The sequence below is a fragment of the Xyrauchen texanus genome, chromosome 17, assembly GCF_025860055.1.
Source record: "Xyrauchen texanus isolate HMW12.3.18 chromosome 17, RBS_HiC_50CHRs, whole genome shotgun sequence".
Taxonomy (NCBI): domain Eukaryota; kingdom Metazoa; phylum Chordata; class Actinopteri; order Cypriniformes; family Catostomidae; genus Xyrauchen; species Xyrauchen texanus.
This window is the reverse complement of record NC_068292.1, coordinates 27,229,974-27,351,869: the sequence shown is the minus strand read 5'-3', so window position 1 is coordinate 27,351,869 and position 121,896 is coordinate 27,229,974. Positions and strand designations below refer to the sequence as shown.

The 121,896-nt window shown below is 39.9% G+C and overlaps 1 protein-coding gene across 2 annotated transcripts; it reads right to left on the bottom strand.

The window, feature by feature from the left end:
* Positions 1–4,788: 4,788 nt before the first annotated feature.
* LOC127658109 (ubiquitin carboxyl-terminal hydrolase MINDY-3) lies at positions 4,789–72,667 on the bottom strand. Of its 2 annotated transcripts, XM_052147214.1 has the most exons (15): positions 71,897–72,667; positions 69,888–69,967; positions 69,433–69,493; positions 65,568–65,744; positions 65,194–65,245; positions 64,699–64,813; positions 64,355–64,428; positions 63,635–63,714; positions 63,256–63,326; positions 58,775–58,855; positions 25,289–25,361; positions 22,560–22,632; positions 15,959–16,046; positions 14,946–15,017; positions 4,789–5,819 (listed from the first exon to the last, which is right to left on the bottom strand). In XM_052147214.1, exons 1-15 carry the CDS (start codon positions 71,988–71,990, stop codon positions 5,670–5,672), a joined length of 1,341 nt encoding a protein of 446 aa, XP_052003174.1. In that variant the 5' UTR covers positions 71,991–72,667; the 3' UTR covers positions 4,789–5,669. The 2 variants fall into 2 exon arrangements, 1 of the variants encoding a protein (XP_052003174.1); XR_007972359.1 differs by lacking the exons at positions 4,789–5,819; positions 14,946–15,017 and adding an exon at positions 48,323–48,503 and having other exon boundaries at positions 15,975–16,046.
* Positions 72,668–121,896: the final 49,229 nt, after the last annotated feature.

The following is a 121,896-nucleotide window of genomic DNA, read 5'->3' as shown; positions in this document are numbered from 1 at the left end:
AATTTCCCTGTTCCAGTTAGATGTAAAATGTTGTCTAAACTTCTGGCTAATCAATTAAGCAGAGTAATTACATCTCATATACATATAGATCAAGTGTGATTTATCTGTGTTAGTAGTTCTTCTGATCATATTAGACATTTTATAAATATTATGCGGTCAGTAGCGAATGATCAGACCCTTATTGCTGCCATCTCACATGATGCTGAGAAGGCGTTTGATAGGGTGGAATGGAACAATCTTTTTAAGATTTTGGATATGTACGGGTTTGGGAACACTTTTATTGGGTGGATTAAGTTGCTCTATAAACATCCTTCAGTGGCAGTTCAAATTAATGGATTAATTTCAGATTATTTTTGTCTTGTAGGGGAACCCGGCAAAGCTGTCCTCTCTCCCCTTTGCTGTTTTGTCTTGCCCTTGAACCATTAGCAGTTGCAATAAGAGGATGATTTTCCTGGTCTTGTAGCAGGAGGTGTGGTGCATAAACGCAGACAACATATTATTATTTGTCTCATTTCAATGGCCCAAGCAAGGCATTAGGTATTTAGGCATTTTATTTCCAGCAAATTTGAGAGATTTAGTTCATTTTGACCCATTAATGGAAAAGTTCTCATGTGATGTTGATAAGTGGGCTTCAATACATTTGTCTATGGATGGGTAGGTCAATGTAATACAAATTAATTGTATACCCAAATTAAATTATTTACTGCAGTCTCTTCCTCTAGAAGTTCTCCTTTCTTATTTTAAACAATTTGATAGAATATTTGTTTTTTTTGGAATGGTAAATGACTACATTTCTGTAAGACCAATTGACAAAGGAGGTTTAGGTCTCCCTAAAATGTATTACTATGCTTTTAATCCCATTGGTCTATTCCACCTGAGAGAGCCCTTCCTGGTACAACATTGAACAAGCGGTTCTTGCCCCAACTTCACAATAGCATAGTCTTTCTATTAAAATGCAATAAAATTCTATTAAAATGGAGAAGTAAATATGAATCCCATTATTTAAAACTTACATTAAGTATGATCAATTTTGATACTTACCTAAATGTTTCCTCAAGCATATGGCTGAACCCCATATTATGTATGAACAAGTTCCCCTTTTGCTAGAAAGAACGGATGGAGAGGGGTGTTTCTACATATTTTTCAGGTATTTAAAGTTGCGCCATATAATTTGTACTATTTGTGGTGGTTGTACACAACCCACTAAAGCTGAAGACACTCTTTGTATGGTGCTCACAGCCTTTGGAAAGGGGCATGAAGCATCAGTGTATTATTCCTCATTGATTCACAGTCTTGGTGATGGAGCCTTAACAGCTCTTAAGAGGTTATGGGACAGAGATTTGAACTTGGTATTGGAGGATGGGTGGGGGAAAGTATTTACAAAAATGTTAAAACTATGTCTAGGGATGCAAGAAAACACCTTATTATTCCTCGCTGATTCAGAGTCTTGGTGATGGAGCCTTAACAGCTCTTAAGAGGTTATGGGAAAGAGATTTGAACTTGGTATTGGAGCATGGGTGGGGGAAAGTATTTACAATTTTTCTTTTTAACTATGTCTAGGGATGCAAGAAAACAGATTTAGCATCATTTCTACATTTGCATCTAGATTGTTTAGGCTTGGTTTAAAAGACGCACCTGCCTGCTAGCGATGTCAGTTGGAGTATGGATACATAGCCCATGCTATGTGGTTCTGCACTAATATTCAAGAATTCTGGTTAAGAGTCCAGATTTTTATCTGTGAGGTTTTAGATACTCAAATTTCAATCTGCCAACAGATTATTTTGGGTGATGGGGCAGATATTAAATTAGGTGACATATAAACAAAAAGCTTGGTCCAAATGAATGTAACGATCAGTAGACAAATAATTCTTAGCGGATGGAAGTCAATTGGTGCTCCCACATTTCAAGAATGGTTCATCGAATTTGGCTGTGTGGCGGCATATGAAAATATATCATACAAGCAGCTTGGCAGATTAGATGCATATGCTAAGAAATGGGACAAATACATGATCTTTTTGGGATACTCTTGTTGAGGGCCATGTTTTCATTTTTCTCTTTGTGTTTATATGTGAATCCTCAGGATTGGACCTGTTTGTTGGGAGAGGGATAGGGAATTAATAGGGGTTTAGAGGGATAATGGTTGACTCTACATTTATATTTAGTTTGTTCTGTGTAATGTTTGAGAATCAACCAATAAAATGTTAATCTGGAAAAAAAAAAAAAGTAAGTAAATTTATGCATAGAGTAAATTATGAAAGAATTTTCATTTTTTTGTGAACTATCCCTTTAACATACTGAAACCAGTTCTCTTCCAATATTTCCTTTAGAAATCAGTCACTGCTGATGGAAAGCAGCTCAACAGAATGATGCTACTGCAACCATACTTCAGAGGAGAGGATCTTTGAGGTTTGCTATGTTTGTGCCACACATCACATATCGCTTGGAATTTTATTTAATAAGCTTTAGTTTGGTCTAATATGACCACAAAAGTTTTTTCTGGGTTACTATTATGCTGTTTTATACAATTCCAGATGTGTTTTTATGTTTCTTGCGTTATAGATACTTTTGTCAAATCCTTTCATACAGGCAAGTTTTCTACAGCTTCTAAACTCTGTAACCCCTTCAAAGTGGTCATTCCCTTTTGGTTTGTGCAGGGAGGTTTTAGGCACAGCACTTTCTACTGTAGGCAGTATCGGAGTGGTTTGGTATTGGACCCTCTTCCTAATAATTGCACCGCTGGGACATTCACACACAATTGTTTTGCACGCTGTTCAGAATTTGCATTTGTTTTACTCTAATGACTAAATTTTCACAGCTAGCCTTTAAATTCTTATTCAACCGGAATAACAATTATTGAATTGTTAGGATTTAATCCAAATAATGTGGCAGTTATTTCAGTTTCACAGTGAGAGGCCAATTGCAGAAAAAGAAAAAAATTGACAGGGCACTATATTTCAATATAAAATTTGTAATTTTAAAACTGATTAATGGTCCAAATACTACACAGTGCTGCATTTCTATTTTAGTGATGTTTGAAATGAGCCATCCCAAAAATAATCTCCTCCACATTTTCTTCTCTTCTTCTTTCTTGAACTTTTGCTTCTTGCCAAGAACTGATAAACTCAGGCAATTACAAATAAAATCCTCCATGTATTCATATTCCAGACAGACATTAATATTGCCATAATTTGTATCGCCTACTGTGTTAAAACACCTTGAAACCATTGGTCTGTGTTAATAAGTCATTATATTTACATTTGTCTCAGATTGACAGGAGTGATATATTATTACATGCTGAGCCGTAACAGAATCCCTGACAGTGTGCCAAATGACTTCACAATGTTTACAGGACACCAGCCAAGGCGAAGAAGCAATGACAACAGCATCCTTCAAGTATAGATCTCTTTCACCCAAGATTATTTATGACAGTAATGCAACAAGTGCCAGATAACTCCAAACTGGCCCAAGACCGGTGATATGTTTAAAAGCAAAAAGTTTATTGGGACAACTAATACATGAGTGACCTCAACACATTTGGTCAAATAAAAGCTCAGTACCCTGTATTCTGCATCTTGATTTGAATTTACTTTCTCTGGCATTGAATACTGCCTCTCTGATGTGAAGCCAAGTCATTTCATTGTAAGCTTAATTAAAAATTTGGTTCCACTAAATGTTACTTTTATTTATGTAATAATGTGCAGTTTGCGCAAGTCACTTGGCCCATGAAAGATCTCTTCCACATGTCACATGCACCCTTAATGGGAACGTTTTTAATTATCTGTTGGTCTGACCTTTACAGAGGAAACCAGATCTGCTTGATCTATGAACCTAAGGATCATATGGGCCAAAACATCCTGTGACATAAATTTTTTTTGATCACTAGGTCTTAGGTCTCACTCTGATGTAAATTTCAGTGATCGGTCCAAATCAGTACTGACCAAGATGTTTCGGACCTAGTTTCACTGCTAGGTTCAAGTATAGCACAGGGATTTGATCTGAAAACAGTTTACACTAGATTGCAGTTAATTTCAATTGGGCAGAACAGAGAGCAGGTGCAATGATGTTTAACTGCCACAGTCGATTGGGAGAGATGGAATGTGCATGTCACCGAATGAGGGGATGGTGTTCTGGGCTGTCCCAGAGAATACGGTTGCCCCTGGCAACTGCCTATATTGCTTATGCCAAGATTCACTACTGCTCTTGCAACCTATCTTGTGCCAAATGGTAGCATAAGCAACAACATGAGACAACCTGATTGAGATTTTTAGCTTTTCATAAATCTGTCAAAGGTCAACAGGCTGCATTCATTAGCAATATGTTTTATACTTGTATTTCAGGATAAGTGTTAGAAATCTTTCAATTAAGGAAACAGTTCATTCAAAAAATTGAATTCTGTCAAAATTAAGTGTTCACACAAGACCTATTTACCTCTAAAAACAACTTAAATTCTCCCTTGAACAAGCTTTTCACACCGCGCTCGTATAATCATGAAGATGTTCACTGAAAAACAACTTACATTTTAAGTTGTTTCTCACCAAATCATATCATGCGCCTTTAGAAGACTTGGAATATGATGCACTAGCCACATGGACTAATTTTATGATACTTTGGGTGCTTTTTTTTAAGCTTTGGAGTGATTAACCATCAACTGGCATTGTATTAATTAGACAAACCAGGATAATCATTAAAAAAAAAAAAAAAATTGTTTCGCTTAAGTCATTTGAGTTTGGAATAGTATAAAGAGGAGTAAATTAAAAGTTGAAAAAAACCTGTCACTTTCAGGGGGACCATTCCTTTATTGTGTTGGTCAAGGTCATTTTATATTATACAAGACAAACATGCAACAGTCCAGACATGAAGAAAAAAAAAAAGGTGTTAATAAATAATAAATAAAGGGTGGCCATTTGTCTGTGTCTTTATACTTTCTCATGCAGAGAATCATAGTGTCATTCCAGAGTCCCTCCTGGAGGGTTGTTACTTAAAATTTTAAATACTAACAACACCCTCTGCTATCCTAAACAGTTTTTAAGGCCCAACACGGGGTTGTAGTGCATTCTTGTGTAAATCTGTCTAAACAGACATCCTCCCATGGCCAGAACAGTGTCGTAGAACATGAAAACCCCTCAGCTGACCATTTTACGCACACAAATAATTTATCTCCAACCAAAGAGGCTTTGGTCAAATTATCCCTTAAATCTCCACAACCACAAACATTGAATCTTCAAATCTAAAAAAAGATATATTAACAATTCCATAAATTACTCAAAAAGATTTTCACAGTCGGTGTGCTAGTTCAAAGATTTATCTTTTCAGAGCAGTAAACAAACTCATGTAGAAAGTTGACAAAAATAATATGAACATCTGAAAAATCAAATATATTTAGAAAAAAAAATTAATTACCAAAATACTAATTTTGTTCAACTCCAGGGCTTTAAACACAAAATAAGCCCAATACTCAAATATACAAGCCAGCTGATACGTGTAAAAAGCAGAGAAAAGCCATAGTGTCAGTGCAAAGCCAAAAGTATCATCTCTCATTTTAACGTCAGGCCCTGTGTTGGCCTCCAAATGTAGTGCAGAGAGTGAGGAGTCCTATAAGGTTTCAGCTTTCCTGAAGTTAGCAGGCTGTGCAGCCAAAGGTTGGTAGGTAAAAGGTGTGAGATTAGCTCTTAATTGAGTGAAGGCGACCTTTCTGTGGTCCACAGGAGCTCGATGTAGGGCCATTTGGTCTGTAGACAGCGTTTGACTGGGGTGTCGTCTGTACGTACCATAGGGTCTTCAAAACCCATGATCAGAGCGGTGCCCTCAACGTAACTTACCTGGTAGAGGAAAAACAAAAAAGGCGTGGGGACACAAAGACAGTTCCTTTAGCAACAATCAGTGAACATCAGTGAACAAAACATTCATAAGTATGTGTTAACACAAAAGACGCTCTTTTGCTCCTTTGAGACACATTCCGACCTTCTAAATGAAACCGCGGGAAAAAGCAGATCCATTTTCTGTGAATGCCAGTTTGAACATGTTATGTGTCCGAATATCTGTACTTCCCTACTATATATTATGCCAAAAAAAGTATGCCAATGGAGTAGTATGTCCGAATTCTCAGAATTCATAAAACAGGAAGCGAGGAATACCAGGATGGCCTACTATTTCTGGCGAGATTCTGAAGTGCGGATCGACTGAACACTTTACTATGCCATAATCCCTCGGGAGCTGAGGCAACATCATGTTAAAAACACTGGATTTAAAATAACCTGTAAAACAAAACCAGAGTAGATTATGTATGTCATATTAAAGACCTGGCCTCCTGATATGATGTCATCAGACATGAAACAGTTGATGGCTTCCATATGGAGGGCCCCTTATTGCCAGGGAGGAATCTGCCCTTGACAAAGTGTCATGGTGAACATGCACCCCAATTTTTATGTTTTCTGTTGCTGTTATTCATTGTGCTTAATAAGTGTGCTGAAACTTGACAAACATTTTTTTGTATGAGTGACTGCATTTATTTAAAATGCATACATGTTGGAGTATTTAAGTTTGTATGTGTAGGTTTAATGGTGCCAGTATAGAGTGTGATGAGAGGTTCACTGACCCCCGATGACCCTTAAATCCAGGAATTAAGCGGTGCTGTTCACAAAAAATCAAGTCTCAGACATATCATCATCATCATCACTGAACAATCAAGATCCTGTTGAAGCTGGCCTATTCACTCATTAGCATGATCTAATGTAAATCAGTCTGACTTTCTTTGGGTCTTAAACACTCCCTCTGGTGGCGGACACAAACATGCCCAAATAGTTATTTATGGGGCTTTTCCACTGCACAGTACAACTTGACTGGACTTGCTCACTTTTTGGGGGTTTTCCACTGTGGATAGTACCACCATGTGACATCAAAACCCTGCAGAACACTGATTGGTCAAAGAGAATATTCACTACCGGCGTCACTGGATTTGCGACACAGGACATCAACCCGATAGTTTTAAAGATGGCAAGAGCTATAGCAGAAATTACGTGAAACGAAAAAGTCTTTAAGGAAGTGCATCAGCTGTTGGCCGCACTCGGCTACCACCAGACCTACCAACAGTGTAGGGAAAAGTATAAAATACTTAAGTGACTACAGAACCATCCAGGAGTTAAAACAACTTAACAGCATAGCAACCAACCTGACAACCACTTAGAACCCCCTGGCAACTGCAGAGCAATGTGCTAAAAAAGAAAAAAAACTTAGCAACAGCAGAGTAAATACCTGGCAACCACATATTGTAGCAATGCACTAAAACACACAGCAGATCACCTTGACAACTGCATAGCATGCCCTAGCAACCATCCAGAAAACCCTAGTAAGCACATACTGTAGCATAAATGTGCTCCAAAGCAAATATAACACTTTATCAAACACCTGAAAACTTGTTTTGCTTAGGCAAAGACAATTCATCCATCTTCATTAAATATAAAAATAAATATTGTTGGATATTTGTTGGATCAACCAACCATCAAGGACCACAACAGCCAGAGTGGTTCAAACAGAAGAAAGTGGAAGTGGTTCAACCAATGGACGCCATCTATGGTAATAGACCAGCGAGCAATGGGAGGAAGAGTGCCCTGAAGTCAGCCACAGTGTTGTTGGAGTCCACGATGGAGGAAGGTAAGTTGTTACGTTAACTCTATAATCTGCTTGAAATCTTCATTTTATTTAGTTGACCAGTTACTAGAAAGCTTGCTTCTAAAACAACCAATTTAACTGTTACACTTGTGTAAAATCACCATGCAAAAACTGCTTTACGCAGCATAATGAGCTAGTAGCTAACAGCCGTTTTATTGTTTATGGTCAGTAATGTTTGTTCAAAGAGTGCTCCACTCACGGTCAAATCACGAGCACAACACGTTAAAGGGCTAGTTCATCCAAAAATGAAAATTGACTCACCCTCATGACATCCCAGATGTGTATGACTTTTTTTTCATCTGCTGAAGACAAATTAAGTGAACTGGTACCAAAATTTAAATTAAAAGGAACATAAAGGCAGCATAAAAATAATCCATAAAACTCCAGGGGTTAAATCAATATCTTCAGAAGCGATATGATAAGAGTGAGAAACAGATAAATATTTAAGTCCTTTTTATTATAAATTATCCTCCCTGTCCAGTAGGTGGTGATATACATGATAAAATTCAAATAGCCAAAAACAAAAGAATAATAATATGAAATTGAAAGTGCAGACTGATATTATAAAAGGACTCATCACATCGCTTCTGAATATATTGAATATATATATACTTTTATCCTTTGTGCTTTTGGAGCTTCAAATTTTGATACCCATTTACTTGCATTGTGAGGATCTACAGAGCGGAGATATTCTTCTAAAAATATTTGTTCATGTTCAAAAGAAGAGAGAAAGTCATACACATCTGGGATGGCATGAGGATGAGTAAATGAGGGAATTTTCATTTTTGAAATGACCAATTTCCTTTAATGACCAATAACGAATAAAGAATTCAACGTGTTAAGCACAGTGTTAAACACAATTGGCATGAAAGATACTGTAGATGGAATTTCTGAAATATTATCAGAAAGAATGTGAACAAAATACAAATGTATATTGAAAAGTAATAATGGCAAAAGAGAATGGGAGTGGGGAGGTGACTGCCAAGACCAAAGGATGGTTGTGAAATCTTAAAAGGCCTGTGTCCAGAAAAGATGATTAAGTGTTCCATTCACATGTGGAAAGAAAATCTAAAAGGTCAGTAATACATATCTCTCTCCCTTATCAAATACATTGAATAATCATATCATCATTTTAATCTTATGCATCACCATCTCTACTGTATTATGGCCAACGTTAAATAGAATTGAAGATTTAATGACCCAAAACACCCACTTAATTATATATATAAAATTAAAAAGCTAGTATTTCTTAAAGTGAACTTAGCACTGAATATACAGTATAGTTTTGATGATATCTATTCTTGGAAAACAGTGTACAACATTCCGATATACTATACATGTCTGATATATTATGAAATGTTTTTGCTTAGTAATTTTAGTTTTTTGTATTTTATTTGGCAATTTATTTTATTTAATCCAGAGAATGTTGCTGACATGCCTCAAAAGTAACCTAAAGAATAATTTTGTATAGACTTGGAATAGTGTTAGTGCTGCAATATAGCATATTGAACCTTTTTGTTCTAGTATAGTGCATTTTTTATTTAATACATCTTATGCACGGAGGTTTGTGATATTTAAAAGCATACTGAACTAACTTTACAATGGAGCGATAGCTGGGCCCAAATTTTGCATTGAGTGAACACTGAGCAGGGTTTTTCTCATCAGTGAGCAGGGAGCAGGAAATGGACAACCTAGAGTGAAGCTGGAGATGAGTGATAATAGAATGCTTTGATCATGGAGGAGAAATGTTTAGGGATACACAGATCGGTATCTGCTCCGATACTGATGTTTCTAACTGGATCGGTTATTGGCCCGATCCAAATAAGATACCACATGATTGTCATTGCCGTTATTGTCAAGCTCAAAGAATGACATAAAAGAACCTTTAAAGCATCATTAAAGTAGTCCATATATCTTGTGCATTATATTCGAAGACTCTTTAATACATACAATTGCTCTGTGAATCGCAAAAGTCTGTGTTTATAAAATACACACACAGTTTACTGAATGAGCATGTGTTGACACACACACATCCTGCAAGCATGCGCAATGGCTCGTGATGTGCTGCTGTATTTAGCTCTCAGAGCTCGCTATATGGGAGCGCTTTACACAAATTCCATCTCAGATGTAGATGCTCAATAGTTCGGTTCGCTTATAACAAGCATTGAAAAAGGCATCGGAGGAGCATTACAACATGTTGAATGAGAAATGAATTAAAATACTGTGAAGCAGAGGTGCATAGTAACTAAGTAAAAATACTTTGGTACTGTACTTAAGTACAGTTTTTTCATATCTGTACTTTACTTGAGTATAAATATTTCTTTGGATTTTTACCTTCACTTCTCTACATTCTGAAGAGAAAATTGATACTTTTACTCCGATAAATGACTCCAGAAACTTTCATTATATTTGCAACATGATAACACCAAAGAAAAAAACAGCTGTGTTTGCAGAAATACGTGTAGATCGGCGATAGTGATATGTGATTCGTTGAAAGAATCATTTGAGTAGAATCTTTTACACTTGGTTCCTTTGAACTGAACAAAAAGATTAAAAAAGCGGTCTGAATGATTAGTTTTGCGAATCATGAATCTGAATCAAAATCACAAGCGAATAGCACGTCAGATTACGTGTTCCATCGTCTGTCTCCTCTGGGGAAGACAAGAAACTGCTCATGTAAGTTTAAATTTGTTTTTGACCAGTTAATTTGAGAAGTTTAGGCTTAAACATTATGAAAGCTGTGAAATAATGAAGTTATGTGCGATCAGTCTCCCACCTTTCCAGGAGACCTGGTCATATAAAAGTCAATCACATCCGTTCACATTTTACATTTAAACAAGGTGTGATGTATATGAATAATTACTGTACCAGCACTCATGAACATATCAAACAACATTTATTTTTTATATTTTATGAAGATGGATGAATGGCCTTTGCCTAAGCAAAACTAGTTTTCTTGTGGTTGATAAAGTGTTATATTTGTTTTGGAGCACATTTATGCTACAGTATGTGGTTGCCAGATTGTTAATCTGCTGTTGCCAAGTTGTTTTCTTTTTTTTTTAGCACATTGCTCTGCAGTTGCCAGGGTGATCTAGGTGGTTGTCATGTTGTTGCTATACTGTTGTTAAGTTGTTTTAACTCTGTTTTTAGCACATTGCTATGCACTTGCCAGGGTGTTCTGGGTGGTTGCTTATTGGGCCAAATGAAAAGAGCCCATCCCCACAAGTGTCTGTAATGGTCACTAATTTGACTCAACTCTCTCCTTCAATGTTCCAATTTTTATGGACTGTGGTGTTTATTTACACTCATCCCATAAATATGATCATTCTGATGTGACTTAAACGCACCATTGCAGGTTGTTTATAGTTCGTTTAAAAAAAATGTATTCTCTCATAATTTTCTCACCCTCATTCAATCCTAAATGTGTATGACTTTTTTGTTTTCCTGCAGAACACAAACAAAAAAAGAATTTCAGAATAATATTGCAGTTATGTAGGTCAATTCAATGTAAGTGAATAGTGGCCAGACCTTTGAAGCTCTAAAAAGCACATAAATGCAGCATAAGAGTTATCCATAAGTCTCCAGTGGTTTCACCAATGTCTTCTGAATAGATCCAACTGGTTTTGTGTGAGAATAGACCAAAATATAACTCCTCTATCGACTATAAATTAGCAGTATCCTTGGTGGTCAGGATTTCAAGCTCAATTACACTTCCAATAGCGTCATCTGTGCATGCAACAAGCACTAGAAAGTGAAAGAGCTTGAAAACATGATCATGCCTAGAGATTGCAATGGCAAGATATACAGTGAAAATTAGTTACAATTTGGTTTGTTCTCACCCAAAACCAACTGAATCGCTTCAGAAGAAATGGATTTAATCACTATAGTAATATGGATAACTATATGCTCCCTTAATGTGCTTTTGGAGGTTGAAATGTCTGGCTACTATTCACTTGCATTGAAATGACCTATAAAGCTGAAATGTTCTTCTAAAATCTGTGTTTGTTTTCTGCAGATTAAAAAAAAAGTCATACGCATTTGGGATGACATGAGGGTGAGTAAATGATGAGCACCACCAATCAAGTTGACATGGGTTTAATGAACTGTTCTGTAATTTATGCAATTTACTTGTACTTTTGATCCTTAAGTAAATTTAAAATCAGTTACTTTAATACTTTTAAGTAATTTTCTCATGAGCTACTTTAACTTTAATTGAGTCAATTTCCATAAAGGTGTCTTTTACTCAAGTATGACAAATGGATACTTTATACAATACTGCTGTGAACTAGCCTACAAACACACACTCTTCTGGAGTCCTTCTGGTGTGGTCCTTCAAAATAAAAGACTGAGTCAAAATAAAAGTCCTAAGGCATAACATCTGAAATGTATCACTATGGTAAAATAAAATATGTATTATTATTTTACAAATTACATTTGTTATTTAATAAATTATATAAAAACTGAGTGATTGAAATGTGGACTGATATTACAATTTGACAAGCATATAGCAATCAAGTCAACAAAAAGAGATCTGAAACCATATACAAGTCCAGATACAAGTTGGAAAACAAAAATGTAAAGAACAGGCTACTTTTTTACCGAAGATTTTTACTGTAAAGTTTGCTGATGCATCCAACAGACTAGTTAAGAATAAAGTTTTTCTTAAAGGGCTGCACATTTTTATATCATTGTTTTTTTTTCTCTATTTTTAATTAAATTATGTGTAGTTAGAAGAGTAGTTTTTTTTTACACCTAAAAAGTACTCTCAGTCAGTTCCACACTCTGAGATATAGATATTCTAAACTCATTAAGAAAAACAACACTGGTATAGGATCTGCTGATACTGAGATTTCAGCTATCGGAAGAGAAAAAAATGGTATCTGTGCATCCCTAGAAATTTTTGCCACTCCAATCCAGTGCACTTTGTTTGCTGTGATTCTCTGAATGGTGGATTTTCTCCCTCAGGACCATGGGTTGTGTAGCTTTACCAGGAATTCTGCTACAAAATACGATTTTTAAAAAATAAAGGTAAAGTAACACAGACTGATGGCTTCAACAGAAGCATATACTATCGATTAAAAAGTGCTCACAGTAGGGCTGTCTTTAAAGGTTTATAATTTAAAGTTGAAAATGTAAATAGCCTATGGGGGAAAAAATAAATAAATAAATAAATAATATAAATCAGATTTTTACTTCTGGATCTGTTGCGTTCTACAGAGCCCTACTTCCTATTTGAATACACGCATTCATCATGGCTACCAGTTAGCTCTGGTCTCATGAACCAGCAGAGTTATCCATGTTGGCTTGAACATTCTTTTCTGCAACTGTGTCAATACTGTGAGCAGGTTTACGCTACATAATCCAAGTATTCTCATTGAAAGTTTTTTTTCTTTAGGCCTGTTCTACTGAAGGTCATATTTACACTGTCGATTGGGCTTTGTGTTCACCCAGTCAACACTTCCATATAAGCATTTCTTTATAATCAGACCCTAAATGAATACACATGCTTATAACCAGTCATAGAAGTTCAGTCTGCCTGTGCACAAGGAATGAATCGGATATTACTGATAGTTATGATAGTAATGTTTTTTAGATTTAACTCACGAAGATCAATTTCAATTAAACTATATGTTTTGATATATAATATTGAAATTTTCATGACGCTTTATTAATTTCCATTTCTTTTAGAGACCTGGGAATCCACATTTTCAAAATTACCTTATTTTCCATGGTTTTCCATGACTTTACAAACTGTAAAATGTTATATATAAAATATTTAATAAATGAACACAAGGGTCAAGGGATATGTAGATCTTTGTGGATGACAGTTAAAGTTCATCAAATTAATCCAATCAATACAGGGCTTTTCAATACAAATATATATATATATATATATATATATATATATATATATATATATATATATATATATATATATATATATATATATATATATATATATATTTTTTTTTTTTGTCAAATAACATCAACTTTAAGGACACAAAATCATAATTGGATTGCTCTGACAGCAGTGGGACAGTGGCCCAGAACCTACTGTATAAGTGACATGAAGCAGAACTGCTGGAGGATGACAGAATGAGAGCAGCTCCCCTTGGATGATTATATGACTTGAACAGAAAGACAACCTGGCCTTTCACTATGTGCCAGTATGGTCTGTATTACAGCCAGAACAAATCCTAACATTTGCAGGGTGTTTGGTTCCTGAGAAAAGGCCCCTGTCAATATACGAGTGGCACAGAGGAAGCCTAAACAACAAAGGCAGCACACTTTACTGCTTCTGCTAATGCCTTTGCCAGAGTAATGAAGATAACCTGTGTTTTTAAGGGCCTGATGTGGCAGTTCCTGCTCATTATACTTAAATGTCTGTCAATCTCTCTAAACACACACATACACTTCCGTTAAGAAGTATAGAGTCAAACACACACTGTGATAAATTAATGCATGAGGTGGTCAGGGGGTGAGTCTTTCTCTAGTGTTTAAGGATGGCATGTGTGAATGTCATTAGTACACTTTATTGGATGTGTATGTAAAATGAGAAATAGGTCATGATGGTCAGAAAAAGCACTCAACTACCAGTGCCAGTACAGAGGACATATGATGAGAATAAGCACCTGGCCAAACATCAGACAGCGGTTATTATATATTAGAGATCTGTAATGGGCTGACATAGAATATAGTGGGTCTTTCTTTCAAGAGATTTCTTACGTGAAAATTTTAAATATTAAAACTATGATTAATTTTTTATTTAAAAACATTTTTGTAAACAAATATAATAATTAACAAACAAAAAAAAAAGTAAAAAATAAGGTTGAAAAACTAAAAATGTGAAAAAAAAAAGATTAAGATAATGAAAGACATTAAGAAAAATAAATAAATAAAACACATTTTCTAGATTCCAAACTAAATAATGAAAAAATAATATTGTACAACAAAAATATATTGATATTTTCATGGTCATCATACTCTCTTTACAAATGCGTATATTTGCACATTTGCAAAATGTGTATATTTGACAATAACATTTTTAATATAAGTATACAATCTAGAAATGTTCTTTTGAATGCTCAACAGATTCCATAATAAATAAAGAGAAAGACAGAGAATTCAGTAATCACATTCAGACTCAAAATGCATGGGATCAGACAGGATAAGACTGACCCACCAGGGATTTCATGCCAGCAGTGGTGAAATATATGGCTATTAAAGTGCGCATGCATGCACGGGTATTAGAGAGCAAGCATGAATGGGTGTTTTACCTTCTCATTGTGGTTGGACTGCTTCAGGCCATTATAGTGATACACAGGAAATGAGTCTGGAATCACTGAATCCTGGAACAGCAAGAAGACACGTGTCAGTGTGGACATGCAAACTTCTATGTACTGTTTGTGTGTGCGTATGCACAAAACATCAGTCTCTGTAACATTTGTGGACAGCCCTATATGTCCTTCAAAGTGACAGATACTGCCTAGATCTGACTCAATCTACAGGATGTCAGAAAAACTTTTCCAAACCAACTTAAGACACAGCCAAAACAACTCATTCCAGCTCAAACAAATCACAACACACTCTATAAATTCACTCCAGAGAGAGACCAGAAAGCAAGAAACATCAGGTTTTCGTTCTAGTGACAGTATAGACAGCAAACTGAAATACAATGCTTCGAGTCCAAAACAATCACAGCAACCCCATTCAGTTGCTAAAAAGTCCCTATCACAACCAAACACTCCATAGACCTACTAATACCAGCAGCAAGACCGAAGCACACACATTTGACCGGAGCCAAATACCTCTGTCTAGCCCCCATAACACATGCCTGCATCACTGCCAAAAATAAAACAGCTAGCAGAGTGTATGCTTGTGTTTGAGTAGGCCTGAAACAGGCTTAGAGTATTTGATTTGATGGTAAATTGAGGCCTTTTTTGTATGCATCCCTAAAGCCCTAATCTATTTAACACAGAGCAGAATAGAGCTGCTACTCCCCGCTAACTAAAACCCCCAGCTTCTTCCTCTCATTACACCTCTTTCATTCAGAGGGTCTACGTGTACACTGATTAAATCTGGGGCTGGTTGTAGGTTTATTTAAACAAAGAAAAACAGTAAGAAAAGTTGAGCAAGAACAAGTTTCGTGGGGGAGGAAAAATGACAGCAATATAGTCAGAGAAATGAGAAAAGGTGAAAAATAGACTAAATGTGTCTCTTTAGAGAGCAAATGGGTTGTGACATCACACTCTATTTGGGCACCATAGTGGTGTGTCCTGGTGTGTATTACCTGATCAGGGAAGAATTCCAGCAGAAACTGACCCAACAGAATAATGCCCAACCCCTCCGGATCCAATTTACTCTTCATCAGATTCACACTGTGCAAGAGAGCATGAGATAAATTGAGAGAGTGAGAGAGAGAGAGAGAGAGAGAGAGAGAGAGAGAGAGAGAGAGAGAGAGAGATAAATAGAGAGGCATAAAACTGAACCTTAGGATGCGTGTGTGTGTGTGCGTGTGTGTGTGTGTGTGCGTGTGTGTGCGCGTGTGTGTTTTAGCGTGTATGGGTCATTGGCATCCTAAAGCAGTGTGATGTGTTGTCATACTGAGCTATTATCACAAGTTATGTTCAGATCCTAAATAAAACAGTGAGTAATGCTTGGAATCTGAGAAATATTGTTTCAAAACCACCTCAGTGATGTTAAGACTCGAATATTCCTTTTTAAGGAATAAAACAAGACCTATAACATTTCCAGGGGTGGGTTTACAATTTCTGAGGCCCTAAGCATCTGACTAAGCTGTGGCCCCATTTGAAAATGTTTGCTTAAAAATGACAGAAAATGAATTTTAAATCATAATTTTAAATTCATCCTATCAACCATTGTTGCAAAGTACATTCAAAATGTTTAATGAAATAAAAATCTTGTTAAAGATAACGAATGCCTGTTTTCCAGTTTTCCACAGTACAGTGATATAAATAAATATATATTTATCTACATATATTTTTTACAAAACATTTTTCTTTTGTGTGTGTGTGCAAAACCTAACCAGTAACATTTTGGAATTCAGTTGTTATTTATTAATATTATAATCCAACAATTATTTATTGTTGTCCAGTTTGTCATTATAATATGATACAGCATTTGTATTACTTTGAGGATTTGTTGTATACAATAGTAATATATTCCTGTCTTATTTACTTTCACCTGGAGTTTATATTTGGATGCTGAGGCTGTATTTTATTCAAGCATCATAGGCAGCGTTCGTATTGTAACAATAAACACACAAAGGCACGGCAGCCCCTCATTACACTAGAGCAGAAGGGGAAAAAAACATAGTTTATCAAGCGCTGAAACTTTGCTTATTACAGAACAATCTGGAATAATGTTAAACATTGTGTGTATTTTATTTATTATAATATTTTTCTTCAAAAATTGCAAACCCGAACCGACCCTGGTGGCTTCTAACGTGAACTGTTCTAAGAGCGCTGACAACAGCGTATTTGCGCATGTACCCAGAACATCATGTCACCCCTCAAGCATTTTTTTGCAGAGCTTTCCTACCAGGGCGGGGGCCAGGGACCCAAGCAATTGCAGGGTGGTATAAAAACGCTACTGATCATTGCTAAATATTGCAGACACAAACTTGGCAATCAGATGATGATAAATGCTTTCTAATTTCATCACAGGTCACTTTAATGCTTGCATAAAAAATGTAATGCTTGCATAATAATTGCTTGCCAAAATGCTGAATATGTAGTATGTAGTTCCAGAAGAGGCCAAAGGAAGGTTCAGGCTTAATCGACACTTGACTAAACTGCTTTGACAGTACAGGGTACATTGTAAAAACAAATACTAGACTTAATTTAATTCTGTAATTTTAACTTTCGTATAAAAAACCCTTTGAATATCTGAAGTTGTCTCTCAATTGGTCAAAATGACTTAAAGCAGGTGGTTTGAAATGAAGCGTTTACCTTGTAAGGCTTCAAAGGGACTCAATAAGCATTGGGTTTGGCTTTCAAAAGGGCTTGCATAAAGGAGGATTTTACTCCTATTTTTCTCTTCTCTGCTCAACAATAGAAGACTGACTAAATTGCATGCCAACTCGAGTTGTGTTGCTCATAAAAAGCGAGAGGGTATAGGTGCTTATCACATACTTTGTGACCTGTTCCTTCTATCTTTAAGACACTAAAAACAGACAAATTCTTGTGTTGCTATTAAGAAATATCTAGTCACAACGAAACATCATTTTAGCTTTTCCAGAAGGGTATTACTACTTAAATGTTTACCTATAATGAAAACTGTCATTGTCTGTCATTATTTACTTACCCTCATTGGATGTTCTGAACTAGTATGACTTTCTATCTTCTGTGTAACACAAAAGGACAATTATTTTATAATCATCACACTTTTGTCCGCAGTATAATGAAAGTGAATAGACTCTGGGCTGTCAAGCTCCAGTAAGGACAATCACTTTGTGTGATGAACACCGCAATTTAAGTCATTATTCACAACCTAATCAAATCATTGATCAACTCCTGTAAATGGCGCACAAATCAAATTTGCCAACATGTCCATTTGAATGTAAATATCAACTTAAATTTCGGTCTGTTCATCACGAAAAGTTATCATATGGCTTCAAGTCTTTGGCATAGATTACTTTTACTGTGATTTTGTGTTGTTGTATTTGTGTCCTTAATTGTGCTTGACAGAATGTCTCCATTCATTTTCATTATATGGTGAAAGTATAAAATATAAAATCCTTTAGTATTCCTCAGACGTCAGTCATACAGGTTTGGAATGACATAAGCAGTAAATAATGGCAAAATTTTCATTTTATTTAATAAATATGTATTTACAAAAGAATTTCATAAAAAGTTAAGGAAATTCATTAAGTGCTATTATTCCATGGATATAGTCCCTGATGTAAGCCTACCTAGTGACAACATAAACATTCATCATCTATGGGTGTTGCACAGTAGCCAAGTAAACAAATGTTTTGTGACCAGTTCTTGTAATTAGAGTAAATTCCATTTTAAAATAGTCATAATCAGATTATAGTTACCTTTATCTGGATTATGTGATAACATGTTAATCAGAAAACAGCAGTAACAAGTTCACAATTTATGAACAATTAAATAATTTTCTTTTTTTCCCACAATCTAAATCAGCCTACTGCTGATATACATTCGATGAGTCTTTGAATGTTTTCAGTAGAGGGGGAAGGGTCGCGGAATTGCACACAGACTTATAATTAGAGGTCGACCGATTAATCAGCCGATTTTTGGATTTTTTAACATAATCGGCATCGGCCAATATCCAAGTATATCAAGCCGATTATTAGGCAGGCGCATCTGTGGGCAGCATAGTGTTATTTTGGAACATGTGTTCGACGCACGCTGCCCCTAGAGTCATTTTCCAGCAGGGTGAGCAGACCTCATCCAGTGCCTAAGGAAGGAGCTAAGTTCCTTGGAGAAAACGGTTAGGATTACATTTGTATAACTCCTTTATATTTAATTAAAAACTTTTGATATGTTACTGCCAACTTCAAGAAAAAACGCGATCGGCAACATGACGTTCGGCTACTTTGGATATTGATAGCGTAGTTGAAGTTGCACTATCACAGCAGAAGGGTTGCTATCATGTCACAATAAGAAAGCAAGAATTTTGCAATTACAGACAGTGAATCTGAGACTTTTATTTGTTCTGTTTGTGTGTCTTATATTTGAGAGGGTTGTCACAGAATGCAGAGAAATAAGTAATAAAAAAAGATACCAACGAACTATAGGCTATTGAAGGACTGGCTTTGGTAAGCTCGGACGTTATCGGTTCTGCTGTCGGTACTGGAGAAATTAAGAAAATACATTTATTATTGCTATAAAGAGAAAGTTATTTTATCTCGCCAGCCATTTCTATGTATAATAATATGTAACCATTTGTCTGTGATGCAATTTAGCTATTTGCAGTCAGAGAGAGAGAGAGAGAGAGAGAGAGAGAGAGACTGTGTGTCTGGCTGTAGAGAGAGGACGGCACCGGCAGAGGTGGCAGCCGAGAGAGCAGAGACTGTGTTCTCTGTGCTCTCAGAGAGAGGTGGAGACAGAAGAACACTTCCTCATACACTGTGATCACTCTCACAGCATTAGATCGGACTATTTCACTAGATTCCAACAACTAGAACCAAATTTTATGGCATTACCAAATTCAGATAAATCAAATTATATTTTGGGAGAAAACTCCAGCTCAATCATAACAGCAGCAAAGTATGTAACAGCCTGCCACAAACTACGAGAGTCAGCCAGTGGACAAAACTAGGGTCTGAATGTTGGTTCAAAAGTTTTTTTTTTTTTTTTTATATATAAATGTATTCATGCATTTGTTCACTGATTAATTTTATTGATTATTTGTTCATTGCCTATGTAATGGCCAATGCTTTGGCAATACTGTACAAGTCATGCCAATAAAGCTCTTTTGAATTTGAATTTGAGAGAGAGAGAGAGAGAGAGAGAGAGAGGGAGAGATCTCTCACGCGGTGCCACAGCGAGCACAACACAAGCCCTGCTTAATAGCTGATGACAGAGGACAGAATTAAACATTCAAACAGCCTGGTTACACTTTAGATCTGTGATATTAGTCTGATTTTATTTTAGATTTCGCCTTCCAAAGATTATAAAAAGAATATTTATACATAAGCCGCATTCTATCTAGCACAACTTCCTTCCCTTCACAGCGGTGCACTGACATTTCTCTCTAAAACTCAAACTTAACGTCAGAATCAGCACGATCGGTGATTGTTGTAAAATGCAGTCTAGCTACTTTTGCTAAATTGCGGGATGCGTTTAATAATAAAAAGAGTGCAAGAGATACCGTTCCCAAGGCGGCGCGCGCTCCGAAACAGACCGCAACGAGACAAGCAAACTATAGGCTACTTTGGGTTTCATGTGCGTGTCTAAACGATCAACTATACACAAAAATATGTCAAAACGACCGGCTTGGAGATTCACTTAAACACAGTTTATGTCTTAAATGGACGTAGTTATGGAAATAGTTGGGAGAAATATGGCGCATCAGGAGCCTATTAGACTCGGTCTTAAAGGGGAAGCAGTCTAATCAACATGCTGACGATTGAGCCATTACTGCGAATCAAACGACAAAAGGCAAAGAGAAAATCACTTACAGCTCTTGAATGAATAACTTCTGCTTTAATCTATCTATGATAACCTATGCAGTGTTATTTTACAATTGATTTCTTTTTAGACCACACCTGAACAGTATTGTTAGTAGACCTTCCTGAAATTAAATCACTGTGCCTATATAATGTTTATCTTTGTGTAATTGTTTATCTTTTGTTTATCGTTGTTTAATATATGAAGTATATATATATAGTTATTATATATATATATATATATATATATATAAAACAAAAAGAACTGTTAAGAATACCATTAAAGTACCGGATCGATAAGCAGTATCGGTAAGAGTAGTAATAACATTAAAACCTTAACGATACCCATCCCTAGTTATGCCTGTGCTTCTCTTGGATGCTCTGAATATTGGATTACGTGTCTGGATTGCCCCTTAATTAAAGCTGCATTTGAATCTCAACCTTCATGTCTCGGAGCAGTTCATAACACCTGCTTTGTTTATTTAATATATTTGTTATACATTATTTAAACAATATGTTTTTACATTATACATTTTTAATTTAAGTGTACAAGTGCAGATTGGTGAAGTGTTCAATAAATGTATTTGTTGAGAAATTTTGTCTATCTTAAGTAATTATTTGTGTTACATTCATACTTTCAAATAAAAGGTTCAAATAAGAGGTTAAAAACAAGCAGATATCGGCCAAAATAAATCGGCAGCATTAATCCCGGATTTCAAAAAGATCGGCATCGGCCTGAAAAAACCAATATCGGTCGACCTCTACTTATAATACTAGCCACTTGCCAGGTAACTATAACACTTGAGATGGATCATCTCACTCAGCATTTGACCACTGGATTTACAAAAATTATTTTACCTTTAGAGAGGCACTAATGCAAAACACTTCTGTGCAATGCTTTCCAAAAGTTAATATCCTGTCCACTTCTGTGTCAGATCTACAGAAGCATTTGTAGGTGTGCCTGTATGTTTTCATAACTTTACATTGCGTATCTAACCAACTCCTGTCAAACAGATTTTAATTGTTATTTGAATTATCCTGTGTGACATAGAACCATGTGTGACTATGTATATGGAAAGGTTTTGTCCATCAAACATAACAAATTGCCCAAATATCAAATGTACCATCATTTTGTAATTCACAATCTAATTCACAAATAAATGCCAAATGGACTGCATTAGCTTGGTAAAGTCAGCTTAAAAAAAATGTACATTAATGTGCGTTTACGATCATTTTTGAGACCACATTTGTTAAACAAGCTGTGGGTAACCTGTCCAAATTTGTAGAAACTCTCCAATAAGAAATGCATGATTTTTTCTTCTAAATGTGTAAGTTGATAAAATATTCTTATCAGTTATAATGTGGTTTTTTATTTCATGACCCTTTAAGTACCTTTTTTTCCACCCATAAACAGACAAATAGTGAGTGAAACAAAAAAATCATATTAAAATTCTCTTAATGAATCAAAATATTTTTAAATATGAATTTTATGTTAACTGAATCCAAAATGAATCAGATTGGAAACCAAAAAAACAGTAAATCAAAGAGATTGTTACTAATGATAATTTTAGTCATGTCATTTGTAATCAGTACTCGATTACAATTCCGAAGTAATCTACCCAGCACTGTTTGTGACATAGCAGTTATTATATTGTGTATTTTAATACAGCTGGATCACATCCAGATCCGGAAATATCCGTTTTATAATCTAAAACATCACACACAAACTTACTAGTCTGGGTCCGAGACAAGATCCAAAGATTTCATAACATCTTCAAGCAGTGTGTCTGGAATGAACCCGTTATCTGAAGATGAGAAAGAGTAAAGAGGCAGCAGATGGTTAGAGCTTCAAGAATGTTGATCACACACAGCCACAGCCACGCACACACACAGTCTTATGCCCACCATAAAACCTGAGCTTCAGCTCTCTAATTGAAGACATGCTACCAGACACCGACAACACACACAAACACGCTCAAATAATGGGTAGGGATTTTACTGGTTTATCAATGATATATTAAGGGATAATGTACACTTAGCCATTTGCCATCACAAAATAAACCTTTACAGGGAGATCAGGACCCCGACGTGAAGTAGAGTTACAGCTACAACAGACCGATAGATTCCGCCATTGACCAATCATAATTGAGCATTCCAGAGAGCCATGTACTAATTGTCCTTAGTAATTTGATAAGAATAAGAAACAAAGACGTGCATCCTTCACTTCCTCTCTTGAAAAGATGAATCGGCCTCAATGTAATCAATGAATCACAGTAATTTTAAGCAAATCTAGTGTATAAATGCCATGAACGGCACATTTGTGTGTCATTTAGATGAACTCCGAGTCCGAGCATCACTGAGCCGCATCTCGGATGTCAACCAGCTCCTGTCCGAAAATATAAAACTAAATATAAACAAACAAATATAAACTTTGATAGAGAACACAATTCGCTCCAGTTTCACTTTAAACTACTGTGTAACGTCAATAGTTCCTGGCTCATACACGCATTGTTAATGACATGCAGTGACACAGAGGAGACGAGACAGGCTTACTCGATTTCTGTGGAGTGATGAAATATTGAAACAAATTCTCAAAGGTTTTGCTCATGGGTTTAATCAAAGAGCATTAAAAATATGTGTAAAAGTGAAGAAATTAGGACAGAATTATTTTTACTATTTTATATATATATATATATATATATATATATATATATATATATATATATATATATATACATACATACATACATACATACATACATACATACATACACACACACACACATACATTCAAAATATATTATATAAAATGTTAAAAAAAAATAAACCGTTTAAATGTAAAATAAATCCTGACAAAGATTACAGAATTACTCTTGCCCTCTCTGTCCCCTCTCATTATTGTTTCTATCTAGGATGCTTTATCCCTGTATCTCAAGACAGAGAAAATGTGGACAACAAAGAGGTTCAGAAGGATAAATTAGATGAAGCCTTACATACATGCTTCACTGAATGCTCTCCATAAGTGAGTTCATGTGTTTGTGTGTCTGTTTGAGGCTGCACTGTTTACACATTTGATGTCAGAGCAGAATAGATTAATTTCAGATGCCTAGAAATATCTGGATCTGGCTTAACTTAATCCAACTCAAGACCTGCTTGTGTCAGTTTATACATCACTGTGGAAGTTAAGATCCAGCATGAAAACAGCACAAACTGGTCCTGAAATTAGAACCAGAAATTCCCTATTATTTAGCATCAACTCTTATCCAGGCTGATAAATCCAAGTGTTAGCCTAAAACATCTGATTTTGAGATAGGGCACAATCCGCAATTACATAGAAAAGTGCAACGTATTGAGATCAGACTCTGGTTTCATAACATGCAGATAATGAGAAGGATAATGTGAAAAGTTTGAGAACGGTCCAAACATTACGGTTATAACAAACTTTGACCTGTCAAATATGACTGCAGTCACAGCAATTAAATGCTGATTGGGTCGTGACTATCATACACATAAGAAACAGTACAGGTGTGTTGATTTCTCTTTTGGACACTTAATCAAACAAACGTAGTCACTGCACTCTCCCAGCAAGTTTAGGCGCAAATACCAAGGAACTGTCACAAAAATAAGAGGTGTACACTAAAATATCTAGAGGTCTAAACCTAAAAAGAAGCCACTGAACGAAATATCTGATCCACACACATGTTCTGACTGCCTTTCATTTAAACACACACACACACACACACACACACACACACACACACACACACACACACACACACCCACGCACCCACCCACGCACCCACCCACACACCCACCCACACACCCACCCACACACCCACCCACACACACCCACACACACACCCACACACACCCACACACACCCACACACACCCACACACACCTTTTTGGACATGTTTGCTGCCATTTTGCTTTTCTGAAATTACTTGTCTTAGATAAGGGTGAAAAATTAACACTCAACACCAGCCTGATAGGTGATTGCTTTAAGTAACATTTTGATAAGATTTCGAAGAACAGACTACTATAAAGTATTTAATGTGCATGTCTGATAAGATCTTAAGTTTCACCAGTGTCAGTATCTCACTTATGTGTGGAGGGTAAACATATGAAGGGCTGGTTAAAATCAGGCATCTACCAGCCACTGAGGCTGGTGGGCAGAAAAGTTAATTTACAATCCAGCATCAGAACTTACTCATTCCCTCGTCTCTCCTTTCTTGTCCTCCGTTACAGTAAAATATAAATACACATAGTAAGCGGTGGATCTTTGCACTCTATGATATGCTGTAAAGACAATAATCTAGTGAGCTGCTCAGTGTTTTGTGGAGCTAAAGCTCATCTCCCTCTCTGAGATGGACAAGTAGATTCAGTTGCTGGGGTTGGGTTGACATCTTGAGTTTCTTCACTCTTGCACATGCAAAACTGATGAAATGCCCATAACTTTACCTTCTGGGTCAAAGGTCTGGAAGACTCTTCTGGCCTGCTCTGATGGAGATTCGGGGGCCACCAAAGCCATTTCCTAGAGAGTGAGAGAGAGGGGAAATAGATATTAGTTGGTATCACAGGAGCTGAAGTATGGGTGACATAATTTGGAAATCTTATTAAATGTGAATTGTGTACATTGATGTTAAAATACTTTATCCAAATTTGATAACTATAAGCCAGCCATTCGTAATAAGAAAGCCATTGGTTTCCTGTATGTAAACACAGACACAGATGCTTTCAAAACACTGCCTGTTTGAATGGTTTGAAAGGTCAACTTCTGGCTCCAACAACTGTTGTAAGTTTGAGGGTGGGAAAAACAGATCAAACAATAGCTGAGTATCTGAGAAACCTTTTTAGAACAGTGATAAGGTTGGCTTGACAAAGCCAAAATACTGTTATTCTACAGACATGGTTTTGAGATTTTCCAAAATCAATAAACCACGATCAAAATTCTAACTCCTCCTACATTCATTAAACTCAGCAAAGACCTTCAATACTCTTCTTATTTAGTGTGTCATGTATGTGTCTTTTTTAACTGATAAGGGCTGCATTTCCCAAAAGCATCACAAGCTTAAGTTGATCGTAGAGACCATTTGTTCCAATTTACCCATAGTGGTTGATCATTGGCTAAAAAACACAAATTTCTATTTAAAGAAGGTTCAAATGGGTGTTCATCTGACATTTTTTCTTTAAATATCCATAACTACTTTAAATGTTCAGAGAAGGCTTTGTCAAGCCAGCATCAAAGTTTGTCTTGATTATCTTTCATTTATAAACAACGGTTTTCCGTTTGGTGCCGCAAATGGCGAAGAAATGACACTTCACCTTTACCTTTTCTGTTGCAATTTTACACCAATCAAACACTATCCATAACACCATGGTTTGTTACCCTCAAATAACATAGCAGCCCTGCTAACAGCTTTTCTATTATTTCTTGAATATTGATTGCACCACACACTGTTATACAGTGTTTATTTTTAGGAGGCATGACCCAATGATGCAATATGTTTTAAGGATAATTTCTGAAACACGTAGCAATAAAAACCAAAAAATGTTTACATGAACTGTACTTTCCTCAATTTGTGTGTGTGTGTGTGTGTTTGTGAAAGTGATGCAATGAAGAGTGCGCAATGATGCGATTCTATACAGTATATGTGTGTGTGTGTGTGTGTGTGCAGGGGGAAGTTTTGAAATTGATCTGGAGATAAACTCATAAAATGACAATCCAACAGACCACCTAATGAAAACAATCTTCTTCAATCTCTCTCTAACACGCACAAACTCACAAACAGACTGCAAACTTCGCTGATTAACAGAAAACAAACCAAGATCCATATGTTTGTTCATGTTGAGTTACAGCAGGATCACTCCTCCATTATCACATATTGCCAGAGGGACTTGGGACAACAAACACATCTGTGTGTGTGTGTATAAATTAATCAAGCTTGGAAATATGCAGAGTCGGCATGCACAATTGAACCAAGTACAGCTAAACAAAGTTCACAACTTTACAGAGTTTTCTATTACATGCCAATGTGTTGAGTTACATATCTAATCATATAGCATTTCAAATAAGTCACTTAAGGTTTATAGGATTCTGGCCGAAGATGAAGTCACTAAGATGGATCATTAGGTTAGGAACAGAGTTTTAGTGATCCAAACTCTTTTGAATCTCTTCACTGTGTGAACTCTCCATATCTCCATCTGTCGTTCATACACACATATTCATTCATGTCCAAATTTAGAAATGCCCTTCATAAACTGTAAGCCTTTCTTTCCTTGTGTATTCTTGTGAGTGTCTATATTCCTCCACACGCATGCGTGAATGCAGCGCTGCAAGAGCTGGCTGATCAGATCACAGACACAGAGCAACAACACCAAGACTCAATTATTATTATTATTGAAAATTTTAACAAGACAAATCTCACATGTGAACTGCCCAAATACAGAGAGCACATTACATGCAACACCAGAGACAGAAATACACTGGATCATTGCTACACAACAATATGGATGCCTATTGCTCTGTTCCAAGTGCAGCTTTAGGACTCTCTGATCACTGTCTGGTTCATCATCTTCCATTCTACAGGCAGAAACTAAAATCAGCTAAATCTGTAGTAAAGACTGTAAAAAGATGGACCAATGAAGCAGAGCTGGAACTACAAGCCTGCTTTGACTGCACTGATTGGAGTGTTTTTGAAGCTGCAGCCACAGACCAGGACGTGCTCACATACTGTGACATCATATATCCGTTTCTGTGAGGACATGTGCTTTTCTACTAGGACTTAAAATACAACAACGACAAATCATGGTTTACAGCTAAACTCAGGCAGCTTCGTCAGGCCAAAGAGGATGCTTACAAAAGTGGGGATCACATCTTGTACAATCAGGCAAAATACAGACTGACAAAGCAGATTAGAGTGGCTAAAAGAAGCTATTCTGAAAAGCTGAAAAAACAGTTTTCAGCTAATGACCAGTGTGAAGAGGCTGAAGAAATTTATCAACTACAAGACACCATACCACAACACTGTAGGGAATCAACAACTGGCTAACAACCTGAATGTGTTTTACTGTAGATTTGAAAAGCCCAGTCACACAACCCACACCACTCCAACTTTCACAGCAAACAAACATTTACACCTTGATATGCCCTTAAGATCTGTAAAGAGAATGTGTGCCGGGTCTTCCGGAAACAGAAGACAAGAAAAGCACAGGGCCCAGATGGTGTTTCACACACACTTGTATAAAATCCTGTGCTGACCAGCGGGCCCCCCATCTTCCCACAGATCTTCAACAGATCACTGGAGCAGTGTGAATTTCCCTGCTGCTTTAAATGCTCCACAATCATCCCTGCCCCAAAGAAACCCAAGAACAAAGGACTTAATGACTACAGAACTGTTGCTTTGATGTCTATGGTCATGAAGTAATTTGACAGACTGGTGTTGCCCCACCTGAAGGACATCACTGAACTCTTTCTGGATCCCTTTCAATTTGCTTATAGAGTAAACAAGTCTGTGGATGATGCAGTCAATATTGGACAGCATTACATACTTCAGCATCTAGACAGACCAGTGACTTATGCAAGGATACTATTTGTTGACTTCAAATCGGCTTTTAACACCATCAACCCCACTCTCCTATGGACTAAATTAACCTGCCTCTATCTGTCAGTGGATCACCATCTTTCTGTCAGACAGGCAGCACCTAGTGAGAATGGGGAAATTCACCTCCAGCACATGTATAAAAAAAAAGCACTGGTGCCCCCAGGGATGTGTGCTCTCCCCACTACTTTTCTTCCTCTACACAAATGACTGCACCGCCAAGGACCTCACTCTGTAAAGCTCATGAAGTTCGCAGACGTCACTACAGTCATCGGTTGCTGGTCCAAGATGACGATGAGTCAGTGGCTGGTCCAAGATGACGATGAGTCTGGATACAGAAGGGAGGTTGAAAAGTTTGCCATCTAGGTTGCAGTCAAAACAACCTGGAGTTGAACATGCTTAAAATAGTGGAAATTATGAACTTTAGGAGGAACACCCCAACATTAACCCCACTCAACATTCTGAACAGCACTGTGGCAGCAGTGGAATCATTCAGGTTCCTGTGCATTACCATCTTTCAGGACCTGAAGTGGGAGACCAACATTTTGAAAAAGGCCCAGTAGAGTTGTACTTCCTTCACCAATTGAGGAAGTTCAACCTGCCATAGGTGCTACTGATACAGTTCTACTCAGCAGTCATTGAGTCTGTCCTCTGCACTTCTATAATAGTCTGGTTTGGTTCAGCTACCAAGTCAGACATCAGAAGACTTCAAAGTAAAGTTTGGACTGCTGAAATGATTATTGGAGCTCCCCTACTCACCCTGGTAGAACTGTACACATCCAGAGTGACGTAAAAGGGCTGGTAAAATCACTCTTGGCCCCATTCACCCAGCACACTTCCTCTTCGAACTGTTGCCCTCTGACCAGCGCTACAGAGCACCAGAACAGCCAGGCACAGGAACAGTTTTTCCCTCAGTTTTTTTACAGCCATCCACCTCATGAACAGTTAAAACTGCCCCCAAATACTTTCCCTTGGTCAATACAACCATGTGAAATATTAAATCCATCCATTCTTACTCATCCATATTTAATTTATATTGTTTAATATATCCTACCTCTTCTTCAATACATCACGTTTATATCTGTAAAATATTCTAACAACATTATTGCACTATTGTATATGGATCTTTTTTTATCTGTTATATATTATTAAAAAAAAATGTATGTCACTATATGTATATATGTTTAAATGTATATATTTGTGTGTGTGTGTGTTTATACGTTGCATTCCCTTGCACTGGAAGAAGGTCTGAAACAATTAGTCAACATTAACAACAACATCAACAATAAAACATTGACAAAAATGTTCATTGTCGAATAGTTGTTGATCTCATTTAACGTAAATTCAGATCACCTTAAACTCTAATGATGATGCACGAGAGCAGGACTGTGGTTCACGCCTGACTGAGGAGAGGAAGAATTGCACAGCTCACAGTCCAGTTGTTCTCTAAACTTTCCAAACAGCTTCAGGTGATGTAGGTAACAAAGTATGAGGGAACTATAATGCAAAAATACTAAGTAAATACAGACGCACCATCATTGTGGAATAAGTGGGGCTGGAGCTGCCGCTCCACTGAAGCAAAACTTGCGTGTTGAGCAACTTTAAAGAAAACACCCCGACGTTACATTTTATATGTAGTTATATTTAATGCATTATACACTCACCTAAAGGATTATTAGGAACACCATACTAATACTGTGTTTGACCCTCTTTCGCCTTCAGAACTGCCTTAATTCTACGTGGCATTGATTCAACAAGGTGCTGAAAGCATTCTTTAGAAATGTTGGCCCATATTGATAGGATAGCATCTTGCAATTGATGGAGATTTGTGGGATGCACATCCAGGGCATGAAGCTCCCGTTCCACCACATCCCAAAGATGCTCTATTGGGTTGAGATCTGGTGACTGTGGGGTCCATTTTAGTACAGTGAACTCATTGTCATTTTCAAGAAACCAATTTGAAATGATTCGAGCTTTGTGACATGGTGCATTATCCTGCTGGAAGTAGCCATCAGAAGATGTCTACATGGTGGCCATAAAGGGATGGACATGGTCAGAAACAATGCTCAGGTAGGCCGTGGCATTTAAACGATGCCCAATTGGCACTAAGGGGCCTAAAGTGTGCCAAGAAAACATCCCCCACACCATTACACCACCACCACCAGCCTGCGCAGTGGTAACAAGGCATGATGGATCCATGTTCTCATTCTGTTTACGCCAAATTCTGACTCTACCATCTGAATGTCTCAACAGAAATCGAGACTCATCAGACCAGGCAACATTTTTCCAGTCTTCAACTGTCCAATTTTGGTGAGCTCTTGCAAATTGTAGCCTCTTTTTCCTATTTGTAGTGGAGATGAGTGGTACCTGGTGGGGTCTTCTGCTGTTGTAGCCCATCCGCCTCAAGGTTGTGCATGTTGTGGCTTCACAAATGCTTTGCTGCATACCTCGGTTGTAACGAGTGGTTATTTCAGGCAAAGTTGCTCTTCTATCAGCTTGAATCAGTCGGCCCATTCTCCTCTGACCTCTAGCATCAACAAGGCATTTTCAGCCCACAGGACTGCCACATACTGGATGTTTTTCCCTTTTCACACCATTCTTTGTAAACCCTAGAAATGGTTGTGCGTGAAAATCCCAGTAACTGAGCAGATTGTGAAATACTCAGACCGGCCCGTCTGGCACCAACAACCATGCCACGCTCAAAATTGCTTAAATCACCTTTCTTTCCCATTCTGACATTCAGTTTGGAGTTCAGGAGATTGTCTTGACCAGGACCACACCCCTAAATGCATTGAAGAAACTGCCATGTGATTGGTTGATTAGATAATTGCATTAATGAGAAATTGAACAGGTGTTCCTAATAATCCTTTAGGTGAGTGTAGGTTTATTAAAGTAAAAATAATATGGAAGCAGATCATGTAAATCACTACAAACTCAGAAAATGGCATTTCTCTGTGGAGTCAGCTCGTCTTCAATGAGTTGCGCGAATGTCCCGATCTAAGGGGGAGAGATTGAAACTGCATCCGGCTGATGAACACTCGTCCCTCGAGCGCACATGCTTAATGTAGCTATAACGTGATGGCTCGCAACTTAATGAATCATAAGTCACTGTGCATTTCTTATTGTGAAGAAAATTGGCAATACACAGCTTTATTAATAAGAGGGAGTTTTTTTTTTTTTTTTGAGTTAAAGATGGATTGAAGTGAACAGAAAGGTGAGAGAGAGGTAGTCTTCGCTCCATTACACACTGCAACAAAAAACTTTGATTTGTTTTGGATTATTTTCCAATATAATTATCAAAAACTATAAAACAACGTACATTTTTTAGCAGCTATACTGCAGAAGAAAAAACTGTTATCTGAGATTGTTGATTATAATTTAAAATATAACATAACATTTTAAAATATCTAAAAAAAAAAAAAAAAATGCATTCACCTGAGAAGCAGCATATAAGATAACTAGACTTGCTTTTAGAGTATAGATCTTGAATACAAGTATATTTGTGAAAAAAATACACTTATATACAATATAGAATTTGATCCCCTTTAATTCAGTGAATGTCATTTAGAGTTTTTTTAAAAGATGATTTTGTCCTCTTTATTGTTAGTAAGCACATTTAATACAACCTTTTAAGTTGGTGCACAAGCTGAATAATCGGTTAAGAGCTAATGATTAATTGTTGCAATAATCGGCAAATAATCATTCTAAATAATAGCTAGATTAATCGATTATCAAAATAATCGTTAGTAGCAGCACTAACTGGAAGCTTCTGTCAGGATGACAAATTCCTTGTGTAAGTATACTTGGCAATAAAGCTCATTCTGATTCTCATTAGAAGAGGCGGCAGGGGAATAAAGGGTTAACTGGTTCTCATGGTGACACACACACACACAAAGAGTTAGTAGTGGTGCTTACCAAGGCAAGGTCACTATTAATAAAGGTCATACTTAGAGCTTTGTAAACAATTTTACATGCTACATGCACAGTACTTATTGCAAATGAAGAGAACATACAGTACATTTGCAATGAACACAAACACAGGCTGTGTATTTTCACAGTATGGTTTTAGTGCAACACTCACAAATATCTCCTATTTCATAGAGTAAATATACAGCTCACAGTCACACAGAGATAGTGGGACAGAGCAATAGAGGAGAAGAGGATAGGAGAAACAAAACCAAAATAGAAAAGAATGGGGGACAAGAGTATGGAGAATATAAATGACAACTAGGAGAATTCGCAGCTGGACCATGTTCACCTTAAGAACATCAAGACAATCAGAGCAAGTACTCCACACACACACACACACACACACACACACACAGCAGGTAGCCAAAATGAAATGAGACATTCAGAGCACTTGCATCAGGCCAAGTGGAGTTAAATAAACCCTCATTCCTCAAGTAATGAAAAGGATTTGTTAGTTTTAACTTCCATCAGAAGCACATAGCTCAGCAGTGCCGAGACAAAGAGGAATGGAGGGGTGCTACTAATCAAAGCACACATTTATGAAAGGTTTAGGGTAATGGAAAGGGAGACATCTGCCATGAACTCTTTATGAAGGTTTTTTTTTATAGCTCCATAGAAATGGTCTCTAAATAGAAACAAACTGACACAATTTAAAGGTAAAGCCATTGTCATTCTAAGTCTTCTAATGACTTTTTCTTAAAAATAAGAAAGCTGCTTCAAGGGTGTGTACTTTTTACCTGTACTGGTGCTCTTTTGGAGAAGGTTTAGGTATTCATGAAGGAAAAACAAATCCAAGGCACTCGTGGGGTATAGCATAAAGATAATATGCCTTAATTAAGCCACAATTGGGCTACTATATTTAAAAACACAATGTTCTGTGGCTAAAAAGCCTTCATCAGGGTGTAAATTACAAACAACAAACAGGGATTAAAAGGCCAAATTATGTCACGTGACTACCTCATGTTCTTCATTTATGGGCTGAAAAATCAAACAAAAAACCTAAGTCCAAGATAAATTGCAGATTCATCAAATCAGAAGAATCAAAGTCAACAAAGAGACTGATTGTGCCTTGTCTCTTTGTTGTGACACTGATTCAAGGGTTAACTGTGGGACCAGCACAGCCAAGCATCAAACTAATAACATTTCAAAATGCTTAAACCAGTATGATGTAATAAAGCACAATTTGCTAAAATCTTGTGACTTTGTTTGATGTATGCTTTGCAGCACTGGTTCAAAACAAAAGATTCTTTAAAGTTTCAAAGCTTTGTTGGGTGAGCCCACCACTACCATACACCTCGTACACGATTTTCCATTTTTTTTTGGACCCATATACTGTTGAGGAACAGACCAAAATTGAAGATACAATTTACTGCAAATCTTGCTCTCTGTGGTAGCTCTCAAAATCTAATTTGCGCATAAACATGACGTTAGTGCTTTTTTTTGTGTCCTTTATTGAGCTTGACAGCTGGTGGTCACAGTACGCATTCGAGGTAAGAAAACCAGCAGTGTAAACATTCATTTTTGGGTAAACTATTACTGTAGGTGTCTTTCCACGGGCAAATGTAAAAATCGAGCAGTCATTATGGTTCACGTATGAAAAGATGAAGCAGAATGTTCTGTTGGTAAGATGGACAGGATTACAACATGCTTGCAAACTAGGGATGTACTACCGATCCTTAACCTGGATTGCTATCAGCTCCAATACTGACATCTTTAACCCCATTCGGGTATCGTCTGCGAACCCCATCCAAATCCGATACCATATGTTAATTTTGATCGTTACAGTCAAGCTCAAAGAATGACAGAGCCGTTAAAGCATCATTAAAATAGTTCATCGAACTCATATTTTGTTTGTGTGGATTTTGTTCAAAGACTCTTGAAGACATACAATAGCTTTGTGAATCGCAAAAAGCTGTGTCTAATAAATAACAGTAGTAATAACCAATAATCCTCTTAGCAGACCGAACTGTCCTTTGTAGTCTTCTGATGTCTGATTTCATAGCTGCACCAAACCAGACAGTTATTGAATTGCAGAGGACAGACTCAATGACTGCTGAGTAGAACTGTTTCAGCAGCACCTGTGGCAGGTTGAACTTCCTCAGCTGCAAAGTACAACCTCTGCTGGGCCTTTTTCACAATGGAGTCAATGTGTATCTCCCACTTCAGGTCCTGTGAGATGGTAGTGCCCAGGAACCTGAATGAATCTACTGCTGCCATAGTGCTGTTTAGAATGGTGAGGGGGGACAATGTTGGGGTGTTCCTCCTAAAGTCCACAATCATCTCCACCATTTTGAGCGTGTTCAGCTCCAGGTTGTTTTGACTGCACCAGACAGCCAGCCATTCAACCTCCTTTCTATATGCAGACTCATCATCATCTCGGATGAGGCCGATGACAGTGGTGTTGTCTGCAAACTTCAGGAGCTTGACAGAGGGGTCCTTGGTGGTGCAGTCATTTGTGTAGAGTGAGAAGAGTAGTGGGGAGAGCACACATCCCTGGGGGGCACCAGTGCTGATGGTACAGGTGGTGGAAGTGAATTTTCCCTGCCTCACAAGCTGCTGCCTGTCCGTCAGAAAGCTGATAATCCACTGACAGGTAGAGGTGGGAACAGGAGTTGGTTTAACTTAGTCCGGAGAATAGCTGAGATGATTGTGTTGAAAGCCGAGCTGAAGTCCACAAAAAGGATCCTTGCGTATGTCCCCGGTCAGTCCAGATGTTGCAGGACGTGATGAAATCCCATGTTGACTGCATCATCCACAGACCTGTTTGCTCGATAAGCAAATTGAAGGGGATCCAGAAAGGGTCCAGTGACGTCCTTCAGGTGGGCCAACACCAGTCTCTCAAATCACTTCATGACCACAGATGTCAGGGCGACAGGTCTGTAGTCATTAAGTCCTGTTATTTTAGGTTTCTTAGGGACAGGGATAATAACTGAGCATTTGAAGCAGCATGGGACTTCACACTGCTCCAGTGATCTATTGAAGATCTGAGTGAAGATGGGGACCAGTTGGTTAGCACAGGAATGAAGGCACGCTGGTGAGATGCCATCTGGGCCTGGAGCCTTCCATGACCTTTGCTTCCGAAAGACACGGCACAGATCTTGAGTGCAGGTTGTGTAGCAGGAGGAGGGAGGTTGCAGGTGGTGTTAATGTTTGTGTGAAATTAATGTCCGAGTGCATGTGGGGTGTGAAATTGGGCCTTTCGAATCTGCAATAGAACACATTCAGGTCAGTCAGCCAGTCGTTGGTCCACCACAGGGTTGGGGGTAGGAGTCTTGTAATTAGTAAGTTGTTTCAGGCCACTCCACACTGATGCAGTGTCATTAGCTGAAAACTTGTTTTTCAGCTTCTCACAGTAGCTTCTTTTAGCCCAGGGGTGCCCAATACGTCGATCGCGATCTACCAGTCAATTGCAAAGGCAATGCTGGTAGATCGCACAAAATTTAAATGTACTTTCATAAAATTTTTATAAAAATAAATATAATGTCTTTCCTTCTTTTAGTTTCTGTCTGACTTGCACTTGACGAGTAAATATTGACCAGGCAAGGTTTTGTTTATTCAGTTGCCATGACAACTAGGTTTGCGCATACATGCCTTCCAAGGACTTCTGAGAACAGAGCGCGAAATCGCGACGCTACTCCCCGGATTAGGCAAAACTTTGATTCCATTCAGTGCAAATCTTCAGAATAAGGTAAATGCCCTGGCTATTGTAATCTATTGGGTGGTAGGTGTTTTGGGTTCAGTTTTAAAACTGAATGATATCAACATTGAACATTATAATATTTTTTTTATTAATTAGAAGATGAATTCCATGTAGGGATACAATCAGTAGTCCCAACAAGCATTTTCTTATTTTAAATGAAACTGTGTTTTTTTTAGTTGGTAGATCTTATTGAGTTGGTCATTTAAAAGTAGATCATCACACAAAAATTTTGGGCACCCCTGTTTTAGCCACTCCGATTTCCTTATTCAGTGTGTTCCTGGCCTGATTATGCAACGCTTTTCTCTGGGAACATCTCACTGAAACTCGATCCTTCACATCATAGATGTGCCAGATCATTCTCATTGGATCTCCAGTGTCAGATTCCATATTTGGGAAATTCATGTGGTCACATGCTCAGTGTGGGGTCAATAATAGAACCATAGCGCACATACATAGATTGTGCGCAAGAGGTTTCTCAACGCACATTTTTGGAGGGGTGGAATAAGGTGGCAAACTGGATCATATGGGATGTAGTTGATATAATTTTAAGTGTTTTTATTCATATATTTGTTTGTTGTTGACATGTTTGCATTCACAATTTTCAGTTATTCTGTTTTAATGTTCAATAAAACACATGAATTATGATTTGGAGAGGTTTTTTGGACACTTTGATAAATAAAAGTCCACCTTGGGAACCATGGTTTCATATTCTATAACTCTGGATTACTTTGCCTATGGACAATTTTGACATATTGGAGAACAACACCAAAGACCATCCATACTTCCTGCCTAAAGAGTATAATGTCAAACTGTTTATTTTTAGCACTTCAGCTTTGTGTGTTTTGTCAGCAGTGTTTTAGCATAAGAGTCTCTGAGCAGGATCCAGATATATTTTCTTACATTTTGAAATTTTTTAAAACTGTATACAATGTAATTGATTTTCTTTGCAAATGTATTTTTTAAAGTTAAAAGCTCTTACTTTTGGGTATGCGATTTTAGTGTAAATCCGTCAAAATGCCTTTAGGGTGTAAGCTGCAGCAGTGGCAGGCATTGTTGCTCTTGTGCTACATACTGCAAATCGAGAAAGCATGTCGCTTGCCACGTACAGTGTAAAATGCCCTTAAGCATCTGGAAATTAAATTCCTTATTGAGTAAACATGGTTTATAATTTCACATGTGGGAGACTAGCGATTTCTCCCTCAGGTAAGTTTGTAGGGCACAAAGTGCGCAGTTGTGTGGCTTTAACTCAAGTTGAGCTTTAACTGACAGCATACAGACCTGCGGTTTAATTAAATAAATAAAGTTCTCTGGATTCCCACATTGAGTTGTACCTGTGATAATGGGAGTAAACTATAAAATAATTATTTGAAGTGGGGCATTGCGATCTATTTTTTTAAAACATAATCATCACGAAATCTAATTTATATGAGAAGAAAAATCACATTTACATTTAAATGGTAATTAATATACACAGAACTGAACTCAAATTATAATTAGCTGAAAATGACCTTAGATCGTCTGGATTCGGCCAGATTTATTGAACAGCATGTGCTTGTGTATCTGTAACTTTGTGTAACTTTAAACAAATTTAGTCTTTTTCGTGGAATTATTTGAATTTACTTCATAAAAGCATACATTGCAAAAGATTTAGCAGATAAATAGGTTTAGATTGCATTCCAATGTGTTATTTAGCTGAGTTTAGCATCTCCCACGCAGCAACGAAAAGCTAAATGTTTCTCACGCATCTGCATGCAGACTGAATTTATTATGTTCAGCGGGTCTGAAAACTAGATATCATCTTTTCAAGTGCTGCTGCATTGCTGAAGTGATGTATTCTTTTTTTATAGGTCTTGTGTTTTTTTTTTTAAATGTAAAGTTAAATGCTCTCACACAGCTGACACATCTTGTCGTTGTGTTTGGACCCTCGTCCGTGGGCTGCGCCACTTCCACCTTATTTTCGATAAGTTGTTTCTGCAATTTTGTGATCAAGGTATTTTCTTTTAATCGAGTAATCAAATTAAATTGAGTAATAGTGACAGCCCTAGTGCTTGGTACTACAGGTACAGTAGAGACACAGCAGCCCTCTACATGGTAAGAAACACTTGCATATGAGACCGAATTTTGCGATATATGACTAATATATATTATTTATAAGCCACCGACCAGTAAATATTTAGATTTGACTCGCCAGAGCTTGAGTTATGTTGTGGCGAAGAAGAACTTGAGCACTGCAAACCTTTTACTGAATAAGAAGTTGGCAAAAAAGAAACTGGATTCAGTCCTCATCTTTTACAGTGTTGTCTCGTGAGTGGGTGCCCTTAAGGAAATTAAAAAAAATAAGTGTCTTATTTGGCTGCAGTGAGCCCAGATCTGTCGTGATCACGCTGTCACAATCATCTTAGTTCAGCGGTGAAATGGAACTAACATTGCATTTAATGATGTCAACTCTGAATGTGCTTAAACTTTTCCCCGGACTGTTTTCCCAACATTCTCAGTAAAAAACCCCAAAACATTTAAACCATGGCTCTAGACCAGTGATGCTCTTGTTGGACGTCTGTTATAAGGTAAAATTGTTGCAAAACTCAAAAGCTTGTAGATTTGAATTTGAGAACATGTACAATACATATTTGTACAATCAAGTCATAAACATTATGCAAGTAAAAGTTTCCTTTTGCTTCATTCCATGAATTTTGTATCTAAAAATGAGACCCAGGCACCCCCCTCTTTTAATTTAATGTATCTTTTAATATCCTTTGATATTTACAGTAAGTTGGTAATCAAAAAGATAAATACAGAATATTTCTAATCATATATTGCATGGATGAGGGGATAAAAAAAATAAAAACATGTTATAAGTGTAATAAATGTGTAAATATATAAATAATTAAAAAGGCACAATCATACATTGAGAAATATTTTAACTTCAGAAAACACTGTAGACATTAAAGAATTTAACAAATAGGCTTGTGCTGCATCTCTACATGGTTTTGGTTTTTTTTTTTTTTTGCATAGTAGTTATGATATAGTTGCACTTAAATTAAAACTTTAAATATTAATTTTACTTTCATCAGGTTCAAACTTTGTGAATATTTTGTAAAGAATTTGTATGAAATTTCAAACAGTGAAACAGCTTGTATCATTGTCAAAAATGCAGTTTCATGACATACAGTAATATAAATTGATAGAATGTATAATTTGCAAATTTGTACACAAGCTAAAATGTGATTACAAGGATCAAAAGTGATGAAATCATATATATATATATATAAAATTAGATGCTGCATCTATCACCTTCTTGGTTTTCATAATATCTTTTTTAATTTTCAGTTGCATTACGTTTACATGTTGTAAAAAGTCTGGCAGGTAAAACAAAACAAAAATGACTAGCCAATGGTAATTCTTTCTCCAACTTTTCCAAAGAGGTTTGCACTGGTATATTTACATATTTTTTATTTTAGTGCCGACTTTGTACCGAAGTACCGGTATGTTTGACAACACTACCACACAGTGAATTTAAGATATTCTAAACTCCTTAAGAAAAAAAGAAACAACATTGGTATCGGATTAGTATACTGAGAGTTCAGATATCGGAATCAGAATGAGAGAGAAAATGTTATATCGATGCATCCCTAGTGCAAACACAGCACTTAAATAGGGCTGGGTATCATTAAAAAAATTTGACATCAATATCGATATCTTGACTTCGATACTGGTTCCTAAATTATTTTCGATACCAATTTTATGAAATCCGTTTTAACAAGATTACAAACATTACCCCCCCCAAAAAGCTTTGTAAAAAAGTAAACAAACTGAAAAAATAAAACCAGACTCAAAGACCCTTCTGGTCTCCTCATGCCAGGGTCGGCAGGGGCAGAGACTATAACATTAATGTGAAGAGGAAAAAAAAATAAATACAAGAAAGCTAAACTGTTAATTCAGCCAACCCTAAGGATAATTACGGTTTAACAAGATAACTAGTTTAATGCGAGTTAAACTTGATCAGTTACTGTAAACCTTTAAGCATTTTTAGCATCGATTTAGCTTGCTATCTATAGCCATACATCCAAACAATATCAAATGTTACGTAGGTCCCAGTTTATAGGACTATGTCACTGCGCACAGAAACGTTAATTTAAAAAGTACACAAGCATGTACCACTACAAGTTAGCCGATTTTGTTTGTTGGTTTGTTTGCTAAACGTTAACCTACTTACCTGTCGGAGTCCCAGTCATAGCGCCGCTGCATTCATCAGTAGTTTTGGAGGAGGACTTGTGGTGGTGGGCATGTTGAAGCTCTGTGGCAGGAGGACGCTGAGAGGATGACTGCACCGGCTCGGTCTTCTTGCAGTCAAAGGAGGAGCAACTTTCTGCTTTAAAGTTTATTTCGTGCACTGTCGAGCGCTTCATCAGATTTGTCATGTTGCCGGTCTTGGCAGCTATTATCTTGTCGCAAATATTGCATCGCGCGCTGTTGGCATCGAGCCTGGTGAAATGTAGCCACATTTTTTATCTTTTCCACATCTTTTACATCTATGGGGGTTGAGACGCATACACACTACGTACAGCCTCACGTGTGAGCAGTGTCTCTTGGCGTAACCGGCGTAAACTAGTGTTTTTCCTTGATGCCTAAACACAGCCAATCACTGGCACGTTTAGATTTGGGCACATCTAGTATGCTACATGCTTATCACTGACGTTGATGAGATTAACGCCTTAGATATCGAAATTTGGTACCGAATGGCAAGAAATTGTTTGATACTTGATTTTTTAGAGGCAATTCGGTTAGTGCTGAAAATGTATCGAACTCTATACCAAGCCCTACACTTAAACAATCAAATTTAGCATTTTGTGTGCACTCACATTAAGTAAATCAGTTGTGACGTGTATGTGCACAAACCCTTCCCTTCACCTTTCTTGCACACAAACACTGTGGCTCCATGCAAAAAGCAAATGAGTGCATGTCTCTTTATAAAGTATGACTCCTGATGACAAAAACAACATGTTGTTCACTGATGTTTACACTGGTTTCACAACAACACAACCAGGCCTGTAATCTGTCCCACTGAGTCAGCATTTCTCTGTCTCTCTCTAATAGAGGGGAATAACAAAGCAGTGTGTCGAGTAAAGACTTCAGCCCGAGGCAAAGTGGTTCTGCTCTGCTGAGCAATCTGACACAGACAAACCCATAGAGCCTGAGGTATTGCTCTATACAGACCTCCGATCCTGAAAAGTTTAAGGTTTTTTAGGTACACAAAGAAATAAAACCTTACATATTGACTTCAAGGGGCTTAAAACAGACTGTGAAATGTGGAATGCTAAAACATTGTTAATATGGTCTGAAGTTATGCCTTATTAACAAGGTCTAGTTTAGTCGTCTAGGCTGCACTTTCAGCAAAGTGCTGCAAGCACTTCTGTCTAGGTATTGGTATAGGTAATATTTCTGATTATGCCTGTCGCGATTAATAAATAACTGCCTAATCATGGTTATTTGATCTGAGGTTATTTGATCTAACAACGATTATTGTGCACTTTAAATTCCAATCACATTTGAATGCCCAAATAAAGGAAATTTAAGCATTTTAATGCGTTGGAAGCAGAAGCTCGCTCCAAACTCAGAGAAAATATAAACAAACAAATATAAACTTTGATAGTGAACACAAAGTGCTCCGATTTCACAATCATGTGATGAAAAATGTGTCTGGTCGTACCGGGTTCACACATGTGGTGTTAGTGACACTGTGACACAGAGGAGACGAACGCTTACTCCATTTCTGGAATGATAAAATAACTAAATAAAATCTTAAAGGTTTTGTTTCATGAGATATAAGGGCTCATGGGTTTAAACAAAGACCATCAAAATAATGTGTGAAAGTGACAGAATTACTTTTGCATAATATAATGTAACAATATAATAATTATATTTTTATAATTTTTTACCAAAAAATACAAATAAAATTTGCGTTCCAAATGCAACAGTTTAAATGTAAAATTGACCAAAACTAAAGTCTCATTACAAAAAGACATATTCAAGTATTTAGAAATATTTTGAAATGTAAAACATTATTTTTCATGTTATTCAGAAGCTTTTTTTAAAGCCTTAAAAGGATATCTTTCCCTATTTTATTATTTGATTTACATGTTTTAAGTTAAATAAATATTCTGGGATTAATACAAGTTAAGCTCAATAGACAGCATTTGTGGCATAATATTGTTTACCACAAAAAATTATTTCGACTTGCCTTTTCTAAAAAAATATTTTTTAAAAATCAGGGGGCCTGGGTAGCTCAGCAAGTAAAGATGCTGACTACCACACATGGAGTAGTAAGTTCGAATCCAGATCATGCTGAGTGACTTCAGTCAGGCTTCCTAAGCAACCAGTTGGCCCGCTAGGGTGGGTAGACTCCCGTTGGGTTAACTTCCTCTTGGTCACTATAATGTGGTTCCGTCTCATTGGGGCGAGTGGGGAGTTGTGCATGGATGCCGCGGAGAATAGCGTGAAGCCTCCACACGCGATATGTCTCCATGGTAACGTGCTCAACAAGCCACGTAATAAGATGCATGGGTTGATTCATCCTCCGCCACCATGATTGAGGAGTCATTGGTGCATTGGGAATTCCAAAATGTGGAGAAAAAAATAATAATACATATTGTGAATATCGCAATGATTTTAATGTGCCTTTTATTTGGCCATTTCATAGAGTTTCATAGAAACATTTCAAGTTTCAGAGTGCAACAATAGGCTAATTTCATGATCCTTCATGGCTGTTTAATTAATCAAAATAACATCAGTATGACGATATGATCACTGCCATAGGCTGCGATTACAGATAAACATGGATTTGCGCGCGCAGAAGTGTTTTTAGCGCAGCTCACCTGCATTGTGAAGTACCGGTACTGCAGGTTCAAGTATTCGTGCAATACCAAACATTAGTAACCTGTATAAAAGTTATTATGTACAATCGCAGAACAGTAAAGGGGTTTGACTGTGCGGTTCACAAGATGCGAAACTCATAACTGTCAAACAAACATTGCACTTTCCTTTTCATATTAAAAGCTCCTGGTGAAGGTGAAATAAATACAACTGCACTTGCAGTGTCAAAATAAAAAGGTTAGGGGGAAGTGAATGGGAAATAAATATATACATTTTTCTTTAACAAATCCTATCCTGAAATAATAATAATTCTGTATTACATTATAATAATAAACTTGACTGAGTTCTAAAGTAATAATTAAGTACTATACAATGTTCATCTGGTTTCCAAAGTTTTGCACACCTTGTTCATTCACAGAAAAATGTTTTAGTAAAAATATATGAAGGTAAATAAGATTTGTATTAAGATTCCATAACACTGTATGTAAAATATAAGTATAAATGTACAAATCAAATAAAATGACTAATTTACTCTCCCTTGTGCTAGTGTAGTGAAAAACTGGGGGAAACATACCTTCATCATTTTTAAACAGATTTGTATTTAATGCCCTTGAAATATGAATTCTACTTGGCTACAATGGCTGTTTAAATGAAATGATGGTTCCTCTGATTTAAAAAAACAAAACCAACAACACTTTTATGCTGTTTCAGAGCAAATACATAATAATCTAGATATATTAAATATCGTCAATTTGCTGACAATTATTGAGATATAATTTCTGAAGCCATATTGCCCAGCACTACTCAGCAGTCTAACTAAGAACAACTCGCACAATGTTTTATCAACATCAAGGCACTGGCAACAATTACACTGTTATATTATCAACATTACAAATCAGTGCTATTTTTTAAACAGTAACACTAACTACAGGTAGATCTGTTCCTCTTAAGTTCTCCATTGACAAATGCCACCAGCATCAGAGCAGCGGATTAGACACCTGATATGTCAGAGCTAGCTGGATCACAGACCAAACACACCATGTATTTGTAACTGTATCACATCCACTCTTTACTCTCCCCTCTGGTGTCTCTCTTAATGATAAGGTCTGTCCATTTCTGCATTTAACACTATCTTCTCATCTCTTTGAGTCCACGTCTTTTGTTGGTGAAGTATTCCCCATGCAGGCATTCAGTGTTAGTGAGAGGACACTGAATAGACTATTGTTGTGGGTTAAGAGGGGATGTGAGGCCTTGCATGTATTATGCGACCCTTGGGTATGTGGTTGAGTGTGTGCTTGTGTACAATACATCCATGTAGAGCATTGACAGAGATGAAATTCAAGGCATCAAGCAGGATCAATGATGGCACATACATGCATTGTAAGAGATAACACATAATTCCCATGGAAGACAATGTGTGTGTGGGCACAAGTGCGGCACTACAAAGCTTAAGTGTGAAATGGATCAGATCCCAGCCAAGGAATGGTTAATGATATGTCAAGCAGCACAATGCCTGGAGGAGACAACAGTCTGATAAGACTGGAAACACACAGTTTCTGATTAGAATGGAATCAATTAAGTGATATTATTTTGCTTTCTTCCCAATCTATTCTTTTACATATGTTAGTTTATATCCCACAGTAGCATTCTTTCATGGAAGACGCATAAGAAAAAGACAATTGAAGTCTTTTAGCATGAGAGAAATCAGAGCCTGTATTGGTTTCATCTCACCTTTCACTGTTGCATTAAGAGAATGTTCACCCAAAAATGAAAATAAATAATTTACTCACCCAAATGCAATCCCAGATGTGTATGATTTTCTTTCTTATGCAGAACACAAATTAAGATTTTTAGAAGAAAATCTCAGCTTTGTTGGTTCATACAATGCAAGTGAATGGTGACCAGGGGCCAGATTCACGAAACGTTCTTAAGAACATTCTTCTTAACTACCATTTTCTTCTTAATTTTTAATTTAAGACAAAAGTTACGAATATTTTGTATTCCCAAATAAACTTCTTAAGAAAGTTCTTAAATTTTTTTCTAAAGACTGTCCTTAAGAAAAAACTGAAGCAGCATTCAAATTTTCGAAAAAAAAATAAATAAAAAAAAATCAGATAAATAACATCTTAAAGTTTGGATAACCACACAGCTGTCTTAAATCCTAAAAGGTAAGATGTTTAATGAATTTACTGGGTTTTTCATGTTGAGTCTGAAGATGCAGTGGGAGGTTTACGTAGAAATTAGATTTTAGGCCAAAAAACATTTTTGACTGTTTTGTTTTTAATTATATCTTTATTTTCAGCTTGTAAACCATGTAAATATGTTATCTCCACATTAAAACAATAAATGTTGTTTTGAAGCTTCTTAATGTGGTGACCAATTATGGTATGGGTGTGCTGCAAATAGCGCTCGCCGCGATCTTTAGAGTTCATAGAAACATAATAATTATGAAACCGGAGACTTTCTTTTTCCATCCCCCATCCACATCGGAGTTGGGCACAGCAGAGACAGCCTCCACCACATTTTCCCATTTACCTGCCTCGTACTTTCCGACATTATATTATCATCAAGCTTCCAAAGGAGAACACTTCAACAAGAACATCCAGCCCTTGTCTACTGAAGTTTTTGTTTATTTTATTTTCCTCCATGTCAAATTAAAAGTTATCTAATGGTTAGCAGCATTCTCCTATGACGGTTAATGTCGCTAAGCTAACACATGTCACGCACTTTACATAAAAAAAATAAAAAAAACTTATCGCGAGGTGCTTGCTACTTCCTAAAAAGGTTAATAGATCAATTTAGCGTTACAATTTACTTGTGATGAAGTATTGAATTTGTTGTAGGTTATTAGACAAGGCAAGGCAACAGGCTGATCAGTCTGTCTTTATATAGGCTACTTAAGAAAAAAACTTCTTAAAATATTTGACAACTTAAGAATTTAAGAATTGCACTTAGGAACGTTCTTACAAACTTATTATAATTTATCCTAAGAACTTTCTTAATTTTTTTAAAGAACATTTTTGTGAATCCGGCCCCAGGCCTTTGAAGCTCAAAAAAAACAAAATGTATAATCCATAAGACTCTGGTTAAATATATGTTTTCTGAAGCGATACTTGGTTTTGGGTGAAATAGAACTCCTTTTTCACTGTACATCTTGCCATTGCAGTCTCTATGAACGATCATGATTTCAAGCTTGATTATACTTCCTAGTGCTTAACACATGCGCAGAGCTCTAGATGGCACTATAGGAAGTGTAATAGAGCTTCAAATCATGATCACCAAGGAGACAAGATGTCAAGATGTACAGTGAAAAGGGTCTTTTTGGGTCTGTTCTCAGCCAAAACCAACTGGATCACTTCCGAAGATGTTTATTTAACCACTGGCGTTTGATGAATTATGTTTATGCTTACTTGATCTGCTTTTTGGAGCTTCAAAGTCTGGCCACCATTCACTTGCATTGAATGGACCTACAGAGCTGAGATATTCTAAAAATCTTTGTGTTTTGCAGAGGAAAGTCATATACATCTTAGAAGGTATGAGGGTGAGTAAACTATGAGATGATATCCATTTTTGGGTGAACTAACCATTTAACACGGTAAGAACACAGTAGTCCTATATTGCAATACAAAAGGCAGAGCGCTCCTCTTGGTAGCAAACCAAGGAACTGAAGAAAGACCTCCACAGTGAGGTGATCTCCGGTGGGACTCACAAAAGTAAGCCAAGGAGTGGTGGTGGCATAGTGGGCTTAAGTCATATACATCTTAGAAGGCATGAGGGTGAGTAAACGATGAGATAATATCCATTTTTGGGTGAACTAACCATTTAACACGGTAAGAACACAGTAGTCCTATATTGCAATACAAAAGGCAGAGCGCTCCTCTTGGTAGCAAACCAAGGAACTGAAGAAAGACCTCCACAGTGAGGTGATCTCCGGTGGGACTCACAAAAGTAAGCCAAGGAGTGGTGGTGGCGTAGTGGGCTAAAGCACATAACTGTTAATCAGAAGGTCGCTGGTTCGATCCCCACACCCACCATCCAGGTTGCTCTGGGGGGATTGTCCCTATAATAAGTGCACTTTAAGTCGCTTTGGATGTAAATGTAAATGCATTGAGTCTGTACATTTGCAGAGGATGAGAGATCAGTTGGGTGTACCAGGTGACCATCAGTTTACCATCAGTTTGTGCTGTTGTCCTTTTTTCTTTCAAACTGTCCCAAATAACATGCATTTGAACTTACACCCCACCCACTGCCATAATTTACAAAGTCCTTTGCTTTGAGCAGTAGGCCGAAAGTGGATGAAAACTGCTTTGTGTGATATGGGCTGGTTGTTGTTGTTTCTGGGTATAAGAAGGGATCAGGCCTCAGAAGTAAAGAGATGAGGATGGTAACCTCATCAGAGCCAAGGCTGGACAAGGTCTGCAGATGAGTGGAGCAAGGAAGCAAGAAGCCAGGGATGAGACGGTTTACATTCCATACTTAGAAACAGTCAGAGGGCCTCCAGAGAAAGACAAGGCAGGATGGAGAAGTGAAGAGATGGAAGGAAATACAGAATGAAGCTCATTACTTCAAATCAAAGAGGAAAGCAGATTTCAAGAAAGGAGCATAAATGCAGCGGAATGAGGAGAGGATAGGTAAAAGTGAAAGCATTCAAAGAGAGGCAGGGCTCAACAATAAGGATTTTTTTGTCTTCTGGCTTGGTTCAATCAGCAGATTAAATTTTTACTTGCCCTAATTTTGAATTCATAACATGTATACATTATAAAACAGAAAATAGCAGTAACATGAAAGTCATGCGTTAGAAAGAAACAACTCTTTTAAGCGCATCAAACGGCACAGTAACATTCGCTCCACATTAAATTGTATGCTTATTATGATCTTCTTTGAAGTGTTTATAAAGTGCTCTCCTGTGCCAGACAACTTGTGTGTGTTTTTTCCAGTTGTTTTTTTAAACGAGTTTCATCATGCAACACATTTTCATCTGCTTTTCTGTATATAGTTTGCACCATCAATAATGAGCATACTGAATTTGGTCTTCAAATATCACTGTTTTAGTATATTATGCCACGTTAAGCTTTTTTCACGTTAAATGTTTTAGACTGTTCCTTCTAACGCGCTGTAAAGTGACGTCACTCAAGGAGCTTCTCCGTGCTCACAGCATATAGCCAACTAAACGAAATTAAATTAATTGTTAATGATTTCCATTATCGATTCTAATCGATTTTAACGATTGCAGCCCTAAAAGAAAGCTTCAGATTTGGTATAAACAGAGGCACTCTTGTTCAGTATCACGTTTCCTGCATTATACGGTTATGGTTACAACTGTGCTGCGTTAAAAGCTGGTATTCCATTACTCACTGTCCTGAGGGTGTGTGTGGCTGTCCGTCAACTGGGACTTGAGATCATTCCTGTAGTGTCCAGTGCTCCGTTTGTGTGTGTCCGTGGCTCTCTCAGGACCTCTGTGAAAGGTCATTTGTGTAGTGTCTGCCACTTTGTGTGTGTAAATCAGATAAGAATGGAACACAAACCCTATTAGAAGCTAAAAGCAGAGACACAGAGACAAACAAAGGAAGCAACATGAGCATGTATCCACTGGGAGACAGCATTAAAACCTGCAAAGCCATTAGAGACACCTCACTTGCACATACACACCTTCCATGACACTTTTCTAGAGAAAAGCCATGCATTACAAGCAAAATGAATTAACACACAAATCCCATTTAAAACCTTATAAAGCTTTACATTAGGGTAGCTATGATACAGAAATTGTTGCTTCAGTACAATACCAGCCCTGATAGCAGCCTCAGATTCTTGATGAAATTTAATGAAGTAATTTTAAAGCACTGCATAAATTCTTAGAGATACAAATTATATAATTTCCATTAAATCTGGATTCCATGTTAAATGTTATGATCAAATGGCATTTTATCAAATTGATACATAGTTTAAAATAAAAAGTGCGCGCACTTTTTATTTTTGGTCAAATAAAATGCTGCACAACAGAACTTCACAGTATTAATGAAAACATTAATGAGGAAATAAAATCTGATTACCTGTATTTGTGATAATAGAATAATAAACAGATAATAATACAACCATTTAATACTTCATAATTGTTATTTTTGAATATTAAATTTTTATCCAGTAGTCTTCAATTTCACGCATCCAATTCGAATAGTGCTTTCATATTAGCGGGAAATTTATTTTGACAGACCTTTGAGTTCTTCCTGTTTTAGTTATATCGGTAACACTTTACAATAAGGTTCCATTCATTAACATTAGTTAATGCATTGGGTATCACAAACTAACAATTAACAATATATTTGTTTAATTACACAATTAATTAATCTTCGTTAATGTTAGTTAATAAAAAAAATTATTGTTCATTGTTAGTTCATGGTGCATTACTTATTGTTATCAAATAATTTTTTTGCAAAGACTCGTCAACATACGCTGTGACCAAGAGCTCCAAACTACTGCAATTATTCCAATGGCTTTAGTGTGCATAATGTACCAGCTGCTGTTTGAGTCTTTGTCTAAGAGCTTTTTCCCTTTCAGAGTGCCTGGCTGAGTTGCTGACCCTACCGTTGACTCCAGCGGGAAAACTAATCCATATGGACACCCAGAGAACCAGAGCTCCAGAGGGACAGAGACTGGCTTTCCTACCAGAAATCATGGCATTACTCACCTGAGGCTACACTTCCACTAACCAGCCCTAGAGAGAGAGAAGTTGTGCACTGTAAGAGCATCAGGGTTAATTCAGTGTGTGTGTGTGTGTGTGTGTGTGTGAGAGAGTGGCACAACAGGGTAGTTGTTTGTTTAATCGATCAGAGGAACAAGCCCTTATATCAGTAGGATCCTCTAAAGCTCATGGGAATGAAGAGGCTCTATGAAAATGTAGGAGAGTTAGCATGTGTGAAATCAGCTTAAGGTTAAATGAACAGTGGACAGAGACAAACCTACTCGTTGATGAGCTCTCTACAGAGCTGTGGAAAAAATATTTTACATACAAGAACTACACGTTCAACTATTGGTGTGGAGGCTACAGAATTTTCAAACGGTTGTTTGCAAAGCCAGAAGGTTCTCAATTAAAAGGAGAATACATAGGTAAAGAGCTGCAGTTAATATTTACAAAAACAATTAGAATAGGGCAGGTTCAGGGTTTGGCTGGTTAGCTTGATAATGATGACTGGTAATATGTTTACATTGTAGTCTGGTGTTGTGATTAAAGCCTATGCTTTATAAACTTATGATGTGTTTATTGTCTAACATTACTTTTTACACATTAAATATATAAGACAAAATTGACATGCTTTATTACAATGTATTAAAGTTATGAAATACCTTTATACAGTCTGGGTGTTACAAATTTAACATCGTACTAGAGCCCGACTGATATGGGATGTTTTAGAAAGATGCAGATACCGATTTTATAGGGGGAAATTCACTGATTACCGATATGGTGGCCGATATAGTTAATTTTTGAGCTGGAATGAAAACAGACCTTTTCAATGTGGATTGTTCACCGATTTTGCACCAATAGGACTATGCAAAAGGTATTCAGAAGGCTGCTTTCATAAATAAAACAATTTAACAAAGAATATTTGATATTATTAGTATTATTATACATTGTCAACAAATTCTAAAAATGAACACTGAGAAAATAAAGAATAAATAAAAAAACAATAAATAGCTTAAAACACATCAGTATTGTATGTTAAGAATCAGTCAGTTGCTGACCATTAAAATAAAGAATAAATAATTATAAAATAAATATCTAAATAAACATCAGTACTGTTTAGTATCAGTCAAATGCTGATTATATTGCTGCCAGTCAATTATTAGCAGGTTGTAAATCAAGAAGCATTTACACCAGTGGCAGAGGTGTCACAACATATTCTGCTAATACAAGTTCAGGGGAAAAATTCAATGGTGGAAATCCAGACTTTGAATATTACATTTTATAAATGCTACGACAGGAATTGTTCAGTTGAAGGAGGTACTGTGTAGTGTTGTCAAAAATACCGGTTCTCCGGTACCAAGTCTGTACTCAAACAAAAAATGATTTACGATTCCAGAATTTGTGAAGGTACCGGGGTACCGATTCGGGAACTTTCGAACCCTCACGACAAGCAAAAGATTGCGGCAAGCAAAGCTGCTGCAGAGTCTCAACTGAATCTTGTCGAAAAGAGAAGTGGAAAAAGCCAGTTTTGGAAATTCATAGGTTAGGGAAACATCATAGTTCAGCAAAAACCTATTTGTAAACGCTGCTTTCGCAATTTTCTGACGAAAGGAGGAAACACATCAAACGTAAAAAACAAAAAAAAACACATGAAAAGACAGACACCTGGATTTATACAAGCAACTAAAGCAGGTGAGTTTAAAAGCATATTATCATTTGCATTAGGGCTGAAATGTTTAGTCGACATTTTCAACATCGTCGAAAATACAAAATCGACGATCTTATTTAACGTAACATGAAATCACATTAATCTGTAACGATGATGCATGAGCGCAACACTGCAGTTCATGCCTGATGGAGGAAGAATTACACAGATCACTGTCCAGATGCACTCTAAACTTTCAGTTTAATTTACGTAGATCCCAAAGTATTAGGGAATTATTAAAAAAAAAGTACATTCAGAAGCATGTTCCGTTGTGGAATAAGCGGAGGCGGAGCTCTTTAAAAGGAAATATCTCAGCGTTACATCTTAAATGCAGTCAAATTTAATGCGTTATAGCTTTATTCAAGTTCAAATTATACAGAAGCAGATCATGTTAATAACTATAAACTCAGAAACTGGCATTTCTCTGTGTGGTCGGTGCCTCTTCTAGAAGTTGCACGAATGTCCCAATCTAAGGGGAGAGATTGAAACTGCACCCGGCTGAGAGAGAGACTGCCTCGGGACGCTCATCCCTCGAGTGCACACACTTAATGCAGCTAGATTAGAATTTATTTAATCATAATATCTATCTATCTATCTATACATATATATATATACATATATATATATATATATCTATATATATATATATATATATATATATATATATATATGTCCATATGCGTTTCTTATCATGAAGAAAAATGGCAAAATGCAGCTTTATTAAAAAGAGAGCACTTTGCACATTAGTTTGGAAATGGTTTATTCATTTTATTGTATGCTTCTTTATTTAGGTTTTGTTTTATAGCACTGTGTTGCTATAAAACAAGTGTTGTTCAATGCCATATTTTTGTTCTTAGTTCTGCTGCTAATGTTTTGTTAACTTTGTTAATATAAAATTAACAAATAATTAAAGATTGTTCAGTAACCTGTTTTTGTGTTTCGCTTTGGTACCGAAAACGGTATCGAGTACCGTGAAATTTCACTGGCATTGGTACAGACTACTGAAATTTTGGTACCATGACATCACTAGTACTGTGAATTTTGAACACCACAGTTTGGTGAATAAATGTTTGCATATTAGCTTCCACTCAGTTGACAAGCAATGAAAGTAGCTATTTGGTTAGCAAGTTAGCTATGAGCTCATTGTCATGGAGTAAAAGATGGACCAGTATTGCATCTCACCAACTAGGTAACAGTGTAGCATGAAATCAACACTCAACAGACATAATCCACCACTGCGCACTGTTGTCTACTAAGCTGCAAAAAGTTGTTCTGAGGTTTACCTTTCAATCTGCTGAATTACTTACTGCACTGACAAACTATAGCTGGCTAAGAGCAAACAGAAATGAGTGACACGGTTGTCAGGGACAGGGTTAACGTTATATTAGTTATACTGAAAAGGGAAAATGATGGGGTCATTGTTTATTAACTTTTCAGTATGTATTTCACAAAATAGTTAGCGACTTACCGAGAAGACACCGCTTAACTCCGCCCTGTCTTCAGAGCCACCATCAGCTCAGGGTCAGCTTTGTTAACAATGGAGTCGGAGCTTGCTCTGCTGGACAAACTACGTAATGTCACCAATCCTAAAGCATCGTTTTCTGCGTTATATACTGCGCTCCCGTGAGAGAGGCTAAAAACACCGTCAACGTGATACAGTTGTCAAAAGACATCCATATAGCGAATAATTATATGGAAAACAGCACGAGCGAATGCAAAAACACGTTCAGTTTGTACAGCCCATTGTTCACATGACACAGCACTAGCTGAAGTTTCTAAGTTATCTTTCAAAAAGACTTTAAAAAAAGTATTTGTGAAAAACTGTGTGAAAAACTGCTTCAAATGATTCAGTGAGAGCACTCTGAACGAATTGTACTGAATCACAAATCAATTCAGACCATTTTGCAAGCCCGTTTGGCCAATTCACTGAAAAGAACCAACTCAAAAGAATTATTAATTCACAAATTGGGCATTACTAGTTCTTTTAAAGAGCCAACAAGAATACGGGACACATTTCATGATTAGTGAAATATTCTGAGAGTAAATGTTTATCAGGTCAGTTGGAGCACTCATGATATGCACAGTGCGTACAGCCGTACAGCTGCAGGCTGCCACTGGGCGCTCGCCGTTTTGTCGCTGTTTTTGACCACCGAACAAAGCCGACAGCACTTACGCGCCCTTAAGCTGGGCAAACACGGCTGCCTGTTCACCTTCGCAAAGCAGCTCCGGGATGCCTGCCGGAAATGGTTGCTGGCGGGGGAAACCCGCAGCACCCAGGAAATAGAGGACAAGGTGGTGCTGGAACGGTTCACCCCCCAGCTGCCCCGAGGATGGCAGTGGGGGTCCAGCGCCATCAAGCGATTCAGCTGACCAAGGACTACATGGCTGCATTTCCGGGAAGCAGTGATTTGGAGTCTCTCTCTCCTACCCCCAAACCCTGCTTCCACCCATCCAATTTCCATCCCATTGCTGCCCCAGAAGGCTGGGCGGTCCAATGCCCAGGTTTCCTGCCTGCCTAGGAAGGTCTTCTTCTTGGATATCGGTGAGTACCCAGGGGGACACAGATCAAGCTTTGGTGGATTCTGGCTGTTCTCAAACCTCCATCCACCAACGTTTGGTACAAGACGGGTCAGAAAACAGGGGGAGAAAACAGAGTGGAGGCCGCAGTTAATTCCCGGAAGTTAATTTTGGGGACGAATTTGGCTGATTTTAAGAATTGATTAAGGGAAATTTGTTTGAATGGGTTCTGTGAAATAATGTCACGGTTAGGGATGCACCCATCCAATACCTGGATTGGTATCTGATACTGAAGCTTTTAAACGGATCGGGTATCGGTCCAACGAGCCAGATCCAAATCAGATACTGTGTGTTAGTCATGTTCGTTACGGTCAAGCTAAAAAAGAAAAATGACAAAAAAAGAACCATAAAACACAATTAAAGTAGTTCATATGACTCGTGCATTTGATTCAAAACCACTTGAAGACATGCGATAGCTCTGTGAATCACAGAAGTAAAATATATTAAATGCACGCACAGCTCCAGCGCGTTAATGAATGTCGTTGCTCTGTTGACACACACACACACGCAGCTATTTTAAGCCTTTACAGCGGTGCGCCATATCTGAATGCTACTCACGAACAACATCTCAGATGTAAAAAGTCTAACACTTAGACTGGTACTGGAGGCCCATTTTACCAGAATTTGATTAAGCTAATTACAGACTTACTGGAGGGTTAAAAAGTTAAAGGTGCACGATTGAGATATATTACGATATATAACTATTATTATTTTTTACAAATGATAATAATATTTAAGTTGAATGGGTTCCAAAAAAATAACTGTGTGAATGAAAAGTGAGACGATATCTTACAAATAAATTTAACAAAAAAAAAGAGATCTGAATCCTTTAAAGTCCAGATACAAGTTGAAAATATTTTGCAAAAAAAATTAATAAAAACAATTCAACATGCTAATGTCGTTTGATATGAAAAAAACCAAAATAACTTTAGCTTATATATATAATAATTTTTATATTATTATAATTAGAGCTGTTCAGCTGAAAGAAGACATTTAATTTGACACATGACTTCCATAGGAATTAATTAAAAATGAAACCTCACCTTCACTCACTACGCACCAGTGGACACATACCATTAGGGTGTGTGGAACACTACACTTCACACTCCATTCAAACACAAGAAACAAAACTTGATTTAGGCCATTAAGTAATCACCTAGCAATGTCCTGAAAACCACACAGAAAACCTTAGTAACATACTGGTAACTAGGGCTGGATATTGATTAGGGGTGGCAGGAAAAATGGATTCTTAGATGGTGGTGTAGTGGTCTAAGCACATAACTGGTAATCAGAAGGATGCTGGTTCGATCCCCACAGCCACCACAATTGTGTCCTTGAGCAAGGCACTTAACTCCAGGTTGCTCCAGGGGGATTGTCCCTGTAAAAAGGGCTCTGTAAGTCGCTTTGGATAAAAGCGTCTGCCAAATGCATAAATGTAAATGTTTCACAAACGTCAAGCATGGATTTTATGAATGTTTCTTGCTAATGTAATGTTGACGGAACGCAAAAGACGCACCTCGTAAGTGTGCAACTTCAGCGCCCGGACAGTCTTTTGGCATGCACTTAACACGAGATGGCTTAGCAGGAAATTCGACCTGCTCCCTCGGGATTAAAAGCAAGTGTATGGAAGCACTTTGGATTTTATGAAGACGAAGATAAACATGAGTTAGACAAACAGCCACATTGTACGCAAGTTGTGTCAAACTAAAAAAAAAAAATATTTTGGAAACACGACAAACATGAAAACCCATATTAAACTTTTCCACCCGGAGGAAGAAAATAAACTGCCGGTTGTAGCTGCGAACCAGATAACAATCGAGCACCGATGTCAAAGCTTCCACCCAGCTCCGAAAAGGCTAAGAGAATTACAAATTCGATTGCAATATTTATTGCCAAGGATTTGAGTCCTTACTCGGTTGTTGAAAACCTTTCGGGGTATGTTGCGCACGTTGGAGCCGAGATACAACATCCCATCTAGTAAATACTACACTGACACAGCGATCCCCACACTTATGTATTATACTTATGTATTCCTGGCACTAGTGTCTCTGCAGAAAGAGTTTTTTCTACAGCAGGAGATATGGTCACTGCACAGCGGAGCACACTTGCATCTGAACATGTTGACCAGCTCCTGTTCTTACACAAGAACTTGCACATCACTAGCTAAACACATTTGCACCGTCATGCACTGTCACTTATTTAATACCAATATATGCTGTAAACAGACCTGGAAGTAAACCCAGAGTCTTACTAAGTTCTACAGAGTTTACTGTACTGCCCTCCACTTAGTGTGTCAGCCATTTATAAAAAGGTAGTCAACATTTTGACTCCCCTCTGCTTTTTATTGTGGTATAAAGCTAAATGTTTATACTCTTTTATGTTCAGGATTTATTTTAAAGTCAGAAGCTTAAGACTCTTATTTATCATTGTATAAGTGCAATTATACTTTAATTTAAGTGCAATTTACAAGTTATTCAGAATATGCCACAAGCATAATTTTTGTATGAGAGCAGCTAGTACAGAAAGCTTTGTATGATTTTTGGCTCAGCAAAATTTATTTATTTTTTTTGTCTGATTTGACTTGCCACATTTCTTCCATTTGTTGTATTAATACAAGTTATATGAAGTAAATTCATTATGAATCATTACAAATATTTTGCTTTAAAAGTACAAAGCAGATTCCCACCCTCTAGATTCGATAAGATTAGATTACGATTCACAAGCTCTCGATTTGATCCAATTACGATTCTATTCAATTCAATATAGATTAATTTGGGAATATTTTAGTTACAATGTCCACTTTACTTACTTATGAAAGTAATTATGTCCCAGACAGTGCTGTTAATTACACTGGGGTCCTTCTAACTAGATACACTTTGAAAATAATTGAGTTTGATCATTTTGTTCACATTTAAGCTTTTAAAAAAAATGAACAAATCCCTGTATTCCATCAGTAAATATGTTATATTGCATATATAATATTTTGTTTCATGTTTATTGTTTACATGCACAGTTTGTAATATGGCTGGGCAATAGGACAATTAAATCAATATTGATGATATCTTACATATATCCCGATGCCGACTGCGATACTCATTGACAGATGAACGACAATATTGGGAAACGGCAAAACCGTGGATCTGGGAACTCTGCAAATATATTTAACAGTAGACCAGGGTGTGAAACTAGCACCCACCAAATGCGAATGAGGCTGAATCCAGAAGCCGTCAATGCCCATGTCTGATTCGCTGTTTTTACAGGAGGCGTGTAGCGTATCTCGTGGAACAAGCGCAAGTAAAGAATTATCAATTATCCGTGCGTTTAGGAGGTGCTGAGAGTTTAGATTGCTTTATTTCCAAGGGGCAGTTTGTGCTTAACATGCATTGTGAATGCAACTCTGCAGGTTCAGTAATAGATATTTGTATTAAAAAGACAATTTCACCTTGAACCAAAACGTTAGTTCTATTTTATTTTATTTAGGCAGCATTAACTGTATTACCAAAATGCAATTCAAACACAAATTTTATAAGACTGCACACTTTTTTTTGGGAACACAAGGGAATTTATTAGGATTATGTATTACGATTATTATTATTATTATTATCTTTAAATGTATAATTGTCTTTAGTTCTTAATTAGTAATTTTCCACCTGTTGTCTTTCCCCGATACTTGCGTGATGGCAAATGTGGCCATTGGAGGTGGTAAATATTTGGATTGGGGGAGGTGGTTATATACGTTTTTTGACCACTTTGTTATTTTGATAGCTTTTTTGTTTTGTTTAAAGTACATTTTGAATTTAGAAATGTCTTTTGTGTTTCAATAAATGAATTTAATTTTAAAAGCAAAATCAATAAAAAGAAAATATTCACTGACCCTCTGCCTGGGGGTTGACAACGTAATTGATATCACGATATTATTTCTCAATAAATATTTTTTACATATTGCCCAGCCCTAGTTTGTACTATTTACAAGTATTTACATTGATTTGTTGAACAAATGCTCAAACTGGTACTGTCTCTTTAAGAAAACTGTCTGTTCTGAAAAGAGCATCAGTAAATGAGCGCATGTTAACAAGAGAGGACTCAAATGGCTTTACCTCATCCTTGCTATGAGTGATTAGAATTAAATATATTTATTTTTTTATCAACAAATGACTGTGTGAAGAGGAGGAGGGCGTGGCCAGGCCGTGAGGCTGAATCGGAGGGAGAGCGAGATAAAGGGGAGCCGGAGATGCCAGTTCGTGAGAGAGACTCATACGGCCATGTGAGTCTGTTTTTGTTTTATGTTGAGTTTCTTATTAAACGTAATGTTTACTTTTCAGTCAGTTCCCGCATCCTCCTTGCCCTTATTGTTACAGTTAAATTAGATTTTGGAGCAGAAATGTGTGCATAATTCTGTATGTAAATACTGGAAGACTGTGGATTCAGCATAAACAGTACTCGCATCAATTATAACTTGCAGGAGATTTACTGACGCGTACTGAATTTACATGAACTGACATTCCCACTCAGACTCTGAAATACACCTCACATCAGCACTCCCTCTCTCGGAGTTCGGACTGCCAAAAGCTGACCACATGCTGCATGGGCTGAAGCCAGGCCACACCACACTACATGCCTTATAAGTCCAAAAACCTCTTTCTGCCTCTCATCCATCCCATACTCCCCATCTCTTTTCTCCTCCTTTCTCTTCCAGAAGACGTCTAGGGCACTAAATCTATTAGCATGCACATTCTTGTGTTTTTGAGTCTTCACTCAACAATGAAATAAAAGAAAACAAACAGCCAGACTGCTTTAGATAAAAGAGTGTGGAAAAAGAAGAAAACAGCTTATTTTCTTAACTCACCTTAGTGAAGAATACTGAAAGATGTGTCTCACTTCCAAGGATCCAAATAGGGAACTTTGGAGATTTGAGAAATGCACCAACCTTTCAAAGCAAAACAGAAACAGGGTTTGAGGGCCAATCTTGATATGGACGCCATGGTGGCAAGGCCAGATACATTCCAGAACCATCATGGCGATATGATTGGTAACATGTAGGAATTACAACTTAATGGTTAAAAACATTATTCAATCAGCCCTTCAGTTTTGGAAATGTTTTTAACAGCTAGTTGGTCTATAGCTGTGTACCAAATCCAATGCAATACAACACAACACACTTGCCTAACAAGAAAGCCTTTTAGGGCATCATAGGCATGTTCTGAACATTCAAACCCAACATTAGAATGCACCTATGATGCTCAAAAATGCTGTTGAAGTTTATCACTTCTTCTCCCTGGTTGGCAGCTATCCTATTAAACACTAAAACATGCAACTTATGAGCTGCACACTGTACATAAGCTGCACATTTGCACACTGCACAAACAAATCAAAATCGAATTAAAACTGAATGAGATGAAGAGTCATTAATTTAACCCATGAAACACAAGACTGGGGAATTTTGAACAATAATCAAGTACGGAGAGTCCAAAGTGTAGCGTCACACACAGCCTACAGCTCAGAGATCTAGCAGTGCATCCAAATACTGAAACCACTAACACACTCTACTCAAATCACTCAACAGGTAGCAGATTTGGGTGGGGTGGCATTCCAGATGTGTGCAGAATAAAATGTTGAATATTGTGATGGGGGCTCAGTTGGTTCTAAATATGATGCGATACATTCCTTCACACCTCTTCTCCAAACACAGCTCACTGCACATATCCTGAATCTCTGATTAGCAATGTGATTGCCATTTAAAATGAAGCAGCTCTTAATTACTATTCTGCTCTTTCTATTCTCCCCAGATAAAAACAATACAGACATCCATTTCTGCCCGGGCTCATAAAACTACAGGATATGCATGTGCCCTGTGTTGTTGGCTGAATTCCCTAATGCTCCCCACTTTAGCACTAGAAGAGATGCAAGCAAGGAAGCATTTAGCCTCTGTAAAAAAAGAAGCACTACACCTGTATATCTGTATACCTAAAAGACGGTGTTGTTGTCCTTTGCAATGTTAACAAAGGCAGTTTTTAGTAGAATTTTGTTTGGAAACATAATTTGACTGTCACACAAACCTCAAAGTACTTTCAGTTGTTTATGTTCTATCATGTATATAGATGACATACTTCATGCAATGACCTTTATTTTAAGGTACTGGCAAAAGAGAAACTTTTTGATGAAATCACTTTTTGATTAAATCACAAACAATGACATCAGTTCCCCATAAATGAGACATGATGGATAGCATTTGTTTCACAGCAGTTCACTCTGGACAGTGGACTGCAAAAAGATGACGGTTTCTAAAAACATAAACATAACATACTATGAGATAATGTTCTATAGCAGTTATTGAGGTAGCAGACAGTTATAAAGTGACAGTAATTCAAGTGCAACTCAGGACACGTGTGTGTGTGTGTGTGTGTGTGTGTGTCAAACCAGTCTCTGAGTATTGAGGAGTCTGATGGCTTGGGGGAAGAAGCTGTTACACAGTCTGGCCGTGTGGGCCCGAATGCTTTGGTACCTCTTGCCAGACGGCAGGAGGGTAAAGAGTTTGTGTGAGGGGTGTGTGGGGTCGTCCACAATGCTGGTTGCTTGTGGATACAGTGTTTTTTGTAAATGTCTTTGATGGAGGGAAGAGATACCCCGATGATCTTCTCAGCTGTCCTCACTATCCTCTGCAGGGCTTTGCGGTCCGAAACGGTGCAAGTCCCAAACCAGGCAGTGATGCAGCTGCTCAGGCTGCTCTCAATAGTCCCTCTATAGAATGTAGTGAGTATGGGGTGTGGGAGATGTGCTTTCCTCAGCCTTCAAAGAAAGTAGAGACGCTGCTGGGCTTTCTTGGTAATAGAGCTGGTGTTGAGGGACCAGGTGAGGTTCTCCACCAGGTGAACAGCAAGGAATTTGGTGCTCTTGACGATTTCCACAGAGGAGCCGTCGATGTTCAGCGGAGAGTGCTCACCCTGTGCTCTCCTAAAGTCAACAACCATCTCTTTTGTTTTGTCTACATTCAGTTGGCTCTACACCAGTCCGTTAGCCGCTGCACCTTCTCTCTGTATGCCAACTCGTCGTTCTTGCTGATGAGACCCACCACGGTCGTGTCATCGGCGAACTTGGCGATGTGGTTCGAGCTGTGCATTGCTGCACAGTCGTGAGTCAGCAGAGTGAACAGCAGTGGACTGAGCACACAGCCCTGAGGGGCCCCCGTGCTCAGTGTGGTGGTGGTGGAGATGCTGTTTCCGATCCGGACTGACTGAGGTCTCCAAGTCAGGAAGTCCAGGATCCAGTTGCAGAGGGAGGTGTCCAGGCCCAGCAGGTTCAGCTTTCCAATCAGGTGCTGAGGAATGATTGTGTTGAATGCTGAGCTGAAGTCTATGAACAGCATTCGAACGTATGAGTCCTTTTTGTCTAGGTGGGTGAGGGCCAGATGGAGGGTTTTGGCGATGGTGTCGTCCGTTGAATGGTACGCAAATTGCAGTGGGTCTAGTGAGGGGGCAGCTGGGTCTTAATGTGCCTCATGACGAGCCTCTCAAAGCACTTCATGATGATTGGTGTGAGTGCGACGGGACGGTAGTCGTTGAGGCAGGACACTAAAGACTTCTTTGCCATGGGGATGATGGTGGTGGCGGTGGTGGCCTTGAAGCACGTTGGAACGACAGCGCTGCTCAGAGAGATGTTGAAGATGTCGGTAAGAACATCTGCTAGCTGGTCTACACATCCTCTGAGCACTCTGCCAGGAATGTTGTCTGGTCCAGCAGCCTTCCGTGGGTTGACTCTACGTAGAGTTTTCCTCACATCCGCCGTGGTAAGACAGAGCACCTGGTCATTGGGAGGAGGGGTGGTCTTCCTCGCCACCACGTCATTCTGCACTTCAAACAGAGCGTAGAAGTTGTTCAGCGCATCTGGAAGGGAAGCATCTTTGACACCGGCAACTGATGTTGTCCTGTAGTTGATGATGGCCTGGATGCCCTGCCACATGCACCGCGTGTCACCGCTGTCCTGGAAGTGACTGTGCATTTTCTGAACATGTGCCAGTCAGTACACTCAAAACAGTCCTGAAGAGCAGAGATGGCTCCTGCTGGCCAGGTTTTCACCTGCTTCTGAAGCGGTTTTGTGCGTCTGACAAGCGGTCTGTATGCTGGAATTAACATAACAGAGATGTGGTCTGAGTAGCTGAGGTGGGGCAGGGCTCCGCCCGGTATGCACCTGGGACGTTAGAGTAAAGAAGATCAAGCACGTTCGCCCCTCTCGTTGCAAGGTGCACATATTGATGGAATGCAACTCAGGACACGTGTGTGTGTGTGTGTGTGTGTGTGTGTGTGTCAAACCAGCACTACTCAAGCACTTTCAATGTTCTTTCTTGTTTTCATTTTATATATAAAAAGTTTTAATAAATAAATAAGCTGAAAATACTTGAGAAAAGTGTAACATGTCAGCAACATGAAAGCATTATTATCTGAATTAAATAAATACAAAGATTAGGTTACAAAATGAAAATAAATAAATTGCATTTTCGAATTTTTTTTCCCTCCACATTTATCATGCATTTTCTTTACAATGTTATTTTAATTACGATTTTAAAGATTCCCAACACTTATTAATGAAGAAATAAAATAAAATAGAAAGATTGAACAATTTATACTGGTAAGTATTTATGAGTCATGTTTGTGCATCATCCATAGGGAATTTGCAAGCCTGATATATTATCAGCTTTAATAAATTATTTTTGTTGTCACCAATATGAACGGGGAAGTTTGTGATTAATTTTATTTCCACAATGATATTTGCATGAGGTAGCTCATTATTACTGTAGGCTACATACTGCAAACATGTTCATTCTCAACATCTGTAATTTTCTGTATTTGTGATCTAGTCATCTTATTTGAAAAAATCCATCTTTCTTGAAAATGTTAGCCTATGCTTGTGATGGAGTGGTATTGGAGCAACGGAAATGCTGATGTCCTAACTTTCAGAGAGAGAGAAAAAAAAATGCACCTCCGTGGTGGGCACATTTCACCATTTCGCAACACTCCCGTAATGTGAGTCACGTTCAATGATTGGGATGATTGGGACTACAGTCGGCTACGATGTATATCGTGCAGTCTGACATAACGTTGCGCAGTGTGCCCTGTCGATATCAATGTGTTCATATTGTACAGTCTGACAAGCAACAATCGTAAAGGACTATCATAAATCGTAGTGTGCACCCGCCTTTAGAATCTTTCACACAGCACATGCTAACAATGATCTTGGATTTATCAACACTGCAGTCAATGGGAACACCACCAATACCACATAATAATGTAATGAAGTTGCTGTGAGCTCCTGTGAATAAGAGAATATATGCACCTTGCAATAGCGCAGTGACTCCATTAGTGTAAGGAATCCAACAGAGGCTTGCTGATGGATGCCATGAAGCACTAGGAGAGAAGATATAACAGAAAAGGTCTGTCAATATCATAAAATACACATTTGAATATATTTTACTCATTAAAACATAATAAACTTAATGCTGTAAAACTTTTTTAGCAGGCCAAACACGTGTGCCAAAGATGGACCAAAATGCTAGATAATGATACCACCAGGTGGTCAGGTCTGCAATAGCAGAGCAATAGACAAACTACTGTGGCTTGAAAGTTATGAGAAAATGATAAAGAAAATGACAACAGAATGAGTTCAATGAGCTAATAAATATTAAATTAGCTGAATGATATTCATTGAATCTTACTCATTCCAGAACATTCTCTATCACCGTCCCACACATTTGACACAGCATGGCCTGTCACCAGTAGGTTAATAAGACTCTGGCTAAAAAGATGGAAATAAAGAATTGTATTAGTATATGGTAAACACAGAACAGTCAACATCTCTTCACTGTAAATATAAATTTAAGCTGAATAAACAAGCTTTAGACTTTGAGTTTAATGTACTATGTGCAGAGTTATAAACCAATATTACAACTAAACAAATTCAGTTTAATGGTTTAAAAGTAGACTGACACCCTTTATTGTTCCACTGACACCCTTGACACCCTTTATTGTTCCACTAAATCCAAAGTTTCTGAATCAAAAGCAAACCACACTGAAGGTCATCCTTTGAAAGTCGAGCATCTGGATGCTCAGACTTTGAGAGCAAACTCTATAAAAATAATCTTTTTACTTAATGAAGTTTCTGCCGTGATCTTTTTTTTTGTGCACAGCCTAAAATTGTGATTCCCGATTCTTGTATCGATCCATGACACCAGTATACAGCACTGAAGGAACATCACCTTGACCCTGACAACATGTCCAGGAAAACTTACTAAAGTTTGAGATCTCGAGAATTGGAAATAGCGAAGCAGACATCAGACTCATGGTAAATGATCTTTGGTGCAGTTATCCTAAAAACTGCTACAATGTACAGTTACGTACCTGATCAAAGAATACATTAATAAATACCAGCATTTTACCTGCCATGGCCATACACAGGGTCAATCAGAGGTTCAGAAGTGTCTTCTATCTCATTCTTTATGTTTTCAATCCCCTAAAAAAAAAGCGCTGAAGTCAGAGTAAGCACCCACTTACACATATGAGCATGGCTGATGAATGTCATGAGGATAGGAATCCAGAGCGCACTTCAAATTTAGATGATACTGGTTTCCCATGCAATCTCATTGAAGCAAATTTTTAATCACATGTTTAAAGGAAATTTTCAAAAACATATTGCCATAAAGATCTATTCGTTCCTTTGTCTGTTCTCAGCTAATGTCCTCATGTGAGTAGTACATGTAAAGTATGACAAAGTGTGGAATACCTTTGTAAGTATGACAGAGTACAGAAATAGCAGAACCCCAAATTTGTTCCTCCAAGTGTCATACAGTGACAACACAGCCTCTCTCAGCTCGGCACCAGTCCTGAGAGACCTTTTTCTGAGGAATTAGAGACCACAATGTGATTGTACATCCAGTAAGGATCTTGTCCAAATGAAAATACGGGTTGAACAGTCATGTGATAACTATGAATAAAATAAATAACTGACAGATGTGTCCTAGATCTTTTTAGACAGGGCCCGATTTAACTATGCAGTTGGCTACTTATGCAGCACTGCCTTTCAATATTTTACCAGCTTTTTATGATGGAATCCTACATGAAGGTATGAACATCAAACATGTACATGATTTGAGTTTTCAGCCAGAAACGTGCAGATTTGTTTCAGGAAGAGTAGAACCGTTTTTCACGTTGAAGGCACAGAGGAAAAAATTAATAAATTCGAATACAAATCCAACGTGAAGTGAGTTTGTGCACTTACTGTACGACACTGTGAAACCTCTCAAAGCCAAGCTCCTCAGCAGCCAAAGCAGCTATACACACAGCATGCAAAAACACAAACTCAATTTACAAGACACTTAAGACATAGAAGTCCAAAGGTAATTTTGTGTAAGATTGACAAACACTGTTAATGAGAACACACATATCTCAGTAAGTTTACAATACACTGAAATATCACACTGTGTCAGATATTCTGAATTAAAAATTCACTATCAAAAGCATATTACAAACAATGCATCGTTTCATTGTTTAAATACACAAAATATTAAGTATTAGTGTTCAGTATTATTAAAATGGTGGCATTTGACTTGGTTCAGTTATCTGTACAACATTAAGAACTAATGTTTCTCTTACTTGGTGTGTCAGTAGGCTGACTTGACTCGGGCTCTGGGTGGCTGTCAGTGACGTCAGAGCTGTCCGTGGTCTTGGCATGAGGCCAGGTGGCCAGGTGAAAGGCCTGTGTCTTATTGAGGCAGGCTGACTCCAGGATTTCACTGAGAGTAGAGCACAGGTCTGTCCGTTGCTCTTCCTCTGTGTATACAAACACAGCACATACCGTACTGTGAAAAGTCTAAGGCACATAAGATGTTTCACAAAAGCATTTGTCTTAATATGTTATTTATATCTTCAGCTTTAGTGTGTCAATAGGAAATATAAATGTTAGCCTCCCAAACATTACTTTTGCAAATAGAAAAGATTAGAATAGAAGAACAGGGAGCCCAGCAACATGGATCCCACAAAGCCCCCCACTGAACATCGTGTCAGTCTGAGATTAAATAAAGAGACAGAAGCCATTGAGACAGCCTAAATAGGTAGAAGAACTGTGGTGAATTATCCAAGAAGCTTGGTGAGTCCTATCTGCCAACAACCAAAAAAGACTCTGTCCAAGTGTACCTAGTAGAATTGGTGGTTTTAAAGGCAATGATGGTCACACCGAATATTGATTTAGCTTTATGTTTACTGGATTTTGTATGACATAAAATGATAAATTAAAACTATTTATGCCATTATTTTTGAAGACATCCTCACTATGCAAAATTTTTGTGTGCATCACGATTTCTAAGAGGCATCAAATACATGGATGGGGGAGGGAGGGGGAATTTGTGCTTTTGTTTTATGTTGATTCAAATTTATTACTGGCCTGGGCTGCATTTTCCAAAAGCATTGTGAGACTAAGTAGATCGTGGAAACCATTGACGCCAGTGGTCTCTAAGATAAACTTAAGCTTGCGATTCTTTTGGGAAACGCAGCTCTGATCTTTTCCCACACATGGATGGCATTTATAATGCCAAAATTGCCTGAGTAAAAACATTTTAAGTGCCTTATTTATTTCACTCAGAAGCACACAAATAGCAAATAACACACTCACACAAAAGAAATTCTCATACTCTTATCTGTTAAAAGTAAAGTTAGTTTTTTTTCATGCATTTATGCAAAATTATGTAAATTTACAAAAGAAATCCAAAAGTGATCAGATTATATTATTTTAAAATGTAATCCCAGACTAGTTAGTCACATAATTTGTAATCGGTTCCATATTATAATTCAGAAGTAATCTACCCAACACTATACACACACTACATTATTATGAGGGCATAAATTATGAAAGAATGTCAAATAAGATCAACACACCAGAGTGAGGAGTTGATTGGAGGAGAAGAAAATGACACAATTCACTTCACCTATAACACAACAATCCAGTAAACCTGACACAATGCTTTTTCATCTGAAATCAAAACTGTCTTTTACAATCTGACAAAAGACAGCTGTTGAAATAGCATTACAGATGATAAGGAATGTTACTTTTAGAATTGCAAATTCTAATTATGAAGTTGTTACTTTGGAATGCCACTTTTCCTGCTTCTGGAACATTAAAAGTATATTTGCCTGTAATAAGAATAAGGATTATGTGCATTTAAAATACATAATATATATTCAATAACATATCGTTGTATTGTGTATAAACATGTATAAAATTGGCAACTAGCATAGTTGGCATATTTCAACATAAAATGCCAAGGACACTCAGTAATTTATTCCTCATTTAAAAGATTTTAGACTTTCCCTAAGAAATGTATTGTGATTTTGAAACATATGTATAAAAGTCATAACCACTGATATGAGATAAAGACTCCAGTCATATCGGTACTCTTATTATTTTCTACGTGTCCCCTCATGGAGGAAGCCATTTTAGAATCACATGACTAGCCGAATACTACTGGCTTATTCTCTATAGCCGCCCTGTTATTTGGAAATTTTACTCATGGATTAAATTCATCTTGGCTGACTGTGAATAGTACATTTCTACAATGGCATCTGTAACTGAAAACTATTCAATTTGAATGATACTGCATCCAGACCTTTAGGTGTCAGTGTAAATGCAAGATGACAAGCATTATACATATATATATACACTCACCTAAAGGATTATTAGGAACACCTGTTCAATTTCTCATTAATGCAATTATCTAATCAACCAATCACATGGCAGTTGCTTCAATGCATTTAGGGGTGTGGTCCTGGTCAAGACAATCTCCTGAACTCCAAACTGAATGTCAGAATGGGAAAGAAAGGTGATTTAAGCAATTTTGAGCGTGGCATGGTTGTTGGTGCCAGACGGGCCGGTCTGAGTATTTCACAATCTGCTCAGTTACTGGGATTTTCACGCACAACCATTTCTAGGGTTTACAAAGAATGGTGTGAAAAGGAAAAACATCCAGTATCGCGGCAGTCCTGTGGGCTGAAAATGCCTTGTTGATGCTAGAGGTCAGAGGAGAATGGGCCGACTGATTCAAGCTGATAGAAGAGCAACTTTGCCTGAAATAACCACTCGTTACAACCGAGGTATGCAGCAAAGCATTTGTGAAGGCACAACACGCACAACCTTGAGGCGGATGGGCTACAACAGCAGAAGACCCCACCGGGTACCACTCATCTCCACTACAAATAGGAAAAAGAGGCTACAATTTGCAAGAGCTCACCAAAATTGGACAGTTGAAGACTGGAAAAATGTTGCCTGGTCTGATGAGTCTCGATTTCTGTTGAGACATTCAGATGGTAGAGTCAGAATTTGGCGTAAACAGAATGAGAACATGGATCCATCATGCCTTGTTACCACTGTGCAGGCTGGTGGTGGTGGTGTAATGGTGTGGGGGATGTTTTCTTGGCACACTTTAGGCCCCTTAGTGCCAATTGGGCATCGTTTAAATGCCACGGTCTACCTGAATATTGTTTCTGACCATGTCCATCCCTTTATGGCCACCATGTACCCATCCTCTGATAGCTACTTCCAGCAGGATAATGCACCATGTCACAAAGCTGGAATCATTTCAAATTGGTTTCTTGAACATGACAATGAGTTCACTGTACTAAAATGGCCCCCACAGTCACCAGATCTCAACCCAATAGAGCATCTTTGGGATGTGGTGGAACGGGAGCTTCGTGCCCTGGATGTGCATCGCACAAATCTCCATCAAATGCAAGATGCTATCCTATCAATATGGGCCAACATTTCACCTTGTTGAATCAATGCCATGTAGAATTAAGGCAGCTCTGAAGGCGAAAGGGGGTCAAACACAGTATTAGTATGGTGTTCCTAATAATCCTTTAGGTGAGTGTGTGTGTGTGTGTGTGTATATATATATATATATATATATATATATATATATAAACTGAGTGCACCTTTAAAGCAACACAATTAAAAAGCTAATAACATGGGTTCTGAACCTGTGAACAGGAAATTGAACAGGATTGGTAGGTTGAGATTATCAGTCTAGCCTAAATGCTGTTTGAGATGCTCTTAAATAGAATTTATTCAGAGCAGTGTAATTTTTTTGACAGAAATGACAATGAGGCTGTGAGGGATAGATATACATTCTTTTCAATGTGTTGTTGTACAGTTGCTTAATGTTTTTCTGGATCATTCCGTGGACAGAACACTGAAAAAAATAATAATATTTCCAAGACATTTCAGCAGAAAAAAAAAAAAAGCTACAGACAACATGAGTTGAAAATTAGATATGATCCAGGAGTTTTTGATAGGTTTATACAGTGCATGTCATTTATGACAGGTTAAGTCGATCCATCGCAGCCGCATATTCATTCCTCTCAAAAATCAAAGGCGCCACTAATGGAATAAGGCCTATGCCTGGCTGAGTGTATTGGACCACTTGAGGGTGGAAAGGCGGCACAACTCCCTATAAAATAATACTAAGCAAACCTGAGATATCCTGCCAGTTTGAGCCTTCAGTGTTAAACAGAATATTCTTCAACAGGAAAGCCTAAAGGATTAGATACACAAAAGAACTGTTCATTAGGGTTACACTTAACCAGACACAATCTCAAGCTGACAGTAAAGCATACATCAACACATCCATATCTATTCAGACAGCATTTGAATAGGGACTACAGTAGTGGCTACTTCCTCTTAAGTGAAATTCTCAAAGATAAAATGAGTTTGAGAATAGGTTATGATATCCAGTAAGAATACAATCAAGCAGCAGCAGTTGTGATGGAAAAAGTAATGACTGTCCTTCAAGACTATATAGATTATATCACAACAATGCAGTTTTTTGATTAGAACTATGCAAAGACATGGATGTAGAATTTACTGCTTTTAAACATGATCTGAATAGACACTGAAATAATATGGCTTGATGGAAAACAGGTGAATACCTGCACAGGTGCGATGACAGCACATGGCCCGCCTTCAAACTGCTCCAGTGCACTGCGTTCTGACTCACAAAAGACAAAACCTGCAGAAATAAATGCAATAAACACACAACAATCAAGTCATCATTTTTGTCAATTCATCACGTAGGCCTAACTGAGGTGAAGTAATATGGATATGGATTTGGACTAGTGCTGAAATTATTACAATACAAGTAAAACTGGGCTAAATTTGAGTCAGCATTAGTAACAGCTGTTTTACACCACATGCTGAACCCGGAGAGAAGCAGTGCAAATGTTTTATATATATATATATATATATATATATATATATATATATATATATTGAAGTCAGTTTGTTAGTATTTGGTAGCATTGCCTTTAAATTGTTTAACTTGGGACAAATGTTTTGGGTAGCCTTCCAAAAGCTTCTCACAATAAGTTTCTGCAATTTCAACCCATTCCTACAGACAGAACTGGTGCATCACACACTTTTTCAGATCTGCTCACAAGTTTTCTATCTCCAATACCTTGACTTTGTTGTCCTTAAGCCATTTTGCCACAACTTTGGAGGCATGCTTGGGGTCATTGTCCATTTGGAAGACCATTTGCAACCAAGCTTTAACTTCCTGGCTGATGTCTGAGATGTTGCTTCAATATATCCACATAATTTTCCTTCCTCATGATGCCATCTATTTTGTGAAGTGCACCAGTCCCTCCTGCAGCAAAGCACCCCCACAAAATGAGGCTGCCATCCCCATGATTCATGGTTGGAATGGTGGTGTTCAGCTTGCAAGCCTCACCCTTTTCCCTCCAAACATAACGATGGTCATTTTGGCCAAACAGTTAAGATTTTTGTTTCATTAGACCAGAGGACATTTCTCCAAAATGTAATATCTTTGTCCCCATGTGCACTTGCAAACTTTAGTCTAGCTTTTTATGTCAGTTTTAGAACAGTGTCTTCTTCCTTGCTGAGCAGCCTTTCAGGTCATGTAAACAATTTCGGGAAAAATTACTCATGTCAAAACTATAGTTTGCTAATATTAAATCTGTGGTGTTTAGAAAATTTTTTTTAATGACTTCAACCTAAGTGCATGTAAACTTCTGACTTCAACTAATATATCTATAAGCAGACATCCAGTTTTATCATTTAAGTCATAGATTTAAACAAACAAAACAGACCTTTTTTATACTATTAAACTGAGAGCAGGTCTAAGCGGTTAACAGCAATATCCATATAGAGCTGAGTGTTGCCAAATGTAAACAAATGCACGCGACAGCACGTGTAGTCGATAAATTAAAAACTTGCCTTGTATTGAAAGACATTTGTATTAAAGTGCTCGACTCCTCTCAACTTTTTAGAAGCATTAATACATTTTTTTTTTTTTTTTATAAAAAAAAAAAGGAAAAATGTGGGATGCTGTACCTTGCTGTTGGTCAAGATGATGAGTTAACATATTGGAAGTGCGTACTTTTTGTGAGTAAAATATTAAACACAAACGTTTTGTCTGGTGTTTGAACGAATAGATAGTTATTCTATGCTGTGCAAAATTATTTTCTCTTCCCAGTCCACCCCTGAGCCAAACCGAGTGGTCAAACCGTCCTGTTGTGCGAAACAACATTTAGGCACATCGTCCTCGTCCTCCACTAAATAATTATGTTTAAAAATGAGTAGAGCTTATTGTGTTGGCTGTAACTACATTAAATAATTCTACACAGCTGCATTAGATTACACCTGCATCATGTAAATAAGATATCATGACGATCGGTCGAGTAACACGTATCAATAACTCACTCATGATAACCATTTTATAACTTTATTTTCTGTCGCAGCAAATTCTGGTGTAAAAGCACACGCGTTGTTTGCTGCGAAAATGACGTGACTCACTGCTTCGGTTCGATTCACGCGCTGCTTCGGCGACTGTCAAAGCTGCTCTCTGTAATCGTGAGTCTTTGGTAGGGATCAAGAAAACCGATCAAGAACAGTCTTTTTGTATGGCACTGGGACTGCTTACCTTGAGACCACCTGCGGAATAGAGATGCTGACACTCCCCCGCCGCTGGGTCTCCCCCACACCAGATCCACAACCTCTTTACTCGTGTCCGACATTTCTACTGATCTTGTTCTTTAATTAATAATTCAAATCATGCATCAAGACAAACAAAGATTCCTGTGAAAGCTAACCGCTGTACGGCATGCGACGCGGCTAGCTGATGATAAGCAGCGCACTCCTCCTGGCCTGCTTTTGCAGCAATGATGAGTCTTGGAGATTTGGATTTGCTGAGCTGGTGGCATTGGCCGCAGATTCTCTAGTGATGCATAAACAGTCCCGCGAGCGATGAATGACCGAACGTTCGCGCCAAAAGACGTTTAAAAAACGTTTAGAACGTTAACTTGCCGCAGCATAAACACGTAATTCGTAACGAAAGGACAACAACACAGCGATCTATTCACAAGATACAGGCTAGATATGTGCCTAAATGAAATGTTTTACGCGTGCGGTCTTATTTTGCGTTAAATTATTTTATGAAAGTTTTCTATATTTTCTTTCTGTCAGGCAGGCTGGTCTGACTTCACTGAAGTAACTGACCGAAGCTTACTATGTTACCTAATGTCCAAAGATGCAAAGCAAACGTTTAGCTCGTTCCACCGACAGCTTGCTTTTTTTTTAAGAGTATCCAACGCTTGACAGCTGCACTCGATACCACCTAAAAAGAAAATAAACGTCGAATTTAAGTTTTAAGAAATAAATTGTCGTCTGACTGGCAGAGATAAAAGAAGAACGCTTCTTCTTCTTTGGGGTTTTACGGCAGCCGGCATCCAATAAGTTGCATTGCTGCCATCTATGGTATTAGCACCTAAGTGCACTATATCCTATTATACAATCCAGTATCTTTTAGAAATTTAAAAAGACACTGCTTTCCCCTTGTGCTTAAATGCGAGTAACCAATTACTCGCATTTCTCTGAGCAGATCTTGTCTTTGGTGGTCATATTTTCTACAAAAAAACAAAACATGATTCACTGTCTCAGGTTCTTGACATGAACATAAGCCACTCTGGTGTTTTCCTAAAATAAATAAAGTGCTGTTCAGAAACGTATGCCCAATCCTCATTCTAGAAATAATAACCTCTTCCTTACGTCTAACCTCTCCTCCTTTACAAACCTTAACTGAATCAGTTACCCTACTAGAAATAGAGAATAGGTGCCTCCCTTTATTTTCTTGCTCCCAGAACTGTTGCCATTTCAAAATTGTTCCCTGCCACACAATACTTTTACCCTCCGCTTTGGACAGATTTAAGTTTATATCTATTGTTTCCTTTTGAGCAGCTTCCTTGGCCAACTTATCAACCTTTTCATTTGTTGCAATACCTACATGAGCTGGGACCCATACAAATGATATTTCTACTTCTCTCCTTTTCACATCTCTAATTGCCAGAAGAATATCATATACAAGGTCTTGTCGACTCTTTGAGGTCCCTTTACCATACTATTAATAGCTGACACAGAGTCACTACATATCAACACTTTATGGTTCTGAATCTGCTCAGTCCATTGCACTGCCATCAGGATTGCATATAATTCCACTGAAAACACACTTAGGAAATTTGAGGTTCTCTTACAAACTTGGGTATTCCACTTCTGAACAACAAAAGTTGCTCCTGTAGCACCTGTTTCCTGATCTTTTGAACCATCAGTAAAAATATGTGCTCCTGATATCTCTCTATTATATGACAGTGAAATTCATGCACCAAATCTGATTCAGGATTCTCTGACTTAATCCTAAGTATCTCTAAATCAATCTTTGGAACCTCCAATTGCCATACAGGAACTGATGGCCACAGTACTCCTGGACAAAAGTTCTTATCATGTATAGACATTTCCTGGGCCAATGCCTCCCCTGTCCATCCAAAACTTTGAGGACTTGCCATCTCTCTCTCCCAGCTTACCTGAATTGTCGCTTTAACTGGGTGATCACACTTTTGACCCATCAAGTTAACCCAATAGTTAGCCTGAAGCTGCTGTCTTCTCAAACAGAGTGGCATTTCTCCTGTTTCTACCTGCAAAGAACACACTGGGGAAGATCGCACAGCTCCTGTACATATTCTTAGTGCCTTAGCTTGAACTATATCTAATCCAGCTAAAACTGACTTGGCTGCAGATCCATAAACCAAACACCCATATTCAATTCTTGCTCTAATTAAATATACATAAATTTGCTTCAAAGAAGCAACATCTGCTCCCCATTCTGTTCCAGCAAGACATCTCATTAAATTCATTACCCTTTTACATTTGTCTACTACTTTTGAAAATGCTCCCTCCATGTAAGTCTTGTGTCAAAAAACACACCAAGAAATTTAAAACTTTTCACTCTTTCCAAATTCCTACCATATAACTTCAATTTTATACTTTCATCTATTCTCCTCCTAGTAAAAAACATAGCCTTTGTCTTCTCAATAGAGAATCTAAACCCCCATTTCCTTCCCCAATCCTCCACTAGGGTTAGAGCTTCCTGCACCTTCTTCAGTGTATACTTTACATTTTTCCCCCTTTTCCATAGGCTACCATCGTCTGCAAATAATGACTTTCCAATTCCCGGCTGAACATTAGAAAAAGCATCATTAATCATTATATTAAACAGCAATGGACTAATAACACTACCTTGAGGTGTACCATTTTCTACAAAGCAGCTTCTAGATTTTTCTGACCCTATTTTCACCTGAATACTTCTATTATTTAAAAAGTCCATTACCCAGTTAAACATATTTCCCTAATTCCCAACATGTGCATCTTGATTAAAAGACCCTCTACCCATAGCATGTCATATGCTTTTTCTACATCTAAGAATACTGCCACAACAGTCTCTTTATTTATCTGTGCTTTTCTTATTTCATCCTCAAGGCATATGAGTGAATCAATAGTACTTCTCCCCTTTCTAAAGCCATTCTGACGACTAGCCATCAACCCCCTTTCTTCAATAAAGTGCATTAGCCTTCCATTCACCACCCTTTCCATTAAATTACCTAAATGAGAAGTTAAAGCTATTGGCCTATAATTTGCTGGATTACTAGCATCTTTCCCTGGTTTTCTTATTGGGACAATAACTGCCTCCTTCCATCCTACAGGAATCTTTCCTTCCTCCCAGACTTTATTAAATACATTTAAAACCTTATTCATTCCCTTATCACTTAAATGTCTTAACATAATATAACAAATTTCATCTTTACCAGGAGCTGAATTCTTACACTTATCCAATGCATTTCTTAATTCTCTCAGTGTGAGAGGAACATTATATTTATCCTCTAATTTTTCTTTCTTTTGAATAACCTCAACATATTGACTCCTTGTTTCTTCCCTAGCCCTCCTTTCTTCTTCTGAAAGATTACTGGAGCTATGTACCTTACTCAGTGTGTTCACCATCATTTCTGCTTTCTCTAGGCTTGATATAGCCAACTGCTCTCCATCTGAAAGGATCGGATAATTCCACTCTCTTCTGTTACCTTCCATTTTCTTAATCATTCCCCATACATCATTTATATTAATAGTACTTCCAATTGAGCTACAATAATCCCTCCAGTATGTTCTCTTTGCCTTATACTCCTTCTCACTACTGCCTGTGCTTTCTTGTATTCAATCAAATGTTGAAAGTTATGAGTTCTTTTTAATTTTCTAAAAGCTCGGTACCTTTCCCTAACTACCTTTTCACATTCAACACTCCACCATGGAACCGCTTTTTTTACTAGTTTTCCTGAACTTTTTGGTATTGTAGCCATTGCAGCCATATAAATACTCTGTCGCAACTCAATTTCATTTCTTTCAACATCATTTGTTTCTTGGACTGAACTAATATATAATTCACTTATTTCCATAAATCTCTTCCAGTCTGCCTTTTTGAAAATCCACCTTCCATGACTATCTTCTGTGCTCAACCTTACATCAACGTTCACTTTACATATAATTGGGTAGTGGTCACTTCCAATAGTGCTTTCTCCATGCACTTCCCACTTACACTTTGAAGCCATTCTACTAGACAAGATTGTGAGGTCTAATACTGACTCTTTACCAGTTCTAATATCAATCCTAGTTCTTCTACCATCATTCAGACACACTAAGTTCCTATCATTCATCACCTCCTCAATCACCTGTCCATTGTTGTCTGTCTTTTCTCCTCCCCACAGTGTATTGTGGGCATTAAAATCTCCACACCACACAACATTATCTCTATCCTGGCCTTCTATTTCCTCTAGTTTATTTAACTCTAACTGTTTACAGGGGTTATAATGATTTATTATTACTATTTTCTTTTTATCTGTCCATACTTCCACTACCACGTATTCTTGCTCCTTCCCTATATCCAGCACCCTATAGGGTATCCCCTTCCTTACAAAGGTAGCACACCCACCACCACTTCCTTGCTCTCTGTCTCGTCTGATGCCGATATAATTAGATAAAACAAAATCAAATCTAGGTTTTAACCATGTTTCCTGAATACACATTACATCAGGTTTTACACTTCTACTATCTATAAACTGTTTAAAATCTTGACCATTTGCCAACAGACTCCTTGCATTCCATTGGATAATGATCATAATAAATAATATCATCCTTTACCTCCTTCCTGACTGGAGTGTACAGCAAGACATTCCCTTATTTCTTCCCATTTTAAGTCTAGCACGCCCAAATGCTGAATTGCTGCCTTTGCTATGATTTGAATCCTTTCAGTTTTGGATTTAACCTCAGCTGTTGCATTAATTACCCCTGCAATAAAGATAACCAAGTTCCTCTTTTCACCCCACTCCTTTTTCTCCTTTTCCTTCTCTCTGACATGATCTTGTCGCTGTGTCCATGCATTCCCTGTTGCTATTTCCTGTCTAACATTTTCTTCATTAACCCTCTTTGTTTGCTCCATTCTTTTAACTGCTTCTCCATAAGTAACTCTATCCTTCCTTTTCACACTCTGAATCTCAGTCTCCCTTCTCATTACTTCACAACCCCAGTAGGCCGCACTGTGCTCCCTCCACAATTACAGCATTTAGGTCTTACTCCTCTCCACAGTCCCCATAGTCATGCTCCCCACCACATTTAGCACACCTTTTAGTCCCTTTGCACAACTTAGCTACATGCCCAAACTTCTGACACTTGTAACATCTTATTGGCTTATGAGTGAACTCTCTTACCCTATATCTCACATATCCAAAGTATAACTCTGTAGGCAACTCTTTTGTGCTAAACTGAACCAAGACTGACTCGGTTTCTTTTTTCTCTACCCCTTAGTTAAACGCTTCACACTCTGAACAGAATCACATTTTTCTTTAAAATTTTTAACCAGCTCCTTCATCTCAGTTACTAAAGGAATCCCATAAATCACTCCTTTACTTCCTTGTTCACCCACTTTCGCGACCCTTACCACCACTGTTTTCCCAACAACTTGTAGTTTTAAAGCTTTTCCAATCTGTTCTTCAGAGCTACACCCAATCAATAAATTGCCATCTTTTAAAATCCTAGCATATTTAACCTCGCCAACCTGATTCTTAATTATTTTCGTCAATTTTAATGGATCCAAGCTCTTCACTCCTGGTTCTTCAAACCTCACAACAACAGTCCATTTCTCCTCACTCTCTTTCATTCCTCTAATCCGCTTTGCTTTATTAATCCTCCTCATCTGCCAGTTCCCATCTTCTTGATCCAATTCATCCATACTACAACAACTACCTTCCTGATTGTCTGCCATGATAGAGAATACGTGCAATTATATCGTATACCGGACCTATACAGGCCGTCGGCCGATATTCTCGCAGAATACTCTCTCCACTTAGTCTATCCTCCACCCAGCGCGTCTCTCGCCGTGCGCTAAAATGGCAGCGGCGTGATCGAATTCTTCCTCCAAAACGGTTTTCCCTTCGGTTGTCTTCTCCCACCTCTTGTTCTTCCTCCCGTGCCCAAAACCGAGAGTGTGACTCAATGTCTCAGCGAGTTCCCAAAGAAGAACGCTCTATTCATTCAGTTTATTTACTACGTGCCTCCATCTCAAGTTTGACTCTCTGAGAGTCGTGATTGGTTCAAATCGAGAAGGTTCTAGTGACATCGACTGTGGGAGAGGCTTGATTGGCTGATTCAAACATCAATCACACGACTTCGCTTTGACATAACTTGCTACTCACAGCACGGTCACCACAGGAAAGCGCGCTTCCGGGTTCTTTCGAGCAGCAGATTTCAATGGTGGAAATCAGAATCAGCTTTATTGCCAAATACTTACACATACAAGGAATTTGTCTTGGTGACATGAGCTTCCAGTGCAAATACAAAACAGCAAAAAGACATAGATAATAATAACAAATTTAAGAAAAGATAAAAATTTACAGAATACATGCTGTAAAATGTAATTTGTAACGTATTCCATTCGATTACTCAAGAGATTACTCAAAGATTACTTAATGTTTGATTACTCAAAGATTACTTAATGTTTTCGAAATACTTTGGATTACTTCAGCACTGGTCAAATTTTTTCACTCATTTTGACTATAAAAACTAAACTATCTGAAAAACATAAATATTTTATGCAGTGTTGTTTTTAAAACAAGATAAATCAAATTAATCTTTTATTAAGGATTTTTTTTCCGTCCCCAATTTGGAATACCCAAATTAAGGGTGCTTTCACACTGGCAGTTTATTTTGAAATAGAGCATGGTTTGCATGAAAAATTGGTCATGTGAAAGCTTTCATGCGGACCAGGGTACCGAACCTAAGACTACCTGTAGGAGGTGGTCTGAGTTCGGTTGCTATGGAACTGTAGTGTGATTCGCGTGAAAGTGATAGCAACTCGGACTCGGGTGGACACTTGTTCAGGAAGTAAAGTAACCTGCGCATAATTCCTGAAAATCCCAAAAAAGTAATGACACCACAATGACATACAAGTACAATCAACACTATAAATACAGTCTGTCTGTCTGTCTATCTATTTATCTTATAAATGCTATGTATAAATACTATTATACGTAGGTTATACATATAGGGTATTATAGGAGATGACAGTGGCGATAACTTCACCTTGGACACGAGCATGATTAAGCGTGCAGTCTAAACAAAGATTCCTTGCAATCAGCTGTCTCCTCAATAAATGCTGTATGCTAGCAGCAGCAAGCCACCTTCCCCTGGACATCTGATGAGTTAGCCATGATGCGCATATGCAATTGTTGTTCACTCTGCTGTACATAATGGAAACAAAAAAAAAAAGAAAAAGTATGATGAGTAGCGTTGTGTTCTTCATGCATGTTTGTGATGATGTAAGATGAATGCAAATGGACCAGGGTTAGATAAATCAAGTGATTGAAACCAGACCAACGCTTCAGGGGGGCACCGGGAACAATAGCACTCGGAATCGGGCTGCAGCAAATGTGCCCAGTGTGAAAGCCCACTAAGTCCTCGTGGCAGCATAGTGACTCAATCCGGGTGGCGAAGTACAAATCTCAGTTGCCTCCGTGTATGAGACCATCAATCCGTGCATCTTATCACATGGCTTGACATCGGAGACTTCACGCTATTCTCCGCGGCATCCACACACAACTCACTATGTGCCGCACCGAGAGCGTACTGCATTATATTCCATTTTTCATTAAGTGCTACTTCTTAGGTCAAATGTAAATTTGAAAATCTTTTCTGAAATACAATTTTGAGATGACAAATTTCATCCGTATGTTGTGTTAGAAGTTTCTGAAGCCCGTAGCACTGCAGAGCTGGAGTTCACATGAAATCCTCTACAAGGACCCATCAAACCACCTGCCAGGTAATTTCACATAATTTCACATAAGCAGATACACATACACTATCCAATCACTGACCTCACATAGACTGTTTGTAAGAGGGCTGCTTGCCAACTCAAGTTATGAGTTTGGTGATGTCATCATTAATGTGATGGGAGATACTTAAATAGGGTTATTCAAGTTAGCTATTGTGGTTGTTGATGATTGTTACCTGCACTTTCCTGCTCCCAAGGTTAACGCAGTTGATTTATTGTATTTGTCTGGCAGGAGAAAAGTTCTGCAAATCGAGCTACACTCAACAGGCTCCTGCAGGACACATTACACTGCAGCAAGTGGAGAGGTTCCAACAGGCAGCACAGGCATTTCTGGTGAGGGCTGTGGAGTATGCCACGAAGAAACTACCTTCACATTAAAAGGCTGAACGAGTGTTCTCCGTGGTGGGGCTGAACAAAACCTGAAACAGTTTGGCTCTTGATTGAACACTTTCATCCATCATGAAGATAAAGATGGCCGGCATTGAGCCATAATGTTTCAAGTGGGAGCCCCCTACCTCTTTTATCAAGGCATCAAAATGTGCCACAAACACCTACAATATGAAACATGATTGTAAATCGGAACACGCACACACACACGCGCATGCTACTGCTAAACAAGGGGCTGATTTGAATAATTCCTTAACCCCATGCCCTGATAATGGACCCAATTTTCTTTTAGACTCTAAAATGAGGATAAAGTTATACATCCATTTGTATTCATCAAAATTTTATAAATAAAGCATTTTATTTTATTAGTCTGAATGTGTCTTGTTTTATCAGATTTTCCAATTGTTTTAATTTCTACTTGTGCTGGTCAGTTATGAACAATATGTAAAATAGCAGGAAACTGCTAATTGGGTGGGAGAGAGGGGCTGCAACCGCCAAAACGTGCAAAATGTTGGGTCGCTCCACCCCAAACCACACAATCTCACTCTGAACCTTTGGAGAAACTTGGCAGCCCTGTATATATATACACATATATACATATACATGCATACACATACATACACATATATATGCATACATAGATATATTCACACATACATATATACACATTTACACACACGAAGTGCAAAACTAAATGCAAATCTGTTATATACAGTACAGTGCAAGGGAATGTAATGGCAGAAGAGGTTGAATGTGTTGGATAAATATAAAAAGATGGTGAATTGCATATAATTATTGCTCAATGGGGCAGTTTTAACTGTTCATGAGATGGATAGCCTGAGGGAAAACTGTTCCTGTGCCTGATGTTTCTGGTGCTCAGAACTCTGAAGCATCTGCCATAAGGCAACAGTTCAAAAAGGTAGTGGGCTGGGTGAGTGGGGACCAGAGTGGTTTTTCCAGCCTTTTTCCTCACTTTGGAAATGTGCGCATAGTTCTTGAAGGGATGGCAGGGGGCAACCAATAATCCTCTCAGCAGTCCGAACTGTCCTTTGTAGTCTTCTGATATCCAATTTCGTAGCTGAACCAAACCAGACAGTTATTGAAGTGCAGAGGACAGTCTCGAGTAGAACTGTATCACCGGCAACTGTGGCAGGTTGAACTTCCTCAACTGGCAAAGGATGTACAACCTCTGCTGGGCCTTTTTCACAATGGAGTCAATGTAGGCCTCCCACTTCAGATCCTGTGAGGCCACAGTGCTGTTCAGAATGGTGATGGGGGGGATGGGGGGGGGGTGTTCCTCCTGAAGTCCACAATCATCTCCATCGTTATGAGTATGTTCAGCTCCAGGTTGTTTTGACAGCACCAGACGGCCAGCTGTTAAACATCCCTTCTATATGCAGACTCATCGGCATCTCGGATGAGGCTGATGACAGTGGTGTCGTCTGCAAACTTCAGGAGCTTGACAGAGGGATCCTTGGTGATGCAGTCATTGGTGTAGAGCAAGAAAAGTAGTGGGGATAGCACACATCCCTGGGGGGGGCACCAGTACTGATTGTACAGGTGCTGGAAATTAATTTACCCTGTCTCACAAGCTGCTGCCTGTCCGTCAGAAAGCTGGTAATCCACTGACAGTTAGACGTGGGAACAGAGAGCTGGTGTAGTTTAGTCTGGAGTATAGCTGGGATGATGGTGTTGAAAGCTGAGTCCACAAAAAAGGATCCTTGCATATGTCCCTGGTCTGTCCAGATGTTGCAGGATATGATGCATCCCATGTTGACTGCATGCTCCACAGACAGTGATGTCCTTCAGGTGGGCCAACACCAGTCTCTCAAATTTTTTCATGCATCCTTTATTGTTGTGTAGCAATGATCCAGTATATTAGTCTCTGGTGGGGCATGTAATGTGCTGTTTGTATTTGTGCAGTTCACGTGTGAGGTTTGCTTTGTTAAAACCCCCAAGAATAATAATAACTGAGTCCAGGTATTGTTGTTCCCTGTTTGTGATCTGATCAGCCAGCTTTTGCAGTGTGGCACTCATGCATGTGTTTGGCGCGATATAAACACTCGCCAGAATAAACTCCCACTGTGTGTAGAAAGGCTTACTGTTAATAAAGAGTGCTTCCAAATTAGGACAGCACATATTCTTTAGATTTATGCTGATAAATAAGGCGGAAACGTGTCATCAGTCTATGAAAAAGGTCTATTTCCAGTCATGCCAGTGCAGCTCCAATCTACTTGAATGAGAAAAGACAGAAATATCCTTAACGGTTGCTCAATATTACAACCAAAGGACTTATTTCAAATCAGCAGTAAAACTGGACAACACCGGATTCATAAATTGTGCTTCTTTACCTCAGATTCCGATAAAAAAAAATCTTTTTATAGATAATGCGCATGTGTGTTGTCGAGATGATTTTACCAGTAAGGTGGAACTTCCTTTCTTCATTCGTTGATCGTTACCTGCCGTTGGGTGTTCCAAAGTCTCCCATTTATTTTAATTGTAATTTGCCCATATCAACTAAATTATCTCTGATACTAACTTAATCTCATTAACCGTCTTGTTACTGGACAATTTCACTCTTCGATTAATCATGGCTGATTGTGAATTTTGAATCTCTACAATGGCATCTGTAACTGAAAACGAATGATTTTGAATGATGCTGCATCCGCATCACTAATTGTCACTGCAAGTCCAAGAAGACACAAATAATCTGTGCACCTTTAATTATCAAACATGACGAAAAGACATTCATCTAATTTTAGGGTAGAAATTAGGATTGGATTTGTTCTGACATAATGTATGAACTTAAAAAAACAGAGAAAAGACGCACGCACGCACACACACACACTTTACCATACAAAGTGACAGAAATACAAAAATTGGTAGTACAACAATGGGAGGACAAGCAAAAGCTAAGAAAACAATTCATTCTAAAAGAAAAGGGAGCAGACAATATGGAGGTATGTCAGTTTTAGAAATGTCTTAACCTGTCTGGTCATATTATTATTTATTCATCATCACCTATCTTTCACAATGGTTTTGGATTTTACCCCATTACATGCTTTAATTATATCTTATTATAGACTACCACCACAGTTTGACAGTCTTTGATATGCAAATATCTCAGTACAGTCAGTCACATTATGTATAAGTATACCTGTGTTGTTCACGTGGAGCATCTCGTCTTAATGAACCATTTGTTAAAGACAGTATGAGTATATTTTTGCTTTATGTTCCTTGACAGCAGTGTGCGTGTTTCTGAAGGCCGTTGAGCTCAGTCCAAAAGAGGGCCACAGTAAGTACATGCACTTGGGACAGATTCATACAGGCATTGAGGCTGTTCAATACTTCTGAAGGGTGAGGGTCAAAATCCCTTGGCTCTTCAGATATATCAATACATATATATATATATCCTTTTATATCAATATCTATCTGTATTCTGTTGCTTAACTTCTTTAATAAAGTGATGAATTAACTATATGCATGATCACATAATCAATTCTATTTTCTTATGCATAATTGAAATATACTTTGAATCATATGTGTGTTGAATGTTAATTAGTCTCTTTTAGGAACATTCCAGAGTCTCTCTGTCCTGCACGTCGGCTGAAGGTCTTTTGGGGGATAAGCTTATTTGTGACGCTCTCCAGCCTCTCAGGGAGGGGGTCAGGGGAATGCGTTAAACATGTGTTCCAGATGTATTCTGTGTTTGATTGTTACCTTTCCATGACTAATTATATGGTTTAAAGTCCTATGTAATAATACCTGAATAGTAGAAGTGTGATTTTTTTCTCTTATTATTTCTTTAGGGAAGAAATGGATGTTATTTCAACCCTCTCCTCTGCCCGAGGAGTGAATATTTTATCTCTGTGTTTTGGTTCAAATGGCCTGATAATGTGTGCTCTGGCTCTCTTAGAAGAACTGTCGTTCGTCAGTGTTTTGTGTGTGCGTTTGACCTTCTACCCAGTTTTTGAACCCAGGGATGCACACCAGGCCGACTCGAAGACGCCCCGCGACCATCTGCGAGGTCACTTCAGATGTAAATCTCGGGCTCGGACGACAAGTGCGCTGATTAATGTTGATAGGCCGCATAGCTGTCTATATGTTGTGACTGTATGGTCTTTTAGCCAATCAGGAGTAAAATAATGAAATGTACGTCCTTGCAAATGGTATAATTGATGTAAGATTTTGTGTAAGGTACGAGTTGGCTTTCGATCTCCTCGTGAGACTTTGCCGCTGGCTCTTCCAGTTTCACTGCAGACTATACTTCAGTAAATTTTGGATTCTTTAAATTGCACTCCTCGACTCCTGGTCTTCTTTCTCCATATCTGGTCCGGGTCACAACTGTTATACCCCTAACACTTCAATAAAGGAACTGAGGTCATGCTCAACATAGACTATCAGGCCAACGAGGCAAGCCATTGCTAAAATAGACTGCATGCATTTTAATGCGGTGTGTAGTATTTTTTTAAATACTTTCCTGTCCCAGCTTTATACTGTATGAAAAAAAATGTCTAAGTCATTTGTTGGCTGATTTCCCTGATAAGTGTAAACTAGGGCTGTGTCAAATTATCGATACCGCAATCATCATGTTCAGCTTTCCGATGCGCATATCAAAATGATGCAGTACTTTTAGAGTGTAAGTTGGCTGTTTTTATCACCTGAGCAGTAGTAGAAAACCACATTTAAACTGGACGAGACTCTTGCTACCACCAGCAAAATTAAAATCTAAAATGTATGTGCATTTTGGCGTTTGCCTAAACCTGGTAGTTGGGAGTAAGACACGACTCGATATCCAAATACTGCCAAACTAAAGTACTGCGTAACATGACAAACCTCCATCTACCACTGCGAATGTCAAGATAAAGCCAGTGATAAGTGCTTTTACTCTCAAACAGGGTATGAAATTTACCAAAAGTAAGCAACTTTTTGAACTGTGGCTGGTAATTTAACTCATCTTTTCACAGAACTGTACTTTTCGAACCTCGTTCGCACCTGTGGCATCATGAATTTCACATGCAAGGATGAGCTGCACTATTTATATCAAGGAAATGCAAGTGCAGGCTAATATTTTTCACTTGAATTTAACTGCATATTTTGCGCTGCCTATAATCTGTGACAATTCCTGTGTATTTAAATGGCCTGTATGTTAGTTTCATGTTATGATTATTATATAACTCTTCATATGAATACAAGCACAGTGTGTAGAAGTGAGTTGTGTTTGACTTGTGTTCAGACTCAAATTGTAAAATCCTAGACAAGGATTTAACAGGAATTATTTTTGAGACAGAATATTTTAGTCTATAGTAAAGGTAGCACAAGACACTTTAAAAGCAGAAAGAACAAAGGGACAATAATAACAGTTATTTGCTTTTTGTCAACAGAATTATTTATTTTTATTTTCTTTATGAACCAATTTCATAGATTTAGCCAAAACTGCAATACTAGACTATTGTTATGCTAAATTTTGCTCGGGAAAAATATTGTCAAAATGACCCCATATTGCAATATGTATTATATTGTGGCCTCTGTATCGTGATGCATATCACTTTGTGACATTGTTGGTGATACCCAGCCCGATTGTAAACACTGTAGCACTGTGGTGCTTTCAAAACATTGTTTTGTGTGTTTGAGCATCCCAAACACCCAGACACAGCAACATTGGTTCAAGGAATTGCATGTGTTTGGGGGCGGGACTATACAACCAAAAGAAGAAGGGGAGTGTATTCAGGAAACCTGTTCGAAAACAAAAAATATTTTTACAGTTCTGTTTGATGACGCTAGTGGTACAGAAATGACACACTTGAATGAACTGATTATACTGTTTGCACATATGTATGCACATTTATATTATTGAAAGTTATGTGTTATGTGTTAGTTACACAAAAGTAGTTGAGACCACATTTTAACAGAATTTAAATGACTGTCTTTAAGATGTAAAAAGATTGTCTTTTTGCTTTGGGTAAAGGATAATGGTAGTTAAAGTTAGCATTGCATTTTCCTAGTGCACAGTGCTTTCTTTGCATTAATCACTAAGGAAGTACAGAATCAGGGTAATGTGTTCTAGAAGGCACAGATTTAGCACTGATATAATAGCAGAAGTCATTTTGTCATGTGGAGACAGTCTCCAATTAAGCCTAAATACTGTATGCAGGTCTCGACAACAAGGAATGCCAGTGGGAGAGAGAGGTTCGGGCCAGTTGTTAGAACTGTCACTTGCCCGATCGGGCCAGTGCTGCATTTATAACGTTAGTTTTGGCAGACAACGAGCGAGAGAGCACACAAAATACACGGAGTGAACAAAGTCTTCTAACTGAGCACTCGGAGATGACAGATCGTGATTATATTTAGCTTGCAATGACGCAAGCGAGCAGGGGTGAAAATTTCATCAAAATGTTGGGGGGGACAATAAACATAACAATTCTCAAGAGCAATTTTTGAAGGGGACACCAAGGTTTTTTTGTTGTTGCCCCGTTTGCATTTGTATTATTTTATTTCTTAAACAATTATTTTAAGAATATATCATTATATTATTTACAATACACTTATTTTAATGATATTTTAGGGGGGGACAACCCGACCCCCCAGCGATTTCCGCCTATGCGCGCGAGTGCATAATATGAAGAGGTGAGAAACAGTCTCTTGAGCGCACGAGCGTGCAGACACTGAGCGCACTCTCCTAGAACTGTCCTCACTTATTTCCAAGTGTCTTAGCAGCACCCATCAGTGTTATTAGGCCTTTTTGAGGAAGGCTTCAGTCCCCCTAATATTATGTAGGGGGACAAAAATTACTTTGCAATCAGCACGTAACTGTTCTAAACAGCGGCTGCTGCACTTGATGTAATCGTGAGGCACTTTGGTTGATTTTACCACATGTAAAGACTGACTGTAGAGTGAGCCAATGGCAATGGAGTGTGGGCTGTGACGGATCATATCATTGGTTTGAGCAACTGAACTCATTCAATAAATCATTCAATTTATAAATGAGTAAAGGTGCGTACACACTGCCAGCGACTTTGTTGCTGCAGGTCGCCAGTGGCTGGCGGTTAAGTTGCTAATGGGTGTTCCCACTACTGGTTGCCTAGTAATGTTTATAAATGTCATTCATGGATGTCATTCCATTGCTGTTGACAGCGAATCTCTTTTCTTGCCACTAAAAACAAACATTTTGGAGGGAAAAGACTAAATATAAATGGAATCAGTACATAAAATGCTTTATATCAAAGATGAATGAGAAACAAGGCATGCTGTTTTGCCATAGCGGCTGTTTATCTGCGGCGAAAATGCAAATACCGGTCTGTCTGGGTCCATAAAATCCCCGCGATCTCAGATACACCTTTCCACGCAGTATTTTTCATAAAAATGTCCTTGCACGTGGGAAGAGACATATCATAGAGCACTGGAAAATTTCTAACAGCAAGAATTAGCCTTTCATCCATCTTTCCGTTACTGCAGGAGCTGAGAGAGAGAGAGAGAGAGAGAAGGATCACGTGAGCTCTCCCGTCGTCTCTCCTATTGGCTGTCGCTTCTGTTAGTCGCTCTTCATTTGAATAAAGTTGAACTTGTCTCAACTTTGTCGCGTCGCTGGACACGCCCACATCTCGCTGTGCTCGCATTGAAATGGTATGGAGTCGCTGTCGTGTGCGATGTTGCTGGCAGTGTGTACGCACCTTTAAGGACCGGTTGACGGTCATACATTCGGTATGTTCGGTAATCCCGTTAAACAAGGAGAGAAAGGAGCTGGATTAATTAAGAGTAAAAGTGACTAATGACATTACAATGACATCAGGACGTAATTAAAACCTAGAATTACTTTATGTTGTCTTTTTTGTATATTCCTTGGTGGTCATACACAGCAGTTCACAAAATTATATGCTTTGTTGTCATTTGCAGGGAAATCACTTATTTAAACACTGATAAAGTCTCTTAGTAGACACGCTTGTTTGAATAAAGTATAATTAGACTTGTTTCAGCCTCTGTGCTTTATCAATGGTTTAATGACTCAAAACACATGAAAGATGTTGATTTGCTGCCACCTAAGTGTGATTTACAGAAATAGTTATCTGAATGAATCAGTAAACTAATTTGAACGAATCTATTTATATATATATTTAATTTCTTTACTTTAATTCACCAAAGCGGCATTCAACTGATAACAAATTATAGTCTGGACATTACAGCACCATCACTATTTGAAAAAAGTCATTTTTGATCTAGACAGCAGCAATCACTCCATGTGACACCATCAGCATTCAGACGCTTACTGTGTGTATCACTCCACTTGTGTTCGTGCTGTTCTAAACTAAGTGTTATAGTGCATAATGTTTTAGGAGTTACTGTCTTTATTTTTGAAATTACACATGTTAGCCAGCAGGTGGTGGCAAAAGATAATTTTTGTGTGTAATATGAGCCAGTTGGTGACATAAAGTGAATCCTTTAGTCATTGTTTACATGATCGCTCATATTACTAATACATTACCAAAGCTAGGAAATAGCTTTCAAAGGCTTTAAACGGACAAATTCAGGCTTAAGGCTAATCACTGCTGAGAGACACAACAGACTGATTTATTACTGATTTTTATAAAAGATGCTTACCTTTTATCAGAGTTTCCACATTGGATACATTCTGTTTAAAATGGCGGAGGACATCGCTGTTTCTATAGTGAATGACTCTTGTGCACCGGCTACCCTGAAATAGAGAGGAATACTCCGCTTGGACGTCTATTTTCCACTGAGAAAGCTGACACTCAGAAAGCTATCAGCATCTCTGATTGAGTGTGGCAACAGCTGATCGCACACGCTCTATCTCTCTCTCTCTCTCTCTCTCTCACACACACACACACACACACACACACACACACACACATCCATCCATCCATCTATCCTTGTTTATCCAATGACTTGTTAGAAACAGCACAAGCCGTGATACTATTTCTGAAGTTTTTGAATTACTAACGGAGGCTTGGACGGATCATTTGGTTTGAACAAGCAATGGCAGATTCTGATTGGTCGCGTAAGAAAGAAGATCCAAGCACAAATTAGTTTTTATGACCATACTCAGTTTTTCAAATTTTTTAAAATGTACTTCTTTATTGAACTGTTGTATATAAGCAATATCACACTCGCAATCGAGCTATATAGCCACGCATCAGCACTGTTGTAATTACCTACCTCGTGCCTGCGTCCGAACCACAGCAGTGCTGATATGGGCCATATAAATGAAGATTGCTCGTGTGATATTGCTTAAATATATAATTAGCTTTGAGTTACACAGGGCAGGTAAATTGATTAGTCAGAAGTAGGGCTGTGTCGATGCAATCAATTATCGATATAACCGTTTTAAGGTTTCACTATATACCTCGGTTTTATAATGGTTATCATACCGTTAAAATCTTCACAATTGACAGTATTGCAAGAATATAATACAGATTTTTTCAGAACTTTTCTAAAATCCAGAATCAGCAACATTTACACCATCATTTATACTTGGCGAGTTAAAATAAATCTTTAAATTGAGCCTTCCTCATGTTACATTTGACATGCAGGTGTTGCGAGTGCATCATACAGACATATCATATTTTTGCCGCCAAAATGGTTGAAGTCCGCTGTCTGGGAATACTTTGGTATGTTAAAGATCCACGAGGCACCAACAATGTTGACGGTAACCAAGCCTGTACAGTTTGTCTCAAAAAAGTATCGGCTCAAGCGTGAAACACTTCAATCCAGGGTAGTTCCCTAATACAGAATTTGCAGAGATATAAGTGGAAATACAGTATACAGTATAACAATTTATTGCCCCTGTTTCATAAAAACACTAGATTCAGAGTAGTTTTGATTTGTAATGTAGGCTAAAGTTATGACTACTGACTACTGTATATTTAGCAAATTCTTTTGTTATTATTGTTTTACCTGTTTGTAATTTTTTTTATTTTTACCTTGTCAGAATAAGAGTGTCCTGATGTTTAAGATCAAAAGTTAAAGGATAAATCCAAAATAAAGTTCAAAAATGGTTACTGAAATATACCGTGATACCGTAATACCTTGGACATTTTTGTGACGGTTATCATATCGTGAAGATGTCATACTGTTAATTTTTCTCACAATATTTTATCGATACTTAGATCAATGTATCCTGGAATATTGTGATATTTTCAGTGCAGTCAGAGACTACTATGAGGCACGAAAGAGACAAACTGATCCAGCAGGATTCACGGTTTCTTTCACTGACATGTTGGAATTCTCTCACTTGTTTGGATCTGGGTCGGGCACAAATATAGATTTTATACTTAGGCTAATCATCAGTTGTACGATCCCACTGTCGATTCTTAAAATACCAAGATCGCTCATTCTTTCAATCTGCAATCCCCAACAATCAGATGTGCGTAAATTCTTCCCAGTTGCCACAAAAATGTTGTAGTGGCATAGAAGTTCAGCACCGAGATCTTTTCACTGCGTGCTGGAAGTAAACGTTTAGCCTCTTTCTGTTTAATGTGATTCCAAAGACTATCCAAGCAAACTATTTGTTGTTTAATAATATCTAAATTAAAAATGTTGTTCTCTAAATTCAGTTATTTATCAAAAACAACAAAATAAATGTTTTATTCATTCACACACAGCATGGTTGCTGCAAAGAAGCCATTCGACCAAACACTTTCAAAGTCCCTGTCACAGGTGTTAAAGAGACCTACATAAAAAAAAGCTATAATGTCACCAAAATAATGAAAAACAAATAATAAAATACAATTTGTAAAATGTATATGCTCGTAATTTAATACGTTAGAAGGTCCCATTAACAATGAATAACAGCTTCAGCTGAAAGAGAATTTATTTCATAATAAATTCATTAATGCAAGCAAAATGTACATTATAACTGAACTATAACTAATTTCAAATTAATTGAAATTAAAAGCTAAATCGAACCATGATATTGTGATGTATCGCAGTATATAGAATCATGACGTGTATCGCAACGTGAGGTGGCTGGCGATACCCAGCCCTAGGAAGAACAGATGTGTGTTGTTCCACTCGGAGGATAGCTATTGAAAACCAGTTGGTCACTGACATTGTTTCACATCAAAACACACTGTAATCAATTGAAATGACCTCACAGGCATGTCCTGCCTTGCATCCATTTCTGTGTATTGGATTCCAATACTCTGAGTAATGCTCTAAGCATTGGGACTACGTGAGTAAGTCCTACAGGTTCAGTAGTCTAAATGACAGGCAGTGTCATTGTCTTTGGGGAGAATTGTGCCCATTTAAATAAAAAGGATAAGGAGGCTAATGAATGTATTTTGTTAAATATGCAGTTCAATCCTTCAACATTAGAGGGCAGTGAAACACAGAGTGATGAGTCCTGTTGTGTGATAGATTATGTTTTAGTGCTGATTTTCAGTCTTTACACAGCAATATTGTTTTTATTTATTTTATTTCATATTCACCCTCATGTCGTTCCAAACCTGTATGGTGTTACGTTTCCCCCCATGGAACGCAATGGGAATTACATTGTGGTCTATTCCTCACATATTTGGGAGATGTGGATTATAGGACAGTACTCATATGGAATACTTTTAGGGTGTTTGTTTATTTATTTTTTCCTATTTGGAGCTTGACAGATGTGGTCACTAGTCGTGTATGGAAAAGAGCTGGGTGAAGATTCTGCCTTTGTTTTTAAACAGAAAAAATAACTTGGATTTGAATTTATGAATCAGGGGTAAGCAAATAATGTCAAAAGTTTCATTTTGGGGTGAAATATTTGTTAAAGCTATTGAAGACAACTGTGAATCTGTTCCCAAATAGGCTAATGCATTCGGAGCAGCTGCTTTCCACTCTGAGGGTGCTGTAACAAAGAAGGATGTGTCTGTGGCCTTCTGTTCCAGCACTGAGATCTTCTTCACTTCAATTTTTCTGACATATCCTGGCTCTCTCCCTCAACTTATATCCTTCTATGTTTACCGTGGCCTTTTTCTCTCCTTTCATTTCTCAACCTCTTTGGCTTTCTGTTCCTGGTGCGATTATATGCTAACCCCCCCACCCCCCAACACACACGCATGCACACACACACACACACACACACACACACACACACCTGGGATGCTGCAGACTGGTGCCCATCTGCTCTGAGACCTGCAGAAAGATCTAATCACAGTCTGGTTGATTTTAGACGAAGAGAGGGAGAGGAATGGGAATTCAGGATGAGCATAATGTTAGGTGAGAGATGAAAGTAGATTTGGATTGGAGATGTGCTCGGTGTTGATCGCTGAGTATCTTGGCACAGTGCGACATCATTCTAACCCACTAACCTGGTGCTTGCAATTCAAAGCAGCAGGGAAAGGTCAGGTTTATTGGTTATATGTTAGCATCATACCATCTCACACATGGATGAACATTAGAAAGTAACAACAGCAGCCTCTAGCAAAGTACAGTACATCTTTATGCTTTATCTATTGTTCTATGGCTGTACATGTTTATTAGGGTGGCCCGCTGTCAATTAAATGTTTATTTTGGTCGACTGTTGAGGGTCCCCTCTCACCTTGGTCACTAAGGTGGCTGAGTAGATGCCCTCCCTCTTGGGTCTCATTCAGTAACCATGCATATGCAATTATTTGTATGTAAAACCTGGTGACTCAATCATGATTCATCAAAAAGTTTGTGCTTGCAGCATTTTTTTATTTGAATAAAAAAATGTAATAATAGCATTCTTAATAAAAAAAATAAAAAAATACATTTAGAACAAACTCCAATCTTATGTATGCAAGAATCACTGGTGGCCTTAGAAATATGGAATATGTTAAGCTTTTATTTATATATATATATATATTTTACATTTATGCATTTGGCAGACGCGTTTATCCAAAGCGACATACAGTGCAATTATTACAGGGACAATCCCCCCAGAACAACCTGGAATTAAGTGCCTTGCTCAAGGGCACAATGGTGGTGGCAGTGGGGTTTGAACCAGGGACCCTCTGATTAACAGCCCTGTGCTTTAGCCACTACGCCACCACCACTCCTTCAATACTGTTTAAAAAGCATCCCAGGGTGATACTTCAAGAAGTTGGTTGAGAAAATGTCAAGAGTACGTGTCTGCAAATTCTAGGCAAAGGGTGACTACTTTGAAGATGCTAAAATATAACAGAGTTTTGATTTATTTTGGATTTCATTCATATATATATATATATATATATATATATATATATATATATATATATATATATATATATATATATATATATATATATATATATATATATATATAAGCAATATCACACAAGCAAGAGTGCGATATGGCCCTACATCAGCACTGCTGTGATTTGGCCACAGGCTCGAGGCCACAGGCAATCACAGCAGTGCTGATTTAGGGCCATATAGCATGATTGCGAGTGTGATATTGCTTGTATATAGCAGTTCAATAAACAGGTAAATTTAAATTTTTTTGAAAATGAGTACGTTCATAAAAACACATTTGTGCATGGAACTACTTTCTTACGCCCATAAGAAGACTTCTAAGCAATTATTTGTGATTGAGACCCATTGAGTTACTTTTATGTGCTGTATAGGCTTTATTAATGCTTCATAACTAATTTATTTGGGAGGAGGGTGCTGCTGACCACTGTAAGGAACACAACCCTGAATCCCTGCAGCTCATTGCCAGCTACCTGTTCAGCATTGCAAAAACAGGTATATCTATCTATTCAGTAAATTACCCAGAGTTCCCTCTCTGTCTGAACTGTTCACTGCACTCTAAGAAAGTGGAGATGAACCTTTGGCTTGCCATCAGCCGATCATCACTTTTACTTAAGGGCTGTGTATCGTTATTGTTAGCTCTGAGGAGCAGGTTATTATGAAGTCATAATTAGTGTTGGCGGAGAGCAGCTGAGAATGCAGAGTCATGTGTTTCTCAGAAGAAGACACAGAAATTGTGTTTATTAAAATGAGTGAATGAGAGAAACAGCTTGCTGTTGTTGTTGTTGTTTTTTTTCTGTATGAGAGAAAGATACAAAGCCAAAGACAGAGTAAGGTCACAGCTAATGTATTATAAATGATTAATCAAGCAAGCTTGTTTAAAATGAATCACTGTGGGACAAATGCACTGCTAGCGCAAACATCAGCCTTCTGCACTGCTGTGCTTCATTAAACCACTAGGGGGCAAACAGGCATAAGGCCAGCATGTCTTGCTTGAGCTGTGGCAAGAAACTAAGGCATTTTCCATCTGAGAAGAGCTCCTGTGTGATAGAAGCTCTGGTAACTTTTGTGGACTTGTTCAATACCATTTCACTTCATTGGACACTTCCATTTCACTTCTGAGATCTGACAGCAGAATCTGTCACAGCCGTTTTGCACTTCTGGCATATTGTGTCTTTTGACCACACCCACTTTTTATTTGGCACTTTTCTATCTCATCCTATCTTATACTTTATTATTTCTCTCATCTTATACCACTTTAGCTGATCCTATCCTACTTCCTCTCATCCTATCCTACTTCCATACATTCTATATTGCTTTCCTTCCTATACCCCTTTCTCTCTCATATCTAACTCGCATCTTATACTACTACCACTTTCTCTCTTTTCTCAAAAAAACATTATGTTTGTCCCTTTCGGCTATCCATTGATCAATGCACAACGTGAGTGACAGTTTTATATAATTGATTCGTCTTTTTTTCCCTCACAGGCTGTAAATAGGCCAAAATATAGTTTATGTCAGAAGTTTACATACACTTTTTTAACCACTCCACAGATTTAATATTAGCAAACTATAGTTTTAACTAAAGTCATTTAGTATAGCTCTCTGGTTTACTTATGGTCGACTCTTTTACTTATGGTTCACATATTAATTTTTTATTTTCACAGTTTAGCAATCTTCAGTCACGTTCAGTAACCATGAATCACCGTGAATAGTTATGAATCATTGTGAATCACCGTAGGAGCTTGCTCTACACTGCAAACCAGGACTAAAACCTAAATAAACTTAAGAAAAATCTATGTTTAATAAGTGAAACCTTTCTAAACATTCACAGAGTGCATTTTTAGCATCTTTCTGCTTCAATCCCGTATCATGCACTAACTTAACATGCGCAGTAAAGACTGACAGATGATGTATCGTGCCTTTCAAAATAAAAGTCCTAAAACTCCAATCTCAATAGACATAAATGAAATAAGTAATTACTCAAATACAGAAAATATAGACTGTAAAAAGTCAAATATAAACAATATATATGTACATTCCATTAAGACCAATTAATGGTCATTTACATTTAACACATCTTCTTTCTGCATGACACAAGTCATTTTTCCAACAATTGTTTATAGATAGATTGTTTCACGTTTAATTGACTATCACAATTCCAGTGGGTCAGAAGTTTATATTAAGTTAACTGTGCCTTTAAGCAGCTTGGAAAATTCCAGATAACGATGTCAAGCCTTTAGGCAATTAGCCAATTCGCTTCTGATAGGCTAATTGGAGTCAATATGAGATGTACCTGTGGATGTATTTTAAGGCCTACCTTCAAACTCGGTGCCCCTTTGCTTGACATTATGGGAAAATCTAAAGAAATCAGCCAAGACCTCAGAAAAACAAATGTGGACCTCCACATGTCTGGTTCATGCTTGGGAGCAACCAAATGCGTGAAGGTACCACGTTCATCTGTTCAAACAACAGTATGCAAGTATAAACATCATGGGACCACACAGCCATCATGTCACTCAGGAAGGACTTAGGAGGCATTCTGTCTCCTAGAGATGAAAGTGGTTTGGTTCACAAAAGTGCAGATCAATCACAGAACAACAGCAAAGGACCTTGTGAAGATGCTGGAGGAAACAGGTAGACAAGTATGCATATCCACAGTAAACGAGTCCTATATCGACATGCACAGCAAGGAAGAAGCCACTGCTCCAAAACCACCATAAAAAGTCAGACTAAAGTTTGCAAGTACACATGAGGACAAAAATCGTACTTTTTGGAGAAATGTCCTCTGGTCTGATCTAACTGTTTGGCCATTGTTATGTTTGGAGGAAAAAGGATGAGGCTTGCAAGCCGAAGAACACCATCCCAACCGTGAAGCATGGGGTGGCAGCATCATGTTGTGGAGGCGCTTTGCTGCAGGTGGGACTGGTGCACTTCACAAAATAGATGGCGTCATGAAGAAGGAAAGGAAAGCCGGTGCCTCATCAGATGTCCAGGGGAAGGCGGCTTGCTTCTGCTCACAAACAGTTGGTTTATGAGGAGACAGCTGATTGCAAGGAATTAATTAGCATCTTTGTTTAGACTGCACGCTTAATCATGCTCGTGTCCAAGGTGAAGTTATCACCACTGTCATCTCCTATTATACCCTATATTTATAACCTATATTAGTATTTATATATAGTATTTATAAGGTGTATAGGTAGATAGACAGACAGACGGTATTTATAGTGTTGATTGTTCTTTGTCATTGTGGTACTTTTTGGGGACTTTCAGGTATGTGTGGATCCTCGTGTGTTGTCTAAACTAATGATGTCGTCATTGGCTAAAATGGATGCGCAGGTTACTTCCTGAACAGGTGCGAACCCGTGTCTGAGTTGCTTTCACATTCAGGCTAATAACGCTACAGTTCCATTGCAATCGAACTCAGACCACCTCCTACAGGTTGTCTCGGGTAAGGTACCCCGGTCCGTATGACAGCTTTCATATTACCAATTTTTCATGCAAATGTGCTATGTTTTGAACTAAACTGCCAGTGTGAAAGCACCCTAAAATTTAGTGAGTGTGTCTGCGTTAGGGCTGGGTGATATGGACCAAAAATCATATTTCGATACACAATATATATCTCTGTATTTTCTATGAAGTGGACTAAGCCATGTTTGAGATGGTAAATGAAGCTTGCAATTGTTTCGGGGTAGACTCTTCGGCTAGCTTATTTTTAGAGGCTTTTGGTCCAATAATTAGTACCTATGTTTTGTCGAAATTGAATAGAAGGAAATTTCTGGCCAACCAATCTTTGAATTCTTTGATTCACTTGGCTAATTTGGAGAATTGTGAAATCTCATCAGGTTTTGAAGAAATATAAAGTTGGGTAGCGTCGGCATAACAATGTAAACTTATTTCACGATTCCTGATAATATATCCCAGGGGAAGCATATGTGAAAAGCAGAGGCTCTAAAACTGATCCCTGTTGCACAGGACCATTTGGTGGCGTACCCGAGGGCGGAAGAACCCTTTTCTCCCTCTATCTCTCTCTCCCCTCCCCTTGTGTGTTCCCCCCCTCCCTCTTACTCTGCTCTCTCTCCAAAGCCCATTCCTGCCCCGCAGAAAACCCAGCTCTTAATACCGCGGAGCCGGCGGGAAATTGTTTTCCAAGCGGCTCACTATAATCCGATGGCAGGTCACCTAGGGGAAAGAAAAATTCTGAACCGCTTGATAGCCTGTTTTTACTGACCGGGTATTGGCGGCGATGTCCGCAGGTGGTGTGCGGCATGCCGTGAATGTCAGCTGGTGAATCCGCCGGCCACCCCAAAAGCTGCATTGCACCCTCTTCTGCTAATCGAGGTCCCCTTCAAGAGAATTGGCATGGAACTAATCGGGCCATTAGAGCGGTCAGCGCGCGGACATCGCTTTGTATTAGTCCTAGTGGATTATGCAACGCAATATCTGGAAGCAGTGCCTCTGAGGGGCATCTGAGCACTTAGTTTTGCGGACGCTTTCTTCAAAATAATCTCCCGGGTGGGGATTCCAAAAGAAATCCTCACCGATCAGGGCACAACCTATATGTCATGTACACTATGCAAGCTTTATGAACTATTGGGTATTAAAACGATTCGCACCAGCGTTTACCATCTGCAGACAGATGGCCTGGTGGAGCGATTTAATAAAACCCTTAAGAATTTGATTAGTAAGTTCATGCACAAAGATGCTAGAAATTGGGATAAGTGGCTTAACCCCCTGTTATTCACAGTACGAGATGTCCCGCATGCCTCCATGGGACTTTCCCCATTCGAGCTGATGTATGGCGGCGCCCGCGGTGGGTGCTTGACGTCATCCGCGAAGCTTAGGAGGAGGGACCTTTAAATAGCAAGAATGAAATTCAGTACGTTCTTGATCTTCGAGCAAAACTCCACACACTGGGGCAATTAACACAGGAGAATTTGCTCCAAGCTCAAGAGCGACAGAGCCGACTGTATGACAGGGGAACTCAGCTAAGGGAATTTGCCCCGGGAGATAAGGTACTCATATTACTCCCAACATCGAGCTCCAAATTACTCGGCAAATGGCAAGGGCCCTTTGAGGTCACACGACTAGTCGTGGATCTCGATTATGAGGTAAAGGGAACCAATAGAGGGGGTGCACGTCAAATATATCACCTCAACCTCCTGAAACTATGGAGGGAGGCGGTCCCTGTGACATTGGCTACGGTAGTTCCGAAGAGGGCGGAGCTCGGGCCAGAGATAAACACAAAACCTATTCATAACACTCCACTTGCGGAGACCACCTCTCACTGTATCAGCTTGCAGAGGTTGCCAAGTTGCAACTAGAATTTGCAGATGTGTTCTCCCCTCTACCGGGTTGTACGAACCTCATCCAGCACCACATCGAGACCGAACCGGGAGTGGTGATACGTAGCCATCCCTATCGTTTGCCCGAACACAAAAAGAAAATAGTTCGGGAGGAATTATATGCGATGCGCGATATGGGGGTAATAGAGGAATCCCACAGTGATTGGTCCAGCCCGGTTGTTCTACTGCCTAAGAGTGACGGATCGGTACGGTTCTGTGTGGATTACAGAAAAGTCAACGCAGTGTCTAAATTTGATGCATACCGAATGCCCAGCGTTGATGAGTTGCTCGATCGTTAGGTACTGCTCGATTTTATTCGACATTGGATTTGACAAAGGGTGGGCGTGTGGAGGTACGGTATCTGGGGTTCTACTTGGGCCACGGCCAGGTGCGTCCCCAAATTGACAAGACGCGGCGATTGCAACCTGCCTGAGACCCAAGACCAAAAAGGGGGTGAGGCAGTTCCTGGGGCTGGCTGTCTATTACAGGAGGTTTATACCTAATTATTCGGACGTCACCAGCCCACTGACTGACCTCACTAAAAAGGAGGCTCCAGACCCAGTCCAGTGGTCGGAGCAGTGCCAACAGGCATTCACGCAGGTTAAAGCCGCACTTTGTGGGGGCCGCTTTTACATGCACCTAATTTCTCTCTCCCTTTTCTATTACAGATGGACGCTTCAGACAGAGGGCTGGGGGACGTACTCTCGCAGATGGTCGGGGGGGAGGAGCGCCCGGTGCTGTACATCAGCCGTAAGCTCTCCTTGAGGGAGACCAAGTACAGCACCGTGGCAAAGGAGTGTCTGGCCATCAAGTGGGCAGTCCTCACTCGCCGATACTACCTGCTGGGGTGGGCCTTCACCCTCTGCTCAGACCACGCTCCACTCCAATGGCTTCACCGCATGAAGGATACTAATGCCCGGATCACTCGGTGGTATCTGGCTTTCCAGCCTTTTAAGTTCAAGGTGGTCCACAGACCAGAGGTGCAGATGGCTGCCGCTTCCTCTCCAGAAATAGGGGGCGAGTGGTAGGCAGGCCGGATGGCTCCCTGGCCTGAGTCGGGCGGTGGGGGTATGTGGCAGCGGGGGTGTGGTTAAGTGCCCGTCTGGAGAGAGGGAAGTGGTAAGGGCACTTACACCTGAGCTAAATTATGTCTAACACCTGTCTCTAATTCCAGTGAGCACGGGGAGAGCGGATAAAAGACCCAGGCCACCAGCACTTGAGGGAGAGACAGTCTGGGATGCGAACTGATTATTGTGACACTGATTTGAAAAACAAGCTGTGAGATTATTATGAATCTGTGTGCACTGCAAAGTGCCCATTAAAGATCCTTACCTTTAGAGGAGCAATTCGCCTTTGTGTCCTCCTTACCCTTCTTAATGCTTTACAAGGACCTAAATCATGCTAATGCATGTCCACAAATGCCAACATAATTCTCAATCTATTCAAGAGAATATCGTGATCTATGGTACTGAAGGCAGCACTAAGATCTAAAAGCACTAGAAATGCAGCCATGATCAGATGATAAGAGCAAGTAATTTTTTATGTGATGGAGCCTAATTCCTGACTGATATTGTTAATAGATACTATTTCTCTGTAGAAATGAATATAGTTTAGAGGACACTACCTTTTGTAGTATTTTTGACATAAACGGGAGATTTGAAATCGGTCTATAATTAGCCAATTCTCCAGGATCAAGCTTTGACTTCTCAATAAGTGGTTTGATAACTGCCATTTTCAAATTTCTTGGGAGATGTCCTAAGGATAAAGAGGAGATAATAACATTAAGTAGAGGTTCTGAGATTACAGGGAATATCTATTTTAAGAGCTTAGTTGGTATTGGATCTAACATACATGTTGTGGCTTTTGATGTTTCAATAAGTTTTGTTATCTCTTCATGACCTATGTCACTGAAGGATTGAAGTTGCTTGTGAGAAAAATTATGAAGCACTGTTTTCTGTGATACTGTGACAGACGATTGCATAATTCCAATTTTATTTCTGATTATTTCAATTTTATCATTAAAGAAATTAATGAAGTCATTGCTATTGTGCTGCGATGGCATATCTTGTTCAGTTGAGGCTTTATTCCTAACCAATTTAGCCACAGTACTGAATAAACACCTAGGATTGTTGTTGTTTTTGAGTTTGCTAAAATACGCTGACCTTCCATGCACCGCGAGATACTTCTAATTTTGTATTCTTCCACTTGCATTCCATTTTCTGAGCTGCTCTCTTGAAAACATGAGTGTGATCACTGAACCATGGTGCGGGGCTTTTTTCTTTCATTTTCTTTCATCAAAGGGGGGGGGAGTTGACAATATCAAGAGTACTAGAAAAGACTGTATTTATATTTTCAGTTATTACTTCAAATTCTTCTAGACTTTTTGGCTTACTGAGTATGAGATAAATCTGGAAGATTATTAGTGAAGCTGTCTTTAGTGGTCAAAGAATAGTTCTACCTGAATAATAGCGTGGTGTAGATTGAGTAACATTAACTGACTGCAGCATACAAGAGACAAGGTATTGATCTGAGATGTCATCGCTCTGCGCCAGAATTTCTATAGTATCAGTATCAACTCCATATGATTAAATAAATGACATTTAATTGAATTAAATCTAGCATATGATTATGATGATGAGTTGGTCTTGTCACATTTTGTCTCCAAGAGAGTTGAGAATTTTGATAAATGCTAATCCCAATGTGTAAATGTAATTATCTATTTGAATGTTGAAGTCACCAACAATTAAAGCTCTATCCACAGTAACTACTAGATCTGATTTTACATTTGCAAATTCACCAAGGAAATCAGAATACGTCCCGGGTGATCTATATCAAGAGCAAAAGACGACAGAGATTTTTTTGTTTAATCTGACAGTGTCACATTAAGCATTATAAATTAAAAAGACTGAAACTTATATCCTGTCCTCTGAGTAACACCAAAAACTTCACTGTAAATTGCAGCAACACCTCCTCCTCGACCTTTCAGGCGAGGTTCATGTTTATAACAATAACCTGGGGGAGTAGATTGATTTAAACTAATATATTCATCCGGTTTAAGACAGGTTTCAGTCAAACAGAGTGCATCCAAAATATAATCTGTAATAATTTCATTTACATTTAGTGCTTTGGTTGAAACAGATCTAACGTTTAGTAACCCTAACTTTATATGATGTTTATCTTCCATTTTTTTGTTATTTTGTTTTTAAGTTTTACCGTAATAAATTTTTTCTAATTGATATTGTGAGGGGTTTGTGTTTGGGGAACAGACACTGTCTCTATGTGAAATCTAGGTTATAAAATCTCTATGTGTTGTCATTTATGTGACCCTGTGTGACATCTTAATGCAGCTAGCAGAAGTTCGGATTAGCCAGTTTGACTGCTTCCTGACCTGGGCCCTCGGTTAATCAAATGCTATCACTATTAAAACGATGAGCCAAATCACTAGAGAGGAGATTTGTACCTTCCCTGGAGGGATGGAGCTCGTCTCACTTTAGCAGGTCAGGTCAATACCAAAAACTTTTCCAATTGTCTATGAATCCTATGCTTTTCTCCAGAGACCACTCAGATATCCAGCAATTCGGTGATACTAATCTCAAATAAATTTTAGCATTCCTTGTATGTTAAATCATTGTGAGATCATGTTTGGCCTCAGCGGGTGCACAGCAAAATTGGTTGGAGACACGATGACAACTGATGGTGATTTATGAAATATGCCATTCATGCCATATCTTTTATGTTGGCTACACATCCAAAGCATGCTTAGAACAGTTAAGCTGAATTACTTTATTGCTATTTTATACTAAACAAATTCACATTGGTCATAACGTAACTAAACTGTTATTACATTTTTAATAACAATATTTATAGTCAATTAATTATTAATAATTGTACACAGAAATCAAGCAATGAGATGAACTCTGACTGCTGTCACTGCAGGTTTACAGTATACTGTTTGAGCCCTGCAATTCAGTGCAAGCATACTGACGCTCCAAACAGAGTTCTACACTCTCACAAATGCTCTCCTTAAAAACAAAATGGACTAAGTAGCATAAATCAGTTTTTCACACCACACCTTGATTAGAATGGAGTTGTTTTAGTTTTGTTTCATTGCTCATTTGCGGTGTATTTACCTCTACGCTGCAAGCGAACGCCGCAACATGCAATGAATCCAAAATATTTCCAAAGTGCTTTTTGCTTTTGTTGAACAGTTTCTTTTCGAATGTCAGGTGATGTTTCTTCGGTATTCGTTTTCATGTGCCACCATGGCACAAACAAAGGTGAAACATGCAGCAAGCATATGGGCATTAGATTGTTTAAAACTAGCACATTAGGATCAGTTTTCATTACTGATTGGATGAAAGACTAATTTAAGCATCTTTGATTGGCCATTGCATTTCATTGCTCAACTGACATGTCTGTGATTGTTAGAATTGTTTGATTGTTTTTATCATACTTGCAGGAGGGCCAGGAGTACCTTAAGAAAAGTGTGTTGTCATGGTTACCTAGTCTACAGAAAAAGGAAGAGTCATCAGCAAGTGCAGAGCATGACATGGAGGAGGAGGAGGAAGATGAGCATTTTTTTTTAGATGTGTATATGTGTTTTTGTGTTCCAATTGCAATGTAGAGATTGTGAAAGACATAGGACACATCCTGACCTCTCATTTGGCCTCTGTCTGATGTTATGGATAGAAGTAGAACTGTGCTTGAAGAAGTATTTAGTCTGGGAAAAAATAAGGGAACAAAGGAAACAACCTAACTTACTTGTCTTTACGTTTTTCACCTAATGCCAGGCCACATATTTTAAGTAGGGCTTTACTCTGGGCGGGAATATTGTTTTCTGAAGTAGTTTTGCATGCCATTTCAAATTTACCATTGTTTCACTACAGTGACCATATTTTAACCTTGATATTTGTAGTAAAATCATAGTACTAATACACAAAACATTAACTACGGTAATAAACATCACAATTTTGTGGTTATTAGGGGTTTACTACAAATAAGCTAAAAAAATTATCAAAACTGTGTAAAACAATTAAAAGAATGTTTAAAATTGAGGTGTTGTAAAAAAGTACGAAAGACTGGGTTGCTAGGAACATTGTATTATGTATATATGTTTGTATACATGTGTACATGTAAATGTGCCCTGTAGAAATTAAGCAGTTAAAGCAAATGCTATATTTTGTTAAGTTTGATTCAAATAATATATTTGTTAGGGTGAAGTTAAATTTACAAATGTTATATAGCCATTTTGCTCTTATTTTTTACTTTGTATTTTCTTAGTTTTTTTTTTAATGAGATGTGAATAGACTGTAAATTGAAATACTTAAATAGAAAATATAAAACTAGAGGGGTAAAAATGGTAGGCATTATAAGGTTTGGCTCCAGTCTATTAAAATTTAAAGATGATGTTTGATGCATTGAACTGTCATGTTTACACGCTGAAATAAATAAATGAAATTGTTACGTTCCCGTGTTGTCTGCCCCGTGTTTTCTGTTTCACATGTCACTTATCCCGTTCCATGTCATGTTTTCCTTGTTGTCCGCTCCGTGTTTCACTTGTCTTTGTCTAAAGAACTACAGTTCCCACAATTCCCGGCCTCCCTCACTGCCTGCACTCATCATTTTTCTCACCTGTGTCTCGTTTAGTCTTCATTGTGTCTGTGTATTTAAACCCTGTTGTTTTCCTTTTCCTTTGTCGTTTGTTGTATGGTTTTCATGTCGTGCTTATGCCCCAGTTTCCTGCCCTTCGTTTATGTTCTTCCAGCTGTTTGTTCTTATGTGTTAGAGTTAGTTATTTTTTCCCATCGTGGACTTTTCTTTGTGTTTATTTATTTATTTGTTATTTATAATAAAAGCCGCATTTGGATCCAAACCACCCGTCAGCCACGGTCAGCGAGCCTGAGCCCACATCAGCCACGGACAGCGAGCCTGAGCCCACGTCAGCCACGGTCAGCGAGCCTGACACCACGCCAACCACGCACAGCGTTCCAGCGTCGCCAGTCTTATCCGTCCGGAGGAAGAGGAGAAGGGGAAAGTCCTCTGCTCTCCAGCCTTCGCCTCCCGCAGCTCCGTCCCCAGAACCCCCCTGTGGCTCTGCTCTCAGTGTCCAGCGGACCCAAGCTCACGCATACCACGGTTAACCAGCCAGAGCCTGAAGCCTCAAACGTCAGTGAGCCAGTGCCAGAAGCCTCAAAGGTCAGAGAGCCAGCGCCTGTAGCCTCGACCATCCCTGAGCCAGCGCCTGTAGCCTCGACCGTCCCTGAGCCAGCGCCTGTAGCCTCGACCGTCCCTGAGCCAGCGCCAGTAGTCATGACCGTCCAAGAGCCAGCGCCAGTAGCCATGACCGTCCAAGAGCCAGCGCCAGTAGCCATGACCGTCCAAGCGCCCCTCGAGCCTCCCAGGGCTCCGCCTCTCAAGTCTCCCGAGCCTCCCAGGGCTCCTCCTCACGAGCCTCCCAGGGCTCCGCCTCTTGAGCCTCCCGAGCCTTCCAGGGCTCCGCCTCCCGAGCCTCCCAGGGCTCCGCCTCTCAAGTCTCTCGAGTCTTCCAGGGCTCCTCCTCCTGAGTCTTCCAGGGCTCCGCCTCTCAAGTCTCTCAAGTCTCTCGAGTCTTCCAGGGCTCCTCCTCCCGAGCCTCCCAGGGCTCCGCCTCTGAAGTCTCTCGAGCCTCCCAGGGCTCCTCCTCTCGAGCCTCCCGAGCCTTCTAGGGCTCTGCCTCCCGAGCCTCCCAGGGCTCCGCCTCTGAAGTCTCCCGAGCCTTCCAGGGCTCCATCTCTCGAGCCTCCCAGGGCTCCTCCTCTCGAGCCTTCTAGGGCTCCGCCTCCCGAGCCTCCCAGGGCTCCGCCTCTTAAGCTTTCCAGGGCTCCGCCTCTCAGGTCTCTCAAGCCACCCAGGGCTCCGCCTCCTGAGCTTTCCAGGGCTCCGCCCCCGAGCCTCCTACGGCTCCGCCTCCCGAGTCTCCTAGGGCTCTGCCTCCCGAGCATCCTGAGCCTCCCAAGCCTCCCTCTGCTCTGCCTCCTGGGCCTCCCACGGCTCTACCTCCAGAGCTTTCCATGGTTCCGCCTCCGAAGCCTCCCTCAGCTCCGCCTCCTGAGCCTCCCACGGCTCCGTCAACCACGGCTCCGCCCCCGGAGCCTCCCTCGGCCCTGCCTACAGAACCTTCTATGGTTCCGCCAACCACGACTCCGCCTACGAAGCCTCCCTCGGCACCGCCTTCAGAGCCTTCTTCGCCCTCGCCTCCTTCGGCTCCGCCTCCCAAGACTCCCTCGGCTCCGCCTCCAGTGGTTCCCTCAGCTCCGCATTCTGAGCCTTCTACGCCATCGCCTCCCTCGGCTCCGCCTACGCCTTCCACGACGCCGCCTCCCAAGCCTTCTACGGCTCCACCCACAGTGTACCCCGCGGCTCTGCCTGCCTCTACTCGGCCCCCAGGGTCTCCTGCGGCCCTACCTGCGCCTCCTTCGGCGCCGCCACCCAAGTCTTCTACTGCTCCGCCTCAGAAGTCTTCCTTGGCTCCGCCTCACACGGCTCCGCCAGCTCCCCCAGTGGCCACTCCTCCTCCCAGGCCCCCTGAACCGGCCTCTGTCCTGTGGCCACCTCCCAGGCCCCCTGAACCAGCCCTTGCCTTGTGGCCAGCCCCCGGGCCACCCAAACCTGTCCCCAGATTGTGGCCACCTCCCAGACCACCTAAACCTGTCCCTGCCCGGTCGATGCCTCCCTGGCCTCCTAAACCTGTCCCTACCTGGTGGACGCCCCTCAGGCCACCTGACCCGTTCCCCGTCTCATATCCCCATGGACTGCCTGTCGGCCCTCTCGGTCTCCCTGGTCTGCCTGTCCGTCCCTTGTGCCTTCGTGGACTGCCGGATTGCCCCTTGTGCCTCCTTGGTCTGTCTCTGTGTCCCTTGTGCCTCCTTGGTCTGTCTCTGTGTCCCTTGTGCCCCCTTTGGTCTGTCTGTTTTCCCCCTTTTCTAGCCCCTCTCTCCTTGAACATTTGTTTATTTTTGCTATTTTTTTTGTTTCTTAGGACCGTCTGGAATCCGGTCCTTTTGAGGGGGGGATTATGTTACGTTCCTGTATTGTCTGCCCCGTGTTTTCTGTTTCACATGTCACTTATCCCGTTCCATGTCACGTTTTCCTTGTTGTCCGCGCCGTGTTTCACTTGTCTTTGTCTAAAGAACTACAATTCCCACAATTCCCGGCCTCCCTCACTGCCTGCACTCATCATTGTTCTCTCCTGTGTCTCGTTTAGTCTTCATTGTATCTGTGTATTTAAACCCTGTTGTTTTCCTTTTCCTTTGTCGTTCGTTGTATGGTTTTCATGTCATGCTTATGCCCCTGTTTCCTGCCCTTCGTTTATGTTCTTCCAGCTGTTTGTTCTTATGTGTTAGAGTTAGTTATTTTTTCCCATCGTGGACTTTTCTTTGTGTTTATTTATTTGTTATTTATAATAAAAGCCGCATTTGGATCCAAACCACCCGTCTGCCTTCTCCTGCTTCCCACGTACATTACAGAAATAATACAGTATACTGTATTAAAACCATGGTTTCTGCCAAAAACATGGTTGCTTAACTTACTTTCCATAGTTATTAAAACATTACTATAGTAAAAGCATTGTTTCGGCCAAAAAACTAAACTTGGTTAGCCTACTACAGTCATGGTTACAACAATATTACTATTGAAAAATTATTTCTACCCAAAACTATGGTTACATTCTACAATAGTAAAACCATAGTTAAACTGTGGTATTTGTATATTAAAACCATAATAACCACATAATGATTTGAATTACCATAGTTTTCATTTTTATGTATTATTACAATTAATTTACTATAAATATCAAGGCTAAAATATGGTTACTGTAGGAAAACCATGGTAAATTCATTGTGAGGGAATGCAAACCTGTTGCGCGGGAACACAAAACGTCTAGGTTACGTATGTAACCTCAGTTCCCCGATGGAGGGAACGAGACGTTGTGTCAGAGAACGACACTAGGGGGTCTCTCTTGAGCGCCGATATTCACCTCTGTACTATGAAAAAGGCCAATGAGAGTTGGCAGCCAGTATTTGCATGTCCCGCCCCCGGACATACGGGTATTTAAGCGGCGCAAATGCGGGAGTTCATTCAGGATTTTTCAGAGGAGCTGGAAATGGTCCGGCCACAACAGGGGCTCGGCTCAGCGACGTGGCAAGGGGGACACAACGTCTCGTTCCTCCATCGGGAACTGAGGTTACATACGTAACCTAGACGTTCCCCTTCTGTCGCTCTCTTACGTTGTGTCAGAGAACGACACTAGGGGTCCACTTAAAAGCGCCATGCGCTGAGCCGTGTACGTGATCCGCTGATACAGGAGCGAGCAGGTATTCCTACGTGCAGAACGACCAACTGTATCAGGTCGCGACGCACCCTTCCCCAATGCCCCATTTAAGCCATCAGGATTCCTTATCGCTACCCCGGAGGGGGAACAAGGTGACGCCGCCAACATGGGAACGGGCCAGCCTGGCTGGGCCTCTTTCTCTCTATGTTTCTCGCATAGAGCAACTACGGCCGGGCCCTTACACGCATTGAGGGAAGGGGGTCTTAGCCCTTGGTAGGGCGGGGAAGACCCTGCGGAGGCCACACCTACCCGGAGGGGAGGCAAATTTGAGTGGCACATACATCGCATGGCCTATACCTAGGCCTTATGTGGAACAGTAGTGCGGTGGTAGCACCAGCCTCAGAGAGGGGGGAGCACACAGCACGGCACCTGAGGTAGCTGTGACTGCCTAAGGGAAACACGGCGTCAACTCACGTGAGGGGACAGAACCGTGGTTTTACACACAGGGGGAGTCCGAGCAGGAGGCCTTACCTGTGGGGCCCTTACACCAGTACAGGGTAGCTAGCGGTACCCGCAGTGGTTTGGGTCGGCGAGTCCCTCCGCAGAACTGTGACCCACAAGGGCTAGGGGAGGAGCCAACCAGTGTCCCAAGCCTGGGATCTCCTGGGAAGAAGAAGAAGGGGGAAGGGCGCTGGGTGCAAGCGATCCACCCGGTCAGATCGTCGGCGTGCCACCGAGTTCTACGGGCTCGGTACCTGAGAGAACACGGGACGAAACTGACTCAACTCGGAGATTGTAGAATCTTGCAAAAGTGTTAGGTGTTGCCCAGCCCGCAGCTCTACAAATGTCTGCTAGGGCAGTGCCCCTAGCCAGTGCCCATGAGGACACAACACTCCTGGTGGAGTGGGCTCGGACCCGCAAAGGGGGGGACACGGCCTGGGTGTGATAAGCCAGGGAAATGGCATCGACAACCCAGTGGGCGAGTCTCTGCTTGGAGACAGCGTTCCCTTTCTGCTGTCCCCCAAAGCAGACGAAGAGCTGCTCAGAGCGCCTGGTGCTCTGTGTGCGGTCCAGGTAAATACGTAAGGCACGCATCGGACACAGCAGTGAGAGGGCTGGGTCTGCCTCCTCCCGGGGCAGCGCTTGCAGGTTCACCACCTGATCCCTGAAGGGTGTGGTAGGAACCTTGGGCACGTAGCCCGGTCGCGGTCTTAGGATCACGAAAGTGTCTGCCAGACCGAACTCCAGGCAGGCGTCGCTAACAGAGAACACATGCAGGTCCCCGACCCTCTTGATGGAGGCGAGCGCGATCAGCAGGGCAGTCTTGAGAGAGAGGGCCCTGAGTCCAACTGAGTCAAGCGGCTCGAAGGGGGGTCTCCGGAGTCCCATCAGGACGACCGAGAGATCCCAGGAGGGAAATAGGTTAGGCTGGGAGGGAATCATCCTCCGGGCACCTTTTAGGAACCTGACGATTAAGTCGTGCTTGCCAAGAGACTTGCCGTCTACCGTGTCATGGTGGGCCGCGATAGCAGCAACATACACCTTGAGGGTGGAGGGGACAGCCTCCTCTCCAGCCTCTCCTGAAGAAACACGAGCACTGACCTAACTGCGCACTTCTGCGGTCTTCGCTCGGAAGAACACCAGTTCGCGAACAGACACCACTTCAGGGCGTAAAGATGCCTGGTCGAAGGGGCTCTGGCTTGGTTAATAGTGTCTATGACGGCTAAAGGTAGGCCGGCTAGACTCTCCGCGTCCCGGCCCAGGGACCAGACGTGGAGTTTCCAGAGGTCTGGGCGCGGGTGCCAGAGCGTGCCCCGCCCCTGAGAAAAAGGTCCTTCCTCAGGGAATTCGCCAGGGAGGGGCTGTCATAAGGAGCGTGAGATCCGAAAACCACGTCCGGTTGGGCCAGTAGGGGGCCACCAGAGTGACTTGCTCCTTGTCCTCCCTGACCTTGCATAGCACCTGTGCAAGAAGGCTCACTGGGGAAAAGCGTGCTTGCGCAGCCCCACGGGCCAGCTGTGTGCCAGAGCATCTGTCCCCAGGGGAGCCTCTGTTAGGGCATACCAGAGCGGACAGTGGGAGGTTTCCTGGGAGGCAAACAGGTCTACCTGGGCCTTGCCGAACCTGTCCCAAATCAGCTGGACCGATTGGGGTGGAGCCTCCACTCTCCGCCAGGCAAGGTTTGTCTTGACAGCGCGTCCGCTATCACATTGAGGTTGCCGGGATGTGAGTGGCGCGCAGCAACTCCAGTCGCTGCTGACTCCAAAGGAGGAGACGACGGGCGAGCTGTGACATGTGGGGAGCGTACTCGCCTTGGCGGTTTATGTAAGCCACCACCGTGGTGCTGTCTGTCCTGACCAGGACATGTTTGCCACGAATCATCGGAAGAAATTTCTTCAGGGCAAGACGAACGGCCAGCAGCTCTAGGCAGTTGATGTGCCAGCGCAGCGGGCCTTGGTTCCACCGGCCTGCGGCTGCGCGCCCATTGCACACGGCGCCCCAACCCAATTTGGAGGCGTCGGTTGTAACCAGAACACGACGGGACACCTGCTGCAAGGGTACCCCTGCCCGAAGAAAGCAGAGGTCTGTCCAGGGTTTGAAGGTTTGGAGGCAGGCAGTGGTAATTTCCACGCCGTGCGTGCCGTGGTGCCATGCTCGTCTCGGGATTCGAGTCTGGAGCCAATGCTGAAGTGGTCTCATATGCATCAACCCTAGTGGCGCGACCGCCGCGGAGGATGCCATATGCCCCAGGAGCTGTTGGAAACGTTTCAACGGGACCACGGTGCCTGGCTTGAAGGAAGCGAGGCATTCCAGCACTGACTGAGCACGCCGTTGGAGAGACGTTCTGTCATTGAGACTGAGTCTAACTCCAAACCGAGAAAAGAGATGCTCTGGACTGGGGTGAGCTTGCTCTTCTCCCAGTTGACCTGAAGCCCCAAGCGGCGGAGGTGCTCGAGCACCTGGTCTCTGTGTGCGCATAGTAATTCCTGCGAGGGGCCAGAATGAGCCAATCGTCGAGGTAATTGAGTATGCGTATGCCCGCCCTCGTAGCGGGCAAGAGCCACCTCTGCGACCTTCGTGAAGACGCGAGGGGACAGAGACAGGCCGAAGGGGAGGACCTTGTACTGATACGCCTGGCCGTCGAATGCGAACCGTAGAAAGGGTCGGTGTCGAGGGCGAATTGAGACGTGAAAGTACGCGTCCTTCAGGTCTACCGCTGCGAACCAATCTAGATGCCGAACGCCAGATAGGATTTGTTTCTGGGTGAGCATTTTGAACGGGAGTTTGGACAGGGTCCGATTGAAAACTCGCGAGGTCCAAGATCGGTCGTATGCCACCGCTTTCTTGGGTACAACGAGTAAGGGCTGTAGAAACCCTTCTTCGTTTCGGTTGGAGGGACAGGCTCTATCGCGTCCTTGATTAGAAGGGAGGCGATTTCCTCGTGCAGGAAAGGGCATGTTCGCCGTGCACTCGCGGAGGAACGAACGCCCAGGAAGGGGGGCGGAGACCTGGCAAACTGAATTGCGTAACCGAGTCGAATGGTCCGGTGCAGCCAGTGTGACGAGCTGGGCAGAGAAAGCCATGCCTCTGCGCTCTGTGCTAGGGGCACCAAGGGGACAAGTATTTTGGACGTACCCGGCGGGCTTCGCAGCGGTGCGGAACAGGTAACGCAGCGTCGGGAGGCTCTGTGGCGTCCCGAGGCTCTGGTGCTGAGAATAAGCTCAAAGCACTTACCTTGTTCCGCGCACACGGCAGGGGGCGGGTTCATGACAGAGGAGGAGGTCTGATGTCGGCGTCCTCTGGACTCGTCTGAACCGGCCGGCCGGGGAACAGTCGTGGGGCTGAGGGCGGGAGCACCGCATCCTGGGCACCGGGACTGTTGAGGCCTGAAACAAAAGTGCCGTGAGAACGGCATTTGCGGGCCATGTGACCCAGAGGTAAAGGAAATAGCTCTTTTATTGAGAATTTGGGGACGGGGCTGCGGCAAATGAAAAAACACAAGATTCTCCTCCCGGCCCTCCACCTCTGGGTCCGCTGTCTCAGGGACGTTTGGGAGCCTTCCGGGTCCTCGACGGGGTCCGTGAGGCAGGGGGCGTACGCTTCCTGCGGTTTGCTTGACGCTGGGGCTGAGAGCTGGGCCCAGGTTGGGGCGGAGCAGAAGGTCTTCTGGCCGCAGGAGGACGCCCTCGGCGAGCAGATGGGGCCTGGGCCGTGGCGGCAGGCTTGCGGCGCGGCATGATGTGAGAAATGGCCTCCGTCTGCTTCTTCACCAGGGAGAACTGCTGGGCAAAGTCCTCCACGGTGTCGCCGAAGAGGCCGAACTGGGAGACAGGGGCGTTGAGGAAGCGAGTCTTGTTGGCTTCACGCATCTCAACCAAGTCCAGCCATTGCTGACGCTCCTGGACCACCAGAGTGGCCATCGCCTGCCCGAAGTGCCCGCGCTGTGACCTTCGTCGCTCTCAGGGCGAGGTCGGTCGCTGAGCGCAGTTCCTGCAGCGTGTCGGGATCAGGGCCACCCCGTGCATGCTGCGGAGTGCCTTGGCTTGATGGACCTGCAGGAGAGCCATGGCATGCAGGGCGGAAGCGGCGCGTCCGGTAGCGCTGTAGGCCTTCGCGGTGAGCGAGGATGTTGCTCTACAGGACCGGAAGGGAGTACAGGGTGGCCCCGCCAGGTGGTAGTGCTTCCGGGCATAGATGGATCGCAACAGCTCTATCCACCTGGGGATCTCCGTGTACCGCGGGCGCTCTGCCGCCGAGGGTGGCGAGGGCGGATGAGCAGGTGGCACGACGAGTGGAGAGGGGTGCTCTCCACGAAGACGCCAGCTCATCATGCACCTCCGGAAGAAAGGTACTGGGGGCGAGGCTGTGAGCGCGCTCACGCCAAAAACCAATCGCCTAGCCGTGATGGCTGCGGGGAGGATGGAGGGTTCCAATCCAGGCCCACGCTATTGGCTGCCCGGAAAGCATATCGGACATCTACGCTGCCGGCCTCCTGCTGGGCGTGCAAGCCCGAGCGGCAGCCCAGAGGAGCCCTCAGCGTCAGAGCCCACGCCTCCGATGTCGCGGCGAACTCATCTGCTTCCATCGCCTGAGGGTAGGCAGACTGGCTGTGAGGCGAGTCGCCGCCACCTCGAGCGAGGACGGGAGTCAACGAGCGTGCCGGGCGCTGGTGGTCCGAGGGGCGTACCCGGCGAGCTGCACCCGCTGCCATCCCCAAATCGCCTCCATCGCCAGCTGCATCGTCCTCAATCCCGTGGGAAGAAGGAGCGACACGGGCGGCTGGAGTGGCTTGCTTACGATTGTAAGCAAGCCGCGATCGCTAACGTTAGTCATGGTCATGTTCTCGCAGTGAGAACATGAACCATCCACAAACGCAGCCTCGGTGTGATCACTGCCCAGACACACGAGACAATGCCTGTGGCCGTCGGAAGCGGAGAGTACTCTACCGCGATCCAGGAACAACACAGGGGCGGAAGGGCATCTTTAAAAGACGCCGTCCTTAAAAGGACGTTCACGCCGCTGTGTTTTTGCTCTTTTAGAGAAATTACTCTTTTAGAAGGAAATAACTCTTTTATGAAAGAATGACTCGTGAGAGATCTTTCTTATTTCTGCAACTGTCGATGCGCTCAGGGGCAGGAAGTGCACAGCCGTGCAACCAGGAGAAAGCCGCTGTTGTGCGCCGCAGAATCCAACAGCATGCAGCAGAGGATAGCAGGAACTCGGTGTGTAGTCACGCAGCAAACTGCAAACACGACCATCGGCTCCGAAGAAATTTTCTGAATGAACTCCCGTATTTGCGTCGCTTAAATACCCGTATGTCCGGGGGCGGGACATGCAAGAGGTGAATATCGGCGCTCAAGAGAGACCCCTAGTGTCGTTCTCTGACACAACGTAAGAGAGCGACAGAAGAGGAACTTATCGCGATGGAACGCAAACCTTATTGTGACGGAACGCAAACTATTGCGAGGGCATGCAAAACTATTTCAGTAAAAAGATTATTGCCCTATCCTCATAGGTGCTCTGTACTTTACCAGGATGTTTCCTGCATTACATTTTTTTCATTGGTCAACAAAGCAGATGCAAATTCAATGATTGCTTGTTTGGCGCTTCATAGCGTATGCGTTTTTGAAGCCTAGTTTCAAATGAGTGTTGCGTGAGCAATGGCAGAATCTTTCGTGCTACTCAATCCGGCTTCCTTTGATATCGCAGTGCAGACAGTAAAGTTTATGTGAGCCATTCAAATTCTACTGAGAAGTTTTTTTTTTTTTACACATTTTGGTTGGCTAGACATCCCTGACATTCTAATCACCAATGAAGAGGGAAAACAGCTACAACACTGAGCCTATATAAAGAGTTTTTAAATTACACATAATCACCCATACTAAAGTTCATCACAGTAAACTCAGATCTATTGATCTCTCAGAGACACTCTGTGAGACTTGTACTCTTATATTACTCATTACCACAGTAATCATGAGCCATCCATGGTCTTACGTGTGGTTATGACATTATTGTAGAATATAATAACTGGCCCTATAGAAAAAAGCTTTTAATTAAATCAAATTAATTTAGTTTGATTTCCCATAGCATCTTGAATTAAACAAAAAGTGTAAGATTCTAAATGTTGCAGATGCTTAGATTATCAATAATAACTTGTATATACAACACTACAGGATATGTGGCAACATAATTGTTAAATTGTGTATAACTAATTATGTAACATAAATAAAATTACAAAAAATTATGTAATAAAACATACTTGTATGGACCGTGTACATCAGCCATCACTGAGGACAGATTTTGACCCAGAAAAACCCTATTTATGCTGTCGAAGAAACCACAGTTAAACAAGCTTCGCCTGAACTGACACATGGAGGGAATTTACTGTATAAAAGTGCTTATTTACTTTCTGGATAGAATTTCTGGGAACTTGCCTGTCGCTTGTCTTAAATTTATGAAATGTAGATGCAAGATTGCTACAATTTAATTTGGATAATCCTAATATGTAGGAAAGTTTGTGTGCTAATATATGTGTATGCTGTATGCCTATTTGTTAAAAGCATAATGTAGTTGGGTTCAGTGCCCTCATTATCAACCTTTTACATAGTTTACTCAGTAAGAACTCATCCATTATAGATATGAAATGGACTGTGTTAGTACATACAATGATAAGGTGAAAGCCTGAAAATGCCACATACAATTTGTATTGAACACAAGAGAGGAGGTGATCCTGAAGGTAACATTTTTTGAGAAAAAAGGAAAGGAAATTTCCACAAATTTCCATCTTGAGAAAATCAGTGACAACCAGAAAGTTTATTGATTTTAATGGACCAGTAGACAAATGCAAATCTTAAGATGGTTTTGCCTGCTCTCTGCTTTCTTCTTGGGATATTGAAATACACAATTTGGCTTTTTCTATCCTAAAATGTCAGTCAACTCCTTAGGTCTATGATATTTAAAATAATATCTTGAAGTTTAATTTATATCAAATTAAAGGAGTGGTCCTTGTTCAAGCCAATTAAGCTTTATCACTGTCAATTGCCAGAGACAATATATTTTTTGGGAAAATCAAGCTGAATTCCTTCCTCAATGTCTTTGCATTTTAACTTTATTTTACTGTACAATTTTTTATTATTATATATATTTTTTGCACTGTAAAGTTGTCTAAAGATTCCTATAAAAAAAATAGTGAATGCGCATCTGTGTGGTGTGAATCAGCATACAAACTTTTTCAAATTCATGGACGTACATCAAGAGTTGTGATGAGAAAAAAAATACTAGAAAATACAATGTATAATAATAAATATATATTTTCTAATTCATTTCTGTAAATTAAGCATTGAAGAGAAACTTAGACCCCAATTTCTACATAATTTTCTTATGCTATCATATTACTGATCTTATCCAACATTTCAGTTCATATTAGTTTTTTGTGTCTTAGAACAGCATCCACTTTATGAATCCAGAATAACAACAGCCAAATTGCTGATTGAGGCTGAGGAGTTCGAGGTAAGAAAATGGTGCAGCTCAACACCTTCAGGAAGAACATTTCAAATGGTTCAATCATGGGTCTTTCTCCTTCAAGATTAGAGCATTCACATTTCAGAATGTTCAGCTTGAACAGTTCTCAACAAGCATCAACTGAAATGTCAACTAATTGTTGCATTGTAAAGCAAAGTACCTGTGAATAATTGTTTTAGTTGTATAATCTACAGTGGTGATGTCTTGCACAACGTTTTCCAAATTCAAGCTAACAGCTGTATTGTGTGTAATGAGAGTTTGATGTGTGCTCAACTTCAGCTCTGGAGTTTTACACATAGCATTTTATACAGTATTATTGTGATAAATACTTTATAAGTGATAAAGTTATTTAGTATTTAGCTGGCTACACTGTGGCCAGTGAAGGTAAACAAATCAGTCTGTTAGCAGTACCAAATAAAGAACTATTCAAGCTTATTAAAAAAACATTTATCACATGTTCTGTTTATATCAGGCGCAGAAAAGTCATGGAAACTAATAAAGTCATGGAACATTCTATAAAGAATTTAATTGTTTTTACACTGTAAATTAAACTATTTGGTAGGCAATACTCTTGTGTTGAGTAAACCTTGCTCGCAAACCAGAGTGATGTGCGAAGTGTGAGCAAATCGAATCGCCTCACAAAGCAATCTAAATTAATCAAAAGTGAATCGGTCTGAACAACTGATTGAAATAAATCATGAAACATTTATGGAAATCCGTAATCAAAAAGAGGGAGGACCCTTGTGTAATCTTCAAGTGTTGGTTAGTAGATTTGTCATCCAACATCACTATAAAGCCAGAATCGAGTCATGTATCAGTGTGACAGAGCCCCACAACCCTTTTAGAATTGAGTAAGACACAGTTAACATTAATGAAAAGAAAAGGAGAACTATAGTTATGTTTCCCTTTAAACCCCTTTTCTCCATTTCTCTCAGAGGCATAGCTACCTTTGAATAATGCAGAAGTGCTATTTTATTTGCACTTTACCATGACCTTTCCAGCTGTGTGCGAGTGTGCAGTAAGTTGTGCGGAGAGTGTGTGCAGTCTGACACCTGTCCAGCACACTGAGATGGGTATTGGAAAAAGTGAGAGAAATTTGAATTTAAATGAGAAGGAAGGAGATAGTGAAAGAAAGACAGAATGAAATACGGCAGGACCAGGATGAAACGCTGTAAAAGTGTGAGCCAGTTTGAGAGTGAGACAGAGACTGAGAAATTGACAGCTGATAGGGGCACACCTTTTCTTTTGTTCTTTCTGTGCTAGCTCATGTTTGTTCTCTCCATCCTGAGGAACGAATGAAGGAGTGAATGCTGCAGTCTGACTTTTAAAAGCATCTGCTCTCCTTTAGCAGAACACAAATAGAATCTTCTCACTGCATGGGAGACATATTAATTTTAAAGCCAGTCACCTGGATGTCAGTCACAATGATGCCAAAGGTTGCGAGGTCATCCCTGTGACAGCGGGTGTTTAGACAGAAGCCGGGCCTCCCAGCAGCAAGGCCCTATGATTGGACAGCTGGGAAAGGTAATAACTGCTAAACAGAGAGAGAGAGAGAGAGAGAGAGAGAGAGAGAGAGAGAGAGAGAGAGAGAGAGAGAGAGAGAGAGAGAGAGAGAGAGAGAGGGACAGACTAACTTGGGTATCCAGAGGCAGCCCGAGCTCTAAAGATGCTGGCTTAGAAAATCCTGCTTTTAAGCATTGAGCAGGCTAAATGATTTTTACAACATAAAATAAAAATAATAAATGCCCTTGTTCTTATTGTGCATACTGTAACATTGCATGTTATAATGTTTGTTTTCATAATCTTCAGTCAGAATGTAATAATGTCATATGCCTCTGAAAGGACTTCTCTTTTATGCTGACAACAAGAAAAAAAAAAATGTTTCTTGCTGAATATAAACATTTAGGCAACATTTGAAATATGATGTGTCTTAGACAGATAACTTTTAGGCTTTAATTTATATAACTGCAGAGGCAAACATTCGCACCCCCGGTCTCTGTGAGATAACACTTATATTTTGGATGTCATCATGAGCAAATGCGCTAGCTTTTATGCACAAATGATTTTGAGAGAGACAGAAAGAGGCAGAATTTGTACAAGGTTCTTAAAGTACTTGCATTTGACTTTTTTAATTTTAAGTCCTGGAAAACCCTTGAAAATAGCCATTTTTACCAAGAGGTGCTTAAAAAGTTATTGAATTATAGTAAATCGTAAAATACGTAAAATGTATGTATTTATTTTTTGGAAAAACACGACAACAGACTGCTAGACCACTGCTGAATCAGTCAGCGCATAGTCAACACTGTCACATGGCATTACTTTTGGCAGCGCTGTTCAGAATGGCCGATCACAATCACAATCACAATATATATATAATTGAAAATGACTCTCCAGGGTGAAATATTTATACGAGATATAAAACGTTTTGAATGATTTGAATGCATATCAATGGAGGATTCAGTTTTGTGACTGGTGTAGCGCCCCTTTGTGTAAAGAAAGCTTTGTGTCTCACAAAATAGGTTATTTCTGACAACATTTGGGTTATCATCAAAATATGTTAACAAACATGTAGTCATGAAAAAGCTTTCAAATTGAGATTTCTATTTATTATTATTATTATTATTATTTTTTTTAAGGTATCATTTTATAATCCAAACTTTAATGATATTAAATGGCTTGACTCTGTTTTGCAAATATTTTAGAAAATACTTCTTCTGGTACACCACTTATATGACATGTAAATTAATTTATGTGTTTATTTTGTACTTATTTTTAATAAAAGCATTAGTGCAAGGCCAAACAAGTGTATAAAAAAGCAAAACAAAATGATTATTAATAATTTGAAAATAATGTTTGTCCCTTAATTTTATGGCATTGGTGCTATCAATGTTAAAACCTTTTTTTTATGTCTTAACATTTTTTTAAATGCAAAAAGTTGTAGTTCAACTGTGAGTTCAGAGGCTATGTTTATAGTGATTTATCCCAGCTTGTTAAAAATGTATTCACATTTTAACTAGTATTTTAACACAAAAATAGTTGGTGCTGCACCCCATTGAACCCTCATTAGTGTTAACTTGCTTTGTCCGTGAAACAAAATTAAACAAAAGCCAAGTTGTCCTTCATGAATAAAAATGAATGCCAACATGTTACAAAATGTTTACCCTCAGCATTTATAGGCAAAACTGAACTGAATGGAAAATGTCAGTATTTTGTAAGTTGGAAAGTCAATTTTTTTTAAGAATGACACATTTGCAATTTCAGTCAGTTCCTCACATAAATCGTCTCGGTTACCTTCATAACCTAGGTTCTCTCTAGATGAGGGAACGAGTATTGCGTAAGCTAGCTTACGCTACGGGAAAGATTCATCTTTTCTGAGATATTGAAGCCAAAAAATTATCCTTAATTTTGTATCATTTGTCAACGCAGTGCAGCAACTGCAGACCTTGAGCGGGCTAGCTAGCGAGCTCATTGGTTGCTCTGCGGCAACTGCTGCAGCCTATAGACGAACTTGCGTGAACTCACGCCCAATGAGAGGCGCCCGCGCGCTCACTGTCCCAAAGCCCGCCAGAATGGGCGTGGCTAGGGTGCATATAAGCGCAGTTCGTAGGCTGGAACCCTGGTTTTCATTGAATGAAGCGAAAATCGCTCGTGGCGCGAGCACGGCCAGCTACGCAATACTCGTTCCCTCATCTAGAGAGAACCGAGGTTATGTAGGTAACCGAGATGTTCTCTTACGAGAGGTTCTCTCGTATTGCGTAAGCTAGCTTACGCTACGGGAACCCATTGTCAATGCCGTGCGCGCCAAGCATCCACTGCATGAGCCCCAGGGGGGTGGGGGGACCCGGGGGAGCCCTTGTGAGTGGGGAAATAATATTTGGCCGGCAAGAGTGCGGGTCAGTGTGTGTGTGATACATAAGCACATAGTGGGAAGGGAAAAACAGAGCGGCGGTGCCGGTCTGTGTGGAATGTGTCCCATTAGTGCAGCTCACCAGGGGAGCTGTAGCGTATTAAACCGCTAGTAGTTTTGCCTGCAGAGCGGGCACTTCCAGATTGTAAAATCTGACAAAGGTGGAGGGGGAAGCCCAGCCCGCTGCCACACATATGTCCTGAATGGAAATCCCGCTGGACCATGCCCACGAGGAGGCCATGCCTCTGGTGGAGTGAGCCCTAATGCCTAACGGGCATGGCACCGTCTGAAAGAGGCGGAGCGCAGTATACAATCTCAGTGCTCTGACTGGGCAAAGGAGATTTGTGTCACGTTCGCTATCGGATGCTGGCAGAGCCGATAGGGAAATAATCTGTGCTCTGAAAGGAGTACCGATCACCTTGGGGACATAGCCGTGTCTAGGCTTTAAAATGACCTTGGAGTCACTTGGTCCAAACTCCATACACGCAGCGCTGACAGACAGCGCATGAAGGTCTCCCACACGTTTAACTGATGACAGGGCAGTCAGAAAAATGGTTTTGAGTGAAAGGTATTTCAAATCCACGGATTCAAGCGGTTCGAAAGGGGGGGCTTTCATAGCTTCAAGAACTACAGAAAGATCCCAGATAGGAACCGATGGGGGGCGCGGGGGGTTCATCCTTCTAGCTCCCCTGAGGAAGCGGATGACCAGCTCATTTTTTCCCCGTGACTGGCCGTGCAGGGGTTTGGCAAACGCCGCGACGGCCGCCACGTACACTTTGAGCGTGGATGGGGATCTGCCCTTATCCAACAGCTCTTGTAAAAACACGAGCAGTGACGACACCCCACATGTCCGTGGGTCCAGGTCTCTGTCGGTGCACCATTTTGAAAACACCGACCATTTGGACGCATAGAGTCTTCTCGTGGAAGGGGCTCTAGCGTGTATGATAGTGTTCATTACTCCTTCTGGCAAAGCGACGGGTAGTCGTTGATCACCCACGCGTGCAGCGCCCAGCGCTCTGGGTGGGGATGCCAGATCGTGCCGCGAGCTTGAGAGAGGAGATCTGCTCTCACTGGGATGGGCCACGGGGCTGTCAGTGACAGCTGCGTAAGCTCCGGGAACCATGTCTGATTCTCCCAGCACGGGGCTATGAGGAGCACCGAGTGACGCGTTTCCCTGATCCTCTGCATTACCTGTGGCAATAACGAGACGGGAGGGAAGGCGTAAAGAGGGCGGTTGGGCCAGTCCTGGGCCAGCGCATCCTCGCTTTTCGAGAAAAATACTGGGTAGTGAGAGTTCTCTTCTGACGCGAAGAGGTCTATCTCTGCTCTGCCGAATATTTGCCATAATTTCTGGACTGTTTGAGCGTGCAGGGACCATTCCCCTGGGGGAACATTGTCTCTGGACAGTCTGTCTGGGCCGTCGTTCAGGTGGCCTGGCACGTGCGTCGCCCTCAGCGAGCGCAGGTGGCCCTGGGACCAACTTAGTATGCGTTTTGTCAGATGGAAGAGGTTCCTGGATCTGACACCGCCCTGACGGTTTAGATAGGATACCACAGATCTGATGTCCGAACGGACCAGGACGTGGTGACCCTGAATGACCGGGAGGAAGCGCACAGAAGGTTTTCTATTTCTGAACGAAGCATGCAGGCTGCTTCCGTGTTCACAGTAGTTTCGAGCCGCGCCCTGAAGCGGGGAGGGCGGCGATCGAACTGTAGCAAATAGCCCTGTTTTATTGTGCTTAACACCCATTTGCATATCCCTGGAATAGCTTCCCACGCTTTGAAGCGTAACGCTAGAGGGTGAATGGCCGAGTCGCCCTGATTGCCGTACACAGCGGGCTGAACAGAATGTGTGAGCGCGCTTATTGTGCTTATGCATGACTGCTCGCAGACAGCAGGGACATGCTGTTCTGTGAGTGACTTCCGATTGAGATGAATGGGGAAAGAGTCACATCTGTTAAGTGATGCGCGAGCATAGTCACGGGCACGGGACTTACACATAGAGAGGTGTTTGCTGGCCGTGTGACAAAGCGGGCAGAGAGGGGACGCACGACGGGCTCGTGGGCGCG

Coding starts and splice junctions, on each gene's coding strand:
- LOC127658109 (XM_052147214.1), bottom strand. CDS start 71,990: ATGTCGGACACGAGTAAAGAGGTTGTGGATCTGGTGTGGGGGAGACCC. Junction 64,814..65,193: donor AGGTTTCACAGTGTCGTACA/GTAAGTGCACAA, acceptor CTAATTCCTCAG/AAAAAGGTCTCTCAGGACTG. Junction 5,820..14,945: donor AGTCCAACCACAATGAGAAG/GTAAAACACCCA, acceptor TTCCTCTACCAG/GTAAGTTACGTTGAGGGCAC.